General features: G+C 30.4%; 10 protein-coding genes across 10 annotated transcripts; 7 read left to right on the top strand and 3 right to left on the bottom strand.

Moving 5' to 3' along the window:
- Positions 1–8,990: 8,990 nt before the first annotated feature.
- On the top strand, positions 8,991–32,591 carry LOTGIDRAFT_160754 (hypothetical protein; the record flags this gene model as incomplete). The annotated part of the gene is made up of 6 exons (XM_009055953.1): positions 8,991–9,076; positions 11,233–11,346; positions 26,733–26,821; positions 27,384–27,516; positions 31,467–31,516; positions 31,939–32,591. 6 exons carry the CDS (start codon positions 8,991–8,993, stop codon positions 32,589–32,591), a joined length of 1,125 nt encoding a protein of 374 aa, XP_009054201.1.
- Positions 32,592–39,761: 7,170 nt separating this feature from the next.
- LOTGIDRAFT_188821 (hypothetical protein) lies at positions 39,762–43,818 on the bottom strand. The gene is made up of 6 exons (XM_009055952.1): positions 43,749–43,818; positions 43,339–43,421; positions 41,640–41,826; positions 41,209–41,359; positions 40,577–40,704; positions 39,762–40,066 (listed from the first exon to the last, which is right to left on the bottom strand). Exons 1-6 carry the CDS (start codon positions 43,771–43,773, stop codon positions 39,849–39,851), a joined length of 792 nt encoding a protein of 263 aa, XP_009054200.1. The 5' UTR covers positions 43,774–43,818; the 3' UTR covers positions 39,762–39,848.
- Positions 43,819–44,990: 1,172 nt separating this feature from the next.
- Positions 44,991–54,347, top strand: LOTGIDRAFT_206393 (hypothetical protein; the record flags this gene model as incomplete). The annotated part of the gene is made up of 9 exons (XM_009055951.1): positions 44,991–45,004; positions 45,230–45,305; positions 51,411–51,743; positions 51,905–52,051; positions 52,274–52,369; positions 52,683–52,829; positions 53,004–53,115; positions 53,366–53,523; positions 53,721–54,347. 9 exons carry the CDS (start codon positions 44,991–44,993, stop codon positions 53,886–53,888), a joined length of 1,251 nt encoding a protein of 416 aa, XP_009054199.1. The 3' UTR covers positions 53,889–54,347.
- Positions 54,348–65,117: 10,770 nt separating this feature from the next.
- Positions 65,118–74,596, bottom strand: LOTGIDRAFT_232137 (hypothetical protein). The gene is made up of 10 exons (XM_009055950.1): positions 74,461–74,596; positions 73,008–73,126; positions 70,797–70,875; positions 68,146–68,281; positions 67,820–67,911; positions 67,524–67,587; positions 67,141–67,303; positions 66,480–66,804; positions 66,032–66,259; positions 65,118–65,549 (listed from the first exon to the last, which is right to left on the bottom strand). The coding sequence occupies exons 2-10, from the start codon at positions 73,085–73,087 to the stop codon at positions 65,403–65,405; spliced, it is 1,314 nt and encodes a 437-aa protein (XP_009054198.1). The 5' UTR covers positions 73,088–73,126; positions 74,461–74,596; the 3' UTR covers positions 65,118–65,402.
- Positions 74,597–74,733: 137 nt separating this feature from the next.
- On the top strand, positions 74,734–78,911 carry LOTGIDRAFT_206392 (hypothetical protein). The gene is made up of 7 exons (XM_009055949.1): positions 74,734–74,916; positions 75,486–75,571; positions 76,000–76,175; positions 76,671–76,781; positions 77,251–77,316; positions 77,804–77,985; positions 78,391–78,911. The coding sequence occupies exons 1-7, from the start codon at positions 74,810–74,812 to the stop codon at positions 78,398–78,400; spliced, it is 738 nt and encodes a 245-aa protein (XP_009054197.1). The 5' UTR covers positions 74,734–74,809; the 3' UTR covers positions 78,401–78,911.
- An 859-nt stretch (positions 78,912–79,770) lies between these two features.
- On the bottom strand, positions 79,771–80,556 carry LOTGIDRAFT_117480 (hypothetical protein; the record flags this gene model as incomplete). The annotated part of the gene is made up of 3 exons (XM_009055948.1): positions 79,771–79,868; positions 80,119–80,273; positions 80,492–80,556. Coding segments are annotated over 3 exons (318 nt in total), but the record flags the coding sequence as incomplete, so codon positions are not given.
- A 1,518-nt stretch (positions 80,557–82,074) lies between these two features.
- Positions 82,075–93,000, top strand: LOTGIDRAFT_232132 (hypothetical protein). Its single transcript, XM_009055947.1, has 7 exons — positions 82,075–82,225; positions 87,325–87,477; positions 87,700–87,806; positions 88,637–88,705; positions 90,071–90,118; positions 90,441–90,539; positions 90,996–93,000. The coding sequence occupies exons 1-7, from the start codon at positions 82,168–82,170 to the stop codon at positions 91,164–91,166; spliced, it is 705 nt and encodes a 234-aa protein (XP_009054195.1). The 5' UTR covers positions 82,075–82,167; the 3' UTR covers positions 91,167–93,000.
- Positions 93,001–94,319: 1,319 nt separating this feature from the next.
- On the top strand, positions 94,320–130,745 carry LOTGIDRAFT_117664 (hypothetical protein; the record flags this gene model as incomplete). Its single annotated transcript, XM_009055946.1, has 14 exons — positions 94,320–94,556; positions 101,713–101,760; positions 105,372–105,605; positions 114,832–114,954; positions 118,743–118,808; positions 119,337–119,495; positions 120,020–120,106; positions 122,423–122,518; positions 126,799–126,931; positions 126,983–127,042; positions 127,447–127,652; positions 130,044–130,181; positions 130,394–130,495; positions 130,641–130,745. The coding sequence occupies 14 exons, from the start codon at positions 94,320–94,322 to the stop codon at positions 130,743–130,745; spliced, it is 1,794 nt and encodes a 597-aa protein (XP_009054194.1).
- Positions 130,746–136,726: 5,981 nt separating this feature from the next.
- LOTGIDRAFT_160743 (hypothetical protein) lies at positions 136,727–138,155 on the top strand (the record flags this gene model as incomplete). The annotated part of the gene is made up of 3 exons (XM_009055945.1): positions 136,727–136,737; positions 136,845–136,933; positions 137,611–138,155. 3 exons carry the CDS (start codon positions 136,727–136,729, stop codon positions 138,153–138,155), a joined length of 645 nt encoding a protein of 214 aa, XP_009054193.1.
- A 4,856-nt stretch (positions 138,156–143,011) lies between these two features.
- LOTGIDRAFT_117668 (hypothetical protein) lies at positions 143,012–143,725 on the top strand (the record flags this gene model as incomplete). Its single annotated transcript, XM_009055944.1, has 1 exon — positions 143,012–143,725. One exon carries the CDS (start codon positions 143,012–143,014, stop codon positions 143,723–143,725), a length of 714 nt encoding a protein of 237 aa, XP_009054192.1.
- Between the last annotated feature and the right edge of the window lie 454 nt (positions 143,726–144,179).

The raw sequence follows: 144,179 nt of genomic DNA, 5'->3' as shown, positions 1-144,179 counted from the left end.
TTTAAAAACTGTAAAGAAATAGCAATATTTTAGATTTAGAGAAACTTTATCATTGAAGAATGGCATCAGGTGATTCAGAATGGTGAGATTTAATTGTAATTCTTGTATGCCACCATGCCAAGGTTCTTCCACCAACTTGTGGTGATTAGTTTTAGAGTTAATCTTTTGTTAAATTGCATACACATGTACCCGTTATATCTTTTGTCCTTGGAAACTCCAACTGGATAAATATTGATCTTTTATTTACTCATAGTCCAGCATTTCATTCTTGCATATGAAGAAATGATCAAGTCTTCATATTATATTATATTATTTAAAGGGATAGGTGTGGCATTTCCTGTACAGATTTGAATATATGTAAATATTATTAAAACTTCAAAAAACCACATAAATCCTTGAATAGTCCTCAAACAAGACATTTAACTTTTTTTTTTATTTTGTTCACTAGCTGATAAAATTTGGGGTATTTGAAAGTTGATAGTCTCTGACACCAAGACTAAGTTAGAAGGATGAATGAGTCTACTATATACACATGACATCATCAACAGATATTCAAAATAAAAAGTCTCTTAAAATGACGACTAGTTTAAATAACTTTCAAACTTAGACAATTATGAATACACTTGGATTTGAAGGCTCAAATTGCAAACATTATGTGAGCATTATTACTGATTAATTTATCAGGACAATTCATGATTCTGAGACCATGATTCTGAGACCAGGTATGATTTACTCCAGGAAATGCCACACCTGTCCCTTGAAAGTGTCTGACAGATTAAGAGATAAGACTACAAATAGTATATCTGATGATAATCTACATTTTATTTCATACCTCCAAATATTTGATGAATGCTAAATATTCCTAAAATAGAAATAAACTATATACTAGCATTGTTATGCAGTGTTCTTTATATCTGTAATGAAAATAACATATTCTTACCATTTTCTAAATGAAAAGTTGTCATTATCATAAGATATTGTAAAGATATTATAATTGACAAAAAAGCATAGTTCCTCTGTTACATTTTTTGAAATCTAATTTTTTCTTTGAATCATCTAACATGTTTACATATTAGCAAGTGTGCAGATGTGAATTTTTGCAGGTAACCATATTGTTATCTGTATGTACAAGTTTTCTGTCAATAAACTTAAAGTACGAACTCTAAAAACCTCCAGTTTAATTTAGTTAAGAAATTGAAGCGTGATGTATATAACTTAAATCTGATAATAACACAGTTTACAAATTTACATGTTTTAAAGCCAAATCAATAACATCAGCTTCTTATATCTTTTCAGGCATGAAGAAACTTTGTGATATTCTTTACTTTTTGGCAGACAGTTAATTTTTTTTCAGATCTTAGATTGACAACTTTTTTAATATCCTGTTTGGCCTAATTGTGGAAAACAGATATCTGAGGTTAAAAAACTAGTGAAATATTGATAGAAGACTTTTCGTTATAAATATACAGAGGATGTTACCAGACATTTGATGTCCCATGAGGATTCTGGTAATTTTTTGTTAGCAGTAAACTTTAGCGGGAATCAATATGGTAAAAGCTGTAGAAAGATAGTAGAAGATAAACTTGTGTAGTCTTCTGTGCATATTTATTATGAAAATTCCAGTAAAAACTAATTATTTTACCTAGGTCATTTGAAGAGGTCAGAAGAAATGGCTTTGGTTCATGTGATCTTGTAGTTTTTATCACAGGATTTTATAGCACCTCAAAGTTAAAGTTGTTTAAATGAAAATCAGAGGTATTATTCATGTATGTAAAAATCATACTGCACTTCCAAAAACATTATTTGCTATTTTGTTAATCAAAATATGATGCACCTGAGAAGATTTATTTTAACTGAGCTGAGTTAGCCATCTGAAGTTGATACTTTGTTTATAAAGAAGATAGGTAAAGATTTACATCCAGTGGTCTGTTAATCAATCAGTGATAGGTAAACATCTGAAATAATATGATAAAAATATATCCTGGTGCTTAGATTGGCTCGCAGGAATCTTAACTTGTTTATACACACTACAGATACAGTGTTCTGGTCAGTTCCATCTGACTAAAATCTCTACAGGCTTACAAGCATGTTAATGAGCAAGGTGTTGTTCTTGTCATTTTGATGAATTTATGAATATTCTAGCATGAGAAATATAACAATTTATATGAGAATGGAAATCACCTTTGAAACTTTGCTGTTGATGTCTTAAATCTCAAACAAACATAAACCATTAATAATTGTATCTATAATTCTTAGTACCCATCATCACAATGTAAAGCTATTACTACATCTTATACCTTGATTGCATTATCCACCTATCTTGTATCACAGAAGTATGTAAATGCAGTGATTTGGTTGGATTGTACATTAGGGAATACAGTGGATCATGGTTCTTTTCAAAAAGTCTGTCAGCAATAAGCCATAATGTTTACATTCAATGGTTCTGATTGGTTGTATCCATTGGTATTCACTGCATGATACAAGAAAGGTGAGTATTGCTGTCAAGGTATAAGACAAAGTTCATACTAGTTGAAGATGCATAGTACTGTGTATGTTACCATTTGCCATATACATTTCCAACAAGTGGATAAATAAATGTTGAAGATATTAAATATTTTTTAGAATCTGATTAGTAAATACAATGAACTAAGTCTTTTAGTCTTTACGGAAATCTTGGAAGTAAATAATTGGCAGCGCTGTTAAAAGCAGCAGACAACCAACACTTGAAGACTTGTAATAACAAATTGATTGAAATAATTTTAAACACTTCTAACTTATTGCTCATCAAATGTAAAGTGTCTATCATTAAATAGATTCTAGGTCTGTCTATCTTGACAATACTCAGGTAAAAATGGATTAAATAAATAAAGCTGTATTAAACAGATTATTGATCTTATTGGAATAACTTTAAAGCCTTTTATCATGGACGAATAAAAAAGGTTGTGTCAGCTGCTGTAAGGTCTAGTCTATTGATTGATCTGTTCCTATATTTATTGGGATAATTTTGGTTGGTGTTAGGGTGTATTGAGACGAGTCTCAATGAAAGCACTGGCCTAGGTTGGTGTGATCTTGTTCAATTTGTTTTTTTATTGGGATTATTTTAGTAAAAGCTTGCTTGATCAAAACATTTCAGTAGCAGTAGACCTGAAAAGTCATTTAGAGGGAAAATTTCAGTTATTGGAACATTTCAGTTAATTAGGCATTGGAATAATTCAGTAGAAGTATGTTTGATTAGGAAAATTTCAACTATGGAGATGCAAGATAGGGTACATTTCGCTAGATTCGCAACAATTAATAATAAATTTTCAATAGATACAGCAAATTGAGATATATACAGTATGTAAATTAAATGTATAATTAGATTCACAAAGAAAGATTTTCATATAAATTACTGACATCATTGACATGGTGGGCTATTTAAAGCTTCATATACATGTTTTCGGGCTTTAATTTTCATCCATTTTGCATTGTTTTCCTTGTCCTTCTGTTTATATCAAGTTATGGAATGATGAAGGTCAAGCTTGGTTGAGTAGATGTCTGTCTATTAGAAGATATCAATGTATGTATATTATGTGTCTATTAGGACAAATTACTATCGAGTATTAACACTGTGTTCAAGAACTTCATCAAACAGTCTAATTGTCTTAACAATTGGTAGCTATATTATGACAATAGGGTAATTGATAGTGGTCGTATTGATCTCTTTTTATGATTTCTGTATAATAAAACTATAGACATTATTGAGTCAAAGTGAACATAAAATGGCTATATTTTTCTTGTAATTAAGATAAAAAGCAGTAACTTTAGGTTATATATTTTATTAGTTTGTTTGTAGTTTAATGGTAACGGTAAGATGATTCAAAGTAACTAGCAATTGTTAAAGATATGAGGAAAAAAGAAGAAAACTGATCCATAAAAACAAAATTTCAGATGACAAAGTGATTTAGCCAGTTCTGTTGACAAAAGTATAAGACACATTTGTAATATTTTACATATCCTGGCAATAATGAAACTTTCATATCAAGCAAGTGGTATGGAATAGAATGAATATAATTCAGTGCAAGTCTGTCTATGAATTAATATTAAATTTTTGATATTATTTCTAATGAGATAGCTCAGTCTCAGATATATGATTGTTGTAATAGATATATACCACTAACTGTTTTCTCTTTAGTATGTAATTTGATGGCTGTTTTAGATAAGTATAAGCCAAGATCAGATATGGTACCAGTATTTCCTGCAAATCTCTCAGAGTTGCTTATCTTAACTAATGATTAACATTAAAATAGGGTTAATCAGCTAGGATTATGTTCTATTTTATCTCTGAAAACCAGAAATAGACAATCTTAGATCAGCAGTAATGAAAAGAGCAAGATTTGGTTAGAAAAGATAGCAGTTTTAATTTACTCATTAAGATATAGAAATATTATTGTAGACTCTGGTATTTGGTTAAGCAACTAGTTAAGAACTCATGAGAAAGCACCAATTTCAAGATCTGCTTTAATATGTTCCTCTCTCTGCAATTAATGCAAAGAGTACCACTATGTAATGTATGGTGTTAAGATTAAGATTTGAATATCAAGTCAGAATGGCATTCAAGTGTAATTCTATAAAAAAAGAATAATTCTAATGGTTGAGAAAATATACAAGTATCTGTAAGGGCTTTTATGTGTGTTGTTTGAGGTTACTTCAAAATGATTCATTGATTCCATTGTTCATCCACAAATGAGATGCTAAGTTGACAAACCCAGTGACATAGCATCACCATCTATCTATATTAATTATATAATTGTATTATTTATATTCTCTATGAATTATGAATTATGATATATCTGAGACAATATTGTTCAACAGGTGATGATTTTCACTTACAAAGTAATTAGTTACAGTTCTACCTATATGATTCTCCTATTAGATATATTGTGTTTATTAAAGCAAGACATCCCCAATGAAAACCAATTTTCCACTTCCCTGATTTTTAACTATGATAAGTGTTTATGATTTTTGCCTTCTGTATAGATTCTTGTGGGTCACATTGTCTTTGAATTTCCAATTTCTGTCATTCGTTTTGTTGTCTGGAGTAAATTATGCCATTATTTTGTTGTGTTATTGGTATTGATGTCTGTCTTTAGTTTGATATTTGCAGTTCACTTTAAATTGTCTTTGTGATACCTAACCTCCACAAAGCATATTCAAAAGCGAAAATGACATCATGCCTTCTATTTGTTTTATTGTCTGCAAGTAGTTGACTTATTTTATTTTGACAATCAAGAACATTTTTTAAGAGTTTTTGATTCATTAATTTAAATACCATTGTTTTTCCTTAGAATTTAAAACAATGAGGTGGTCGGTAACAATTTCTTAGTTCCACAAACTTCATAAGATATCAGATGGTTGGTAGGCACTCGTTCATAATCACATTCAATAGTAGAGGTAAAATTACTTCGGGAAAAAGTGTTTTTGATTCATTAATTTAAATACCATTGTTTTTCCTTAGAATTTAACCTTATTTTGTGAGAAGCTGTGTGGTGACTAAAAGTTTCAGTTGAATAAAAAATTGACAGCTGACTTGTTTAGGGTTAATCCCTTTGTATGAAGACTGAATGATTGTCAATATTTGATTAATGACTGCACCAAGTGACTATGATAAAACCTGTATTAGCATGGAATGAAGTAGAATAATTACCATCAAGTTTCAAACTCACCATTTCTATTACACAGAATGACCTAGTAATTGGCACTGATTACCAAGTCAAATACATTAATGTTATTAGAGCAAAGAATAGAAATAGATTCTACTTCATTTTCTACCACAAATTACTATCAAACTTGTAATGGAAAAGTCCAAAAAGTTACTGATAGTTCTTTTCAATAGTATTTCTTGTCATTAGACTTTTAGAGGTCCAGCTAATGGGATTTACTGAACAAGTCAAATTATACTTGGTAAGATTTGAACCTGAAAGTCACATTTTAGTAAGCTTGATGTTTGTCCAAAAATGCAAACATTATGTACCAAAAAGATTTGGGGAATGTATTTTCACTTAGTGCACTTCAGACAATATATTTTAGTTATTTTGTAAGAGAAACAAAAAAATTTTCTGCACCATAAAATATACAATTTAGTTTGTCAGTTGGAAGCTGTTTTTGATTTTAGAGGAAATAAACAGACATTTCACTTTTTCCATTATTATTTTGTTTTATAATTCTTTGAAGCTGTTGGTAATCCTTGAAATATTAGTTTTAAAAGATAATAGCTAATGCATGTATCTCTCCATTTAACTTTCCATTGATGTCTGCATTTATTATCATTAACAGTGTGATTATATGAAGTGACATTTACACCAACACTGCTATTATAGTATAATTATATAGAATACTGATCTGGTTATAGTAATGATCTATATTCTTGCTGGGTTTAAACTTTACCTTGTCACAACAGAGTTATTAACCAGGTCCTTTGATTCTTGACAGTTTTTGGACATTTGCTGTTAAAATATTGTATTGTATAGAATTTGTATGGATCGTTCTGAATGTAGGTATATTCTATTTATTATACCTATGTTCACCAATGTGTTTGTGTTATATGTTATTGCATATTGATTGATTTTTTGAGGCTTGGACCCACAATTCAATCTTGATATTGCTCTAGGATAGGAACTACTTATGATGATGCAGGAAATTGTAGATATTTAGGATAAATAATCTTGGTGTTGTTATATTGTTAGATATTGAATCTATAATGTAGGTCACTGGAACTGTCTGTATCCATTGTATATTTTATTCTCCTACAATTTTTCAAATTTTCATTAATGTTGTACATGGAAAAGCTTAAGGCTGCTTGATAGGCTATTTACAGTGTAAAATGAATGTCAATGAGTGACTGGTTGTGAACAATAGAAATAAAAACCCACCATTGACTGGTTTGATATGGAAGAAATCAATAAATAAACTGGTATTAGTGTATCAATAATTTCTCTCTGATGGTACAAGAGAAGTATAGGCTTATTAATCATTATAATTAGTACTTTATTAGTTCATTATTAACTTATTAGCATCAATTATTAGTAATATCACAGATACACTGCTTGTGGATCCATTATTATTAATCATTTCTTACATCGCTATGTGCAAGGCATTATGATATAATAATCGTCAATGTTGCCTTGAAATCAATTATTACTGGAGAACAGGTTATTAAGGTGTGTAGTAGTTTTGTTTAGAAATGAAATAGAGCTGAAATTATGCATTATTGATCTGATATCACAGTGTAGGACTGATATCAAGAGGTATTGTGATGAAGTGGCAAGGAATATTTTGAATTGCCCCCTTGGTGTGCCAACATACTTAATTCCATAGTTTGGCATTGTCCCTTGTAATATTGAGAATAACCAATGGAAATTATTGAAATAACAATTTTATAAAAAAGCACAGCTAAAAGAAACAGTTTATACCATTGGCATTGTATGGCACACTTTGTGTATTGATAATTTGGAAGAATTTTGAGGTCTTAGTAAAGCTTATCTTGTATCCTAGAAATTTTTGGTCTTTTGCTGTTAACAGTGTGACAAATTATGGTTCACGTAGATTAAATAAAACAAAAGATATGTTTCCTAGAGCTCAGAACTGTTATATAGACAGCCCCTACATTTATATTTTATGATGTTAAAAATTCATCAATTATTAATGTCCATGGTCATGAATTATACAATGGATGACTGCTGGTATGGTTCCCAGAGGAATGCCAGGCTGTTAAATAACCTGAATGTTACTCATGTATACAGACATATTACAGCTGATGTCTGCTTTGTCTGCTTCCCAAAAGGACATTTTTGTTGAGCATGTTTAATTTTGTAATTGTTATTCCATGGGTTTTTCTCATCAATTTTCTTTGTATAAAATTGTTACTTAGATCAAAATGGAATATAGTGTGCACTACCATTTACTACTACATACTTATGGTAAATGAAGTCTGTTTAAAGTTTTGGTTAATAGTTTCTGTTTAAGTTGCAATGCTGCGTGTTTTTGTGAAATAATTTCTTGCTTCATTTTTTTGTCAATCTAGTCTGATGGAGGCATATGTTATCAAAAGACAAAAAATAAGATGTATATGGCATACTTCACATTGCATCTTTCTTTCTCTTGTAAGAAAAAGTATAAAAACAAAGAAAATACATCAATTCCAAGTAGTTGTTGACCTATATTTTTAGACTTGCAGACAGTCTGAAAGTGTAACAGAAGTGAAACAGATTGTGTGTTAGGTGTAAGATAGAGAAAGCGAGGGTTAAAGGAAATCTAATTGTATATAGGTATTATCATTTCATCACATTGCCTGTATAAACATGTACTTCCCTCACCTTAAAATACTATCTTCTCTACCTACTGTTAGAATTAAAACATACACACTGACTCATATAGACCAGATACAACATAATATCACCACATCATAAACCTGGTACACAGATCTACAGGATCTAGGATTTATTCTAATGATGGAATGGATCAGTTTAGGCATCCAACTACAATTATTGAGTGCATTTGATATACTTAAGTATGGGAGCTGTACTATTTTGAGAATGGGCTCGATGGATCTTACTGCATTTATAGCTTAATATGTATATTTGCGCATTTCAAAAGTATATTCTTATCTTTGATAATTGATTTGCAGACCTAGATTGCAATGTAAAGGCTTGCTGGTGCTATTCACCAATCAATGGCTAAGTGAAAAAATCTACGATTTTTAGGATGCTAGAAGTTGTTTTGACATGTGTTTGTATGAAAAAAGTAATGGATTTGAAATTAATCAATACAAATTAATCAAAAGTTCGGAATTTCAGGTGTTTCTTAAATGCTCCTGATAATTCTGTGTTATCACCTTCGTTCTAATACCTAGAACTGTAAATGATGTAAAATAATTTCTGTATTCTAGGTGTAAGATAGTGGGAGATGAGTAAAAGTTGTATGGTATGGTGGTAATATTATACAGTAGGAGTATGGTGGTACCAATATCAATACTAACACTATATCTAGTGTACCTTCTCTCGCTAGTAACTGGGGAAATGTGCTCCAAGGCTGTACCGTAAGTATATTTTATAAAAAACATACTGGTATAAATGTCAGCACTAACTGTTTATATTATACTCTAAGGGTCACAATATTAGTAGCTTTCTGCATGGTTTCAATTATCAACCTCAAATTCATTGCTGATCTCATGTATTTTCTGATTACAGTTTAACTGTATTTGGAATAATCAGGGATTTGGTAAAAATTAGCCTTCCAAAATTCCTAATTTAGCTATTAGTTCTCACACCAACATTTTGAAAATACTGTGATAACTTGTATATGAAAGTCAAGTTTTTCTAATAATTGTTGTCTGATCATGCCTTTTGAAGATTCAAACTTGCAAATTTTGCAAAAAATACCTTCTTTAATTATTTGAAAAAGATTAAAGCAAGGTATAGGCCTAAGCTATTGTCATTTTCAATGTCAAAAGCCCTGCTGACATTACAAAGATTATGTGTTTTTAGAATGGAACCGATGAAAAACTAGTAGTGTAAACAGTCAATGTTCTGAGAATAGTTGTGTTAAAAGCATGATGTGTAATGAAAAGTGTCAAAGCTGTTTTCTTTAGACATGTAAACATAATTTTTGATGATTGTTCCAATCTGATGGGGAAAAAAAGAATAAGGAATTCAATATACATATATAAAACTAACTAGAATGATCCTAATTCAGATTTTAGATACTTCTGACTTAATGAATCTCAATGAAGTTCATTTTGACATACTTAAAATAGCTCATCATGAAAACACTTGTATTTATCAAATTGGTGGAATTACAATTTGATTTTACTGCAGTTTCTATAGATTCAATATTGTTCAACAATATAATCCATTTGAAGAATGCACTCAAAATTCAATTTGCTTTTTTCAAGAGTTAAATTCCAGCGTAATTTGTCTGTTAAATCAATGAAAACATTTGAACCGGGACACTTCAACTGTTCTTTCATTGACTTTTATCTTTAGTTTTATTTAGACATCAGATTTTCCTTCTGTCTTTGTTTGTGCATGGAAATCGTCATTAAAAGGCAGATCCTAGTTAAATTGTTTCTATGCTATACCTAGATCCAAAACTAGATATCAAATTTCTTCAAATAAGCATCCCTTTGGACTGAGATTATGCTTAATTGGTACTAAATTAAAGAACAGAATGTCAGAAATATTGGAATATAACGCCTAAAGTATCTACTTCAAAAATGAAGAGCTTCAGGATTAACTTTGTCTTGTGGCACTGGTAACAATGCGTCTGACAGCTAAATATTCAAGTGTGTCTGTATTCTAAGGTTATTAACCATCTTTTATCAACACAATTATTATATCAGACAGCTTTTATTGGGAGGAAAATCAGAAAAAATGAAGGATGAAGTAATTCTATTAGAGTTCTAGCCTATTTCCTCCATACAAGGCGAGTGCCTTTGCAACTTAATACAATCAATAAGTTGTAGAAATAAGGCAATCATTGAAGCACTAATTTAACAAGACTTCATTAGCTATCAAAAAATCAAATAGCCTTCAATTCAAAATTGACTTGGAATTGACGTCTGCTTAAAAAATATTCCTTTAGTTCTTAAAATATTTTCAAGTGCTTTTAACATTAGGCTGTATTTATGAGGATTTGTGTACTCTATTAAGCCATTCCTTTCATAAAGAAAGTCATAAATTACACATCAATATCTGTCAGTCTGAACTTGCAGATTAATGCAACTTGGTACAATGATATATTTAGATTTTATTTTTCAATTATATATTATTCTATATATGAATTTCAAGAGTTTTTGGACTGTTTCCAAAATAATTTGTACGTTTATGTCATTTTGTTAACAGTGTCTACAAATTGCTTTGATATCAAAATGAGCAAGAAAAACACAACTTCATCATTTGCCAAAACATTGAAGTTGTTCCATTCTTGAGATAACTTTTTGCTTCATTGCTTCTCAATCGATTTGTGACTAGGTAATTAAACTAGTGCAAACACTTTATTTGAGGATGTCAAAATTATAACTTACACAATTGCTATGGAATACTTTTAGAATATTTCAATGTTTATTTTCATTAACTTTAAATAAATATATGATGTTTCTAAAAACAAACAATACCTGTATTAAAGCATCCATGTTACCATGAAGCACAATTGTATCTAGACCTTTTAAGTTATATTAGTATTATACTATTTCAGGGTACCAAGACCGGCAAAAAGGGTACATGTGTTAAAACGTATACCAGCAGCTTGTTCGAATTGGGATAAATCATGGACATGGCTGACCAAAGTTGATTGTGGAACAAAATACAAGTAAGTTTGTTGTGCTTCTAAATTTAAGTTAAGACCAACTTATATAGCTGAGCTAACTCACTGGGGGGTGGCTCAGATTGCCACAATCACTCTTCTTGTTACCCAAATACTACAATTACCCTAGATAATAACCCAAACACACATACCTGAAGAAAAATTGTTCCAAAGATGGTAGAACTTGGTCAAAAATTGAGGCTTCAAACAGATATACTATTTCAAAAGATTGAAAGAAACCACTCTGTTTGATATCCATGGTCCAAGTTAGACTATACAGATCTTGTGATGAAAACTCACCAGTAACTCAATGTACTGACTAAAGACAGCCATTGTCCAGTGAGACCAGTTTAAGTTAAGAGATTAGATAGGGCAATAGTTAAAATGTTAATAAGGCCAATATTTAGTAATTACATTCTCTCTAAATCTTACAGATGCATTATAAAACCAGTTTTAGTTTAGTTTAGTTAAAAATGCACCCTATCACACTTATATTTAAGGCAAAGGTTTAAATAATATTATAGTGGAACACTTTCTTATTTGCTTCCATGTCTTCATGAATACAGTCTGTATTGAATGGTGGGCACACTCATTTAGTTTTAATGGAAGTATTGCTGCAATTGATGGCATGGAAGCACATTATGTGAAATGATTGAATCTATTGTTATTCAATACCTGCGACAATCTTTGACAATAACAGAATTTAAAGCTTATTATTGTTGATTAGCATACAATCTAGATTGTTATTGGTCAGTACTAAATGTCTAGGCTGTGGGTACCATAGAGTAATTGGTCAAACTGTAATCCCCAGTTAAAGCAATTGAGGAGGAACACTCTAGGGTTAATTAGATATTAACTTGGAATAAATAATTTCTTGATTTACCCTAGAGTTACATTTCAGCTTCCATAAAGCCCAACAATGGCAATTCAATTAAATACTTAGTCAAATGAGTATTCTAAATAATATTTGTTTTGGTGGCCATCAAGACCATTTAACCCTTTCAAAACCAAAAGATTTGGCTTCATTCCATTATAAATCAGAATAATTTAATTTGGCAGGAAGTATTAATGCAAGGAAGGTGGTCATTGATTAGCTAGATTGTTTGCCCACAATGGAATATTGAAATGGAGACTTGAAGTTCTTGTTAAAAGTTTGATTGGAATGAAAAGATTTACTAGGTCACAAGTGTTGATTAAATAAATTGAAATTTGTTAAGTGATTGTTAAAGAAATGGACCAGAGGTGATTCAATGGGATATAATTTGATTATTGTATTGGCTTTTCTCTTCTCTGATCTCAGAGAGGGTCAATTAAACGATAAGATCATGTAAGCTGACTTACATCTTTGACACTTTTTGACTAATTGGGAAGGAATTTGATTGAGACAAGAGTAAAGGATGCCATCAATCTTAGGAATTGGGAGGAATTTCATTGGAAGGCAATATCTTAATGGAATCAAATGTCAGGTCTAGTTGAATATAATTGGTCTTTATGATAGATTGAGATTGGTGATAAGTTACTATACTGACACACCATCTTGGACCCCTATCATTCAATAATATACATCTATGGAAGCCAATTGTTGCTGTTTTTCTTCTGAATGGAAATGGTTTGACTAAGGTCTCCAGCATTGCTCTTAACACATCAAGCAATGACTGAAACTTATACAATATTTCCTTTTCAATTTTGGTGACCAACATCTTTAGATGGCAACTATCTATCTGAAATTCCAAACTTGAGCACCTACTAGCTACCTAGCCAAGCTAACCTGTTCATGTTTTTTTTAACTTGCTTTGTGTAAAGATACTAGCTTTAAGTGTGATACATTCGACAAAGTAAGGCAAGGTTAGGATAGGATCAAAGTTATGATGCAGTTGGCAAGTCATAGGTTCTTTCTGTGGTGCACAAGATATTTGAAGTTCATCTTTAACAAATTTGACTTATTCAAGTTTTATTTACATGGAACTTTTCTAACCACTTTGTGGTCACATGTTAAATGCTGTTGGATTTTATTATTGGTGTGTGTTATGGTCGTAATTTCCTCTGCATTCAGTTCAACTGCATATTAAGTGGCTTCATTCAGCTTCCATATTATTACAGCTGATCTTCACCATATAGCATGACTTTAAATCTGTAGGGATTGGAATAGGTTTTTTTTTTATTTGCCAATGTTGAAATTAAATCATTTAAACATCATCCATCTTGCAGTCAATGATAAAAATTAGTTTGTAGGGAAACACTGCAATGAATGACAAATAAGAATAAAGTTACATTGGAGATGTAACATTCTCCAATTCTGCAGAATCTAGCGTTTAGATTTTTAAAAATGTACTTTCCTGCTTCTAGTTAAATAAAGTCTAGGAATGAATTTAATGTGTAAATAAGAAAATGCTTTTTTTGAATTGAATGAAAGAACAGAATATTGGAGAGAAAACCTCTTTCCAAAGTTTAGAACCACCAACAAAGCAATGTTGACAAAAACAAAAGAAGTCTGTAAGTCAGGGCAAGTTAATTAATTAACTGGTGTAAAAAGTGAGAAAAAGTCCGTTAAAATACCATAATTATACTTATTTAAATAAATCTTATATTGATAATATTGAGTAGATGGCTTTTAAGAGTATTTACACATATTATCCAAACATTGACAATTCTATACCATAATGTCCTATCTCTCGTTACAAACTCTAAATACAACAGGCCAGACGGTCAATAGATATTTGAAGCACATATTGATTTTATAGCGGCCTGCAATATTCCTCGCAAACAATACCTCAAGCTTTTAGTACAAGAATACGATAGCATCAGGGGGTTATCATAATTGTTTTAGTAAGCAATTAATACGTTAAGAGACCATCTTTTCACTTGCTATTGATTATTTGACCAGTAGCTACACAAATGATTATCCATGACCTTTGATGACCCTGCCCTGAGATCGAAAAATGACAACCTCATAACTCTTGAGTAAATAGAAAGTTATAGAAATGTCAGATTAATAGAGGAACTGTGATGTTTGATATATAAGATAGTGGCGGCACCAGAAATAGTCTTAGTAAGAACATAGACTACATATTCATGAAGCCAATTCTTCTGTAATTTCTTGTGTATCATTCTTTTTTAGAAATTTTTGGTCTTTTTGTAAAAAATCATTATTTTGTGAAATATGTATACTGAATATAGAAAATGAATGTCATTTTCTTTTAATATCAATCATAGCGGTATCTTTCAAGGAAAGTATGTACTTCAAAGATAATTATGTACATGCACTATTTCAAAAGAAACTCATCTTACAGCCAATTTAATGGTACAACTTCTTATGGACAAAAACACTTTATTTCTAGAAGCTACCAGTCTATAGTGAGTCAATATTTATCCTGTACAGTTGAAATCAATAAGCAGAAGTAATCAGTTTGGTGAGGGAGTTATTTTGGTGGAGGCACAACCATGACGAAATTACTCAGGAACAAGATTTAATTGGAAATTTGGTACATCAGTTCCACTGTCTTAGCATTCAAATTTTCTGACTGAACGTAAATGGTGTTCGTTAGATAAGATTGTAATAAATGACCAGACTCAGACACTATTTCACAGAATAGAGCTAATGTAAAAGATTTGACAATGTTGTAAGCCGTGTCTATAAGAATATCATTAAATATAGTGACAACCTATCTTTCGGCTTCAATAGTTTTAAGATATTAAAAACGCTATGAGTTGGAAATCTAGTTAAAAAGATAGAAGAAAATCAGATAGTCTGAAAAATGATGTTAACAAACTATTAGAGTTTCTAGTTCATTATCTTAATCAAAACTCTCCAAGATAGATTCATTATTGATTGACCCTTAATTGAGTTAGAAATGAAAATAAGAACAAAGACAGTTGATATTGGAATTATTAAGAGTCGATTGTGACTAGAGTTAAATGAGCTTTCAATGGAGGCTACAAATGAGATACGTCATATTAATTTTTAAGTGTTTAGAGTGATATCAGGATGATAACCAAATGGTGATTCTTGGCTACAGAATTCAATAGCAAAATAAGAATTTTACATGTTTTTTTGATGTCAAGCAAATAGTGTTGAGCTCAAATAGTCCATGAATATATAAATCTTGGTCAAGGTTGAATTTGGTATTAATCAGATGAACAGTTTCAGAGTTATTACACTTGACATAAAAATGCGTCAAAATTGGCTTGTAGGCACAACAGAGACTACAGTTTTCATCTGATCTTCATGAAACTTGGTATGTAGTGATGAGATCTCGGTCAAGTTAGAAATGGGTAACAATCGGATGAACGGTTTCAGAGTTATTACCCTTGACTTAGTAAGAACGTGTCAAATTTGGCTTGTTGGCACGATGGAGGATAGATGTATATATTGATGAGATCTCAGATGACTGGTTTCAGAGGTATTGCTCTGGACTTTATAAAACACATTAAATTTGGCTTGTAGGCATAATAGAGGCTACAGTTTTTATCCGATTTTGATGGAACATGACATGCATGTATGTATTGATGAGATCTCATATTGGTAATATTTGGATGAACGGTTTCAGAGTTATTACCCTTGTGTGTATGTTGATGAGACCTTGTTCGTATTTGAAATTGATGATAATATGATGAACTGTTTTTGAGGTTTTGTCTCAACTTATAAATATTTTCAAGACTATTATTCATTATTAAGCCACTACAGACTTTGTTATATTTTCTGACAGCTGGTAGTGGGCATATGTTACCTTGCCTGGCGAGCTATCTTAATTTTAATGCTTCAATATTGCTATGTCAAAACTTTGTTTGCCCTTAGATTGTATTTTGGACAATTTTTTTTTGTATCAGTTACTTCTATTTTGAATTTGTATCAAGAGGTTTTAATAAGTAGGAAATCAAATTTGAGAAAAACATTTAAAATCTGTCTGAGTCACTTCTTACAAGATGAAATTAAAAAAGCTGTGTAATCCATTTGTCTGAAGCCAAGATTTTGTTGTCACAAATTATTTATTAGTTTCCACATAAAGCCATAGTGTCAAGTTATTTACACTTGTAAAGAAGCTTAGTGGAAAAATATTCAAATACATTGGGACTGTAATAGGTGATAGGCCATTTAGTCCCAACACTCAAAGAGAGCTCCTTTCACATCAAAAATCAGTTTCACTTTGGAATAATTCTAACACTTGTGTGAACCATAGTCACATAGAACAACATGAAACAAAATAAATCATAATAAAAAGTGGATGTTGAAGCCGATAAAAGCACTTTGTTTGGTATGTGCTAAAACAGAGCAGATGAAATTAAGTCAATTTGTCATAAACTATAGTTGTCTTCAACAAATGTTTCAAAAGGTGATAACAGCTTTCCATATTTCTTTCTCATATCTGAGTTGTAGTTCAACTAAAATTCCAAAAATGTTAAAACTGGTGTCAGGTTTTTGTTGTATGTTACCTTGGTACATGAATATGTGGTCGTATATTGTTGTCGCCCCTGTCTGTCCGTCGGTCAACATTTCTTGTGAGCACTATAGAGAATACAGTTTTCATCTGATTTTGATAAAATCAAAGTGTGATGCTTCAGATTGATAAGATCTCAGTCAAGTTTAAATTTGTCATATTTTCAAAGAACAGTTTTTGAGATGTTGCCCTTGACTTTGTTAAAACGCGTCGAAAATTTGTTAAAAATAGTTTGTGAGCAGGATTGAAGCTACAGTTTTCAACCAATTCTGATGAAACTTGGTGTGATCATTGGAATTGATAAGATCTCAGAAAAGTTCTGGTTTTTTAGTTATTTCCCTTGACTTTGTAAAAACGCGTCAAAATGTGTTAGTGAACACTATAGAAGCTAGAGTTTTCAACCGATTTTGATGAAACTTGGTGTGATCATTTGTTTGTGAACACAATAGAGACTACAACTTTCAACTGATTTGAATGAAATTTGGTGTGATCATTTATATTGATGAGATCTTGAATTTTGAATTTGATTTTTTGATAAATGGTTTTTGAGTTATTGTCCTTGATTAAGGAAAAACCTGTCAAAAGTTGTTTTTTGCCCTTGATTATAATTTCAGTTTGTAATCTATTAGTGATAATTTAAAAGTACTAGTATAAAAGTACTATATAGATATAATATTTTTTTATTAAATTAAACCACAAGTTCCTTGTTAGATCATTGTAAAAGACTGTATTGATATGTGTTTATTGGAATTTCCTGAAAATTGTCTATTTCTGATAATGAACTAGATAGATTTTGGATATACTATAGATTTTTATGGCACAGTATCCATAAATGGATTTTTATGAGTGTAAGAAATTAGTCAAAGTGGCGAGATGATTAGTAGGAAATTAGGTCATACAGACGTTAACATCTTTTAAACTTCGATCTTTTCATGTCTGCTGAAACAAAGAACATTTTACAAATGTGATGTTATGGCTATTGAAGATGATGATAGGTCTAATTCAGGTTGTTGCTAGGTTGAGGATATATTGGGTTTGATAGTATACATGGCTGGGCTGTGTTTTTTTTTCTTTGAGAAAAAGGGTAGGTTATATGAAGTTCTAAGAGAAATAGATTTTGATTTTTTAATTAGTGGTTTAAATTATTTATAATGAAGAACTGAAAGCCTCCTCATCATGAGCGATTCTGTCCAAAAGGTTAATATTCTTGCATCTTTTTTTAAATAGACCTCTTAGACAATTTCAAATTGACAGTGATTCAACCATTTTCTACATATAAGGCCTCTTCAATTCAGACTGGAACTGCAGAAGTGCTGATGATTATTGTCAATAATAGAATAAATAAGGATTTGAATAAAATCAATAAAGAAATAAAAGTTGTCTAAACATTGCTATTAAAGTATTGTGGAAGGTATTGAAAATCTGTCAAACACTCAATTCAAAATGTCACTTATTACACAAATATTAAGTCAATAATTTTCCTTCTCTAAACTAGCAGTCTGTTGCTTGCTACAATAAACATATTTTTATAATAATCAATTACCCATAGATTTGAAATAATTCCTATTCCAATGTATCATAATGAGCAGTTGTATAAGATTTTTCACATTGGGACATGTAAACAGATAAAAACATATATTATTTTTTCTCGGTTTTATTTTTTGTCAAATTGCTTATTTCTTCATAATATCTGAGATCTGAAGTGCCTTGGAGCATTCAGTGGGTTAAGGATCAAGTAAGAGGCAATGAATTAAAGACATGTTTAAAATGTGCCATATAAAAAAATTATTGGAAGTTCTTCTTTATCATCTGTTCCTTTTGTTTTTGAATAGGTATGACCAATAAGAGGTCTTTTTGGATGCATGTTTTGGTTTTGCCTTGAAATCCATCATATGATCAACCATCTAATGACACAAGGGATATTTATATTGATTGATGCTCAAAGATTTGATATATTGTTAACCCTGTAGGGAATTGAGTTTAATATAAATACAGCTCTATAGTGTGATGCTACATTAATAATTCAACACTATACTCAATGTTATAAAAGATTCTATTCTCGATGCTAGTTTGAAGTTTCAATTCTATTTCTGAGTTTTTGCATGGAAAAGAATACTCTGTAATTGAAATGAACAAAGAAATGTCAAGTTTAATCTCTCAATCGATTTTATTTTTTTGACAGTCTTATTAGGTAGTAAAGAAAAGATCTTTCAATATATCTTGTCAAGTAGGAGGTCCTAACTTAAAAAAACATGTTTTGTGTGTTCTTCATGAGTGATTCATGGTTAGAATACTATTTAACTCTGCATGCCAACAAACTGTGGAATTTTGTATGTTTTATTTTTAATAAAGATTTTTACTTCTTTTCTTGTATCTCTGAACATGTTAGAATCTGTAAAGTGGTCACTTTCAAATTTCATGCTTAATATATATTGAACTCTTGCTCACAAATGGTTAGGCCAAAATCCAGCTGGTAGACAGGATCCCAAGTACTTTAGTTGTTATTCTAAGACAATACAGTGATTTCTTGCTGGCTTTCTCTCTTTCAATTTCTATCTTAATAAACTTCAATTCAATACTAAATGAAAAACTGTACATATTTATATGTGCTTATAGGGATACCTAAACCTTGCCTAAAGGTAGGCAGTATGGTTTATTTCAAATTCATATCACAATGACAAGTAACTTACTACATATATACAAAAGATAAAAAAATATATATTATTGTATACAGTGATAATTTGTTAAAAATTACAGTCTGTTGAGAGGAAGAATGTAAATATGTACAAGATATCTATATTCTTATCAACAATTCCATCATATTTACAAGACCTCCCAACCATCACAACATCACCCTGGTATAGATAGATATGTCTATAATGGTAGTAATGTAAATATTCTGAATTTCTAGTGTCAGAGGCCATTATTATAAAAGATAAATTTACTGCTCTTTTATATATAAAATCATATAAAACATCCCTTTTTTCTGACAAATTATATTGCAGTATGTCTTCTTGGGTGTTATTTGAACATTATGGAATATCTGAATATATGTTTTGTATGTAAGAACATTGATCTGCAGTACATTTATGCAGTGACTTATTGTAGTTTGAGTAAATGTCATTAAGGTGAATCATGAATTAGCAATCTTAAATTGTACCATTTATTTGCTTATATTATATAGACCACGGCATAATTTTCTTACAGTTCAGGCCACGTATACTCGAAACAATCTTAGCACTAGGATGTCCTAAAATCAAAGTTAGACGATAAGAACCTAGGACATCCTAGCGCTAAGATTCGAGAATACATGGCCAGATTTTCAATCCTTAAATTTCTAACTATCAACTGTTAATTTGCTGTGATGTAAGTTCTATCTAATAATAAATTCAAATGCTACTGACATCAATGACAATAATGAAGTAAAATTGAGAGATGAGGATCTCAAATGTTCCATGTGACTTCCTGTAATTATAAAGCTAATTTGATCAGATAGGAACAGGATCATTTGTATAATTTTGTGAAATAATATAATAGTAATGAATAACACCTGTGACATGATTATTATGACATTGTCAAAGTCTGTAATCAATACAACATTATACAAAAGGCCTATGGTTTCAAAGTGTGGCACCACCATTAGGCATTTATAGATAAAACCTTTAATCTTGGTATTGAGCAATTACAAAAGTCATAGTCAGAATAACAAAGTATGAATTCTATCATCTCTATGTTAAAGACAATGTACAGAGGTTTTCTAAATTTTTATGTGTATTGGAGACATTGATAGCATCAAAGTGCACCATTTCAATTCTCAATTAGACGTCTGTGGTCCCTGCAGAAATACATAAAAACCTGCTAACATGGTTAAAAAAAATTGACTGTACAATATCTTATTCTGTTTAATGTTCATAGTATTTTGATAGATCTCTAACGCCCTACTGTTATGTCTTTGAACCTGACAAGACTGGTAAATCCACACGAACTAGACAAGTTTCTATGCACATGCAATGTATGAGGGTAGTTCAAACAAATTCATCTTTGAAGCATTACTAATAAAAGTGAAAACACAGCCAAAAGTTTGTTGACTGTTGCTATTTTGGAGATGTTGAAGATTGAAGAGAAATATCATTTTATGTGAAAAAATGGAATCAAATATCTGGTTGGTGAGATAAAAACACAAGGAAGAGTGAAAAAGGTGAAGTAAAAAATGTGAAGATGGTAGTTTTTGTGTAACATTATGTAAGATGAGATAGATGTATAAACAGTTACAATGTGGTTCTAATTGATTCTAGGTAATGTGTGATATATTAGAGACTAGGCCTCAACTTGGCACTGTTTATTACTAATAGAAACCAGGCTACCTAACATATAATTCAATTCCTTTAGGACAGGTGAAAAACTTAACATCAGATTATCATCTGAACATTATCATCTTATGCCAAAACTTTCTTGTCCTGATTTATCATTTGAAGCATCTTTGACCTTCTCAAATGACAGAAAGACAAGGTCCTAGTGGGATTTAATTTGTTTCTAATTTGTTTTTCTGTCATGAATCAGAAAATGAGTCAGTATTAAATAATATGCATGCACTCAATACTGTTGGAGTAAACAGGAATAAGAACATGCTGAGCGGAGTGAAAAATGTAAGATTAATTTGGTAGCACGGCAACACCCAAGTTTTTATAAATACAATTAACAGCAAATATACAGTGAGATTTTCACCATGTGCCATCAAATTATTTTTAATTCTATGAAATCTAGATGTATTTATAAAATAAAAATAAAAAAAATTAAAGAGAAGCATGGTGATGTTCTGCTACTTTTTGCTTGCTACAGGACAGAATTGTATATTGAAATGGACAAATGGGTTTTTATTCCTTCTCAGTCTTGTAGTTTTTGACAACGTACATGGAAAATAAACTGTTTGGTTTTCCTGAAAAAAAAAGAATGGTACCCAATAAAGATCCTTTGATAGTTAGAAAATTTGAAAGAATTGGTATTACTGTCTTCACATTATTTTCTTCCATGCACACACATTTTTTGGTTTAAGTGTTGTTTTTTGTACATCTTACTTGCTAGTTATTAAATGTCTAATGAATTGTCAGCTTTGTTCTCCTATTACATTGTATCACTGTCTCTTATAATCAAATTACTTATATTCAATTTGATCAAAAATACAATTTACATTCTCAACCAATTATTGTTTCATCTATTCTTCAGTCCAAAAACAGAACACACTTCAATTTAGTTATTTTTAACTGGTAAGGATAATGCCTGCATTTGATTTTCAATGTTAAAAGATTTGATTTGATTTGATTTGATTTGATTTAGACAAATTATTGATGGTGATTCATTTCACTGGCAAGAAATTTAGTGATGTTATGTTTCCCAGATCATTCCTGAAAGTCTTCAATTAATTCTGTGGACAGAATAATTTTCTCATGATAAGTGATATTATCCAGATCTCCGTTTTATTCTTGTCTGTAAGTCTACCTAATTGAATATGTTTAGAAAGAACTTAATGAGATTTTCCTAACAATTTACATCTTTTTAACCTGAAACACTTTTTTCTGGTGCCAATGGTTTTGCCTGACCTAAAGAACTGTTTTCTAATGCCAACTGTTTTGTCAGTAATTAGTGCTAACTGTCCATTTATACTTATATCTTTGATTTGATCTCCTGATTTAAAATTTAAGCAATTGTTTCCAATAAGTTGAATTTTTTAGTTATTGTCCAAGTCTGTGAACACTGAAGAATATTGAATATTTGATAGAAGTTTAATGGAATTCAAAAAGACTTCTAGATTATTTTGGACTTAATTGTGAATCTTATTTGAACAAAATTGGCTAGTGAATTTGGCAACTGTTCATTGAACATTAGTAGACACACAAGATATGAAAATGATCAGGTTTGGTTTTCAAATTATGTTAGTTTGTCACCTCAGAAGGAATATATTTCTTTATATTGAGATCTATTTCCTCTCTTGTATTCTTCAAATGATTTTCATGGAAATGGAAGAGTTTGTGTCAGGTTATTAGAGGAATAAATTTCTCTTTGTCATTTTACAGTCCCACTACCATAATATCAATAGATTGTAATTGGGATTTATGGTTCCTTCACAACCTTTAAAAGCTAGAGCTCTAATTAAATAAAATAACTAAGCACTCAGAGAAATTGTTACAGATGAAACACATTATTTATCATCCTGAAATCCATTTACACCACGCCATTCTGAAAATTGTATCAAAGTTCTCACAACTCTCAGATCAATTCCTGCTTCTTTCATGTCAGAATTTATGGGAATATCACCAGCTAGCCAAAGTTAAACATTATTTAAGTTTGTATGGTGTCACATCTTAATGAGTATTTTAAGAATAAAAAATGGCTACTTTCTGTGAATTCGTTTTATCAAATGTAACAGAATTATTTCAACTTGACTTCATTCTCTTAACTTTTATAAAAGAAATGTAAAAAATCAAGAAAAAACTCAAAAAATGGAATTTTCTCAGTTTAGTAACATTTTAAGCCCCATTAGACAAATTATAAGTATAAGATATGTAAGGAATACATTATTTGATGCTCAGCAATTTGCACCACTTTATACTATGTATAAAATATGAATCAGTAACACCTCAGTCATGGTATATAACTAGTGATATTTTTTTTACCACTGCAGTGTGAATATGTGATTACTGGTAAATTTATTACATAAGATGTCATATATAATAATTGACTAATAATTAGTATATTTCTAACACCTTTATATGATAAACACATACTAATATTTATTCAGTCAAAATATTAGCTGTAGGGAGTTGGTAGCATACAGTGATAATAGCTTGATATCCTGCTGATCCTACTGTTTTACTAGTGTTTTTACCACTGTAATTCATGTATTTTAAATCTATTTGTACATCATGGTATCCTCATTATTATACCTCAGTATTCAAAATATTCAATTTGTTTTGGCAACTTATTTTACGATTCTAACTTACTTCAAATAAATATCTGTTCTCGTAGTCAATTTCAAAATAAATGATTTTTTCGAAAAATAACAATAACAATTGTGCAGTATACAAGCTTTGAGTGTACATGTTTTTGAAGGTGTTAAAAAAACAATATGCCAAGTGGCATCTATTACTGGAAGGTATTAAAGGTTTAGGTATTAAGGGTTTAGAAAGGAGGATTGTTTGTTTTTTGGATATTACCTTTTTTTAGGTGTGGATTTTTGAGTGGAATATATTTTTAAAAAAGTCTTTAATAGTACTAAAATTGATAATTATGAACACACAGATACTTAAATGCTCAAATTTCGACTGTGAGCTAAGCTAAAAAAAATCATGTTTATGACACTAATGTACAATCGGTCAAGCGAATGATGAACCTGTCCCTTTAAAGATCATAGTGCAATCATATATAATATTATCTTCATGGTGAATTTAGTTAAATTATGAGTTCCTTTTTTGTGCTATGTTTATCTAGTTTTTGAGTCAAGCAAGAGCTCACTAATGGTCATGAAATTGCTTGGATTAATAAAAAATAAACTCTTTTCAATTTGTGATTTATTTCACTCAACGGCTTTAATTTCAATAATTCATAACATGTTGAAGACATTTTTCTAATGACACAAACCTGTGAAATTGATGGCTCACAAAAACTGAAAAGTGAATGTTTTCAATGATTGAACACTAATGGAATTTTGATTTACAAGTTTCTGGTTGAAAATATTCTGGGTATGCATTAATCAGTAATTAATTGTGAAGTAAATGAAAACTCTTAAAAAACTTGTCATTTTTATCAGATTGACTTGAGAGAATCATATGATCTAAGTAGAATTAAATTAAGTGCTATAAACCATCCTCTCGTTAATGATGAAGTTCGTTAAAAGATAATTAATGAGATACTATTATAGAGATTTAATTAATAATCTGCTCCAGCAATATAATTGTCTTCAGACTATCCAAAAGTGATTTATACATCCAAAAAATCTAGTAACTGGTAATCTTACAATTTGATTTAGTCTGTTATCTTCATGAAAGAAAGATAAACTGATTCTTTCCAATTAGCTGAAAATTGCATCACAAACGTTTAATCTACTCTAAGGTTAAGTTTGAATTTTTGAAATTTTACATGAGAAATTGTTTTTGGTTGTATTTTGAAATAGGGGTAAAGTATGGTCTCTAACAGATGTAAGTTGATAAATGTATAATGTGTAAATTAAGTGAATGTATAACTTTATTTGATAGATTATTCCACTACTTAACTCAATCCAATGTCCATCTATCATATTTGATGGCTATATTTTGTGTCATATTTCTGGTTTCTCCAGTGCTTTCCATTAATTTTATGATTATTACAATTCTGTATGTGACAGAAAGTTGAGAAAATATTATCCATTTATTTGTACATTTGAACTGTTTATGTCCCGGCATAAAACCTTTTGGGTGTTATTCATTGACCTTATTGCAAGAAATTCAGATGTCCTTGACATTGATGTTAAATGATGGTTTTGCTGCATCAATATGTATGATAAACTCCATAGGCAATATTAGTAATACAATGTTCATTATTTAGAATTCCAACTCAATTTATTCTTGTATTGGGAATAAGTTGACACTTTTGAAAATATCATAAGGCAGCAGTAAATTCATTAAGAATTTGAGTTATGTTTCATATTATTGGTACAAGTCCAAGGCAAATTAATTTACTGCAAGATCATTCTAGTTACTAGACTAGATTTAGGAAGACTAAAGATCTGAAATAGAATTCTGAGACCAGTCGACCTAACAACATTTGATGTAGTGTATATGATAAGTGTATGAAATGTCATCATTGAAATATAGCAGGCTAAATGTGCAGCATAAAGATGGTAAATAAGATTAAATGAATAACATGCATAAAGTATAGCATATAAAAGTTGCAAGAAAATTCTCTAGAGGACTATAATATGATATAATAAAGTTCAATATAGAAACTGGAATGTGTTTATAGGTTTGAATATCATGGCATGTTAAACTTGGTATATTATCTCCATGATGAGAAATGAAAGCAGACAATATTTTGATAGTTTTTGTTGTGGGTTAAATTTGATAAGTAGCTTTACAATGTTTATGGTTGGAAAGTCTCAAGGCTTGCAATTTTCTCTATGTCTTGTCTATAATAAACTTTACTTGTATGAGATTTCATTGATTTCCTTCAAGACTACTACACTCTGAGATATTTTTAATTCAAGTGGCTACGTTATGATGGTTTACAGTCAGACATCAGCTACTGCCAGGAAATTGTAATAATCAGAAATTCCTTCATAATTCCCCAAGTGTCACATGGAAAATGATATAAATGTCCTCTCTAAAGCAATTTTCTGCCATGTCTGGTAGAATTAACAAGAGTATGAACGTGTCTCAAGAACTGTATTGAAAATCTCTCATGATACACCAAACCTTTGTTTCACCTCCAGGCATGAGTAATGAAGCAGCTTAGATTGGAAGAAAACACACATAAAAGTATTCTGTTTCCATTTGATCCTAACCAGACTGCATATAGAAAGAGAAATTGCAGTGTAATTGCATGATATTTGTAGTATAAAAGAAGTTTAAAGCTCTTATTGACCCTGTTATAATTAAACTTCTTAGTGTTCAAATAGCCTCAGATTTACTGTTCTATTGCTAGGTTTTAATATCACTTTAACATTTATATTATTTCTTGACTCTGATCAAATCCTTCATTTGTAAACTTTAGCATACTATTGTTTAGATGTATTTGTTAAAAATTCTTTATATGAACATCAAACTGTATTTGAATAAGAAAAGAATGACATGAAATGAGTATTATTCAGAAGAAAAACATCTAATGGTTCTCAAGGATAATCTCTAGATGGTTCTTGTCTAAATTTTTAAACATGGATCCACATAACCTTTACCTTTAATTTATATTATTCTGTTGATTATTTTTCAGATTAGACTATGTTACTGTTGCACCAAAAGAAATATTGAAGTATAAATTGACTTATGTGTGCTGTAATGGTGATACCAATTGCCAAAAAGGTAAGCAATTCTTTAAACTTTGCAGAAGATCCAGATTAAGAAGTTTAAGAAAGATAGCTTAGCTTGGAAAACATTATTCCAAATGACACTTAGATCTGTCATTAAGTAAAACTCATTCCAGAGCTTCTCTGCTCTTTTTGAAATTTTGGGTTTTATGACAATAAGTACTTTACTAACTCAAGTTCAGTAATATGTAGAGTAGTATACTAACATTGGGAACTTAAAACTTTTAGGAACTTATCTTTATATATGTGTATACTTTATTCTTTGGTCATGAAACTAAAATATTACTGTTACTGTGGAGAAAATTAATTTTAACATATTATACTGATTCAAATTATGCATTTAGAATTTATTCAAATTTTATTCATCTGTAATAATTACAATGGCAGATGTCACTTGCAGGACATGCAAATTTTGACCTAAAAAGTCTTAATGATTTAAATGACTAATTGAAATTCCATAATGAAATTTAAATTTTTGAAAAACTTGTTCACAGATAAAAAAAAAAAAGGTTAGGTATACAGTGTATATGAAATAGGTATATTCCTATTGGCTTTAGGTCACCAGGTGTCCGGATTTGATACTTCAGATGAAAAGTTCCTGGCTATTGTTTTGGGTTCTACAGCAGCTGCCGTTCTAATCCTGATTATTGTTATCACCATTAGTGTGTGTCACAAGAGACGTGGAATACAGTAAGTTTTATTTTTAGTTCCAATTTGAAGAATGAAAACTAGGCTTCAGGGACAAATCAGCAGTTGATTCCTCATCAAATATAGCATTTTCTTCCTTTATTCAAAGAATATTGGTCCTTTGACCAGAAATTGCGATTGGCATATTCCAGTTATTAATTTGTGGTTATTTGCTAGAAGGGATCATATTAAATGTTTAATATTACAACTGAGGTATCATATCAATATTCTTGAACCAGGACTCTTCAACCATTGTCAAGACTTTTCTCATAAGATTGATTGGATAATGATGACAAACTGGTTAGAAGTTGTTATTTTTGATCTGGAATGATTAGGAATTTAGTCTCAAAAGTACAACTATTAGAGGTGTAGCTTACCATGTGTTAGTATTTAACTTTCATCCCAATATACAGATTAGTTAACAATAACTACTGATAGTCACTGTTACAACATGTGAATAAATAAAGTACCATTGATACTGTCCAGCTACCAAAATACTCAGATTCTACATTTCTGTGAAACATTAGATTCAGTCTGTTACATATTGATTTCTGGTTTATTGTTTAAAGATTGCATGAAAATACTTAAAAAATACTTCAGTGATGATGGTTGTCAACCAAAATTGAATTGATCTTGTACAGTTTTGACTGAAAGATTTGAACATGTGTAGTATGTAGTCAATGTATATGTCAATTTGTGAGGGACTGTATCTACAGTGCAAGTTCAAAGCATAAGTTTAATTATTCATTATGCTCAATTGTTGTCTACAATTAATTTTCAAAACTGGTGGAGTACTCAATAAACTTATATTATTCGAATCTGATATCGAATTGATATATGATACATGTTTACCGAGATGTCAATATTGTTAGTAATCTATAGTAGATGTCAGGCCAGCTAAAAGTTTGGGTGGTATTAATGATAAACATGTATCTAGGTTTACAGATACAATTGACAATGAGATGTTTCACATTTAACCACAATAATGTAATCATTGTAATGATTGTTACCAGCATAGTCATAAGTTATATGCTGTCTTCACATTTTTACATTTTTATGTAAGTCAAAAGTAACAATCATATCAAATCCAAAGTATTAGAGTACTAAAGAAAGTACACTCGTCAAATATATTTGTCTGTTATCTCTAGAGAATTGGGACATGTTTCTGTTTTGAAATATTTTGTCTACTCAGCATCCTCTTAGATAAGACTACAAAAGTTTTTTGGGTATTTTTTTTTACTTACTTACTTATAAGTTAAATTGATTGAGACATAAAGTAAGATTAGTCTAATAGGGATTATGTGTCTATCATATTTCTTTTCTGTTTGACAGCAAGTCTGTATTCATGTAAAACTCTGTTTTTTTTCAACCTGTATGTGTTAAGAAAAAGTGGTTAAGTGTTGTTTCTAGCATTTGATATTGTCTAGTAAAATGATATTTTCTTGTGTAAAAACTGTTATTTCAATCTAATGGTCTCAACAGTTTGTTAATTGATTATAATTGATCAATGAATATTGTCTAATATTAAACTGATAATTTAATAACTGAAAATTAGATTTTTTGAGTTAATGATCCACCAAGATAGACATAGCATTGGATGTTTTAACTCCATTTGTTTTGATCAGTTTCAGTCAATTGATGATTGCCATGTGAAAATCTGATGATGACAATGTAACTATCTGATGATGACAATGTAACTATCTGATGATGACAATGTAACAATGTGATGTTTGCATTCTGATGATGACAATGTAACTATCTGATGATGACAATGTAACAATCTCATGGTAGCAATGTACCAATATGATATTTGCATGCTGATGATGACAATGTAACAATCTGATGACGGCAATTTAACAATGTGATGTTTGCATTGTAACAATCTGATGATGATAAATGGTTGCATTCTAATGATGACAATGTAACTATCTGATGATGACAATGTAACAATCTCATGGTAGCAATGTACCAATTTGATGTTTGCATTCTGATGATGACAATGTAACAATCTGATGACCGCAATGTAACAATGTGTTGTTTGCATTGTAACAATCTGATGATGATGAATGTCAAGATCAGATTTGCATATATACTTTTAGTGAACTGTTTTTGGTCAAGTATTATATAATGATAATAGAAATTTCCAGGTAGAAATAACTGTCAGATATTAATTCTTGTAAATCTTACTACACTAAGAGTGTTTAGATATCAATGGTAAATTAGAAAGACCACATGCTATTGATTAAATTAGTGTGTTAAAAAAATAGAATTTCCGGTAGTTTTAAAGGAAAATTTAAAGATTGTTTTAGAAATAACTCACAGAAATAGTTTGACTGATTATTTCACTTCATCTATTTGGATTTTGAATAATTACTGTGTCAGAAAGTGAGTCAGCTTGAAATGAAATTGAAAATAACTTGTGTTTTATATTAGAAAAAAATGACACGATATAATGAGAAAGTGTCAGAGTGAATTTTGTAACTGTCAGTAGGATATCATATTATTTTTAACCATTTCAAAATATCATGCCAGCTTTGACAAATTTCTAATTATTGGTTTTTAGCTCACTATGTTAAAAGCTTCAGTTTTATATTAGGATGAAATTCTCTCTATTAGTAACTTACTAATTTAATAATTCAATTCAGAGTTGTTACAGATATGATAGATAGAATAGAAATCCATTTTGAGCTGTGTTTGCTATTCAATGATATACCTCAAAATGGTGTTAGATTCACAATTGATACTAATTAAAATATTATTAACTTTTGATTTGATAGTATTGTTTAATACTGGTAGAACTGAAATAGACCACTATGATAGTATTGTTTAATACTGGTAGAACTGAAATAGACCACTATCATAGTATTGTTAAATACTGGTAGAACTGAAATAGACCACTATGATAGTATTGTTAAATACTGGTAGAACTGAAATAGACCACTATTATAGTATTGTTAAATACTGGTAGAACTGAAATAGACCACTATGATAGTATTGTTAAATACTGGTAGAACTGAAATAGACCACTATGATAGTATTGTTAAATACTGGTAGAACTGGTGATTAAACTATATTGACCAGATCAAATAGTATTTGTAGAATAGTTGATCTTTTCACTTTACATATTGATTTTGAAGATGACTGTAGTGAAACATCCACAAGAAATCACTTGATATTCTCCCAGCTGTTTATCAACTCAACTTATTTCAACGGTAAAATGGATTATTTTTTACCATTAAACATCACAACTCAGTAGTGCAAGAGATTTTAATCTTAATTCTCTGTTTTTTTCTAATTTAGTAAATGTCACAATTGAACTGCAGATGGGGTCTTCTTGTACATAATTAATTTGATGGGCAAGTCAGCAGATGTTTGCTTTGAAATTTGAAATTTTTTGCATTTTCTGCCTTTAATATTGTGTGATTTCATAGTGAGATTTGATGGCTTGAAAATTCCAATTAAACTCTCTCGAATTTTACTAATGTACAATAATGAAATTAATTTTTCTTCCTTTTGCTTTTACTTATGGATATCTGTAAAATTTTATGGTTGTCGTTGAAATTTGAGTTTTGATCAAAATTCATCCAAAATAACATAGAATGAAAATACCTTTGGAGTTTACATAAGTCAACTCTTTTTTGTCTCCTACATACAACCTTAGAATAGTTGAAAGTAATCGTATTGCTAATTCGTTCTGTATAATAAACCATCTTTTGAGGATGTTTAATGAGGACATTTATGATAGTATATTAAATTTCAATTTGATTCAAAAATTATTTTCAGGAAACCATCCCATAATGTATTATCAGCTATTGTATATATAATTATATCTTCATTATTGATTTTATTTAATGACAATTTTATTGGCAGGAAATTTTAATAAAATAAATTTTTTGTTCTATTATAATTGCTTGTCATTCATGATATGATTTTACTGTGTTCTATTATTGTAGGTGTCCATTATTTTGTGAAGATACAAATCATACGTATGAGACACCTGATGGTGAGTATAGATATTTATTTATTGTTTATATATTTATTGTTTACACTTCACCTTTGTATAATTACTATAGCTGTGTTAACAGTGTGATAATTAGTTACCTTGTAGTCCCCATTGTTAACATATATAGTAGTCTGGTTCCTTGCATTTTTTTAAAAACTTATTGAGGAATGATTTGGTTTGTTTTGTGATGATGCTCCTTATTGCATTTCTAATGATTTCAAAATATTTCACACTTGCATCAGTTTATTTTCAATAAGATAATTTTAGAGCTCACGGCTTTTGCTTCATTATTTTCTCATAACACTCAAGAAATAAAGTTAGCAGTGGATATTTTAAGGGGACAGAGTCCCAGCTTTGCCAGCTGAAATTTGCAAAAGTGTCAATTTATATATGAAAAAATATTTTTAACTTGTATATTACAGATGATGTAAATGAATCTAATGGTGAAGGTGAACTAGATATAGGTGATAATGGTGCTAAAATTCCTGAGGCTATGTATGAAGAAATAGCAGACTACAAGAAAGAACCTGCTATAGAAAAAGATGAGGAACTACCCCGCTATACTGACTTATTTAAAGAAAAATTAACTAAAAATGATTTATTGGAGGCCCCTGACCCCTTCAATAATGCTACCGCCCCTCCCCTTACCCCTGACAAACGTGAAACCGATTATAATTCTGAACAAAATGTGACCCAGGTGAAGGAAGTTTTATCAGGAACTGCCAAAATATTACAAAAATCTCCACCCACGGGCAAAAATTCCGACTCAAAAGACATAAGCTACTATAACTGTGATGATAATAAAAATGATTTTAAAAGTGCTGATATATCTCCATCCTTGTTACATCCTAAACAAGACTCAGACTCAATATCCAATGTGTCAAATTGCTCAACCTATGAACAATTATTAGATCCAGTTATCAGAGAGAAAGCTGAGATCCATGAATATCAGGGACTCTTAGAGAAGAACCATTCTTGTGATAATGTGATAGATGAAACAACAAGACTAACTTCTGAACCTAGTTCTCCTTCTTTACATTCACCTAATGGACGTGTTGATGTGGCAAATTGTTGATATCAGATATTGGCACATGTGACCATTTTGATTTGAAATCCTGATTTGTTTTGTTGATTCAAAGCCAAAAATGAAAGTGTGGGTCTGAAGTAAAAAAGAGTGATGGCACATAATAGAAATGATATGATATATATGTTATACATTGTGACCAACATAAAATCAGAAGTGTGTACCTGATTCAGCTGTAAATTCCAATAGAGAGTTCATAGTGACTGCTTTCAGGATCAACTGAATTATTTATCATACATCTTTGTTATATTTTATATAAAGTTAAGATGGCAGAGTTTTCGAAATGGCTGAATAACTCTTAGTCTATGAATCCATACAGACTCTGTGCTTAATTAGGTACATCTAGTCATATGAATACAAATTCTTGATATTTTAATTATATTTGTAATAAAAGAATTTGAGGACATGTTTTTACCAAGCTTAGAGAGCCTAAGAAAAAGACAAGTCATAGAATAATATTAGGCCATGTCTTTTTCCGGCTATTTTAACTTGGTAAAAACTGTGCATTATCCAATATACTGTAAATTATTTAGATCAAAGCATCAATTTTATTTGTATTGTTATGAAGTCACTCATTGCATTTGTATCTACTGTATTGCTTCATGTTAGTTCAAACCTGTCTATCAATTTTTCTCTAACCTGTTCTCAACATTGTAAATTGTAAAGCTTATTAGAATAAGAAAAACTCTGCCCCAATTTGCAGAGATTCTTAATATAAAACTTGATTTGTCATCATGTTTTTTAATTTTGTTATTGATTGATATTTGAAAATCTAGTCAAAGTAAATTATTCCAACATTTTAATTCAGTAAAGTGCAATAACAGGAATACACCAATATATGGCTGAGTTTTCAACACACAATAATACTTTTTAAATGTTCACGTTCCACAGTGTGGAATCCACCATCTTCACAATGCTATTATGAACCTTGTAATTATACCTTGACTGCAATAGTCATGTTTCTTGTATCATGGAAGTTTGTAAATGAAGGTAATTGATTGGACTGTATGTTAGCAAATACAGCAAATCAGAGGACCCAACAGAAAGTCAGTGAACAAAGCCATAATGTTTACAGCCTTTCGAAAGCTCTGATTGGCTGTATTTTCTCCAAACAATCCAATCAAATAGCTGTATTCTTTAATACAAAAATATTGGCTATTGCAGTAAATTTTTAATAAAAAGTTTGTAATAGCTTGTGAAGATGGGAATCCACATACTTGCAATTCATCATATTTTATCATTTTTTTCAATCATTAATCTTGATATAAGTAATCTTTATATAATTAAACTTTATATAACTAAAGATGTACATATTATGATAACAAATTATTTATTTTAATATATAAATATAAAACACAGCTTTGATAAGCTTAGTTGATTTTTTCATGATTAACTGTGATTTAGAACTTGATTTTCATCTGATTTTTACGTGTTTAATTTAATGATATTGTTTTTATCATTAGAAAATTATTTCATTTTGTTACAAATTTGTCTAAGAAAATGATATTTTTTAATTGATTTTTTAATGAAAATTTCATTGTAACTGACATAATTTTGTTAGTTTCTGAGTTTAATTACGGTAAATAGCAAAAATGTTTATCTAATTTTTCAGTAAAAAATTTTATGTTGGTTTTTTTTTTTTGAGAATATTACATTATCTTGTTGCTAATTGCTGGGATTTGTTAAATTTCTGGGTTTTCAGTGATGTTTTGTTTCGAAAATATCATTTCACTTCTTGAGAATTTCTTATCAACACAAAAAACACATCAATTCTAATTGTTACATTATTTCTCTCTGAAATCCTAATATAGTCAGACAATGATGTTTGATATTTCAAGTTAGAATTTATGATTTTTATTTAAGGATATGGTAAGGAAATTGAAATCTCTTATCAGTAATTAAGAATTTGACATTTCGTTTTTTTAATTAATGAAACTCATTAACGATAATTGGCTATGATAAGCTAAATTATTTAACAATTGTTTATTAGTTTAAAGGCAACATATTTTTGAGGACACTGAAATTAGGAAACAAATAGAAATACTGAACCCATTCTCAAAAACCTTTTTTTTAAAAATCCATATAAATGCTGTATGGCTCATTGCAAAGTTCAATGAAGACGGGAGCATAATCTATTTTTATCTTGAAATTCAAGCATATTATTGCCAAAATTCTTGTCTTCTACTTTTTGTGACCATGCTTACCATACTTGTATTGGTATTGTATTTACTATTATTTTATTAGTATAAGAATACAAGAATTACTTTCATATGTATTTATGATGAATGACATTTTGTTAATAATTTGAGGGGTCAAAGGTTAATTATGATTGGTAATTGTTAATATTATTTGTTGAGTTGTATAATTCAAGACCTTATAAAGGTTAAAGAAAATTATCAAGCCTAGTTCTATATGTATATGTTGACCTTGTTTCTAGTTTTCATGTAAGGAATGTTTTTATCTACTGGAAATGTCCTGAACAGTCCTGACATTTCAAATCTAGTTATATCTTTTTTCTGAAAACATCTGATTTACGGGTTACTAAGCTGGAAACAAGTCTCATATTATAACATATAGAATTGGTATTTGGTTTAAATAGTTACTATATATTTTAACTATTGACAGTATTTTAGTGATATTTTATCTACTATATCATTGCCTTTCTTTGTAAATCATTTATTTCATAAAGAATTAAAAAATTCTTTCTCTATGATCTGAGTTTCTATGCCATATTGGAAGGTCTAATTATTGCGTGTGTTTATCACTACCCAAATATGTCCACAACCACAAAAGGTCTGACTACATTTCAGAATTTCTAACACCTTCCACCTGCTGGTTGAAACAGTCAACTGTCATGTCATAAATAGAGATTTTAAAATAACCCCTCTCATGTGTCTCTTTTTGATCTTGAACTCATTCCAGGATAATGATACAGTTAGCAAGCTATCATTGCCCTTTAGTTTATAGGATTGTCAAAATAAATTCAAATTTTAATTGGAAATTGAGGTTCCTTATTGTTTGATTGTAAGGTGTAACTAGACTTCTACATTACTAAAATATCTTGATGTTTTGAAAATCATACCGGAATAATCTCTTACATTCTTTCTGTGGGGTATCAAATTAAAACAACAAATTGCACAAACATTCTAGTTCCTTCCAAAATAAACCAAATAGTTTTGATAGAAGTGTAATACCTATATTCTATCTATTCATATTATGAATATTTTACAAGTGTACATGCCATCTGCAGGTTTATGTTGGCATGTAGGATGTAAATAATGCATTAAAAAGTGTAAAGCAATGAACTTCATTACCTATTCAAACTATTGCATTACATGTACCCTTTTATTTTGACATCATTACCATATTCCTTTCTGTAGAAATTTCTTCAAATAAACTTATAAAAGACAGGTGCACCATTTTTCTAACCAATAGTACCTTCGTCTCAGGAAGTTTCAGTTAAGCCAATCAGTAATTGTGTTCAAGCCTTCATATCCATGTGCATCCAGAATTATCTGCATTTGAAAGTTAAGAAGACGACTCGTCATTTCTTGAGACACTATATAATAAAGACATCTATACAAAAAACAGAAATTCATAGTTAGAGATATTTTTGAAGGAATTATCCGATTAGGGGCAGTATGCAAAATTTTCATTATTATAAGCGCTGTGTAAAATATATGTGAAAAAGATATATGCTACATGATAAAACTGAATTTGTTTTTAAAAGATAACCTTAATATTCTGACTTGCTGAAAAATCAGACTGCCTCTTTATTATTGCATGAATACCTATATTGCTATCCAACCCAAGAACTCGATTCAAATGAAACATTACATTCCCACCAAATGCTGAAAATTTTAAATAGAAATACTTGATTCATACTAAAGAAAAGAACCATTTTTTTACATTAAAGAGATAAAATTAATACATAAGTTTGTAAAAGGAATTTTGTTGAAATTTAAATATGAATAATAGGTACAATTTATATAAAGCATTTTAACATTCATTATCATTGTATTAAATAGAAATAATGTCAAATTATAATATAACATTATGAAACATCTGGTAAAGTAATAATTATTTCAACAAAAGAAATAAGGGTAGTACAGCAAATTTTAGTATTTAATTTATTTGTTATATTCTTATTACATTTATCAATCTAGTTATAATGCAGAGCTAGATATCTCACTTCATTTTTTCTGGTGTGAACTTGCCATCAATGATCTGACAACTGTGTTCTGCAAAACTTGTTTGTAGACATTAAAATATTCCACCAATCAAATACCATATTCAATATAACATTTACTAAATGCGAAACATTTTATATGTTTGGGATATGTACTGTTAACCTTTGACCTGTATTTTCAGGCAACTTTTAATTTTTGATTGGTAAGCGCAATTTTTGACACAATTATTCAAAATAGAAGAATTTGGTTACACTATTGACTGTGGTAACTGGCTGCTAAAACATCCTTTTTAGTGTGTGTGATAGACTGGAGAAATGAAGGAGGAAAGAGCTGCATAGCTGCAAGTTGTTTTAAAAAAATCAACTTAACACTTGAACATTGCAGCTGTAACTAAGTATAAAAGAGGTCAATAATGCACATTACTCATTTTTAACAATATACATTAGAAATATCGTGATAAAAACCAAAGTTTAAATTTTCCAATAAATAAATAAAGACAATTATTGACTAATTTACTATGATCATGTTAAGATAAGTGGATTATAATAATAAATATGGTCACATATTGTCAAAAAACCTTTATATCCTAAATTGATTTTGTTGTCAAGTTGATTCTGTTAAACTAATAAACAATTTATATTCAATGTGTAACACAAAAGAGAATAGAAAACATATAAAGATATAGAAGATATTTAAAGTAAGTTTAGTAGAGGTACAACAGCTGTGAAGTTGCAATTTAAATATATTTATGTTTATAGCTACCATACATTACAATTCAACAAAAATTCAACACATTTGTTTCATAGCTTCTTTTACCATCTTTTAACTTTCAAGGGGTAATTTGAGTGACCACTAACTATGTTATAGAATTTACCTCAGTCTTGAAGGTCTAGGACAGATAATGGATTTTATGTAGCTACATATAATTCATTTACGGTAGCTTATAGCTTCAATATAAATCTGACTGTTAACTTCTAGTTTTACTAAATGCATTTCCTAAACCAATTTATTTCATATGTACATGTATATATATTTTCTGTTCACAGAAATTAGGAAAATGATATATTAGGATATTATCTTTATTGCCATTAAACTTCAACTTTTTTTGCTGACAATTTGTGAGATTGTAAATTAACAAAAACAATTTGTGACATCTGACGTCTTTGAAAAACAAAATAAGTGTTAACATCAAATATATTTAAACAATTTCTTACAAATTGAAATGCATAAAATTTATTTTTAAAGGGAGACAGTGTTCTAATTATTAATGTCTTGTTTAACATTGGCATCTTTCAGTGTAAAAACATATGTCTGATTCTATGTCTGCAAAGGGCACTAACTGAAATAAAGTTCAGAACATCATATTTATGGGACCATTTCCCCTTCTCATGAAAGTAAAAAATTTTTTTTTAGAAGATCACATCACTTTAATTGAGAGTTAATATATCAAGTGATAATAAGATTAATTATTGTTGACATTTCTAACAAATTATAAATTAATATAAAAAACATGGCAGGTAATTTAAATGAAACATCTGACTAGCCTATCAAACAACGATAGAAAAAAACAATAATTATGTACCTTTTAACAGATAACTTATTTGAAAAATAAACCAAACACACCTGAATTGTGACAGTTATGGTTTAAAATTATCAGATTTGGACGCATAGTAACATAGAAAACCTGGAGAAAGCCATAAATTTGAAAAACAATCTGAGAGATAAAAATATAAGGAATCAGAAAACTTAATGATAACCAAGGTGCTTCTGTACTGATATTCTGGGTTAACTCACACATTCATGTACATTTGAAATGAATATTAAAGGAATATATTCACTTTACCATCTGATAAAACTACCAGTTAAGATAAATACTGAATAATTTGATGCCCTGTTTACCAATTGATATAAGTTGAAAGTACAATAATAAATATTTTCACTGTAAAATAGTGCTCAATACTTTAATTGTAGAGTAATATAGAAATATTAAAACAAAATCATATTGTTACTCAGAGTTTCACGCTATGCGATATTCAGATAACTGACTGTTGTAGGATTAGTTGTCTGGAGATCACATAGCGTGAAACTGAGTAACAACAGGATTCAAGTTCTGTTTTAATATTTCTAAGTTGAAAGTATGTAATTAGAATTCACTAGATATACAAAGCTACACAAAAATGAGATTATACCAAAATATACCTTACATAACATATCAATTATTCAAAAATAAGTGAAAATACATGTGTATTTGCTGTGAGAGCTACATCATTATCATAAAAACACATTTACATATAACAGACATTTCAGCCCCATTGACATGAGATCAGATTGCAAACTATCAGACTTTTATCACATGCTATCATACAACGTATGAGTGATCAAATGAATTATGATGAAAATGAGTTGTAAAAATTGACAGACTGTTTTTAATTCTATATTACATTTCAAATATCAACATATCATGTTCATCAATAATGGATTTTCACAAACTTTATGATATTTTGTCATGTCAATAAAAAATGAAATAATACTCATGTAATATCCCATTTCTAATATTTTAGAATTTTATTTAAAAAAATTGCTTAATTTATACTTTTACAATTTTAATCAAATATAAAAAAAAAAGTTAGTTTTCTATTTTTTCCTAGTTTTATACAAAGTAACTGTAAATAAGAGTGGTTTAAAAATTGAATAGAAAATTAAAAAGAAAATATCCAAAAAGCTGAATTTTTGTCACTTTGTTTTGAAAATCAGAATCAATCTGAATTTGAATTTCCAATCATGTTTGAGGTTTAAAAACTCTTCATGGACAACAAGTTTAGAAATGGGGTTTAATTTTCATAAACAAAACAGCAACAATTTAAAATAAAAATGCCATTATATCAATACTGTGAAGGTGAACATTTTCTAAAAAATACTTCAGCAATAGGAGATAGCACTGAAATCTGTAACCCCAAAAAAAATCATTGAAGAAATGGAATAAAAAAAAAAAATCATAATGCTGCTATTCATTAATTAAATGCATAGTAATAAAATATCCTAAATATAACTAAGAAAATCACATAATATAGGTAGCTTTAATAGGATTAGTTCTAATAGCTACAACTTTCTCCATAAACCTTTTAACTTTCTCTTCATCTATATCATTATTCCATTTACCATCTTTCTTAAAATATGATCCTATAATCAAACCTGTGGCTGCTTTATAGGAATCTAGATTGTCTAAAGTTACACCAGATCCTACTAAAACAGGTAGACTGACACTGTCTAACACACCTACAATAATAACAAGACTAACATTGGCCATGAAAACATTTTCATAAATATATTTTGAATATTTGATTTATCCTATCTTCAAAATCAATATCGTGATTTGAAAAAATAAAGTGAAAATACAAAAGAACTGCATACATACAGTCCCACATCTTACAATAAAAATTTAGAACTCAAGATTCAACACATTTCACTACAAGGAATGATCTGTGTAAACAATATTTCAACAATGTTTTTAACACCCTAAACATCTTTAAAATGTTTAATAATGATTATTGAAAACCATATATTTATTAGTTATAATCAAATAAACTGTTTCAGGAATCATTCGAATTTGTGGTCTAAGGGAGATAATAGTGAGTCAGCTATGGTCTGTAAGTTTATCAGAACACAACTAACTATGATTATCTCCCTTTGACAAAGGGTGTTTGAGGAATGACATTTCAATGAATTCATCACATGGCTATATAATGTACCTGGTATTACAAAAAGAGATAAAAATCCCTGTCATACCTTTTAGTTCCTTAACATTTGCAGCATGCCCTGTAGAATGACCAGTTACAATGACTCCATCACTCAAAAAAAATTGGGCAGCTTTAGCTGTTTCTATTATATTAACATCATCTGTTATAGCATGAGCACTGAAATATGTAATATACATTTGGTATAAAATTAGCAATGAGAAATCAAAATGGATTCATCCTACTCAAGTGACATATACTTATATTAACATAAAACTGACAGTACACTTTCATTAATTAAAAAAAATCTCTCATGACAATGTTTTTCTGTCTGGTATAGATTTTGAAACCCAGTCTACTTGAATCTCAAGCTATTACAAACTGTGCCTTAAACCTTGAATGCGAGCCACCTTTCTTGTATGACAGATTTTTCAAATGAAACCACTTGATTCGATTGTATGCTAGCAAATACAGCCATTTAGACCCCTTTTCAGAAATACAACAATTTGGTTGTGCATGTAAGGGCTGTGATTGGCTGTATTAGCTAGTGTATAATCAAATCAAACAGCTGCAAACTTCCTTAATACAATAAAAGTGGCTAGGCCTACTGCTATCAAGGAATGAGATTGAAGTTTGCTAGCTTATCCAGGAGAGTATGATAGACAAATTAACAAATATACAAACCTATGTTTCTTTTTTATATCAGTAAATATCAGAATATTATTACTATCTATTTGTTTTCTATATCTTAATAACTCTCCAGCACAGGCATTCATCAATCCTTCATCAGCAACATGTGAAAATACAAAACCTTCTGCTCTGATGAACTGTAAATCTGAAAATATCAATGAATTATATTATTTTCCTTACTAGAGTCTAAACTTACCCTGTTTAAAATAAAGTTTCTTGACTTTTAAAAGACTATAAAATATTTTGTAATTCAAATGAAAACTAACCAGAAATTTTCGAGGTGTATAAAGAGAGTTACTTCCCTTACATTAAATTAGTAGTGTTGTAGAACAACACACAATCAGTTATCTTATCCTTTATAAAAGTTTTCAGTTTCAGTCATATGTATCAAAATTAGGAAAATATAAAAAAAAACAGTGACTTACTAGCAGCATGAGCTATAGCCATGGCATGTTTATTGGCCCCAGCTAAAACCTGAACACCAACAGGTCCTGGTGTGAACACTCTTTTTACCTCTGAACAAACAACAGACATAGTAGCTGTTATTTCTGGACCAACTTGATTAGTATGAAGATATGGGATATCATGCATATTTTCAACCATAACTGCATCCTATTTTGAATTAATTAAAATTATATTATTAGTCTACTACAGAATATCAGAGTCAAATTCTGCTCTCTTATTATCCAGTCCTTTTGATTTTCAAAAAGTTTAAGATGTTTTGTTTCCTATACATTCATTATAAAGAATTAAAATCTTGGCTAGAAGTCAAAGGTTTAGTCGTTGCCTCCTCCCCTTATATATACTGAGTACATGTACTTTTGTTTGGCTAAGTAAAAGTTTATGTAGAATAAGTGATACAGAATAATCTACATCAAAATAAGTTCAAGTATTGGTTTGAAAACAGGAATAATATTTATATAACATTGCAATTCAGCTCTGCACAATAACTGTCATTGCCGAGAATATCCTATAATTAGCTGAATGCTTTCAGGGGAGGAGCTCAGCATGAATACAATTATAAAGCCTAGTTGAAGTAAGTATTTTAATCCTATGATAGGAGGAAGATATATTTATTTGACTGTCAATGTACACTTCATTTAATTCTGACACCTTGTGTACAGGTTTCGCTCTTTCTAATATTATATAATATCTTATTATATACATGTGTACTTCAGTGTACTATATTAGTAACAAATTTTCTCCATGGCTGGATTTCATTTCATAATTTATAAAAAAAAAATTATAAATATACCCTCAGACAAGTGTCAATTGAAATATTTTGGCTGAAATTTGCACTCCATAGCAACACATGTACCTATGTTTCAATTTTTCTCAATGCAAACTCAATCACTACAGCCGTTACTAGTTTGAAATTCATATTGACCAATATCTATATTTTGTTGTTATTATAAGAGATACTAGGTACTGGCCTAGGCAATAAGTAGAAACTATAGATTTCAGCATTAGTAGGTGTATCATTAAAATAATAGAGCCTTCAAAACCTTCAAGAAGCAAGTTTTGTAATCTGGAGGTTTACAGGCGGTGGTACAGGCTCATCCTATAGAATGTATTTGTTTGCAAAATTAAATTGTACACAAATTGTTGTTTTATATGAAAATGGTATTTAAGGTATATTGAAAATATATAAGGTTGTTTAGATTAAAATTATTAAAAAGTTTCCAAGAAATTAAAAAACACTTTGAGCTTGATTGCTATTATTTACAGAGATTATCTAGTAGGATTTCTTGGACATGAATAATTTTTGTTTAAAATCCTGATCTCATGAGGCATCATTACATACTTTTTGTAAGCTCTGAAAACTGGTAATCTTTATACTTTGCTAATGTATGTAAATCTGTGTTTGCTATATGAATTCATAGAATATTTCTCTTATAGCTTAAAAAGAGGTGGTATGTAAATTTAGAATACAGAAGAGAACAATTAGCAATGACACCTCTTTGTTTTTATCATTGTCTATCTGGGATTGTGTTAAAGTTTGTGTTAGTAATTATTACTTCATAGATAATAGACAGTCTACCCTGTTAGAAGAAACAAAGAATAACCCCAAGTGTGTAGGTGACATAACAATTATGTATTTAAAATATGTGTTAAAATCATTACCACTCCAGCATCTTTATATATTCTTGCTTCTTTGCAGGCAATATCTACTATTTCTTTCACACTATACTTATTGAGTGGAGTCCCTGAAAAGCAATAGGTAGTATTAAATATTAATTTGGCTGTACAGTAATCAATACAAAGAATCCTACAGTAAAGTGAATGGGGTAATTTGGTGATTCTATTCGAAATCTTAGAATGTATTTCCAAACTTAAAAATGAAGGCATATATATCTTCTGTCAAATCAACTTTAAATAATTATTGATAAAAGTTAGTAATAGTAATGCATTTGTAAAATTGTAGTAATCGTTTGCATCAATGAAAAACCTTGACAATTCACTTGCTGTGAATTGATTGTCATAATAATAGATTATAATCTAATCCATGACATAACTGACCAATGAATGCATACCTGGTAAGGCTTTTAGATGGATCATTCCAATAATTGAAGCCGATTTGTGTTTAAAGGTGTGAATAAACTTCTCCATAGCTGACGCCATCTTGGTTTGTTGTTTACAGTTTTAATAGGCGGAGCCAAATTGAACCAATGAAAATACGCGCACTGATCGTTCATGCGCACTGAATGTCAACAATGGAGTCAAATGCTTGAATGAATGAAATATTTGTTTACAATCATGTTGCAACAAATTCCTAGTTCAGTTTGGAAATTCCGTTTTTCAGATGAATGAAAAGTTATAGATTATTAAATTTCCTACAGTTTGCTATGCTACATGCCTAGATATTTATCTTCATTTCTAAGAAATAACTTCACTCACACAGCTTTAACAGTTCTGCTTTTGATGCATTTTAATTTGACCCATTTAACATGAATTATCTTACATAATCAATGGAATACGACATGCCAATAAAGTAACATAATTCTCAGATGGAAGTACAATATTTCAATATATTAAAATTTACATTTTTGAAAAATATGTGAGCCAAAAATCATTTTTCGCGCCGCAAACCTCGGAAGTAAATTCATATTAAAATAGGTTAGTTTATACGACACACACCTTAATTCATTAAGTCAGTGATTTTAAACCCGACAGTAATTGAATGATTTTTGGTGGAAAAACTTGAGATAAGATGTTCAAAATATGTAAAAATCGTTCACTTAAAAGAAATTTAGCAAAAATTAACGAAATTAATGCATGCGCAAAACAGTGCGTAGTGAGACAGTAATTTGGCGGGACATGGCCGAATGACACCTCAGTTCGTGCACAGCTGGCACGAGAGATTTTAATGCTTGGAGGGTTCGTCCTAACTGATTGTCTTCACTCTACTTTGAGCTGTAGTAATGATAGGACCTCAATGAAATCATATAAGGTCAGAATGTATAACTATTAACCGCTATACATGTGCATGATCTTCAGTATAAACTGTTACAAAAAACTTTATTTTATGGTTTGCTATTTTGGAAATGGACCATCGATCAAAAGTGAAGATTCTTTCGAGATCGAGTAAGTTGGATTGCGATCTCAATTTATTATATTTTTACCTGTGATATTGGATTTTGTGATTCATAACAGTGGGAAATCTTAAGATTGATTTTTGGACGCCGATGGTATGAAATTAAGTGGACATTTGGCAAGATTTTATGACATCTTTATAAATTTTTATTGCAGATAAGACAAATACATTCAGTCGGAATATGTCAAGAAAAAGGTAATTTATTAATATGCATATGTAATTTCAATCTTTATTGATAATGATCTTCTTCTTTTTTCATTCGAAAATGCGGTAGATCTAGCATGTTTTACTTTTATTCAAGTCGAGAGCGGTATATTAATCACACATTGCAGTGGATGATTCTCCCACGACTTTGACACAGTTTTTTAACTTGATTGATAAAATGCCACAGTCATGCATCAATTTGACAATTTATTTCAGTACAAGGAATCCTGTTAAAACGAAACAAGAAAATGCTCCTTCTACAAGAATAAGTCGGAAACGCAAAGCAGAAGAGGTAAGTCTTTTTTGAGCTGTCATTTGGTGTACTTCTTTTATTTTGATGGAGAAAACCGGTCTTTGTTCGATGAGGGTAGGGTCACGTTTGGCGGTTTTTTACCAATTTATTAAAAATACTGGTGATATTTTTTTAGGTTGACGATATGGAAATGGGTATTTCTAAACGAAGGCAACAGTTCAAGATTCAGGTTAGTGAAGAAATAACTTTTATTAAGTCCTAAAGTTTTGACAAATTCGGTGAGATTCGCGCCATGATTTCACCTGACACTCCCGCGAAAACTCGAGCTGGCACAATTACAGGGGTCTTATGAGGTGAATAATTTGTGTGTGACTTGATGCATGAAATGTATATGAAAGCAATTATTTATTGCATATCCTAATTGCAAGTAATATTTGGGAGAAATAGTGTTTTCTTTCTTTGGTAATAATGTCATTTAGGACATCGGCCATATTTGTTACTCATGCATATTCACGAGCTGGGCTTCTGTTTTGATGGTGAACCAATCAAAAACGCCGCATATGGAAGATTGGCACGCGCCAAGTTGAAAGGTTGTAAACATTGAATGAAAGAAAGAAGGAATAAAATAGCGGGCAAATGATAATAACTTCCTTCTCTTCTAATTCTATAGTTGGCTTTTGGCTCCAACTAAATATGCCAAAAGTAGAGATGAAAAAAAATAATGTAGAAATACCAAAGTTTTGACAAACGCAATATTAGAATTATCGATTCAGTTAGATAGTAGTGTGTAAGATAATCATGATTATGGATGAAAAAAAAAAACAGATTCAGCTCTTCCACAATTTGTTAAAAAGAAACAAAATGTGCAAAAATGAATTAGTTCCAGCCTTCTTGCCTCCATTTCACTTACAAAGTTTACCATCAACTTGTTTAGTAAATAAACTTTAACAAATTTTAACACCTAACTTGTGATTTTAGTCTAGACCAAAGTTAAAGTAAATTTTGAAACAATGGTTTGTTATAACATGTAAATTATTAATTAAAAGGTGTTAATTGTCCATTAGGCACCATGTTGAACCACTTTGTAGACAGAACACATTTTAAAACTACCATATATTTTCTTCTCATTTTTATGACCTCTTGAGGCATATAATTGTCCAATAAAATGGAAATGGTCTGTGTCACCAGATGAGGTCCAAATTGGATTTATTACGTCCTCCTTTATGGCCCTGGTGTTATTTAAGTTTCAATGTGTATTTTTCATGTCCCTTCCAAATACCCAGTTTTAGTTTTATATGGCCTTTCCTTTCAATGGAAGAAATGTAAGAAAGGGCTGAGAGTGGTGCACCCAGCTTGCTTCATTTCTTTATAACAGTTATTTATAACTTCTTCAATGTGCCCATAAAACTTTTGCTGAAAAAAAATAATTCAGCCCAAAGTGCCATTACCAGAATGTGGAATTCAATTTGAAATATTCTGTTCTTTCTGAGCTAGCTTCTTTGATCTAAATTTACAATCTACTAATATTCTTAATTTCATAGGGATGGTAAATGGGGTAGGGTAAATGGAGTAGTTGCCTTGCCTTATCTGTAAGTAAAGTTCTCCATGTCTGAATGGAAAGCGATCACATGCAAATGGAAATATATATTACTCTCAAGTCTTTCAATGTTGGCAATTAATTTAGTAATTAATGATATTTTAATTAATTAAGGGAATAAAATCTGTCAACTAATCAATGTCATTAAGGAGGTCATTATCATCCTTAGTAAAGATTTGTATATAATTTTGATGTAAACTTTTATCATTATCTATAACATTTATCTCTGATGTGTATATTGACTGAACATGTGTGTCACAGCTTCATGAAGTATGGCAATAACAAGGAATGTGTATGATTTTGATTTCACATGAAATTTTTGTGTATTAAAGATTTTCATGTTTAATTTGCTATCGATGAAGCATATAACGTTTTTGAACCCCTTTTTAAAAAAAAAAAAGTTGTCCAGATGAAATTAACCATTGTCTACTTCGCTCGACACACGCCATATCAGGTCATCATCATGAAATATAATAATGAATTTCTGTCTCTTTCTAGTAACAACAGTTGTCATTTGCAAGACAATTGGTTTCCACAACTTTATATCTTTTGATATTTTCTTATGGTTCAATCAATATTTTATGGAAGATAAAATAAGCAAACTCTATTTTTGGTTAAAAAAATTTTTTCAAAATTTTGAACATAAAATTCTACATTAAGAAAGGTCTTCCATTACCAATGATTCATTGTTGCTATCTCAAGACTTGTAGGATGTAGGTAATTTGGTAAGACATGAAATATTAGTTTCAAACTCTTCAGGGAGTTGACCGGGTCAAATTTAGTTCACTGCCAGGAATTTCCTGCTATTCTGTTCAGACATGTCTTTTCTTAGATTAAATGAGCTGTTAAATTCCATTCTCTAGGAACATATTACTCTGACATTCCACTGACAATTTCCATCTTTAACCTTCAAAATCAATCTTTTTAAGAATCTTTTAAAATCTTTTCCAGACTTCTTATTAAATAAGCTTAGTTCAGAAATTGCTCAACTCCACTAAATGCAGACTTTTTGTAGTAAAATTGACATGCCTGTTTGCTGCATCTAAAATTCATGATGATTTTAAACTATGGGCAGAATATTTAGCAATGCAAATGTTTAGCAACACTAAAAATGTAATTTTGTGTAACATTGACAAACAGTGATTTACATGTTAGCTTAGGTGTCCAACTAGTAAGAAGTAAATGTTGTTTTTTAAACAAAAATAACACAGATATAATGTTAATCTATGGCTCTGAGTTATTTGAGCTAGAATTACTATTCAGGTTAAAGTCTTTTTGTCATGTAAACAGATCAAATCCATTAAATAAATACTCTTTGCTTGTGCTGGCAAATTTTTGCTTTCACCTACCACCTGATGAAAGCATTAAATGATGTTATTGTTTCTTTTTAAAAGCTTTAGCACATCATTGTACAATTACTGGCGGAATCCTTTGATGGCCATAATAGAGCTTCAACCATTGACCACTGGACATTGGTTATTTATAGAACAAGTGGTCAGTTTGACCTCTTGGGTATTACAGAGTGGTACTTGGAGAGACCCCAGCTTTGACATATATCAGAATCTTAATGACCCCCTTCATCTTTTACTTACTAAAACCAAATGCAGCTTGTATTTAAGATGTGTTAAGCCCCCTAGTGTGTTGTGCTTAAAAATTTGGTTAATAATGGGGTTTAAAACAAAAGAAAACAGGTTTTTGATTGAAGGAGATGGACAACCAAGAGATTCTAATTGTTACATGGTGAGGGGAATAAAGAATTATAACCCCATGGTTTTTAAAACAAAGGTTTTTATTGTCAAACAGCTAATAACACCCCTGTCTAGATTTGATAAGATGGGGTCCTAGTCTACCTACTTCTTATTGATCACATCTACAAACAATCTATTGTTCATAGCAAACTGAAGTGTCCCAGAAGAATTGATTGTTCTAATCCCTACTGTAATATAAATTATATAATTATATTGTTTTAATCCATGACAAATTATTTTAATATTGGGTAATTTAACTTTAAGCCTAAGCTGCAGATGGTCTTTTGAACTTTGGTGACAAGGTTTTATGTGTTTTCAATTGTAAAGTTAGAGAATTAATTTGGAAACTTGTTGATAAAATGGATAAGGCCTATGAAAGGATCCTAAATGGTGTGTAGTTTGGTGGGAAAATAGTGACTAATAAAAGGGAAAGGAAATCTCTAAATAATCTGCCAACAATATTTACAACTGTTGAAAATGAAAGGAGGTGTAACTGTCAATCAAACTTTATTTGTCATGCCTATCATCTAATATTAGAAATAAATTAGATATCCACTCCATGTCATCTCTCAATTGTCTAATACATGATGTAAGAGTAGAAACAGATTTTCAAATCAAGTGGGACTAGACAAGTGGGGAAGATGCAAGAAACATTAATCCATTTTATCTGGCTGATCAACAATCAAGTATTAACTCTCTTATCCTAATGATAAATGAATGGCCAAACTCAAAGTATTAGGTGTTGAATTATTTGGCAGTAATTGCGTGTGTTAAAATATGGCATATTTTTCAGTCCTACTTTTTACTTGTCAAACAAGTTTCACTTTGATATTCATGCTTAATCCCTTAAATTGTATTAACGGATTATGGTTTACAAATCTTTAATCCCCATTTCAAACTGAAGGGGTTACTCTTGTCTGAACCATAACTATACAAGACTAGGTCAGTGAGTGAGGGTGGAGTTAGCTAGTGGTCAAGAGTGAAGTATAGTAAGGTCAGATTGATGGGAAGTGGTCATGGCTGACCAGTTTTCTTTATCCTCATTCTCTCATTAGTGTCATGTATTAAAATGTGCAGACCAGACTGCAAGTGGAACAAGCTCCATGTAAGGGAATGCAGATAACAACTTAATTCTTTCACATATTTTATGGAAGTTCGACATTTCAGGTAAATTCCAATTGCTATTATTTCACTCTACTACACTGTCTGTTGACCACAGTTTAAAGTTTCATATGTAAGCTTATATGTATATAGTTCTAAACTAAAGGAAGTATTGAAATTGTCAGTTCTCATTCAGTAGTTATGACATGACATTAATTTGTTTTCCTTATGGAATAATTGCATTAAAGCCAAGTCTCTCATAATTTTTATGTTCAAACATAATTCTTACATAAAAGTTTTATTCACTGTAAAACATGGTAAAATGCTCATCAATTTGTTAATGTTATCGAATTGTAATTTTATTGCGGAAATACTAGAAGTAATTATAAAGGTGAAGTCTAAAGAGAATGTATAGGAATGGGGGTGGCAGGTGCTCCACACTGAATCACCTGTTCAAGTTTATTTCAATCTCTGATTAAATGATTTGGTTTGGTTTTGTCCTCAGTGGTCAGTTTTATATGATTGATACCATGCTTAAATAATGACCACTGTCCACTTTTATGAATTTAAAGATAAAGCCTATTGTGGATGTTGTGAGCATGTGTTGGGTAGTTTGAGGACATCTGTAGAGGTATTCACTGAGCAAATTCTCTTCAGGTCATTTCAGCCATTTTGGGACAAGTTTGGGTCAATAGGTTTGTCAAATATGAATATTGATGATACTGTTTCTTTTGAAAATAACCAGGTCATTCCACCATTAATATTCTGCTATTGACATTAAAAAATGTTCAGCTTGTGAAATAATTTTTTAAATCAATAGCAGTATTGATGACCATATTATTTAAAACGTGTGACACTCACTTGTAATAAAGTTGGTTTTTGTTGAAATTTTATTAGGAAATATAAAATCATGAAATTTGAGAATGTTTTCTATACTGTGTAAAATTTATTCTGACACATAGTCTGCTCTCAATATTGATTTTAGTCAAGTCACTAATTAAATAATTTATTAATTCATTAATTGTTTATTGATAAGCCTGTAGGCTGATTGTTTGTCTCATTATATGAGTGACTGACATGTGAGGAGAAAGTTAACAATATCATGATGTCACTGATGACACAATCTGTTAATTAATAAATCAGCCCACCTTAGAGACAGCCCTAGTACCTCACAGAAAACCTATACCTACATTAGTCAATTAGTCAAAATACTTGGCAGGACCAGTCAGATTACTTTCATAGTCTGCTTTCCTTGATGTCAGTGCCTCAAAAAACTTAATAGCCACCATCTATCTTTTGTTGTTTAAACAGTGTTGAGGAACAACATGTTCTTATGAAATATTATGTAATGTAGGTAAAGTGTGACAACATAAATGGTTAATAGATTATGATTGACAGCTGTCCTTCAAAACTAAATCCCTCCTTCATGATTGAGTTCTGCTAGTCATATGCTTATCTGATCCATTACTAAGTGGAATCTTACTTAAAGCTCATCTGTCTTGGTACATGATAACATGGCAAGATAATACATATATTACAAAGCTTTTGTTTATTGGTAAACAATTATGGACTTCAATCTTTCTTGTGCTGGTTATGTAAAAATGTCTTAGCAGAAAAAGTATAACATAAGTTGACATACTGATGTTAACTTCAACCTTCAGATACTTGATTTTAAGTCATTTAATATTATTATTTCAGAACCAGTGGATACCAATTTCTGAAGATTCCTCAGTAACGTCTTGTACAATAGTTCCTGCTATGGATACAGCTAGTTCTATGTGCAGTCCTGATGAACAAACCACACCCACCGAATTATTCCGTGGCTCACAATTCCGATTCCAAAACTACTTCACCACCCCGAAATCACTGCGATTTTCACCATTACCTAAATTCAGCTGGGCTGATAGTCAAGAAGTATGGCAGTTAATGTTAAAGAAAGAAGAGTTTTATGTTCGTGATACTCATATGTTTGATAAACATCCAGCTTTACAATGTAGAATGAGAACTATTTTATTAGATTGGTTAATAGAAGTAAGTATGACAAGGTCCACATTATTTTGAGGGTTTAAGTGTTAGCTTCCATATTTTCAATTCGCAATTATTTGACCTCTTATTGTTGTGATAACTGCATAAATATCTTTGTATATATTTCATAAATATAGTCTTCATATTCCTATTTTTTTTTACTCCAGGTTTGTGAAGTATATAGATTACATAGAGAAACATATTATTTAGCTATGGATTTCTTAGATAGATACATGTCTACTAAATCTAATGTACAGAAACATCAGTTACAATTAATAGGCATTACTTCATTATTTATAGCTGCTAAATTAGAGGTGAGTTTTTGATCAGATTTTGCTCTGTGATAGGTCAAATGAGGATTCTTAAAAGAAATATGAACCATCAAATGTGACTAGTGACTGTTGAGTAAGATTTCGTCTGTGATGAATATCTTGTAAAAATTCATTTGCAAAATGAAAAGAGATTTACTGTAACTTCTATATTTGATAATCTCTTCTAGAAAATTATTCATTAAATTTCAATGTTTTTCATTACAGGAAATTTACCCACCAAAATTAACTGACTTTGCTTATGTTACTGATGATGCCTGTACAGAATCTGAAATATTAGATCAAGAACTAATCATGTTGAAGGTAATGGAATATTTAGCTTTAAACAAATCTCTATCACAACTTTACAACTCATTTCTATCTGAAAAAGCTGCTTTATACATCAAGAAAAAGTGCAGTGAATGATTTTGGTCATCCAAATTTTTTGTTTTGAAAGGTGCAAAATTTCTGATGTAACCATATATTGTCTATGTGTGAAATTAATTAGGCCTGAAGCAACTCCACAACACCACTCTCTGTCTTCTGCTAATTTCACTGTGGGTATGCCTAATACTAAGATCCAGTAAAACCTTACATAGGAAATCATTAATTATATAATACAAATCTATATTTAAAGTGTTTACGCTGGGGTTTATCACCAATGACAGTTAACAATTGGTTAGGAGTATACCTTCAAGTTTCCAACATAGATCAACTTAATGAAACAGAACATAGTTTTGTGTATCCACAATTTTCAGGTCATTCCTTTGTACAAATAGCAAGGGTGAGTTATATTTACAATTCTCTGCACAACTAGCAAATTGTTAAAAAATTCGTTTCTGAAACAATCAGTTAGAATACTCTTTTCATTGTGCCTTCATTCACACTGACTGATTTTGAAATATCTAACAGACCTTGTGTTTTTCTAAGTATCTTATAAATTGTGTTTTTATTTCAGTTATTAGATCTATGTATGTTAGATATAGGGTGTCTACAATTCTCATATAGTGTTATAGCAGCATCAGCACTATATCATTTATCATCAGAGAAAATAGCTTTATCAGTATCAGGTAAATGTGATTTGTATGTTATGTAAAAAATCGCAACCTTTCTCTTAGCTTTGACTAACCTAAAGACTTTTGCACTGTCAAATTCTTTTGTTTTATAGTGGCAGACTGGTTAAATTAAAAGCATAGAAGGATTTGAAAGGGCATGATAACTACTGCCATAACAAATTGTTCCAATGAACATACAAAATTTATGCACTTTGACGAATGATTTATAACAGGTTGTATTATTCATTAACTTCTGTTATTTTAGGTTTTAAATGGTCTGATATATTACCATGTGTTCAATGGATGGCGCCATTTGCTGTAACTATTCGTGAAGATGGACCATTAGAAATTAAATTTTTCTCAACGGTAGCTTCAGACGATAGTCACAATATACAAACACATTCAGTAACAATAGCTTTATTGGTAAGTAACATTATAGATTATATAGTTTAATGATTCCAGACAGAAAACTAAAAAAATATAGTCAAAAATGCTGCATGAGTTTAAGTTTGCTTAGTAATAGATCTTTGTATTAAAAGATGATTCATTGATTGACATTTTAATATCAGTTCAAATTTTACTGGAAAGAGATTCACAAGTTTGTTTATTTCTATTTGCAGGAAAAAGCTCAAGAAAGACATGAAGAAATGCTCAATGAATCTGGTAGGCGGAGTCCTGATCCTGACATGGCAGCTCAAGTAATAACATTATTAACACCACCACAAAGTGATAAAAAACCTTTACCTAATAAAAGTGGTATTATAAAAGAGGGTTATGAAGAATGTTGATATTAAGTGTCAGTTTATAGACATATCTTCCGGTGGTTTTAAACAAGACAATTTTAACTGTGGAGTTGACATAGTACTTGTGCTATTCCTAGTCGAGAAGAAAAGACTTTTTTTTTATCAGTGCTTCAAAAATTGTCTGCTGCAAAGTTTGGTTGATGATTTCAATACACAATCAAATGTGAGAAATAATTTTTAGACTATGACAGCAGTTTTTTTAAGAAAATGTATTACAAGGGGCGAGAAATTGACTTGCAACGATAAGCAGGAGTGTAATTTACTGACTAAACAAGTTAAAAACTTGATATCACTGCCTTCGTTGATCTCAGACTTGTGTGAAAAACTTTACAAAAGAAAGTGGCCTTGAATGCTTACAAAGTATGAATATAAACTATAATGGAAGTGTGTAAGAATTATTATTCTGAATATATGTCCTCTGTGTTAGTATGCATGATTTCATAATTGTATGTATATCATAATATATTTTACAAAATGGTGAAAAAAATAAGAAAATGTTATAATAATATTGACATGTGCAATGTGTCTTATGCAATATGAAAAAATAATATATTCAAATCTTAAGAGATCTGAGGGACTAATATAATACTACCTCTGTGCCTTCACAAAACTGACTTATTTTAACATAGATTAGATCTTTTAGGTCCATTTTAATGATCTAAATATTTCATTTTAATGGTCAATATTTGTCTAACTTGTAAATTACAAAAAGAAAAGGTTCAAAATATCACACTATAAATGTATATATAGGGAAGTAGGACCAAAAAAAAAAAGAACTGAATTTTGTAATGCCATAAATAGGCTAGAATTCACTTATATCTGATTCAATTAAGAATATATGACATTTTAATTTAAAATTAATTTAATTTGCCAACAGATAGGAGAGAAATAAATTACAACTTATCATTTATTTATTGGAGAAGAAATGCAACAATTAATTATTATCACCGTCTACATCATATCTGTTTTGCTAGGGTAACAAAATTATCTTTACAGATACTACATACCAAATCTTACACTTAATTCAAAATCTGACATGTATAACAAATATTTATTTTGGTTATCATTTTTTGATAATTCCAAACCAAATTGTTGCGTTTCTTGTGAAAGAAATCTCTGTATTTTAGCATTCTTTAATTATATTATCTCATTATTTATATTTTCTTGTGATAATTTAATTTAAAATGTACAAAAAAATCCTAATTGTATTTAAAACTTAGATTTAGATTTCTTTCTGTAGTAATATTAGATCTGTTTAGATAGAGCCTTTACCTCAGTCCAATTGATAAAAACATGAATTTATTTTTATCACAACTAAATTTACTCTAGTAATTTGAAATAAATTAGTATTTTATAAACATCTAATGCTCTGAATTTGACATTTTTTTTTTTTTAACTAGTCAAAGCTTCATTCCTACCTAATATAAATGTGATATAAAAATGTGTGTAAGGTATTAACTAATTGAATGACATTAACTTTAAGATTGAGTTATTGATGATTAACTTTACTCAACAAAAGGCAAAAACACTGCCAGTAACACTCCAAATATTCTAATACTGCCAAAAACACTGCCCATATTATGGCATTCTTAGTTTTTTAGGTTATTACTAAAATAGGACTATTTTTATATGATTGTTAAATTCTTTTTGATGTTCAAAGTTTCAGTTTAGTGTGTAAAGCTAGCCCTGAACATCATTATTGTTAGCATTTTGTTATAATTGAGAAGTCGAATCCAAAACAATTTTGGGGGAAAATTAGTTATTTTTACTATGTTTTTTATGCAAAAAAAAAATGTAATATATAATGAATTAAAAATCAAATTTATAAATAATGTTCTTTTATTATGTGCCATGGGCCTTAATTTTTGAAAACCTAATTCAGATGATTTTGGTGCTCCGATCTTTAGAATTGATCAATTCTTCAAATTGATTTTAAAGTTAGTACATGTACTATCCAATCAGATAACTGTATTTCTTAAAATTTGGGGTCAAAACTAAGTTTTCAAGAATAAGGCTCCTGATCTAACTGACAAAAAATTAAAGAAAAAGTCTCGAAGAGCAAATAAAATAAAGCTCACTTCAAGTGGAAATGGACACATTAGATTGAACAATTGCCAATAACATTGCCCAAACAGTCAAAGTGTGTGTAAATGTCCTTGTCTGGCTGTATACTCTTGGGTAGTTGTGCCATTTATTTTACAAGGTGATTGTTTATATGCCTGGAAGAAACAAAATGCTGATTTCGATGTTTGGAGGAAAAGGTAATTGTCACTTGCACATTAGGAAAGGTTATTTGACTGAAAAGTTTATATTGATAGCTCAATTTCTGAAGGTGATTTAACAAAAGGAATTCTGTTATTGTTCAGAGAAAATAAACCTAGTTTTATCATGTGAAAAGACAAATGACCTGGCAAAGCATGTATGGCTTCTCAATATTAACACTCTGCATTTTGTATGATCTGCTAATATGGAAGACTGTATCCATTATAAGAAAGTCTTTTCAATGTCACAATATAGTTGTTGCCTATGATAAAAGTACTTTATACAGTAGAGTATTGAGGGGCTTCCACAAAAACAAGATATTTTTTAGATAACAATTTTGTAATCTATTGCTTATTATAACATGGCAATTATGTGGTACTCAGAGGAACTCATACCAGTGGTTGGAGAGTTCTTCACACATCTATCTAGATTGTAACCAAAATTGAAAATGGAAGGAAATAAGAACAAAATTGAGAGTTTTAATTTCTTTTCACTGAAACATGAGCTGATTTAAAGTCAATATTCAGTTCAACTCTGGCAGTATTTTTTTTTTAATGAATATTGTTAAGAACCATTTTCTGTTCTGAAATATATTATTGAGATCTAAACATGAGTTCTTCTAACAAGATATTCTGTATATGATCTTTCAGTTATTTCAAATTATAATAACATCTGAGGACTAAAATACTTCTTTTTAATGCCTTAAAATTTTCATAGATCTTAAAATTGTTTTAAGATAACTTAGAACTTATCTCAATTTACCCTACAAAATTTAAAATGAAAGACCCAATGAAGGTTTTTTGTGTATATTTTTGGCATATCCTTCCTCTTTATTGTGATCCCCTGAGGTATTGATAAAGTCAAGCCAGTTGGTTGAACATCTAGAAGATTCTATCTCCTAACATCTCCCCTAAGGTTTTATTATCACAGTCTTCAATATAAAAACTAGTGATTAAATTCTCTTTAACCACATTGGTCAGTAGTGGTCAATCTCACTGGACAATGGGCATTAGAGTTTCACCCTAACTTTGTTATCAACCCCCTGAGAACTAAACTCTAAATTGCTATTCAAGAAATGTTGAAGATCTAGGGGTGAAATGATAATATACCACTGCTATCCGAGTTTTGATGTTTGGATTAAAAAGTGTTATTTCTTTCACTAAACTATGAAAATTAGTGTCAGTAGTTATATATAAATTATCATTTAGAACTTGCTTGCTTTCACTTTTCAGATAAAAGGATTATTTTAACATAGTAATTTGCTCATATCTTAAAACTTGTCAGCAGAAAGGCCCGTAGGATGCAAATAAATATTGAATGGCTAAAGGGGGAAAGGTATATGATGGTTCATAATTCTCAAAGTACAAAATTTTTACAAAAATTCACAGCTCAATGGCCAAATTTGTGGTCCAAGTTTCAATAAATCTTGTTGAACTTCTACCAAGTGTACTAGTTTTTGTTAATAAGCCCTAGTAATAAGCACTGGGTAAAGATATTGAAGAAAATCTGCCCTGGAAGACTTATTTCTAAGTTGAATTGTTGATTTGACTGAATTCATTCTCTTTGAAGATCTTTTATCTATTCAATAAACATTTCTTAAATCAAATGATTTTTCAGCAATATCTTCCATTTTATTTAACTTCCTATATGATCATTTCAGTTCTTGACAGAAATAAGTCATGATTCCTGGATCTATTATCTGAATTATCTTAATTCTAGGCTTAACACTGATATCTTAAAATATCTAAAACAATAAGTATATATTGTTTAAGACTTATCACCTACTTAAATAACAAAAAGTAACTTTTAGACTTGGTCTTGTCAACATCCTAAAAGACTGCAGTAATCAGGGTTATGTTTATAACAGATATATAATATGTTGTAAGAATGATAATAACACAATCTATAAGGGTGTTGACAGGATTGTATCAATTTCTAAGTATATGTAGATTTTAATATGATAATGCACTGTTTGTTATGCTTCCCTACTTCATTAGAATATTTAGACAAGATAAGACCCCATATTAACAAGCTGATGATGGAATTTGAGATTGAAAAACAGACCAAAATGCTACATAATAGAAATTAATTTATATGTCTCAAGATGATCTTTCAGACTATGCAATTGAATCAAGCAATGTTAATCATCTAACTTTAGGCAGTGGTTGCCCACAGGATATACCAGCACACCAGAATGACAGTTTAATTTACTGTGTTTTGAGAGGTAAAAATAAAAGCTTTCAATCAAAATAAATAAAGTCTAATGAATATTGTGATCATCAAAATCTTGAGTATTTCTTTTGACCTATCATGTAAAGAGCAATAGGGCTTTTCTTTATCCTGCCTGGCAAAATCTTGGGATTCTTAAGACAAAATATCTGATTTAAATAAGGATATTATATAGAGTATGACGCTTTCTAACCAATAAGAACTTAATTTCACTACATATACATACATGTACCATAACAATCTCTTTTTATTCATTTTCTTTAATCCATCTTTATTTCTAGTCTTAAATTTCCTTTCCAGGCAAGGCCTCCCAAGAAGTCCAGTTGGGTTAACTAACCTACAGGTTGCCAGTTTGTCATTAATTTAATAATGAACTTGTCTATTTTGGTAGTTAATTTAGTAGTTGTGAGGTGTAGAATAGTCCAGCTAGTATTACATATAGTCAATAGGTACCAATGTTATTTTTGGTATACAATCCTTAATTCTTACTAACTCTTGTAATAATATAACCAATCTCATTGGAATTATCATATCATATAACATGATGTAATATCATATAATTTATTCATTTCAATTTCATTCAAACTGCTAACATATAATTAGCCTGAGAAAGTCGCAGAAGTCAAATTTAGCAGAAGTGAAAAGTGTCAGATCTTCAAATTAGGGGTTTTCATAATAAAGAGATCCTGTCTGTTTTGTAATTTGGGGGCAGAACTGTAAAAATATTTGTGTCTGGTGAAAAGAAAGGTTAGAAATCACCCTACATCTCTCTTTTTACCCTCTCTAACCAAGCATCACAATCAATTGAAGGTTTTTAAAGCTAGGGGTATTTAATATAACTGTATGTCAGAGATTGGACTGACTCTCTTGCTTTCACCCATAGTTCAATTGTTTTCTGCATCAATGACTCTTAATTTATTTGCCTTTTTTCGCTCTATTTTCTACAGCTATGTGATCAACTGTGGGAAAAAGATTGCCATTTAGAAAATATCCTTGAGATGAAGAATGTGTTTTTTGTGTAAATAAATTACAGCCATTATGATTTGCTTGTCCTATTTATTTTTCTATCTGGCTTTATTATGTGTCAGGTATAATCTAAGAATTTGACTTGCAGTTGTATTTTGCATGTCATTTTAAAATGTAAAATGGTGGCTTGAAATAAATGTACATTGTCTTCATATTGTTGAAACTATTCAAACTGAAATTCTGATATACTAATGTGTGGGGGTGAGGGGGATGGGGGCTAATGTACAACCTTACTGACTTTATAGAGTGTCTTTTGTCTGGGTTTGGCTTTTATCAATCATTTAAAAGATAGAAATAATATCTTTCCAAAGCTTCAGAGCAAATTCCAAGATATTTAAGTTGATCTTCAGTCATTTCCCATTTTTAAACAGTAAAATATTAAAAAGTTAATGGTAGAAAAACTTTTCATCATCAGAAAGGAGTCATCTAATTGATGTCAGGAAAGCAAAAAATATGTCATGAGAGGAACTTTATCCCATAACAGTTTCAAATGTTCCTGTGTATAAACTAACTTTCTATTGGTGTATTAAGTTATTTTCAAGCACCAACACCAAACAATGTTCACCATCTGTAGTAAGTTCAATAATTAAACAAACAAACAGTGTCAAGGGACTTGATCTCGCTCTTAATATATAGTCTTAATCTCAATAATCTTTAATCTCCTTACAAATCATGATAATCTTACTGGATAATAAATTGTGAAAATTCTCTTAAGCTTAAAATGGCAAGGTAAGATAATAAAATTTGTCAAGAAATATCTCCCCTATTCCTATTTGGTTTTCTTGGAAAAATCTTTAAACAGAATATAAATAACGTTGCAAATCTGTTGTACACTAAGAGTTGTAAGAGTTGACACTAACTCATATAATAACAAGCACCTAGACTTTTGGGATGACTCTCAAATAATAAAATTTCATTTACAGCTAATGAGAAGAAAAATCATAAGAAAGAATTTGTGCAGTAGCTCTCAATAAAGCATTAACAAGAACTGATCATTGACAAATTATTCACAGTTCAAAGGTGACCTTTGTCCAAAATTAACATGAAAAATGTGAGAAAAACAAATTAGTCCTCAAGAGTATTCTTTTATTATACATGGTGGAAGTGAAGAAAAACATAGATTTGCATACTGTTGAATTAGGTTGTTTAAAATTGAAAAGGTTACAGCGGAAGGAGATAGGCAATTCATCTGGGATCAGTTTTTGATGGACAAAGAAACCCTTAAAATGATGGGACAAGAAATGATATAAGCTGTATTTGAAACTAATTAACATAAACCCCTGTTACATCACATCCACAACAACTAAACCACAAAAAAACTCTTAAACTAAAGAAAGGGTTTTAAAAATATAGATAATGATGTCTACACCCAACAATGTACTGTGGAAATTTTAATAAGGGTTTGTAGGTGCCAAGATTTAGGAAGACAATGGTCATAGAGTCTTTGTTTCTTACAGGTTGTAAAGTCAAGGTAGACATCTATGTTGAAATCTTCACCCTTCAAAACTATAAGTTAATGGCAAGACAAGAAAGATTGAAAATCTACTTAGTTACATAATATTAAATCAGTTTGATAACACTTTACACTATTCACATCTCTGATTAATTCTACAGAATGATAGGTGTCTGACTTTAAAGAGGGATTTTGGATATAAATCTCACATTTTACTGGTCAAACAAGTTTCCTCTGCTTAAACTTGTCATAGACTTAGGTTTCAATTTATATAAATTATTTATATAGTGCATCACCGTTGCCAAAGTAGGGCTATTTGAAATGGATTATAAAATTGTCTATTCAAGAAGTGAAATATTGTTAAGTTGACAACATGATTTTGAGATGCTTACAAGACTAAACATTAGAATATTGTTTCGCAGCATCTAATTTGTCAATTCATTTGACCATGCAAAGAGAACAGCACTTTGTAGCATTAAACCGAATCCATACACCTAATCGCAAATTGTGAAACAGTCATGATTAGCAATAACATGTCAACATTTTGAATTTGCAATGCATCTTGTGTGCAGTGGCTTTCAAAAATATGCCAGAATTTAATCCATCTAACCAAATCTTTTAAGAATTCCCAGCACAGTCTGAGGTAAAGATCTTATCAGATTTTAATTATTTTGTAAAGGAATTAAGAAGATAAATGTCTATTGAACACTATGACATCAAAGGTGGCTAATGTTGTACTAATGAAAGTTTTTAATTGCTTACTAGTAAACCATAACACAAGTAAAAGTAAGGTAAAGATAGGGGTATATTCCCTATAGGTGCTGTTCACTAGTGTTTAGGGACTATATATCTACCATATAACATATTATTATAGCCAAATTTACAACATAGTAAAATAAAGCATTTTATAGTGTCCACATTGCAGTATTATTTCAGTTTACAATCAAAGGTGATATTTCCCCTGGGTTTCATTGTACATGGATAAGTCTGTATTATTGCAGTTAACACAAGCTGATGGAAATCCTTTTCAGTAACAATTTTGAATGATTTCACATACAAAAACATTCTGTTAAAAGTTTTAATTTAAAACTGTGGATATTTTTCAGAAACTGTAATGCTGTGCTGAAATTTGGTAGTTCTAAGTGTTAATTCTAAATAGAGTTGACATAACCAGATTATAGGCATGACATGTGAAGTGAGAATATATCTTCTGCTCACATCATCAGACACACCATAACTGAAGACATAACTCACATTGTAGACATTTAGCACCAGACTTAATCTCTACATCTTCAAATGTCTTCACCACAACAGTGTTTCCACTAAGTATTGTAAAGTAAAGCTAGCTCTAAGCTCTTAGCTCTAAGCTTTGCATTTTACAGTGAGTTTAGCCTTGATCACAAAGTCGCACATTATTTACAACTATGTTTAATGGCTTTTTGTGTTTCCACTGGTTAAGTAAAAGCTAGCTTTAAGCCCCCAATAAATTGTCCTACTAAGAAAATAGAGGTTTTTAGTTTTCGGCAATTTGCTCAGTGGAAACACAGTTCACGTCTTAGTGTCATCATATATATTTCTTGCTGCAAAAGCTCAATGGTGGCGCGGGTTGGGGCACAAGGGGTGCAAAAAAGTGGTTTTTCTTGAGAGAACCCCCTAAGACACGCTATGAGAAACGTGTGACTATGACACCACCACAGGGTAGACAAAATTTGAATTCAGCCACCCAATTTCTCAGTCTCGGAAGGCTGGCGCCGCCACTGCATAAGCTTCCACAATATAAATAAACCACCCTGAGTCAGAATGCATTAAATACTGAAGCTGACTATAGCAATAATATGTTTTACAACAGACTCTTTTCTTACTCTGATATATTAGAATAATGGATAACTGGCAATGCCTAATAGTGTTCGATGGATGAAATATTGCATTGATGGGCCTAAAACTTTTAAAATGCCATGGTATTTTTAGCTGGCATAGTGACATTCCTTTCTTTTAGCATCACCATCTACATAAATTCAAACTATAAGAATTGTGAACAAATTTGAGATGTTATAGGCACTTTATCAGAACATTGGAGGGCAGAATTGGTGAAATTTTCATATTCATTTATTTCACCAATGAGAATGTAACATTTCACAAAACAAAATGAAAGCAGGTGAATAGTTGTCCGCCATTTTGGGTTTGATTGAAATTCATCAGTAATCAATTATGTCTCACATTTCATTGGTCCCAACTACCTGTCAATTATGTGACCTTAGGGGACATGTTTGTTATGTAAGCCCCTTTGAAGGGACCCTTTCTTCTTTCCCTCCACAGTACCCTAGCTATGAAATTGTAAACCCCACCCCATACTCCATTGATTTAAATGTAACTTTAACTATAATTGGTGCAAAATCTAACCATCTACAATTTCCAGAATCTTTTTTTTCTGTTGACTCAAGTCAAAACTAACTGCTGAGGAGAAGTCCTCATCTTCAATCTTTGATCATACTTCAAACTTACAGTATTTTTGAAAGAAATGTGCTTCAATTGCACAAGTCATAAAAATACTTTTAATTTTGAACCATTAACAACAAATTCTTTGATGAATATAGCTCCGAGAGAGATATGTTCACTCTGTTGCTATTTGCTACCAAGGTATGCACATTTTTCTAAAACACCTAATGTCAAACTATGGCTGAACTAAATGTAACATTGGTACTATTTTTCACTAAAACATACTTGATAGTTTATCATCAGACTTTTCAGTTTCATGATTGTCAGGTGTCAATGTCAAATTGAGACTCAATGACACAATTCTTAGATAACAACAAAGCATAAATCTTCCTATACTAAATATATAGATGTAATAATGAATACAATATTGGCTCATATATTCACCATGTTATAAATCTCTTATACACAATGCCTACTAGTCTGACACTCCCAACATGGGTCCAGGGACAAAGTAAATACCCCTGAATATTAAAAGATAGTAAAAGGTAACTAAGCATTTCAAGTTATGGATTCTTATCTACTAAATTATAAAAGTGTGTTGCAAAATTCATCAAATTCAGCCTCCCCTGCCTTCTCATGATATATGATGATGTAATACACTATAGCTCAAGTTTCAAAGAGATAGCCTGAGATGTGATATACAGCCCTAACATTAAACTCTTGTTAACCAATTTACACAGCACCTCTGTTTCCAATTTGATGAAATTTTCAGGATAGGTGACATAACTGTGAGCATCTGATTAAAAGGAAGGGGGTCATTATTCCATGTTAAAATATGCATGAAAGTGTGAAAAACTTCCTGGTGTAATTAAAATGACATAATGACATCCTAAAGTCTCCATAATAATGTCTTTTATTAGCTAATAACCTGCCATTTAAAAAGCTTACTGTAGTCTAATTACATTAACTTGTGAACAACTTTAGGAATCATTTCTGAGGTTGAAACAAAGATTTTAAGATTAATCTAGGCCCTAGGACATCCTAGAAACTGTGTTAGAAGTTATGATCTTAGGACATTCTAGCACTAAGATCATTTTGAGAAAAAGCAGCCTGGTTAAGAGCAACTGAGCAGATGATGATTTAACAGTTACAGTTACAACTTGTACTTTTACTTTACAACTTTATTCATTCTGCTGGACATTTCAAAAAAAGACAGAACCATTTCAGGACTACAAATTAATATTCAAATGATTTATTCAAGCTTTAGGTTTCGCGTTTATAGAGGCTGTATATAGCAGCTGGTTTGAGCATTAATTAAAATTGAATAAATTCCTATACCATATAGATATATCCACAGTTTCTGTGGATTCAAAAGTATTTATGGAACTGGAATAACTATAATAGGAATTTTTCTTTAAACCAAAAATTTAAGAGATTTTGCAAATAAAGTGTAAAATATATTCTGTAATTTGATCAATGTTAAACAAATTGACATCAAATCACACCCATACCAAATATTTTGATAGATTTTTTAATGGAACTTTATATGAAAATAATGCTACTTGACCTCATTGACTTTGTTTATGTTTACTTTGTAAGGTATATTATAAACAAATAGTAGGAAAGGAAACAGTGGTTACTATTACCCATGATGAGATCTCCATATTCTAGTGGTATATTCCAGCCACTGAAATCAGGCAATCATTTCTGGAGGTATATTTTCTCAAAAAAATTCCTAGGATTGGCTTCCCTCTTTCAAGTTTTCAAGAGAATTCCAAAACTGGCCATTTCAATATGAAACTCAGTGAAGAATTTTTATGGTTTATTTTTTCTTCAAAATCAACAGTTTAAGATTTGGAAGTTCTAAGGCACTTTCAGATTTTCAGATAGACCAATGGTTTATAAAAACTTGGATGTGAATTACTCCATAATTTTATGTTTCGATTCTTGCAACCTTCATTTCACAACAACATCAAATGCTTCATCCAATGAAATTTGTGGACAGATATACATCACATGCTTATGTGGAAGCATATAAAAAAATAATCACTGTTATAATTCTTTATTGATTCTGATCACCTGACAGTACTCTTTCAACTTTCATTTTGTTTTTGTCTAGCAGCTCGGAACTTTGACATAGGTCTCTGAGAACTTTGTGATGTATTCACTGGTTTTGGCATACTAACTATTGATTGTGTAGAGGATATTGATGGCTTTTCTAATATGGCTCCAGAGAATGCCTGTAAAAAATAAAAAAAGCTGATTTTCAAGGACTATGTTAACTTCATGAGACTAGACCCAGTCATCCTTGCCTATACAGATTTGTTAATTTAAAAAAAAAAAGCAATTTGGAGCTTAAAATTCATGAATTCACACTCTTTAAAAAATCTCCATATTTTTTATACTAATCTCCAGATTTATCAAAGCATGTCACCAGATTTTTTTCCCAGACCTGTACACATGTATGGACCCGACATAGAGGGTCTCCATTTTTAAACCTGCTGAGGAATTTATATCCAAAACATATGTCAGCAGAATAATATGAGCTCAGTACATCTTTTGATAAGTAAGATAAGATCACTTGGTTTCATACTCAAATGACATGATGAATGATAGCTCATAAGCCTTGTCTTGATTAAGTTCTATGTAACATTCTGCTAATGTAGTTTGAGTGAGCACTGTGATATATGTTTGATATTGTGGATTAAGAGAATTAACATACTGTATCAGACATCTTCTTGACAGAACTTTTACTTCTACTCTCCTCTATTTCAGCTTCTCTAGCTTTACGTACAGCCTGTTTCTTACAGGAGGATTGTTTTAATATTGATTTAGGTTGTGTTAGTTGACCAAAATGTTTATAGATATCAGCAGGACTAGCAATATCAGGTGGTCTATCAGCAGACCCTTCTCTAGATTCTTCCTCTATGTCATTGGATGAACTAGAATTCTGAAAATAGCAATTAAATCAAATTGATTGTTTCTATTCTTATAATTTGAATTATGAATGCTGGAAATATTATTCAGATCAAATGACAACATGACAACCAGGATCTGTAACAATTCTAGCAAATGGGGTTTTTAAAGTGTTGTCTTTTTTCATGTTAGACTGACATGGGAACATAATTTCCAAGAATCTGGAAGAAAAGTAAAGGATTAGTTTTCAATACCTGTTTATTTAAAGATTGAGAACTGTGACTGAAGGTTATCCTTTTGACATGCCTGGGTTCGGAGTCATTTTGATTTGAAGTACTGGTATCATCCGAGCTGTCTTCATCATAACTATCATCAGTATTGTCCTCAGAGTCTTCGTCTTCCCACTGTATGCGTTTAGAGGGAAGACGTTTATTGTCCTTGTTTGTCTCTTGTAGAGGAATATCAACTGCTTTCTTTGATGATTTTGAAATGGACTGGTCAGGTGATTTTGTTGTTTGGCTGGGAAATACATCTTTAAAATCTGGCTGTGAGTGGACAAATGGTTGTTCGGGCTTCAATCTAGATGATAAATCAAACACAAACACAAATATAAAATCTTGAACAAGTTGCAGGTTAAGAACCATATACATTATTTAAAGTTATTGTACAGAGGTTTTCTAAATTTTGTATGTGTATTGGGGACACTGGGAGCATCAATTTGCACCATTCTAATTTTCAATCAGAAGTCTGAGTTTCCTGCAACCAGTATATGAAAAGGTCACTAATCACAAAATATGCTCATATCACAAAAGGTTCTTCGCAATTAGAGATGTCAACAATTCAGTTAATTCTTTGAAATGTCATCAAGAGTTGAATAAAACTTAGCCAGACTTTCCAAAGCTTGTTTATACCTACCTTTTTAATTCTTGTCTACTGTTTTCTATTTGTTCCAATTCATCTAATCTTTCCCATAACTCATCTCTTGTTAGCTCAGATTTTAGCTCACTTTTAGATTCACTTTGTTTTCTATCTTCATGTAATTTTCTTCTGTGAGCTTGGACACTTTTCTTGTGTTTTTCTACAAGGTGCAAAATCAAAATGATAGGAGCAAAAAAATTGACAATTGGAAAGAGCATCAAGCAGACTGGATCATGTGTAATACAGGTATATATATATGTATAAAACAGTTAAAAGTTTCTCAACATTAAGAAACTGGATATGATTGGTAGCAATGAGATATTTGATAGTCAGAGCGTCTATTATGAATTGAAATTAAGAATTGAAAATTTGTAAGCTACCTCTCCATTTCTTATCTTCATCTGAATCATAATCTTCTACTATTTCTTTTATTCCATCTTTTTCCTAAACATAAATAAATCTTAAACTGACTTTATTTAAACCAAACAAGAGATTCCCTCTTCAGGTAACACTGCTTTTTGAAAGAGCCAATTGCCAATTTCTTTTTTCTATCATTGCTACTACTTGTGCAATCCATAATACAAATCTTTTCACTCAGTTGATGGGGTTTGTGCAACAATTGCTGTTTCCTATCATAGTAATAATCAGACATAACTGTAATAAACTTTATATTGACCTCTGCTAAGTGTTGAAATTCAGAAGTAATATCAACTCTAGGTTGTAGAAGTTTTTTCTGTTCACTTAAGTCTTTTATGGATTTTTCAATACCTGCAAGGAAATGAACAAAACATTTACTCAGAAACCTTTTGTTACCAGGCAATATTTACTTGGAATAAAATATTCAACCTCATGATTGATGCTTTTTCTTGAATGGTACATCCTATGTAGAACTACAAGACATCTAGCTCTTCAACTTATACTTTTAACAATTTAGATATTGTCTGTTCTCAATCTACATGTACTGCGCCTGTACAGAATACAAGATGGTGTGCCTACACTTACTATCAATTCTTCTTCCAGCTATTTCAGCAGCTTGTTTGGCAGATCTTTCTACAAACCAATTATCTCCTAGTAATACTAATATCTCATTGGTGTGCACTATTTTACCAGGCATAAATGCACATGGTCCAAATGGTACCTGCAAAAGATTAAATGGTGATTAGACAGCTTTTTTGAAAGTGATACTGGATTGCCAATAAATCGAATCAAGATTGGAAGGGAAATACAGGATTCAATAGGAATTAATAAGCCTGATTCTATGTTACATTTGTTGGTCACATTACTTTCTTACTATCTGAAAGAATTATTCCATTTAAATTCTAGGAGCTCTCTTTATAATTTTGAAATGTTAACAGTCCCAAATGATTGTTAGGGTACATACATCAACTAAAGCATGGAAATTTCATAATCAAATAGAAGCCAACAGGTATGTCACTAAGCTGTTGACAATGGTGATCTATGTTACACAGAAAATTACTAAATACCTATTGTAGATAAGTTGATAAATATAATGAGACAACTGGAGGCAGATGTTGAAATAGGGAGCAGAAGTATCACTTATCTCCCCTTAAATAAATATGGCTGACCAAACATGCCAAATAAGCCTTAATTACCTCATTGTATAAATATATAAATATAGACAGTGACTATTACATCCTTTTAATTATTTGACTTTTGCTTCTTAAAAAACATTTCAAAGTGGTGACTTACTTGAATGAGTAAATAAAGCAGAAAATTGAACAATACTTTCGGATGACATGTTTTTAAGCCTAGTTTTCAATGACAACATCTGCAAAGTCTTGAAGTAGATTCACTGAGTTTTTGAACTAATGTGATTTGGCAAATCATTATCAAGATATTTAATTTGGACAATAGGTATAAATTACAGAAATATACAAGCCTAGGGCTAATAATAGACTAATCCATTAGAAATGGATCATCAAAATCACAAGTGACTCTCAATTAATAAAATATTGGTTAAAGAGCTTAAAAAGCATAATACATTGAAATCAGTCTTAGTTTCACATGCGTTTCACAGGTTATATCTAATGGCTGTTCCTGTTTTGCACAAAGTTTCTTGGTTTAACAAAAACATTAAAACTAACTGGAATAAATGATATTTGAATTTGATCTACTAATAATAATGCCAAGTTTAATTGAAGTAAGATCAATTTGGTATCAGCATCGTTTTCAAATAGCTTATCTATTTATATACCGTACATATAATATTATTCAATGATATGCAGTGGAAAATGAATTTGCCAAGGATCCCAGTAGACATAAGGTGTATCTATTGGACAAAACACAAGAGCTCAGAGATCATTGAAATTCATAAGAGGAATCCACTGTCTAATCTAGTTTAATTTCCGTATTACACAGCAGGTAAATCAAGCGTATTGTGGATATTTAAAAAACATTACAACTGTAGAGAGTCAATAGAGTTACCAGACCATTCACACAAGTGTCTCCAGAAGTTGTCAAAAATATTGAAAAAGTTAAAAATGATGGAGAATCTATTGAGCATGACACTAATGAATTCATAGAAACAGCGAATATGATCAGATAGTTATGTCATAGACCATAGTACCATGTTGACACTTCTGAATTGTCTGAACAAAATTGCTCTATGTAGAAATTATGAAGACTATGTCCATAGTCCATATAACAAGACTGTACATAGCAAATTGGAGGCAAATGAGGAAAATGTCTCCCTTTTGAAAGATGAACAAACTTTCAAAGTGTCTTTTTTCACAATTATGTATTTCAAACCAACCCACAACCCACACCCTCTGTGCTACTGCCTTAAATGACTAAAATCTTGCAATTTCTTTCAAATTTCTCCACAATTCTTGGCATTGAGTATAAAGTTTGTCAAGATTTGTCTATTTTCAAAGTAAAGGTAAAAAAACATTAATTTGTAGATTATCGCATAAAATAAAATAGCTCATGAATATTTTAAGTTGTCATGTTTGTTGAATGTTTGGTCTTTTTCAACAAAACTATTTTCAAAATCAAAGGATACAACCAAACAAATAAATAAGCTGCATTTGATGACTACAAGCTTTCCAAAACTTAATCTAGTGCATGTGTCAACTCTTTCATCTTGGAGGGAAAAAAGCTGACTTCTGAATGCAAATCACGCTGATCTTTTGTGAAGGTGTTGTATATAAATGCAGACTAAGTAAAGGCCAAGAGTGCACAAGCAATAGTTTCACTTCAGTGGTCATCTTCAGTCCATTCTTAAAACTTCCTGACCATTGTCTGTATATTACCTTTTTAAGACTAAATTAGGTCTACTAAACCAAACAATAATGATATTGGGGTCACGTCCTGATGAGGGGTTGAGGGTAGGGCAATTCATCAGGACCCTAGGGCTTAAACTTACAATCAACAAAAAGTAAAATCTATCTTAATGATCTATGACGCAACATAATTGAAACTTATACTAATAACAATGAAGTTTGGAACAATAGAGAAAAGTAATTCATGGTTTTTTGAAATACTGTGAAAAGTCAAGAAAAGTCATTAGGGATGTTTGAAGTGTCGTAAGAAATGAGTTTTGTCATTGATTCAGGTTACGTTGTTTAGAGGCAGTGAGTCGTTACATTAAACTAGTGTTTTGATAGGAAGGTAGGTGGAGTTATCTAACTTACCATTACATCATGAGAGACTTGATGTGATAGACTATTAAGCTTGTCCTGGAGGCTAACATAACTACTTTTCATCTCCTCCCTAAAACCATACAAAAAAAGTAAAAAAATAGCATAGTGATGTAATGGAATGTAAGAGTCAAAGTCAAATAAAACATTTAAAACAAATTTAAGAAATCAAGGGTATAGGCAGGCATCTTTTGAGAAGCCATTAGTGATGCAACCTAAGCCACCTGCCTTTAATTTTAGGCTGACTGAGATGACTTTTTAATGCTTCATCAACAAGATCTAGATAAAATCTCATTTTAAACAGACCTTTACCCATACTGTATTCTCTGTCGAATTAGTTGTAGTGATAACATTTAATACCAAGTAACAATAAAACAGCTTTAACCATCTTGATGTATATTAGAGTTAATCTACTCTTCAAAGTTAATTTTCACCATAATTCAAAATGGTCATTAGAGGTTTTTGTTCTTTATCCTCCAGATTCATTGAATTTCATTCCATGTCAAATTGATCTTTTTTAGGCCTATAGTTTTGCAACTATCTAGGAAACAGGTGAATCTTAATTTTTTTTACAAGATTCTACTTCAAACATGAGCATACTAAACTGAATTTTCATATTGAAAATTTATTCACGAGTTGAAACAGACATGATGCAATAAAAAAGGGCAGTTATATTTGAGTGGTGTAATATCATTAATGAAATAGAGTGAATATTTTATTTGTAATCCTTGACTTTTCTAATAATGATTAATAGTCCATTAAACAAAAACAGTAAAAAAAAATACCCGTTATCAATTTAGACAAGGTTACAATTCTTCTAAAAACATAACACAACAGGACATCAAATCCTAACGGTCACTTTGAGTCTTTTATCTTGTGTTTTAAACAAATAGGATTAAAGCAAAGTGAAAAATCATCCAAGATTAATCAAATCTCTTTACAGCTCATAACATTTCTTTAAAAATACACCATCTTTTAGACTAATCACTTGACATTTTGGCAAACATTAAACCTTAAAAGATCATTAATTTCATGTTTTGATGAGAGGTGAAATGGACATGAAAAATTAGAACCCATTTCATAGTTTCTTTTGTGCTTAATCAATCAACTCTCTTATATAATGGTCATTTGTGTTTAAGAAAAAATGATCATTACTGTTAAAGTTAGGTATAATATTGTAGTTTCTGTTGTCCTGCTAACATGCAAAAACAACTACTACTTCATTGGTTTCGAAACAGTTTTTTTTAGAGATCATTAATGCGTATCAAAGACACTTCTAACTTTTTATTGCACAATTCATATATCCCATGTGATGTCTGTGGTTCTTGTTCCGAAAGAAAACCTTATCAAGATTACAAATATTATTGTGATAATGCCAGTGATAGTTAAGTTCTTAGGCACCACAAGTTTGAAAGAACAAAAAGCTCACTTCAAACATCCTTGAGTGATATAAATCATCAAGAATTGTGCATTCTGGAGCTCTTACAAGAAATTGTTGTCATAAAGTTAGATAGACTGACATGGGTGATGATATCATATCCTCCTATTTATGGGTTGATAAAAAATGATGATTATTAGTTTATCAAAGATATTGTATTGAGATGATTTGAATTACAACCACATTCCTATTTACAAGATATCAAAACTATCATCATTGAAAGCATGTGAAAGAATGAGATTTCAGTAAAACAATTACTGAACTTGCTCATATAACTTGTTATATAATGCTTATCATATTTTGTTATCTCATGAAATCTGGAAATAAAACTGATATATGAGAAATTACCACCAGTCATTTCATCTGAATAATGTATTCAATTTACTATTATTATTATTGATTGAAAAATTATAGAGAAAACATAACTTTGTATTGTTCAAATGCTCTAAAGCAGTAGAAATAACAATAAATCTGTAAACTGATTCTACTGGGAAATATCCTCTTTCATTTGATGGTGCACTGCAATGGCTCCTTTTACATTTAAGGAGATAATACTTCAATTTCAAAATATAATTGTCAAAAGTCAGATGAGACATAGAAATCCGAATGAAAGGAAATTGACAATAAACTAGTCGTAAATGAGTTTTAGAATTGAAGTTAGATGAGCGACAACTTTAATTGTGGCTTTAAGGTTAGCCTGCAGTCATCCAATGTTTTATATTGTGTAATTTGAACACTGTTGGAAACTTGTACAGATTTGAACTAACCATTGTGTAATTCTCTCATCAGTCTCAACTATAGCCTTGTCTTGTTCTTCACGTAGGCGGGCCAAGTGTGTTGCGTCCATGCTGAGTTAGTTCAAAGGCTTATCAATCACACATTTAACCTGTAAAACACAATATTTCACATTATTGACAATCATTATGGGTATTGTTGCACCAGAAACTTGACCATTGACCTTCATTCACTTTATCTTTCAATCTATCAAATTTATTTTTTCTCACACAGAAAACTGAAATCAAATTCTTCGGACATTTATCTAGCTAAGGAAAAACACTATTTGATTTTTAAAGATGGGTTCCCTTATTTTCATTTATGAAAATGAAAATGCTAATACTTACATGAATAGAAAGTAGAGGTGTTCTAATGACTTGGAAAAATACCTGCTTGTCTTACATGTCCATAATCAATTCATAATTAGCTAAATTAGAAGAGAATTACCAACAGAATTCAAATGAGTGACCGATCAAGAAAGGTCAAAAAGACTTTATTTGTTTATCCAGACTGTTCATACATGGACATACGATATACGATTGGCTAAAACTCTTAATTTACATGCAATATGAAAACATAATGATCTATACATGATAACTCATTAGAAATACCCATTAATCAAATAGTTTGCTTAATTTGACACTAAAAAATAAGGAAACCCATCTTTAAGTTCATAACTACTAAGGACAAATGAAAACTTGGATCTTGAAATTTAACAAAAAAATCTGTCAAGACAAGAAGTATTTTTATGCCATTTCTGAGATAAATCTGATACCATATACTTGACTGGCTTACTGCTTTTCTCTCACAATGACATAAAATAAGATAGAGGTACTCCGAAATATCTGCCTATATTCATCACCGCTACTTTCCTTTTGTTAGTAACATGTGACCCTTGGAGTTTTGGTTGCATATGCAGTCTTTGATAGCTGGCGAGAAATCAGTTAAAATAAAACTTTGATGTTTCAAAAGGACCAGAGGCAGATATTCAGACCAATTTCATATAAGAAATCTTTTCGATGTTTGGCATTTTCATTAACAAAAACTCTTAGTTATAGATTATAATGATTTAAATAGTATACAGTTACTGCATTACTATGTTCTGTTTATCTAAAAATATCCAATAATTTTTTATTCTTTACATTGTATTCAATGACAGATTTAAGTCACTACATTAATTATTACACAATATAATATCTAACTCTAAGAACTCTAAGATTTTGGCCTTCCTGTCTTCACTGTTCCTGGGAGGTAAAAGAAGATCAATTAGATACTGAACTATATGAAAATTAATTATTTATAGTAGTCCATTTCACTAAAACATTTTCTCAAAACGACTTATTTGGAGTTACTGTTATTTGTTTTGACAGAGCTGAATATGTGGTGGGGGATGCTGGTTGGCAAATCTCAGACACACTTTTAATTTAGACAAATTAGCATATTTACAACAAGAAATCACGTTTCTTTCTAATGACAGTAGTCTTATATAACACAGAGGGTTACTCTGAATATCAGTGTCTGTTGACGATGTGACATACTTCAAACATGTAAATAATTAAAAGAGATAAAAGGAAATTCGGCATCACCTATATTTTAACAAGTTTTTTTTAACATTCGCAGTCGAAGGGATGTAACTCTATTTAATTTGTGGTTATCCCAATTATCCAGACAGAAAATCGAAGGCAAATTTTGATGACGTAGAGCGCATCACTTGCCATGCTTATTTGTTTACGAAACATTTTCACTATTTATCTGAGTTAAATCTATATTCTTAAGAGTCATTAATACTTTAATCATGGCTATCAGAGCACAGTTTGAAGGGAACAATGAAATTGGTGTATTTTCTAAACTGACAAATGCATATTGCTTGGTGGCGATTGGGGGAGCAGAAAATTTTTACAGGTGCCAATTCTCTGTCTGAAATTTTGTCTGTTCTTTACTTTTAGTTTTATTACTGTTGTCTTAATTATAACCAATAAATCTAGTAATTTATACTAAAAGTACATGTATGAATTTTACATCATTAGTCTTGAAATCAGAGTTTTTCTATATTTAGATATATGAAACCCAATGGTATTTATCATGCCTCTTTTGGATGAATCCAAATGAACTATTTCATTGTGTTGTGCAATGTTTTTTCTTTGACCTGTGTATGACATGGGCCTATTTCACCACTGGGAACAAATCTAGTTTCACCCCACTCTAACTACACTATATAAACGTAATTTAATCTAACTACCTAAGTTGGAAGTTATGGCCTTGCGTGTACATTTTAACGGATCAGCTGAAGTGGGAAACTTTACTAAATTGACCAATGGTTACTGTTTAATAGGAATTGGGAGTTCAGAAAACTTCTACAGGTTCTTAGAAATTTATATCATTATAGAATTGTACAAAATTCAACCATCGGATGTGTTAATAAAAAATTATATTTCTTATTTAGCATCATGTGAACTTTTTTTCAATTTCAGTATATTTGAAGGAGAATTAGGTGAAACTATTCCAGTAGTTCATGCTAGTATTGCAGGATGTCGTATTGTAGGTCGTCTCACAGTAGGTTAGTATATCATTTTATTGAAAGAAAAGCAAAATCTGCAAATTAAAAACATCATGAATTACTTGTAGGCTTTAAGTCAAAATTATACTTTAGCTTCTGAACTTTGAGTTTGAATACAATAAACAGCAATACGCCCTCAACTCCTTGAACTATGACACAAAGTATATTATTTTATGTGATGTCACTTGGTTATTGGCCTATCATGTATATTTCATAGTTATGTGCGATGTAGAGTGGCAGCTTGTGTTGAAAGGGTTAAAAGAATGAAAGACTTTCAAACGAAAAAATGTTGTGACTATATTTCTTTTCTTGCTTGATACATTAGGAGGTAAATATATAATGTAGACCTTTTTTTTAGTTCATAATTTAGGCATCTTCAGTCATCGGTAAATACTAAGAATTTGTAATATAATACTTTTGTTTTTCAGGAAATCGCCATGGTCTTTTAGTTCCAAATACCACTACAGATCAAGAATTACAGCACATACGAAATTCATTACCTGATTCTGTTAAGTTGCAGCGAGTAGAAGAAAGGTTATCTGCTCTTGGTAATGTAATCGCTTGTAATGACTACTGTGCTTTAGTTCATCCAGACTTAGATAGGGTTAGTACAGAGATATTTTCAATATGTTTTAGTATTGCCAGTATCATACTTACCATGGTATTATCACCAGATTTACAAGTTTCATACTTTTTCTGATTGATGGTTTTGAAATATAAAACTAATACTCTAAATTGAAATGTACCTGTATTAAGGAACTTAGCACAATTTTTGTCATATGTCAACAGAGTAAATCTTATGTTTCTATGACATACTCAAATAAAACTGAAGCATAAGAAATGTGGATGCCATTTGCTAGCATAGGTTTAAAACATATTCATTCCAGAGTATGAGAAACATGAATTTTTATCTTGAGCTGTTACATTGATATATTGTTGTTGTGTATTAATGATTACAAACTGGTTATTATTAGATTTATAGACTTATTTATTGATAAAATTACAAATTGGACAACATGTGTATAGCATCTTTAACTGTAGATTTTATTGATATTTGATTTCTTATTTGATTATTTTGAGTATTAATATGTTTTGACAGGAAACAGAAGAAATAATTACTGATGTTTTAAAAGTTGAAGTATTTCGACATACAGTAGCTAGTAATGCCCTAGTTGGTAGTTATTGTACATTTAGTAATCAGGGTGGTTTAGTAAGTATCATATTTATATCATGTCTTACTATCATATTTATATCATGTCTTACTATCATATCTATATCATCATATCATATAAAGGGACATGTTCACCATTTTGGGAGGTTGATTTGTGGGTTGAATATATGTAAATAGCCTTTACAGAAGTACTAGAAATGTAAGAAAATCAAAAAATTCCTATAAAGATTCTTAAAACTAGGAATTGTACTCACTATTTCTATAAATGTCTTTTCTATATATAGTCTTCATTCGTCATTTTAACATTCAAGCGCAGATAATTTTGGTCACACAAGGATTTGAAGGTTTATATTTTGACGGTGTGCTCTGAGCACTATGACTGCTTGGCTTACTTAAAAATTTCCGTTTCTGAGACAAAAGAATGATTGGTAAACAAAATGGCACATCTGTCCCTAAAAATATCCAAAAAAGATCACTTTAAATACTGTAGCAATTCTTTTTACGTTAGGTACATCCTAAAACAAATATGGCAGACCAAGATGAATTGTCATCATTATTACAAGTTCCTTTAGTGGTAAGTGTTAATTTATCAGTATGGATTATGTATTTATCAAGAATTATTGTCTGAACTTATGCACTTTATGTTATTAGATTTTGAATACTCTAATTCAAAGTAACATAGTCTTCCGTTCAGATCAATAGTAATAAGATCATATGTGAGGCTATGTAACAGAAGTGTACAAGTCAGATGACAGCTATACTTTGATCCCTTAGAAAGATATCTACTCTATGAAATAAAGCACCCCATTGAGAATTTGCTTATCTGGTTGAGAGCAAAACATCAACCATTGAAAACAGACTCAGTTTCAAAACAATCTTAAATGTCAATTATTCATGTTGTAATGGCCATCAATTTCAATTAGGGTATAAAAAGGGTCTAATTCTTTTCAACCTGATGTGTTTTGAAAATTTCATACCACATTTGTTTTCCTAGCATGATATCATGGAAATCAGTTGAAATACCTTTTTACACGACACATTTTTTTCTAATCTATATGTAGGCTGGTACAGTAAATCGTGGTAGTGACGTGTTAGGTGGTGGATTAGTGGTAAATGATTGGATAGCATTTTGTGGTCTTGATACAACAGCTACAGAAGTCTCAGTTATAGAGAGTGTATTTAAAATAGGAGACAATCAACCCAGTAAAATACAAACAGAAATGAGAGATTCTTTACTGGACAGGTATGATAATATTATTATGTCCCCTTGACCTTATCTTGTAACTTGAGTACATGAATCATTTCAAATACATTATCAATCTTGCCTAAAAAACAAATGTGCACATCTGTCATCTTACTTTTATCAGTGAATTTAATATTAAGGATTATTTTGAGTGAATTTGAATATCAACTCCTGGAAAGTACTGGTAGCGATAGAAAGTTGCCATCTGTAAAAATTTTAAAATGATATGTGCCCAGGTTATGTGTCTTCTTTATAAATGTAAAGATTATAAATGTAAGACTATCACATTGATATTAAAATTCCAATGAAAATAGGAGGCAAAATTAGATTTACAGACTAAGACAGTAATAAATGGTTTATTTCTTTATCTTCAAACCTTAAAGAAATTTGTCTGTTATTTTTCAGTTTAACGTAAAGAGCTACTACAGTGCGAAATTATCAGTGCTATTGGATATATGAGAGTTGGTATGGTGAATTGAATAATGAAAATTCCTCTCTCAAAGACACAGTTAACACTTAATTTGTACCATACTCCAAAGTATAAATCTATCACAAGAGGGAAATACTAATGATGGTGGTTGTAACTATCTGTATAAAGTAATACAAACAATATTTTAAAGATGTTCATGTGTTCATGGAGCTTCTTACAATGGCAAATTTAATGGCTGTCATTAACTAAAATGATGTAAAATGTCAGATGTATGCAGGTGGACTCTTAATTTTTAAGCAAATTTGTCTAAATATAATAAAAGAATTAAATGGTGAGGAAAATTTTAACAGTAATTTTCGGTATGATAGTTAAGGATACTTGTGGCAAAATATATTCTGCTTTACATATGTTTTATTAGCTCATTGTAATTCTCTTTAGATATATTTCCTGTATAAATCTTTTAAAAAATGATTTAATACAAAAAATTGTGACCCTTTTACTGGCATGATTACTTGTGACTATATTTTTCACATACCTACTCTACTTCGTACATTAAAGCAGCCACCACAAAATGTGTTCTGTATAATGATCTTTTCAGAGCACTAGTCAAAACATGAGATCATCTAAAATCCTTCATTCCCAACCCTATGTAATATCAATGGTTAATGGTGTCACTTAATATGATGAACAATTCAAGTAAATCATTTACACATCCAAATAGACTCTTATGATGTCTTTACATGCTTCCAGGAGTTTCACTGCTATCAAAATCCTTTAAGGAGAATACAGATTGTAGAAAATACAACTATTTTATCAGATGTGAATTTATTCAACTTCAAAATGTCAAGGTGAAATAAAACTACAACAGAGCTGCAATAATACCTTAAGCAACTGGAACAAGTTAAGATAAATATATATACCTCAACTTTGTGCATTCAATACTTGAAAAAGCAATGTAGTATGATTGCAGCCCAAGATTGTAATGAAAAGTAAATTGTGAACACATTGTGTATGGGTCATTCATTTATCACAACTACATCAGTATAAGTAATAGTTAATTATGTGTAGCTTCTTTCATAAGAATGCCAAAACTTGCCCTTATCTCAGTTCACAAAGAACAAGGAAGATGATCTTAGATGGACGGAACAACTATTTCATAAAATAAATTTAAATATACGTGCATATTTAAATTTAGGGACATGTATATTTTTAACTATTTAAATAATAAATGTTTGATTTAAACAAATTAATGTATATATGTATTACAAATACAGTTGGTAGATAATGTAATATTTTCTTGAATCAAAATAGAGGCAATAAGAATTCTGATACTCTATCATCCAAATAACTATACATCAGGAATGTTTTCCACAGACCCATTTTAGTTTAGAATCCTTCAATTCTGTGAGATCATTAAAACTTCTCCAGCTACACTGACAATTATATGCATTTACTCCTGAAAAGATAAAATTAAATCATTAAATGAACCTGTAGGAAATGATCACTCATGTCATTGAACTTCTGACTATCTGACCTATAACAAGAGTTTCCATCACACAAAAACTGAATAATTTGAAACATATCAGACAGTTAATCTGTCAATTGTTGATGTTGAAGACCAGAGATGGAGAATTAGGTTAAGCTAAGTGAACTTTCTTGAAAAAAGAGGAACTTTCTATATTTTAATACCTCCAAAAATTAACCCTTACCATTGACTTTCTTCAGGTTTGATTTCAATTTTCGAAAATCTGGAGCATTATTCCGTAGAAATAGATAATCAGTTTTACTATGCCATTCATAATCAGGAAATATGGTTACTTTAAAATCACATGAAGTACATCGTAAACTATCACATATTCTGGAAGATAAAAATTTGTAATTAAAGGGAGATAAATCTAATATAACTTGATAGAAATGAAATGAGTTGCTCCTAATTATGATGATGGACATTGCCAACAGTTCACAATTATGCCATTTATACTTCACAATTACATCACAGAGGCTCAAATTTTGGATGATTTTATTCACAATCACATAAGCTTATTCCAAATGTGATTTTCAATATACATATTTTACCTTTGATTCACACTACTTCCGAATCCCTTCTCATTAACCGAACCTCCTACGTACACTGGAAAACATCTAGAAACAGAATAAGTTTTTTAAAATGAATACATATTTGAAGCAAAATCTAGATCTGACTCTACTAGAAACATTTCGTTTTCTAACAAGTCTTTAGCATTGAGATATAATTGCTGCTCATGGAACATCAACATCATCAGGTTTTTACTTACTTTTTAGATGAAGAGGATGAGGATGATTTTGAAACACTTTGTGGTTTTTCTCTGTAATTTGTCTAAAAAAAGATCAAATTTGAATTTGGAGGAAATTGTATGCAATCATTTGATTTCATAATAGCCTGACATTGTGAAGAGGGGCATCAAAGTATCTACCCAGAAATTTCCACAAAGAACAAATTTTAGCTAATTCATCCTACTTTGTGTATCTTCATAGCTAACAATAATTTTGTTGTATACGGTACAAGCAACATTCAAACTAAAAACTTTTTACCTTATTGTCAACTGTAGGAATATCTAACTCTAGAATATCATTCACATCTTCCTCTAGATTACTTCTTGGCCTACTTCTACAATAGTCAACATCATATTGTTAGATACAGAAAATCTATAAGCTTCACCAAACTTATTGTACTAAAACCCCTGAAATCACTGAAGTTCGAATTCAATGACAGCTTCCCTTCCCTTCTCTGGGGGTCAGGATTTATTTTACAAGAGATTAGGGATTGCTGGATGTTGGGGCATCACCAATTCACCGTTAATTTCGTTTTGCTAGTATCACGATCCCTTGATCCTTGGTTGCGCTCCGTGCTCTCAGTCTTTGATAGCCAGCAAGAAATTGGTTTTAATATAAACAGCTTTGATTGAACTGCTGATGTGTCCTGACATAAATGATGTTGGCCTACTAACTGATGAAGACTGTATGAGAAAAATAACCATCTTTCTGAAAAACACATTATGGGCTGATGGATTCAAGGTTAATAAATTTGTTTAAAAACCCTGCACCTTCAGAGTTACAGATAAATCCACATAAAACAGGGCAAAAACTTTTTTGACCCAACACCTGCAGATTACTTTACTGACAAAATAGTTATCCAAGGCTGCAATAGAGATAGATGTTTCGGACTAATTCATATTAATCAAGATAAATCAATTGCCTTTGTTTCTGTTGTTTAAGGACGTCCAACGGTTTAGTTTCTTGATTCTTTTTCACACAAAATTTAGATTCAACTTCGTCTAACAAGTCATCGATGTCATCAGCCATAATTGTATGGTGCCTATGAAACAACTAGAATAAAAAAAAATCAAAACATTGTTCATTATTTACACATCTCTAAGAAAAGTCTACATTTTACAATGCCAAGACAAGAAACGCAAAAATATATAAAAGATCGGCTGATGATAATGAATTTCAGTTTGTTTATTTTTTATTCTATTTGCTGTATATATGAAAACATGATATATTTTTGCTTTTAGAAAATCAGTGTACTAATTTGTTGTTTATTTTAAATTCGTTTCGTATTTTAGTGAAATTCATTTTTTTACAGCGACTGTCTCGTTTTGATAATGAATGAGTTGCGCATGTGTAATCCACGATTCCAGAACGGCAGATGCAAGAATTAATGTATTTTTTCCCATAAAAAGGGTGTTATTTCGTATTATCAAAGTTCAGACATGGCTAAAACTGAGCAGGTGTTGTTGCTGGAACCTCCAACAGAATTACGTTTCAAAGGTAAAAGCAATGATGAAGGTGATAGACAAATAAATCACGATATTCTGGAATCTGCCGCCGGACCGGATTTCATTCATTCGTCAGACGTCTCCTCATCCTTTTCAACATGTCATTGACCATTTATCACCAACCTATTCCAAATCCTTGAACAACATAGTCTTCTTTTGACCGTCATAACTATATTCCTTTTGTTAGTGTCGACTGCTATTATCAAAGTTATATTTGCCTTAATCTGCCAATGAATTCAATTCATACAATTGAATTTTCTTACCCCACAGACAGGTGAACAGAATGGGCAATGTCAATATGCCATACCATTACTATTACTGATAGTGATTGCTGTTAGCTTCATTTTGAAATTTTGTGATTGCATTGTTGGGTTTGCACTGTATTTTTACTCTCTGATCAAAGTGAGCTCAGAATTGAATTTTTCTGTCACATCATAAATATTCAAAATAAATTTTAAATTGCATGCTATTGGCATTGTCGTTGATTGGCTATATATGCAAATTTTCTATGAATTTTCCATGAAATAGACACAATCATATAATTGTCCTGTAACTGTAAGTTCCATTCTGTATCCTCAATCATGTTGCCAATTTTTTTCATTTTGCATTAACCCAAAGACGATCAGTAGTAATCAGGGTTGACTTTACATTCCATGCAAAGTAATTGACAAAATGCTATTCTGTAAACATCGTGGAAGATAGTTGATGGTAATGCCATACCATTGCATGAAAAAAGTTTTTTATTTACCTGATTTACCTGATATTTAATCTGTATTAAGCACTAAGGCTTCTAGATCACCTCGTTATTATATTGGTATGTGCGCATTCGTAAAAAAAAGAGGAAATAGTAGTTTTGGGTTGGTTTCGTTGATTACCAGTTAAAACGGTAACAAGTCATAACCATTACAAATTTAAATATCTTGTTTTCCGTTTTGGAAGATCTGTTACCATTTTGACTTTCCGTTATAACTGGATACCGCTTGGTTCTTTTCATTTACTGCATTGTGGAGGGGTTGAATTTAATGTTGTCAGACTTCCGTATTTTGTTCAGGTCAGATTTAAATTGGTTTATGGTATGAGATAAGACAACATATTCGAGCAAGGAGTTCCAGTTGTTAACCACTCTTGATGAGAAGAAATGCTTGCGGATGTCGAGTCTGTAGTTAAGCTATTCAAGTTTTTGACCGTGGCCTCTAGTCTTCTCAAGTCCTGATTTGGGGATGAGTTCTTGGTTTGGAGGATTCTCTATTCCATTAAGAAACCTGTAGACCTGGATACAGTCAAACTTTTTTCTACGGTATTCGAGCGTTGGTAGGCCAAGCGTTATGAGTCGTTCGGGGTATGTTTTGTGGAAAAACTTCTCCCAATTTTTATTGCTCTGTGTTGTACATTTTCGACGTTCTTTAGGTATTTTGTATATTCTACAGAGCTTAGTTTATAGATGTTACTTTTTGAGTTATGATTGAATGTTTTCTAAATCTTAGCTTACGATATACCAGGTGGCCCAGAAAAAAACGATAACAATTTTCATTACAGGATTTTTCTTAAAGCAAGCTTATCAATCTAAGATGATAATACTTTGACCTCTGAAAGGTTGCATTGGGCTTTTTTGGTAAAAAATTTTCACTATCAAAAACGTCGTACGTTATACCTGAATATAGTGTCAGTGATTGGCTTTATAATGGCTCATTATATTTAGTTGAAACGTTTAGAAAATGTAGTAGACATATTTCTCTACAATAAGGCGTTTTTTTTACTCAAATCTGTGCAGCTTGCATAAAGCATAACAAACTTTAAAAGGTTACGTAACTTTTAAAGTAAAGTTTCGGTGTTAACGGATATTTTTAGTTTAGATTTTTAGATTCTGGATAATAGTTTTCACAAAAAAAGCGGAATGTGCCTTTCAAAAGTTGTCTTGTATATGGTATCTGTAATTATATAGAGATACGGTATTCCAGACATCTTTTCACAAAAAATTAGCTTCATAGGCCAAAACACTTTTAAATGGCAGCATTTTTCAAATTTCTTTGCAAAAATGTCAACACAGAAATTTATCATTGTGCAAATAGTTAATGTGAGCACAATTTTCAGCACAAACTACCCACATGCACTTTTCCAAGAGCAAATTGCCTCCAGATTAAGGAATTTGGCATATCTGATAGAAAAAGATACATGACCAATAGTGTTGAAACGGTTAGTGATTTTGACGAGCCTGTTAATTTTTCGACTATTGTTACCCGATTAATTACTCAACAAGTTTAGTCTTTTATCACAATTATCAAGCTATCAATGTAACAATGTCTGATCGTCCTTCGCATAAAAATTTTTACCATGAAATTTGTTTGGTCGAACAACTATTGCTAGTGGCATTTTAAAACGTATAGAAGAATGTAACTCGTTCACAGAGCTATATAAGCTTATAGTATCGTGTAGCGCCTGTTGAACTTTAAGTACCTAGTCTAGTTTGGACCAGTATCTCGCAAATTAACGGTTTCAATCTTGATTACTTTGACCACAAAAATCAACGTAACACGCATTATGATAATTGATACCTCATAATGATAAACCTCTCAATTATTCAATCAACAAAATCAACGAAAGGTTTTTTGTCAAAGTGCCTTCTTTCAACTTCTTATAAAATTGACGGTTAACTGATCATCTCAAATCAGACCCGGTTACCCAAGAAATCCTACCCGTAACTTCAATACGATTGACCAAACCAATCTCCCGATTGCAATCCCAAAGATTGTAGTCTTTACTGATTACTTTCTTCAAGGAAAGGAACTGAAAGATAGAATTAAGAACTAATGGAATGAATGACATGGCAAAATCCTGAAGATAATTCTGTTATGGGAAGATCTATGAGCAGATTGTACTGAAAATGGTGGTCACATGGCCTATTTGTTCAATTAAAGATAAAATTAAATTAAAGTGATATTACAAAAATTGAAATTTTTGAAAGGGAATTTTAAAAATGCTATTATTTCAAAGTGTTGCAAACTATGAAGCTAATTTCTTGCGAAAAGATGTCTAATATATCTATAATTTTTAGGTTAAAAAATGTTATGATGACTTACGAATAGTCCTGGATTAATAGTTATTTCTGTTTTTGGAAGGCAAGATGTTGCTATGAGTCCTTCTCTTTGTTATTTCTGAATTTTGTTTGACACCTGTAGGCAAAAATTTTTAGGCAAATTTTTAGGCAAAAATTGAGAAATTTTCATTGAAAATTTCTGGTATTTACTGTTATTTTTTATTTAGTATCAACCTAAAAGGATTTTAAAGTGTATCAATTTGCACCATTCCAATTATCGACATTTTATGTTGTCACCATCGCAAAACCTACATAAGATAAACTTATATAAGCTTATAGGTTTCTCCTTTGGATAGATTATGTATAAATTATAGTTTTTCTTTGTTCTCTTTGAAGTTGTTAATGACTTTCCTTGACTAACAATGTTTTGAAAAAGCTGTTTATAGTACAGTATGGTTATACTAGTGCTTGATAGTCAATCCATTTACTATAAGACAATATATTCCAGCTGTTAGTCTTTTACACTGTATTTATATTTGATTTACAATAGAATTATACTGTATGAGTCATAATAAACCTATAACAAGCCCAGTGTTAGTAGGAATTATAAAAATAGTTTTCTAGAACAAGTTACTTTTCATCTGTGAACTGCTGGTTTGACATGAATATTTGATTTATTACCAGTTAAACATTGTAAAACAAATGGTTATCACAATTTAGTGATGTAGACTAGTCAATTTGTTCTTTTCTATTCACTGTGCTGGATATATATTAATATTAAAAAACTATAAGTGAATGACAGAAACATGAGAAACAGTCAAATCAAAGTTGACAAGAGAATCCTGCCCTGTTACTTTTTTACATATTGAAATGAAGGTTTTATTTATTAATAGAGCACTTTTGATTTAAATTGTGTCTTAATGTTAAAGTTGAATATTGTATCAAGTTAATTATATCTTTCTTTAAAACTTTTCAGTCTACTTTCTGCCGATCATATTGAAGAACTTAAATGAACCAATGTGATGATTGTGGGTTGCATTATTAAACCCTTTTTCTGTTGTTTGGATACAAACAGTCCAGTCTTGTTGTGAACCTTATTTTATCTTTCAAAATGTATCAGTTTATCCTTATAGTATCTTACTTATATTGATGTTGGCTGCATGTTGCCTAGGAACAGCTCAGATACTGTTGTGTACCATAGCTGGTGCTAGCTTGATTCAATAGTTGTTGTTCCCATATTATATAATAATAGATTAATAGATCAATAAATTATGGCTATTCAACTCTAACTATGTTCCTATTCTTATAATTAATGAATTTGACTAGCTTCTTTTCAGTTTAGGTCAATCTATTCTCTTGTTTCTGTATAATGATTGACAGCATGAATATAGAGATAAGATACATTTGATATAAGAAGTGAATATTGTCAATTTAATTTTTGTTTTTTTTTGTATTTTTTGTTTTTATTTTTTGCTGTACAACAAATCTCATTTCCTATTCTTTTGACGCTTACAACTCTTTATAGATGGAATCGTATTTGACGATTTGTTGATATAGAAATAGTGCTGGCATTGAACTGTTATGTGAATGCCACAATATGCTCATTGTACCAATTCTGTACAATTCCAGGCATACCAATCACACATCTATACACATAACACTAAGTGTCATTAAAATGCAAAAGGAAAAGTTCTATTCATGAATGCAAATGTGAAAGCAGTGAGCCTATATCATCAATAAATTAGTAGTATTGATATTCAGTTTTATTTTATTTAACGATTATACAAAAAGAAAAAATCATTGAAGCTGTTAAGATAAAGTGTTACCTTTTTATCTGATTCCTGATTAGTGCTGGTACGATACATCATATTGCCAGGTTGTGTAACCAAATATAACAGTATAAAATTATAGATTAGTTTATATTTTGTAACTTTGAAACTAAATTGTTATATTTTATCCCATTACCCCATATTGCAATACGCATCATAACCATTGTATCGTGGTATGATGAAATATTAAGTGACTGAAATATATAATTTTTTCCTCTATTACTTCAGGTCCCTTCACAGATGTTATATCTGCTGATTTAAAGTTAACAAACCCATCAGATAAAAGAGTATGTTTCAAAGTGAAAACTACAGCTCCCAAGAGATACTGTGTCAGACCAAACAGTGGTATTTTAGAACCAAAAGCGAGCATTACAGTGGCTGGTAAGAAAAGACATACAATATGTACATTATGCAACTCATTTGAAGTTATGATTGTTGTTTTGTTGAGCTCTTGGACAAGTGAATAAGTTGCTCACAATGCTATTACTAAGTATTCCAATGAATAATTTTAACTAATCATGTAATTTTTAGTTCTTAAAAACAGGCCGAGGTATTCTTTTATTCATTAATTATTTCATTACCTTTGATTAATTTTACTTTTAGTTATGTTACAACCATTTGAATATGATGCCACAGAGAAGTCAAATAAGCATAAGTTTATGGTACAAACATTATTTGCTCCTGAAGGACCTATAAATCAAGAACAGTTGGTACGTCATCATTTCTTTTCTGTTTTAGTTTTAGCATTTATATTTTTATATGCCCACATTATAATGTGGTCATATGTTGTCGTTGATCCTGTCAGTCCGTCATCCGTCCAAAATTGGCATGTGAACACAATAGAGGCAACAGTTTTTATCTGATTTTAATGAAATTTGGTGTGATCATTTATATTCAGAAGATCTTGTTCAAGTTCGATTTTAAAGATTTTTTGATGTAGGGTTTTTGAGTTATTGCCCTTGAGTAAGGAAAAAAATTTGTTTGTGAACACAATAGAGACTACAGTTTTTATCTGATTTAATGAAATTTGGTGTGATCATTTGTCATGATTAGATTGTGGTCAAATTCGAATTTGGTGATTTTTCGATTTTTCGAGTTATTTCTTATTTGACGTTGGCAAAATACGCCAAAATTCGTTTATGAACACAAGAGAGACTACAGTTTCATCAGATTTTTATGAAATCTGGTGTGATCAGCTATTACAATGAGATCTGGGTCAAATGTGAATTTGACTATTTTGAGTTATTGCCTCAATGCATCAAAATTTGTTGGCAGTTTATGTCCAAGTTTTATGAAAATTTGTACAAATTAGATTTTTGGTACGATGTGACACAGATTGTCGACCGCCTTTGATATACTGAAAATTTATCAGAGAAGTGGGCATATCTTGCTAGGCAACCACTTGTTACTATTAGAAGAACATGTAGAAAAATGTTGGCTTATATATTGGTAAGATGGCAAAAGATAAAAGGGTGATGGCCAATATTGAAATAAAAGCAAATTGAACCATCATTCATTCTTATCAATAACATTTTTTCAGTGGAAAGAAGTATCTCCAGAAAATTTAATGGATTCAAAACTGAAATGTGTATTTGAGATGCCTGAATCAGTAAGTATCAAGACTTTCATAGAATTCATTGATTCTTGCTTATATACATATAAAACCTGATCATTGAATACGTGTGGTCTTCTTCTTGACATTAATGAAAACATTATATGATCTAAAAGACAGGGAATTAGGAGATAAAAATTATTTTTAAGAAGACATTTTTATCAAACAAACAAACATGTTTGGCAATTATAGCCAAATCAACAGCTGGAAAACAGAATTACTTTCCCATGAAGACTTTCGTTTTATGAAAGCAACATTGGCCATTGTTTTCAAGAAATAGCTCAGCAAATGGAAAATATAAGTAGAACAAAATAAATCAAGGTTGAACTTGTTTTGAAGCACATTTATCTGATATAATAATTCAACTTCCGGTTGTCGAACCTGCTCGATTCGTTGTTCTCTAGATTTGTTAGTGCTTAAAAACAGGCCAGAAAATAGAACTAGCGTAAAAATAAACGGAAGTCTATGCGGTTTGATTTCATTAATCATGTACTGAACAACCAATTTTGTAACAAGGCCTCTGATTGCTTTAGACATACAATTCTGACGAATCAAATTACTTCTAACAGAAAATACTCTCCTGGTTCCCAAATTGGTGTCTATAACATCTTTCAATCGATTTTGTTCGTCTTAATACCATGAAAGATCACTTTAAAAGTAAAAAACATACGCAAAGGATGGCTTTGTCTGTCGCAAATAAGTAACCTTATTAACAATATTGTCCTCAAAGGATATCTGAGAAGATTATAGTCATGGATTTTGTAAAAATGTGTACTTTGGCTGATATTCCTCTGGAGAAAACCAACAAGATGAGAGACCATTTCTTATAAAACACAGCAGAATTGGAGGGGCTATACCTCAAGCACCGACTCTGAGTGTAAAGAAAAACACATTGATGCTCTAAAGGAAAGAAAGAGTGAATCAAGGTTTCAATCTTAGAGCTCTGACGATACAACTGATAGGAGGGATAAAAGTGTGTTGAATATTGCGGCAGGCATTAGTGTTTATTATCTGATTAGTGTAGTTTTTATGTGGGCATGTCTACACCTACCAGTTTAGAGGCCACAAAGGATCCAGTTGAAGTGTATAATAACAAAAAGAAACTTTTGGAATTGAAAATGATGGGTTGCTTGTCAAGACTTTTGTCATCAATTAAGGAGTATTTATCACTTTTCTCGAATGAAAATGGTGTTTAAACGGAATTTGAAAATTCTGGAACAGAAAATGCAACAATCTAAAAAAGGAAAATCATTGGCACTACCATGGATCATGTGAATTTCTTCAAAATTGTACAAAGAATTGTCTTAGCTGCTGATCTTAGATCTTCTTGAATTTTCTTGTCTGTATGTTTTCTCTTTGTAGGAAGTACCAGAATCTAAAATACCAAGACCTGTTGAAACAGCAGTGAAGGTAAATGATATATTTGTACTGTTAGCTAGTTGCAAGTCAGTACTCCCTTAAAAAAAACAAATTCTGTTTTCTTCATTTTATTTATTCCCACTTAAAAGTTAAAATTAATGTTCCTTAATCTCAATGCTGGAAGCTGCTGGATTTCTTCATGTGGTAGAAATCAAAATTAGAATGGGTCATTGGTAAAAGTAAGAGCAAAATGAAAAAAAAATCTTTATAGAGAAGGTGATGATAACATTAATAGCCGTTTTTGACGTAGGCATCAATGCACTGGCATTTTTATATCTTATGCCTCATATCAATTGTTTTCAATGCTTTTTAGCCATCGGGAAGTGATAGTGATGTAAAGAAATTAATGGAAGATTTTAAGAAATTACAAACTGAGATAAGTCAACTAAAGACAGAAAATAATCAGTTAAAGGTAAATATTGGCAAGTCTTCCTCATCAGAACATTTGATTGGTATGAATGTTCAAGCTGTTTACTTGCAGTATTTAGTGTATATAGTTCCAAACATGTTTCACATGACTGATATCAACTTTTTTTGTTATAAAAAATGTTATGCATTCAGTAAAGCTAACTGAACATAAAAATTTGAGAGACTAATACTGTGGTGGAATGTTCGTTCAATATTGTGTTTGTCTTGTATTTACTATATTAGAAAGTTGTAATAAAAGGGGGAAAGTTTGTTGACGCCAGAGGTCTAAAGGCTTGCTTTTGAACATTTTACCCTGAACTTATTCCATTTGAAAAAACGTTCAATTTTAAATGGCAACACTCAGCTAACTCGCTCAGTATTCTGGCAGTAATGATATTTTGATGTGTACTGAATCATTTATTTTCATTTTGTGTGATATCATTCTGATTAATTGTTTCAGGAGGATGGGGTACGTCTTCGAAAGGTTGCTGTATCAGAAACAGTGCACTCAACACCTATTTCAACAACACCTACAAAATCAACACAAGCTACAGGATTGGTGCTGCCACCTATGGTTTATTTAATTGCAGCTCTAATATTAGGTTTACTTATTGGTAAACTTGTTCTTTAATCTTCAATCCATTATAATTAGCATATTCTACTAAGGGAGTTAATATATGTGTAGACTTGAGAGTCGCTTCCCTTTTAAGAATTAGGGACTAAATGAAGAAGTGTATAAGACTGCAAGGTAGTTTATGAAAAGAGTCATATTTGAATATTTCCAGAATGCTGTAAACACCAAATTTTTCACGAAATCAAGATTAAAATTAGATTTTTTACCATTTTCCCACAGATACTGTCATTATCAGAAAGAATTTTGAAAGGACTTTTTTAGAACATCGTTGAAAATGTCACCAATCTTCAATACAAAATTTATTTTCTGATCACTATTATTTTGATAACTGCTTTATGTATTTTGCTTTAAATTAAGTTCCAATAGTTCTAGAGGTCTTAAAACAATTTGTGAGAAAGAGGCCTATATAGTATTCACAACTTGGATCATGTAATTTTATTTTTTGAAATACTTTTCTTTAAAACATATAATTATGTTCAAACAAGTTTTATTGTTGAATTAGACAATTTCAACCATTTCAATAAAATGTAATAAATAGTCTTTAATACCGACTTCTTTAGTTTATGTACACAAGTTGTCCATTGGGCATTAAATTCTAATTATTTTAGTCAGACAGTTTGACAGCATTCATAATTATAATTGGGAGACCTTTTTTGGCTTTTTAACTTTCTTCATCTTTCAATATTCAAGTAAACAATTATATATTTATTTTATTTACAAATATTTTTAATGATATTTATTATGAATTTCTTGTCAAATTAACATTGTAAATGTTCAAATCTTTATAATTTAAGCTAAATTTCTTTGGTTGCACTGTTTTCACATATTATTTTTATGTATTATTTACTAACACAATGAAATGGCTATTTACTAATTAAATTGTACATTTCAATCTTTCCAATTTGTTTTATGGTGCTTTGATTTTCTGTATTAAGTGTACAAATTTCTAAAATTGTAAGCGAGACTGCACATACATTTTGCACAATTGTCATGCACCAAAATATTGAAAAACTTCTTCCAAATGTTATTTGGTTATAATCAAAATAAGCATGGTAATAGTTAATATAGATGTTCAGAATGCTAGAGGTAGATATATTATAACTTAATTTGACCTATCCATGATAAAAAAGTAAGCTACTTTAGTCTTAGCTGCTGTAAAGCATATGCTCTTCATTCTTGTTTTAAATTCAAGTTAAAAAGGTGAAAAATTGAGCTTGCTTTTCCTCTTAAACCAGTCCATAGTGCAATAAGATTTATGTAGTGCTTTTATGGGAGATAACTCATATATGTCTTAGACAGGTCTTGTGTTTGAAAGATTACTATGTCAAAAGTCAAATAATTTCCACCGGTGGTTATGTGCACAAATTTCAATTTGCCTGATGTTCATTGCTTTTGCTACTTCATTGTATTGATGTACCGTAGTTTTTGCTAGTGCCAGCATTCAGTAACATAGTAAATGGTTATATATTTAATGGTTATTGATATTATTAAGACTGCCGAAATTGTTAATATTTCAACATTTTGATTTGGTACATATGATATACACATACATATTATGTAGATAGATGTTATTATTTTAGTTATGTATATACTTTGTACAGGCTTAATACAAATCTATCTCCCACTCTCTCCTCCCTATTTTAATCAAGTTTTCCCTCACTTTTTTTCTCCAAAGAATTGCTAATTTGAATTTGTGAATTTGAAGTCAGTAGATGGAACCATTATTTCATTATGTTGAACCAATCCATGTAGTTTATTTTGACAATTTCAGTTGTGAATAGAAAGAAAGTTGTGTATAATGAGATGGAATAATAAAAAGTGATTACTACAATTTCTGAGTTTTTCTCCAAAACATATCTTAAAGGGATTGTAAGAGGTTTTCTAAATTATTTATGTCTATCAGGGACACTGATGGCATCAATTTGCAACATTCCACTTTAACTAAGTATTTGAAGACATCATTAATTGCTTTATCACATAAGGCACTTGCAATTATTGTGGAATTGCAGAAAACTAAAACATATGATCCAAAAGTGGAATTAATAGTGCAAATTGATGCTATCAGTGTCTCCAATACACAAAAAAATGATTTGTTAAAACAAAATTGGATTGTTTGGAAAAAGATTCAAAAAAGTCGATAAATGAAGTTGAAATTTGATCTCACATTTCTTGTTACTTTGAATCTATGCATAATATTACATATGTATGTTGACGAAAAACTGTGCATGGCAGACCTCCAGTGTGGTCTTGACTTCTGACAAAAAAGTGGATGACTCATGCTTATGGTTAGGATGTCTGCACAAATATCTTTGCTGGACTGTACAGGTAAATTCTGTAACTGTTTTAACTATTGACCATCTGTATTGAAATTAGAAATTAATCAATATTAACAAATTATTGGTCTGCCAGATGATATTTGTCACTAATTTCTAGATGAGGGTTCTTAAACTTGATATTACAAGTAATTTTAAGAGGGTCTTTAATTGGTGTCAGCTATTATCCCCATGGTGTTTGGGGCTGGTCCTGTAATTTCATTTAATGTATAATCCTATTATCTCTTAAGTCGTTTATCTTTTATTCTTTTGCACTACATTAAAAAGACTGAATGAAGGGATGAGGGTTTGGAGTAATTGAAACAACAGACATACTATTGTACTATACATCCTCCTGAGTAGTCATTGTTTTATGCAAATTTTTCACTATTACATTTTAATACCATTAAAATTTAGTTTGAACTCATGGCCTGCTATATAGATATTTGGAACTGTATCAATAAAATTCACACAATATACTCTTACTCTAAGGCATATCTGAAGAATTTAATTAGGCTAGTTTAATGTGGTTATTATGCCCTAACCTACTTAAAAACCCAGCCTATATTGAAAAGGATTAAAATATAGCAATTGTCTTTTATGTCCTTAATCCTTAGGTTCGCGTTCCTCGAGATAAGCAGATGAAATATGCGATAATCCAGTTCTGTTACATTTGAGAAATGAAAATCCAACCAATCAGTTAAATGTGGGCTATTGATTTTTCACCCTCCAGTGCTTTTGAATCACAGACGAGTTATGTCCCTTGAAATTATTGGACAGTAACCGTGAACGCGCACAGTTTGGTTTTCATACAGTTTGACATGACTGCCATGGTAAGATGGCGAATTCGTCGCGATTGGAAATAAGTGTCAAAGATCAGTTATCTTTGTATGACATTTTAAAAGTTTTTAACAATCCTATTAATGAGGAACAAGCTTGGGCTATTTGTCATCAATGTGTACAATATTTTAATGTGAAACAACCTCAGGAAAAATTACAGGAATTTTTTTTATACGGAATACAAGCCTTACGTTTGAAAAAGGATGGTGAAATTTATGTGGATTCCTCTGCAAATGTGTCTGGACATTCCCCTACTCGTAAGTATGATTTGATAGAACTTTATTCTAATGACAGGCTATTTATATTTCTGATATTAATTCAAATCGTCACCCGGTTAAATAGTTCATACCATTTTAAATTTATTACTGCATTGTCCATTTAGTTATGCCTCTGTGTATAGTAAATAATATGGTGTATAATCCACTGGTAGTTATTTCGTAATTTTCCAAATATTTACTTTCTCGACCCATACTATATCGAGAGGAAATAATAACCAAATGTTGTATGAATTAAAATGAGAAACCATATTATCATATTCTTGCATATGAGGCTTTCTGTGCTATGTTCAAACATACATACATACAAGATAAAATTATGAACAGTGTTATATTTTATTGTTAGTATATAGCTTATATTACACCTACCTCTATATAACTATTCACAATGTCCCTGTATGAACATTGAATGAAAAGTAATCTATGAATATCATATTATGCAAAGAAATTCTGAAACTCTATTCATAAACTAAATTTTTCTGTCCTGATATAAGGCTAAAAGGTAACAATATAACACATCCTGGTAGTTCAACTTGAATATAATAAGTAATGTTGCCAGTGAATATGGAGATTAGGCCATGATATACCTAAAAACTGGGAATGAAATATTTGATATGTCAGATGAAAGAACTAAGCTTCAGCTGCATTGAACATAGTCATTCTGTGATTCTTTTTGGCATGTAGGCTGCTATTGTTTTCCATTGTAGAGAATCAATTGTCATATTTCAATTCTGATAAAGGTAGCTAAAATTCAGTTCTATCAGCTGGTTTAAGTAAATGAAATCCCTTTCCCAACTAAGACTGTTACGATATTATATTATCATATTAGCAGTACTTTTTGTTACATAATATTACCTTGAGATTATCAACAATAGTAATTGTCACTATTACTTACCTTCAATGTGATAAAATTCTCACTATTTATCTTTTGTCTATGTTATTGTTTGATATATCTGTTGTCATATCAGATGTAATGTTATTAGACCAATTGATTACAGAGTATTTATCTCTCTTCATTCTGTAAATGATTTTTTAATGTTCTTGAATTATATTTTTGATAATAAAATATGACCGAGTACATGCCAATAATTTAGAAATACTTTTATTCAACGATTTTACAATAGAACTCTCTCTCTCTCAGATTTTCAGAAAACTTGTTGATTACATTTTAAATGTATTGTTTTAGAAATTTTAGATTTTAGAGAGGGACTTTTAGATCAATATTCTTTTATAATGGTGTCTGTCTTTTCTTTCCGCAGTGAGAAGGAAATATGCTAAAGATGTAAAAGGTAATTAAAAGTATAATTGTGTTGGTGTTGTATAATATTTGATTTATTAATGTGTTTTTTGTGTTAAAATTTATTAACTGGTGTTGTGTTAATTTATCACATGTATTGATGTTGTGTTATTTTATTACATTCATATATTGTGGGTGACCGCTTGAAACGTCGTATATGCCATATTCGATCATTTTGAAAATTTGGTACCGTTCGAAAGGTCGTAAAACCTCGTATTCTTAGCTTGATTGTAAATAACTCAAAAAGTGCTAATTAAATAACACATATATAAACAGTCATATTTAAAGCCTCATAAAATATATTATTTTACGAGGTTCAATGTTCCTTTTTCTGCTGATGACAATGAAAACCCTTGTATACTGTCTTATTATACGAGTTTTTGGTTCAATAGGCCGGAGAACTCAAATTGTTATACAAGGTTTATATTTTCAAAGAATGAAAACCACGTATAGCAGTAACAAAAATGATTAAAAAGATTTTTAACAAAATAAGCGCAAAATAGTTTTTTCAAAAAGTAATTTTGCGTCATATATCGCTATACGAGGTTTCAAGCGGTCACCCACGATATGTATTGGTGTTTTGTTATTTTATTACATACATATATGTAATGGTGTTATGTTATTTTATTAAATTTGGATATTGGTGTTTCATATTAGCTTTTTGTGAAATTTGTCACATATTGATGTTGTATTATCATGGTTATTATTTGTAAGGTTTTTAGGTGGCTGTGGTTGTTTTAAAATTTCATATTTTGATGAATATTATCATCATTTATATTGAATAACTATTTATAACCTATATATATATGATATGGTGAAGGATTATTTCTAAAGTTTGTTTATGTTGGTATCGGTCAGACAGAGAACTTCAATTTTAAACAAAACTTTTTGACTTTAAAATTTTGACCCACCTGGGTAATTAATGTGGTTGTTAGGGCTATAAAGATTGAGTATGCTCATCCTCCAACCTCCAATCCTCTTGGATTTTTGTCCCTTTTAAAACTATTAGTGGCAAATGCAGGCCTGAAAATTAATCTTTATTTTTACTTACAAAATAAATATGTCTGTGAACCCCCTGGCTTGGTGCACCATTGCTAAGATTGTGTTATTTCATGTTAATTTTCAGGCCTCTATTTGATACTAATGTTAGAATCATATTGACATTTTATACCATTTTTCACCAAATGAGCTTTTTGTAGATTTTTGAATCTAAAAATGACAAATAGGTCTTTAATTGTTAATATTTCCAGCTACAAAAAATTTGAAGGAACTTCCATGGACCTTCTTGTCAGAGTAATATATATTATTATGTAGAATATTGGTGTAAGACTGGTAATGAATGATAGATGTAGAGACAGTAGTTGTATTGATTTTGATAGTGTAGGGTGATGCTCTAGGATACCATAGTAATTAAACTTTAAATAGAAATATCTATTTAAAGTGTAGACTGTAACTTTAGAATCTCATTATTTGACTAATTGATGAAAAGAATTGATAAGAACACTTATCTGTTACTATTTGTTATCCCGTTTGGATGGTCAATGTAGAGCTAATGATGTTTTACTTGCTTTATTTATTTGTTGATCTTATCTACTCTCGAGATAATTTTTGAGATTTCTAGTATCTTGTGTCTTATCTGGGCGCTGTCTCTGGCCATTGGTATGAGTAAAATAAAGCAGAAGGACAAAATGTCATTAAACCAAGCTTCAAACCACAACATCAAGAATTCTGTAGTCTCATTTTAACTTAAGAGCATATCATGTGTATTGTGTCTTCTGTTTTTCGGGTGTAAATCTTATCTTGTCGTAATAGTATTCATATATCTGAGATGATTTTATCCAGAGGACAAATTTTTGGCAGAAGATCTGAATCGATAATGTCTGTTTTCTGTTCAATATTGAGACTAAATCTAAATTTATCTTATTGATCTGTACACTTTGACTGGCTAACTGAAAATCTAACAATCCACTTCACGTCAGGTTCGGATCAAAGTTCTGATTAAGAAAATACTGAATTTTTTATCAAATTCCATTATTTATATAACATGATGCACATAAATATGACTGAATTCAAATCAAATCTCAAACATTAGTTTTGGTATTGGAAATGATATTGAGGGAGCATTGACTTACCTACAATATAAGATATCTATATTGTGTTGTATTAAGATATCTATATTGTGTTGTATTTTTTTCAATGCTTAGCAATGGATATGAGACACAATTTTATTCTGCGTAAGAAAGAAAGGTTGGCATTCATTTTCTCATTAACCTTTTCTGAGCTAGGATTAAATTTGAAAAGAAAACATTCAGGTGATTAATAAATATTAAAAAGAAAACAATGGATGTTACATTTCCTGTTTACTGTTCCTCACATTGTGTTAATTTCATTTCTTTTGTTTTCTTATAAAACATCTTTAAAGGTTATTGTGTTTATCATTGGATAATCCTTGCAGACATCGCTTGGAATGTTTTTGTTGAAGAGCTTGAAGTATGTTTTTTATTCTGAAAAGTGATATGGATGGTTGAAATTGAGTTATATCAACCAGTAGAGGACATATTATGAACAGGGTATTTGAAATGTGAGTCTGTGGAGGTTTGAAGTTAATATGAATCAAGATTATTTATAACTGATAACATCTCCTCAATATAACATTTATCAACATTCAAATTATTTTAGATATGACTTATCTTGTTTTTGTCATGTTGACTTTTAAAATGTAAAAAACTGATTTTTGGGGATCTAAGTAATCTTGAAATTACAAATTTTAAGATTTGAGTCAGCTTGACCTTGCTGGATTAAATTGTTTGCTGTGATATTTCTTAAAACATAAGCACCTCATTGGTTGAAATTGCTTTGACTAATTGAGCCAGCAGGTAATTTCTTCCTTCAATTTTAAGCATAAAACCACTTTACCCAAATTCAAATGAAGGACAACTGTTGTGCTTGATGTTCTGTTTGGTAACAATGTGTCAATTTTCTAATACCCCAACATAGCAATGAAGGTTACAAAGAAAAACATCCATGTAAGATGAATAACTTGAAGAAAAAGATGTGAGATATGTTGAGATATAAAAGAAAGACTATATAACATGATCCTTAAAGCCCAGTGGCAATATAAACAGCAAGGGGTGACCACAGATCAATAAAAGCTTAGTTTTGTTTAGTAAAAGTTTGACCCTAGACCTATTAAGTAGTTAATATTTGGACAATAGATCATAGAGAGTAGGGTTTTTATATGCTTCAGTGTATGCCTTATTCCACAGTGATGGACATATGAAAAGACATTTCTCGTCCTGCTGAGTCCTTTCAACACCTTTTTAACCCGACATCCAAATCTCACCCCTCAGGCCATGTTTCAACATTTTACAATTTTTGGACAGTGTTAGTGTCTGTCAAAAACATTGTTTATTTCCTAATGAACTTTTAAGGATCTAAAGGAGGTTGATTAGCCTTTTTATGAGAATTTGAGTCACTTAAATATTATACATGTATATTAATTTGTTTTAAGTGTTCTGTAATTTAATTTAAACAACACAATATGATATTTAGTTTGGTAAATATGATTAAAAAAACGTTTAAAGAATTCATAATATTTTTTCTAAATGCTAAAAACATTGGGTTTTTAAATATGAAAACCAATATCCTAGAGCTCAAATGGGTGACCAACCTTGCTAAATATCTACGGGAATATGCAATTTTTTGACTTTGAAGTTAAATGACTATCGATTGTATCCTCTTATAAAACAACGCTCAGTATATACAGTTATGATCTAAATGTGAGATTGTCTGTGGATATTTTTTAAATGAATAATTTGAAATATTGATTATGAATTGTGAATATGATATTTTTCACGTCAATTCACAACTATGTTGATTTGAATTTGCCCACATGCGAAGGGTGAACAATACTGATACGCAATATAAAAATATCTTAGGGCCGTAGGAACCAAGGGGACTGGTGGGTATCCTCCAGGTTTTGGCCATTTGTATATAATTTATGAGCAACTGCTAGGGCCAGATATGTTGGTTTAGCCAAGAGACTGAGTCTGTTGATTTGATGAACCCAGAGACTAAGTCTGTCTTGATTTGGGAATATTTATCAGTCCTGGGTGGCTTGCTCAAAGAATGGCTTGCTGGAGACAACTTGATGTAATATGACATACACAAATTCACAATGTTCTTTGTGCTGTGCTCAAAAATAGTAGTACCCAAGTGTTTCCACTTTTAAACTCAAAATTAATGCACAGTGCTATGATTAAGTGATGTATGTAAAATGAATGTTTTTAGTTAGCCCAGGACAAAAAGCTAGTACACAATATCACTGGCTGACTAAACTTTGTGGTTTGATTGAAGTCAGACAAGGTCATTTTTTATGCCGGTCAAAATTCAGAACATCACCCCCTAAAGTTATGGCTATTTTTTATTGTCTATTTGCATGTTTATGAGCGTGAAGGTATTTAGAATATGAGGTAGCTGGCATGTTGGATAATATAAAATGTCTAGGATATAAGCCTCAGGTGTGACATGATCTCTTTATTTCACCTCTATTATCAGGTGATTTCAGAGATGAAAATGTATGAGTAGTGAAAACAGTCAGCGTATAGAAAACTGTCGAAAGTCAAATTACTATTTTAGTCCAATATTTTATCTGGAAATCATCATAGAATAATTTTTTTTATGTCAATTTCAATATAGAAGGAACCTCCATTAGATAATCAGTTTTAAAGAGATATTTACAGGGAATATCTGGTTTCTATATAGTGGAATTTCTGCTACCTGTAGCTTTCCAGTTCTCATGCAATTCGAAATTAAATGTGCCATGGATGTTTACATTGTCATCACTAACCTGAATGTTGATAAGGGATAATATCTGAACATTCTTCCATTTATTGGATTGAAGGAGAACTGAATATTACATTTTGATACTGAAAGGTGCTATTTTTACAATTTTTGACGTGACCATTATAAAAATCCTTACTTTTTTCTACAATGTGAGAAAGAAAATCTTGATATTTGACCTGTACGAAATGTGTAAAATGGGTTCAATTTTCTATAAACTTTGATATAAATTATAAGATTTTTTCCCATAAATCACATTGTTCTACTCTTGTTTCAGGTCCTTAAACCAGCCTTGAATAATCACATTAATTTTCTTGACAGTTGAGGGGCTTAATGGACCTAAAGGGTATTATTATAGAAGGTAATCTGTAAAGAAAATGGAGAATTAAAAACCCTTATGACTGTTATCTGGTTATATGAAAACCAATCTTACTGATCTAATAGTAGGTTATTATGGGGGTAAGCTATTATAAGATATGACAAGTGGTTTGGTAAGAATATGAAAGACAAGTTAGCTCTAGTTATTAGTTTGGTCTATTTAGGTTAAATTATCAATTGTTACTCTATTTTAAAAGATTAGTCCATGTAAATACATGAATTTTATTCAAATATTAATAAAATCGGGGTAAAATCTGTAACTTGCAGGCACATTAGTATAAGAGACAAGTCTTATATTAAATCAAATAAGACTAATGTAGGTATTTATTTGACTGTTTATACAAATTTGGTTGCCAATTCTTTTTTCCATCAATCATTCATGATGAATATTGATCTCAGATATATTTGCAGTTCATTTTGTGTTGTTTCTTCTTCCCATTAAGGTAAGCCTGGAAAAGGAACATTCATATTTTTGGAATGGGAAATTCAGATGAATGCTGTCCTGTTCCCTTATTGCACATTAAGCGATATTCTTCTTCACTTGTTCAATAAGTTTTAAAAACAAACTATTATCTCTTACTGTGAACAAAGAAAATAAGACTGATTGTCAATTGAAAATATTATTTTGTACCAAGAAACAACGGAGTGTTGTCACCAACTAAACAGAGTAGATTTTTATCTTATCTGAAGAGGATTTATTAAGCATTTGATAACATTGCACAATTTATCGTTGAAAGGGTTTGATTATGGGGAAAATTTACTTATGGTTTTCAAACCAGGTGATAACCTACACTAATTGCATGATCACCTTTTTTTGCATGATGCATTTTACAAATTTGCACAATTTGTTGAATTTATACGTTATACTATGTAAGAATAGAAAACTGATTCATTAATTGATTACATGAAGCAGGTTTATATTTTAAATTATATAAACAACCCTTTCAATAGTCTTGGGAATAAAAGAACACAGACTTATAGACATAATATCATGCCTATTTTGAAAGTGATATGGTTTATCTTGAAGATAAATTGGATAGTATAATCTGTTAATTGTTGGATTACCAGTAACCATAACATTATCTCTTATCCAGATACCTGATAAATGTGATACTGGTACCAATACTGATATGTTTTCAAACTGAGCTTAAAGTAAATTAAAACCAAAAAAAAAAATGGCTAAAAACTAACATTGATACAAAAAATATCACCATAAGTGCAGTATTTACTTAAGACTTAAATTGGTTGAAAATTTTGACACTCATGTCAGGTTTGTCATTGCAAAAAGATATTTATTATAAAACATGATAAGAAATATTTAGGACATATTATGTGCAGTATTTTGTGTCTTAAAAAGTTTTTTGTGACTCGGCAAGTTCATAAAATTAAGACAGGATGCTGATTTTAACTCTTATTTTTAGGTCATGATTCAAGGCTGTGAAAATTGCTTCAGTTTTCGGAATAAATTGACAAAATATGTTTTAATTGAATGAAATGTTTTTGAATTTGTTTAAATTTGAAAATTCCTTTTTTCACAGAAACTATATGAAAATTTGATAGAATTAGATAGTAATTGACTAAGTAATTTTTAAATGATAGTTTATAGTATAAAGATTGTATTTAATATTATTTATGTTATAACCAGTGTTTAGAAAGGTATAACATGATCAAATATTGCCTTATCCACATTCCTCTTCTTATTTATTTTACATGACCAATCAAGAGTAAATATGTCAATGACCACTCAGGACAGAAGAAACCTTTGGTCAGTTGTTGACCACCACACCAATTCAAGCTTGTCATGAAAACTTTGTCAATACGCTTGTAGAAACACACTGAAACGTGTGTCAATACTTTACTTACACTGGTATTCACCCCTTGGTAACATGCTTCACCTATGTTACTACTGTTGCAATTTGTTATTTGTACTACAATTTGTTCTCTGTAGTTGCTATAAATGCTACAATTTGTCCTTTTTTCACTTTCTACAACTTGTCGTTTGTAGTTGCTATAGATTGATATTTGTAGTTGTTATAGATTGTTATTTGTAGTTGCTACAGATTGTTATTTGTAATTGCTGCAGTTTGTTATTTGAACTTGCTACAATTTGTGACTTGAACTCGCTACAAGTTTTGTTATTGTAGCTTTCACTATTGAAAGTTATTGGCAATTTCAATAAGGTTGAACTCTAGGTGTTAAGATCTATTTATGTTCAGAAACATTTCCTTTGTCAATAGGATGCCTATATTGTCTTTCATCTTTATCTTCCATGGCCTTATCTTACTGTCTTATCTACTTTCAGGTCGAACATCAATATATCAGAAAAAAGGTTGTATAGCTACAGAAGGGGATGTAAGTACGCTATTTAAGTACATTTCTTGTTTGTTTTTTAATCTTTCAAAGGCAAGATTTTTGCCTTAGAATTATGCTCCCGCAAAATAATTCAGATAATGGAAAATCAAATCAAATATCGAAATTGACTGAACCAATAATAAATTCTCAGGCCTCAGGGTCAAAAGAAAACAATGGACATGTTTTACATTTGACTAGAAGAGAGCTGGAAAATGGAAAAAACCTTTTGGATTATCATTTGATCACTTTATAAGATTACAGGTTGGAATTAATGAGGATCTTGAAGAGATAGGGTTTCAGTTCATGGTCTTTATTGAAATTCTAAAGGCAGACGTCCATTATTTCTGCATAAATCACAAATTGTCATTTAACAACATGTCCCCTACTTTACACCATAACAATACATCTAATTAATCTATTCAATACTCTAATTTCTTTAGTTACTAGTCCTCATACCAGACAATACTAGAACGTGAGACTGGGACTTTAGGGGGTTAGATTGTTCTTTAGTATTGGTATTTTGATCATGTGAAGCGACTGCCCAATGTTTATCTGTCGGCCATTTTAATCAATTTACTGATTGTGTATAGTGTTGACTATCAATGTCTTAATTTATTTAAGAAAATGAAGAAGAAATTTGGGATGTTTGTTTTGACTTTGAAAGCAGTATTTGCATTGTTTTTCACCATTGATATCAGTAATTTGATCTAAATATTAACATTAAAAATTTTAATGTGGATGGTCTAATACTTATTCTTGTTTTTCCAAGCGTATTATTTGAATTATTGATTAGACCAGTTTGTGAAAGTATTAGCCTACTTTTATATTTGTACAAAATGACTTTGCTTGCATTGAATTTTGAAATAATGCTTTGAAATTTTTGTATCAAACAAATTATACAAAACTTATAATATATGGTCAATTTTGTATTGAGATTTTAAATAAGATAGAAATTGAACTGTTCATGTTTGCAAAATACTAGAGAGGTAGTCATAATAAAAGGGTTAGCCAGTACTAGTTGGTATGATAGTAATCTATGTTGTCCCTAATAAGTATAAAAATAGTACCACTTCATAGAAATGACTTAAAACCCCTTTCTTTCTAACATTTAATAATGACCAATAAAGCGTGATGGATTTTACCTACTGATAAAAAAACGAGAGAATGACATGGCAAAGGTGTGACTTATAGTTAAAGTACTTATTATATATCTGAAGTGTGTACAGACATTCCTAACTATATTGAAATACCGCCATCTCACTTTTGGTGGGAGTACTAATAAAAAATGTACCCATTTGGACTCCTCCTTTATCTTTTTTGATCTGTAGGTGAAAGATTTCATTCATTAGTACTGGTCCATGAAACCTAAAACTATAAATGGATATTCATATTTGTTCAAAATACTGTTTGATTAACTCCTTTATTAACTATTAGACCTAGCTTACTGATATACAATATTATTATTGGTTTAATTCTTTGGTTATATTTCATATTTAATATGAATCATTTCCCTGAAGGCGGTCAATCAACAAATATATTAAAACTGCCTGTGATCCACAATCCAATTGACTCATTTGATCCAAAGATCAATTGTTGGGATCCATATATATCAAATGATATGACCCTTTACTTGATTGAGGTCATCGATATATCAGTTGACTGACTCATGTGATCTATATCTAAATTGATGTGATGCTTTAAATATCCATTGATGTGATTCTTACATCCATTGATGTGGTCCATAAATCAATTAATGCAATTGATTCCTCTCTGTTCAGCAAATAGATTACTTGCAAGCTCATTCAGAGTTTCTGGACAAGTGGTATGGTGAAGCAAATAATGCGATAGAAAAATTCTGTTTTTGGAACAAGCCGAAAATTTAACCATTTAATGATTCCTTTTTCAGGCAATCAGAACATTGGGTGTAACAATTTTTAAAGCTTTAGATCATGGATTTCATGAAAATGAGGAAAGACAACTAAGCCATGATCTGGAGAATTTGATAGATCTGATGACACATGAAGATGATGAAACTGATGAATCTCAAACAGCTGATGATGAAGGTATTGAGAAAGATGCTGAAGATGATTTTGACACTAGAGAATCTCCACAACATTGTACATTTAAACAAGTAGAACTGGTAAGCATGGTTTAGTTTTGTGCCTTTATGATCTAAAATTAATTAACATCTTTTGATAAAAAATACACCAGAACAAGTAGGGGTAGGGTTTGGTATGATATACTTTGTTCTTGAGTATAATAAAACTCTTTGATCAGGTAAAATTTGATATGAAATAACTGAAATACTTGTCTGAAATATAATCCTATGATTTGTATGCTGGTCTCAATATTTCATCAGTTATAAACATTTATTCATTAATCTAATTTCACGCCTGTACACCTCAACACATAGACCACACCTCATAGTGTTAAATTCAATAGTTTGGAGCAACTCTTAGTTGCTTAACATTACTGCTTTACAAGACTTATGATTCCTATGATTTTTACGATTTTCGCTATTTTGAGATATCTTTGACTAGCTCTTTAAGAAACAAATAATTTCTAAATTTTCAGAATATTTTCTAGCTGATCGACTTATGAAGGTTCGACTCAACAAAAATATAGAAACAATATATGTTGCATAAACTATACAATATTGTTATATTGATTGTATTTTGTCTTGCTGTACCATGTCATGTCAGATCTGGTTTGAGGCACCTTTATTCTTGATTTGTCTATATTTAGTAGTATCATTTTAAACTACATATGTCATACAATATCTCTATGTCCAGTTGATTGACCGTGTGTAATTTAGGAATTAGACCAACTCAATTTGATCAAATTAAATGACAGTATCAAGTGGAAAATATGTGTTTGAAGTCTTATGAAATTGATACGGCCAAATTTGTTGAAAAAATTTATTTGTGTTATTGGGGCATGAATTAATTAAAGGAAATCTGATTAACTGAGAAACCCTGTTTGATTAGGTCAACTTACTGTAACATTCTGGTGAAAACTGCCTTTATACCCTCTATAAACTGCCAGAATGCAAAATTCATCTCATTAGTAAAAATCTTGGCAAAAGACATTTATGACAAATGGGCACCTGATAAAATTGCATTCAAAACTGTATTACATTATTACATTCTATTATTGTTACAGACTACAGTGGTTGTTTTATTGCGACTACAAAAATGCAGAGGGCTCTCTTACGTGCAAAGATAAACAAAAAATCAAAAATCAAAAAGTATTATTCTACATGAATATTTAGTTGCATCAAATTAGGTAGATTGGCAAATTACACCCACCCTATCATGACAATTACTGCAAGCTTCAACAATTTCAGTGACAAGAAGGAATGTACTATATTTCTGACCTAGGTATTGGTTTTCTACATGACTAGCTATATGTCAACAATTTGTATGTAGATGAAATGAGGTAACAATGAAGATCAAATTTGGTTTGTAATTATCAAGAAGGTGTATTGTAGATGTCAAGTTGACTATGTGTTGATTAGGTTGATGTTATCTTTCTAGATTATCAGATCTGTGGCTTCGTGCTTTTATACCACTGTTTTCATCTAAATTTTAGATGCACATGGTAACCAATTTTCTAACTGTGTTATTTTGAGCCATTTCATGAATTTTATATGAGAAACCTGCAGTCATGGACATTTTAGCTCTTGAAGGTCAAAACAAGTCACTTATGGAGATGAAAATTACAATTCACATGCTTAAGACTTATTTCATGAAACTAAGGATTCTTACTTGATTGTAGACATACTGGAGATCACCAAAACGTAGTTGTTCAACTTCAATTAAACATTAAACTTTGGTTCTTCTCAGTAGTGAACTGTGGTGATTTAGGCTGCCGCTCAGAAAAGATTCCATACATTGTATTGATAACTCAAATTTAACTAAAATTCATAAGTTTAGTGTCTTTAAAAGAAGAGAAGGATGTTTCACTTGAATAAACAAACATTGCAACATAATTGCACCTAGAGATTTTAGACGCCAAGTTTGACTTGAGATTTGTTAATTTGAAACAAAGGTGTAGACAGTTTCCTCTCTAGAAAACAATCAAATTGTCAGCCTCAAAATAAATTTGACAGTTGTTACATTTATTCATGCATAAAATAATCATTTTAGAGTGTATTTAGTTTAACATAGCCTTGATTTATGTATATGTACTGGTATGTCATATAGATTTTCATTTTTACATGTGAAAAGCATTAACATCATTTTAAGGTGACCCAGAAGCAGTGAGTCACAAGCCAGCTTCCTAAGATGAGGGATACAAATAGGGAGAAGACAAAATGAGGGGACAGACTGAATTGAAAAGTCTGTGGAGGTGTCATGGTGTCAAGCCTCTCATGTGGCGTTTCAGAGGGTTTCCCAGGAAAATTTTTGAAAAATTGATTGATTTGGTGCAATCTGACATTTCTGGCCAAAAAGTATCAAAATCGGTTTTTTTTAATTTGTACTCCCACTGGTACCACCACTGCTCAGAAGACAAATTTAATCATAATAAAACAGATTAAATTGACTTTTTCTATGATAGTAGTTAAATAGTAATGTATTTTTGATGCAAAGGCTATGAAATTGTCATTCTGTTTTGCTTCTGATTAGGCTAAAGAAAATTTTAATGAATATAGGATATTTCCAATGAACCTTTTAAGAATAGATGATTAAAACTGAACTAAAAAAAAAAGAATTTGCATCTTGCATGTATTTGTTAAAACAGTAATCTGATGTAGATTGTGGTAAAGATGTATTGTGATAGTATCTATAAACTATGGATATGACTGTTAGGTATATGTTAACAGTAGATGTAGGATTATGATATACTGTATTATCTACCAATATTATACTCTCAATATTTCTATTACCTACAGGTATTTCACCCAATTAGTCTCATAGTTATACTTATATTGTTAGCTTTATTCTAATAATTCATATTGGGCTTTTATAGAATATAGTCTTGTCTACTCTTTAAATAATGAATATACCAAGTAAGCTTATATAGACTCTTTAAATGGGATGGCAAGTTGATGTCGCTAATCTCAAAGGTCCTTATGTGATTAGGAATATTTTGCGATTAGTGACCTCATTAAACACTTTAATTCAGTGGAATTGCAGGAACAACTGGAAATGTGCAAATTGAAGCTAACAGTATCCCTGATACACATTAAAAATTTTGTAAACCTCTTTACAATCTCTTGAACCTTGCTTAGGATGGTCGCTAAGAATTATATATTTGAAATGTAAACAGTAATTTAAAGGGTGTAAATATGATATTTATAACAGCAATGTAACAGAAGGTGTGACAGTTACATTGTTATCATCTATCTTGTCTATTGTTATTTTTCTTGGTTTGGTGTAAAAACTGTAAAAAGATAAGGTAATGTGATGTAACTAGAGTATCCCCACCATTTTTAATCATTTTTAAAAGATAATTTATACTGTCTTGTATTATATTATTTATTATGTATTTAATCTAAGAATGAAATCTTACTTTATTATCTGCCTGCCTCATGGAAACATGAGATTAACTTAACACTTTATAGGTGCATAGAGTTTCAGATAAAATGGATGTTTGATATTGTTATGCAAACTTGTACATATAAAATCTGAAACTGGACAGTTTATTTATTTCATAAACATATCCAAAGTTTTATGCTAAGTTAATTCTGCTTTTCAGTTTGCTGACTCTTGATACCAACATAAATTGAATTGGTTAGTTTAAGATTGTGACACCAACCGTTATTGGGATTAGTCAGTGAAAGCATATAGATAGATAATGAGACTTGTATTGCGGGACCTGGTTTGAATCCCCATCATGGGAAGGGCATTTCTGATGGCATGTCCAGTGCCTTTTTATAGATTGCCCTGTGTTAACTAATCGACCAATAGTTAGTAATATGTAATAGTAGTAATATGTAATAATAGTAATTATTATTAAAAATATATATCAAGGGTAGTAAGAAATTCAAATATATCTTCAAACAGATCAGGTCTGTATATCACAAGTGAAATGAGATTTGTTTAAAATAGGATTAAACATGCAACAACATGCCTTAACTGTATTCAATGCGTAGGGATTAAAAGTAAATAAGTCTTAAATTGAATGGATTAACTTGAAGGTGAAATTAAACTAATCTTTTGTAAAGCCTGTCAAATCACACCACACACGATTTCGTTTCTTTTGTAAATTTGTAGACAAACCACCCTTTTATAGAACAAATTTATATTCATTATAAACAAAATGGAATTCACATGTATATCTATTGATTTTTACCTAAAGTTAATTTCAACTGACGGCATGAGATTTGTGTTTTTGCTAGACATGCAGTTTATGGAAATCAATTTTAGATTTTAAACATCCCACACATTAAATTAGGAATATATTGTAAATAATATACTAATATTGCAATGCTGAATCATGGAAATGATTACAAATAACACAATATATATGCAAAATCCCAAAATGTTATTGCTAAACCATTGAAACATCATGATAATATGACCAGACATTCACAAATGACTTCAAGTGCTTATGAAAGTTGTCTGAAAATGTCTCTTAAGTGAATTTTATATTTAAAGAGATCAATATTTTAAAAGAGCAAATGTAATGAGTACATAATTTTCAAACACGAATTCCCTTAGAAATACCCTCTGAAGAATCAAAGATCTGGAGCTGACAAATTAATTCACTGACTGATACTAATATACTTAATGAAATAAAGGATTGTAAAATAAATCAATTCTTCAACTGTCAGTTGTTTGTTTCAAAGTCACAATTCTTGCTTTCTAATTGAACTGGTTGCCACTGACTTTAGAATTTAATGTCCTGGAATGTCATAATAGTTAAACCCCTACTATTAAACTGTGACAAATTATAATAGAAGTTCAATTAAAAGGATCACAGTCATAAGTGAAATTGGTCATAAAATGGCTTTAAGAACATTGCTCCCTGTAAGATAGTTAATGGAGCGTTGCTATGTTTATGACATGGAGAAATATTCATGTATAAAATGTCATCACATAACATGCTATTATTGAAATTTTTCACATATTTTCTAATAATATGATTTGAAGAAACCAGATCCCATGTTAGCCCTCCCTCTATCATTATCATCTAATAATGGCCCTTTTCAACTTGATTCATTAGTCCAAAATGGTGGAATGTCACACTTGAAGTAAACTCTTTAATATTGGAGGAACTTTTTGTGTAGAGCGTGTTAGTGATCATTTTTCATGAAATAATACTGGTTTGAAGCATTTAATATCTATATTGACACACTATAGACAGATTAATGTGAGATTTTCTCAAATCATGTTCATCAACACTGCTTTAAGTGAGATCTTGACGAAGTCAGAGATAAGTAGTCAGTAAGGTGTAAAAATGTAAACAGAAAACTTATTTCAATCCCAAGTTTTTTTAATCCTGAATTTTTTTAAGTAGGCCTAAAATGATGTCAATTCTGAACTACAAAGGTCATTTCCCTCATAAATGACAAAACACATGGAGCCATTGTGTCGTCAAGTAGGATTATATAAAAGAAATTTGAATACAGATCTAATTTTTAAAATAAATACCTGGATAGTGGAAAATTATGATTGACAGTTATTTGTCATGTTTATTAACTAGAAATATAGAAAATTGATAAAAATTGACTTAGATTTATCTATATTGATATATGGGATATGTGTGGTGTAGGTCACGACATTTGGCGTCTGTCAGTAGTAATTTGATTGACAAACAGTCAGAATTTGACAAGGTTTCGCAGTTGTTATGAAAGATTTCCAATCACTTTTCCTTTAGAAACATTTCACACTTGGAAACATGGCATACATCTTAGATTTGCTTTTCTTAGTGTTCAAGACCTTCAATTTCATTTTCCTGAATAGATAGATGGCCTGCTTGACCATTCCACACTGACTTCAACTAACTTAACTTAGCTATTCTGATTGTATTTTGTTTCATCTTCTCTTTACTGGAAAATAAAACTTAATTTTGAAGACAAATATTTTTCTTGTTGTCTTTTCATATAAGTGCTATCAGTTGTTTAACTTGTGAAATTAGTGGGAGTCAAAGTTTACTCTACATTCTCAATTCATTCATTGATCTTGCTGTGAAATTTTGCCAGTTTCTTAAAATTTCATTTCCTGAATAGACATTTCATTAGTTTTAAGTGTATCTTTGTGAGTGAAGTCTCTCAAGGGTATCAGAAAATAAATCTATCACTTACAGATAAAATGACATGATGAAGACTAGGAAAGAATGGGATTTAGATAAAGCTATTTTCGCTCTATGTTAAGTCTAATTAATGAGATAGTTAAGCTATGATTGATACTGAGTGGGCCAAAAAATTTTTTCCTACATTTGATGTTGTATTGTGCATTTGGTGATTTTGATCAACTAGATGTCAAGAATCTATATAAGAAAAAATAGTTGTCTCGATGTTAGTGTTTTGGTCCTGCAAGTTGTCTTTTAGACAAGTTACAGGAAATTACAGGAAAAATGATTTCCAGATGATTATAAAAGAATGAAGTGACCTATGTGTATTATTCTAATATCATATACATAATTTTATTATATCTATTATTATATATACACCTACATAACACAATTTGTGTCAGTTTTTTCTCTTCACTGATTATATGATACAGTTTGATCTGTCATCAATATTTATAATAACATCTTATTTCATCTCATCATGTGTTTTCTTCACTAACAATCTTCATGATCTGGTGTTGCTGATTTCATTCATACCTTATATGTATATATACTTCAAGACAATGATTGTGAATTGACACAAATATCAAGTAATGGTCAAATAAGCATGACTTACATTAGGTGTACCTACCTCCACCTAGTCCCTTGAAGTTTTCTAAGAAAACAGCTTTAAATGATCTTTCTGATACTCCTTATGGTTTTTCTTTCAAAAACTTTGATTCGAATACACTTACATCTTGTGTGGCCCTTTTGTCTTTTTTTTAGAATGTATTCTGTTCTTTAGTTATTCAGTCTTAAATGTGTAACGTCATCTGGGATTCTGTAGTGCAGTTGATTAGAGTGTTGGTCCTTGTTGAGCAAATGGTGGCTGTTGGTTCAATTCTTGATAGGCATAATTCCAGTTGACCCAGCTGTAATTGGGAACAGATAATCCGGGAAAGGATCCTTAACTTTTTCTTTTTCTTACATCTCAAATCTCATGCCTCTCTGCAACTAGGTTTACCAATTGACATCCCATTCAGCTCATCCATGTCAAAGTAGCTTTTAAACTTCTATTGTGGTAAAAATAATTATATTTGATGAAAAAAACTGCCTAATATTATTGTAAGTGTGTATCAATGCAATGGTATGTAAATTGCTGCAGATAAACTAGTATATTTGTGGTTGGTTTGACCTCATAATACTAAATTACCACAGGTATGTTACTCTATATTGGCTAAATGGGCAGAGGAATTTTTACACATAGATGATAAAAGAGGTGGTTTATATTAAATACAGTTTACTGACAAATTACCTGATGCTTTCTAAAGGCTATTGATGGTTAATTGGTGAAATACATTGAAACCTCCATGATAAAATCTAACAAAGGATATCTTTTCCCAGGGATCAAGTTCAACACCTATTTATGGTTACTAGAATGTTGCAGTCTGCTTCAGATGATCAACTGATAACATTTGAGTACATAACCTAAGTTTCCTTTTGAAATGTATTTTTAAATAGGAAATTAAGTAATAGCATGAATTTACGTCTTACTGTCCATGTACTGTATCACCTTCCTTCTACATGCTTCCTCCTTTCTCACTCAGATCATACATATTCAACATGTTATAAGTCAAGTACTCTTGAGGTCCAGACTTCAATCATTTCAGAACTTTCATTCCTGTGAATGATGCAGGTCAGAAGGACTGACATTGAAAATCACCTAATTGTTTGAATTGCTTGGTAATTTGAGGCCACACATATTGCAAGTAAAAATCTTATTGCACACTGCATATTATTTCCAGCCTAATTTTGTCTCTCAGATCCCTGGTGCATTCAGGTGAAAGATACATTTTTCACACACTAACATTGATTAAAGAAAATTTAAAGTGTCATTATTTTTGTGAAAATTGCAAGTTAAAGTGTTAGAACACAAACATTGTCAAAGAAATGCAATAAGTTGAACATATTTTGCATGTCAGCTGAGAACCTTTCAAGCCTCTTGACAACATTATTAACCAAAATACACTTCTTGCCTGTTCTTAAATAAATATTTGTTAAAACCTTTTCAAAATGCATATCTTTTAAATGAATTGATCAAACATGCCATATTAAATCTAAATTTAAAGTGAAATTCTGTTTATGGAAGTAAGTAAAGACAAGATTTATTACAAAAGATTTAAGTGTTGTAAATTGTAGAAGGTTTTTCTCCTCAAACATTAGAAAGGATTATCTAGAGTGGATTAACTATATCTTATAACATTAGCCTTGTATTTATTTTGTGGGTGTACAGTAGTTCACAAGACAGTTAAACACTTTTAAAAACTATCGTAACGGTACTGAAGCATGTCATGTAGTGTTGGCTCTTTATCGTTAAATTTCAAATTTGAATTTCAAATAGTATCTTTTATCTATTTACTATATAGTCATTCATTATACACTTATATCATAATGATATTGAAAATAGGGCCATTAAATATTAGTTCCGGGTAAAATTAAAATCTCTCAAGATAAGAATATAATCCCCAAAAACAATATTTAGAAATTTAAATTAAAGAAAAGTAGACATTGGTTCTAATTATCATGCAGATTTCAGGTCATCTGATGTCAAATATTACAAGACCTCATATCCTAAAGAATATGTCATAGTTAGATTGACATGTTAAATAGATGACATGTGTCACTGATGCTAGTTATGTCTTTTATTTATGACTTTTTATCTCTTAAATACATGCAGTTGTTTAACAGTTGTTAGTATATGATTTAGACCAATCCCAGTTTACCTGCTGTAAAAATTGTTTCTTGTATCTTTATCCACTGTTTTTACAACCACATAGTATCCTGAATCAACAAACAACACAGTATATTTCCTTGCCAATTTCAAAATATCGCTTATTTTCTTGTATGAAAGTTAGAAGAGGTATAGCATTCTCACTCCATGGATATCACTGAACATCTAACTGATATTCAGCTCCATCGGGACTATATCACAAAATAAAGGGTTTGAAGAAATTTCAGTTTCATTAGAACTGAATTCAACTAGGTTTAACTAATCAAATTAGTTTATTTTGTCAAAAAACAGATTTTATCTTATTTCATTTACTGTTTGCAAAATCTTTATTTAATTTATATTTTTGTGTATATTTCAGTTATGTACCCATCACCTATCTTCCAGACAAGATACACGTCATTATAAAGCTGTATGTAGAGCCTTAGTTACAGAAGCTCAGGAATTAATTAGTTTTCTTGATAAAATATCAACTGGTCAGCAGGTAAGATGTCAATTGATTCTTTCTATCTTATCATTGTCAATAGTGGAACAGAGCATGGTTACTCTTCTCCACAATGTCAAGCTGTTACGTATACAGCCAATCAGAGGCCTCGACAGAAAGTCAGTCAACACAAAACCATGTCTGAGGCCTTTCTGTTTAAGGATCTGATCGCCGTATTGGCCAAACATCCATGATATAGGAAAGGTGGCTATTGGTTCAAGGTATAAGTACAAGGCTCGTAATAGCTTGGCATAGAGAAGATGATGTCAACTTCTTTAGATAGGACTATCCAGCTTTTCATACAGTTGATATAGAATTTCAGTAGAATTTGTAGATCAGAGTAAGAATGTTGTACAAGTTTGAACAGTTTTCTATTGTACTGTACAGCAAGGATTTAGTATAATCTATGACTAAACAACCTACAATATTCTTCATGATGTACTATTTTTGTTTGTAAGTTTGTACCTACTTGAAGACATCATGACACTAAAATAGTACCACTAACTAACTATAATATAATCATAGTCTACAGTTAATACTTGGCAGTCTGACAAACATTCCAACACAATTTGGTGCATTTGCATTTTCATTGTTTGAGTTGGTTGATGTTATTATTAAAAGGGAACAACTCACTCCATGATACTCCAAAAATCTTACTTTCTTTATGTGTGTTGTTTTTTCATGTTTTGGGTATATGTGCAACTAAATCATTTGAAAAAGTTTGCATCTGTATTAATAGTAGTCAGATTTCAGAATTTTCATATTTTTTTGATTTCCTAAATTTTATAAGCACTTTTTCTCATAACTGAAGGAATTTTCAATAGCAGGAAATATTTAGAGATTAGTCATCAATATTATAACAATAAAGAATGCTTGACAGAATATAATATCACCCATGTTTATTAATTTCTCAGTTGTTGGCTCTGTATCAATTTATCCTCTATATACTCATAAATGAATATGCATAGAGACCACAATCAATATGAATTAATTGAATTTTAATAATAATAGCATGGTGTCAGTTATAATGATGTTAATGTTATTTTTATTCAGCTTGTTTTATTACAAATCAATGGCTAGAATATGATAGAATAACAAGTGATATAAATTTTCTATCTATTTTCTCTGGCCTTTTTTCAATTACAACTAACTGCACTTTCAGTGGCAAATTTCATGGACATTTGTTTTCAATTTTTGCAACAAAAGCCAATTTGTATTTTGTTTTATTGTTCATCTAGAATAGAATATGTTTTGTATATTAGGTTCATCCACCATTTTATTCGTATAATCTGTAGTTTACAAATATACTTCCTTGACAAGATAAAATAAAATCCTGTGAAAAAATCTCCTGACCTTATATCTTCTTTGATTTGTTCAGGGAATGATTTAAATTTAAACCATTTCAAATAAACAGAAAGCACTAGTCTACCGTCAACATAGTCTATATAAAAGGAACTTCAAACGTTGACTATAAACTTATGTCAATGTTGAATTTTGGTCAGTTGGAAAGATTTTCTAAATTCTAACACTGGACTTTTCAAGTAGAGAGTTTCACACTACTGTAACGTTTGGGCTAGGATTAGGATGTCCATTTTCACAGTGTATTGCTAGTGATATTGATGGGTCCCCGTACATCCCATGTTCAATAAAATGTTTAGAGGTCAAGCACATTGTGTGTTGATGGCAGTCAACTGTGAAATTCCCCCAAATATCCACTGGTCAAACTGCTACTGACCATGCATATTGAAAACCATCTACTCTCTTCATTTTTTGTACATTTACCAAGTTTGGTTATTCCAACCTTTTTTTTTTATTGACATGCCATTGGTTTGAATGCTTACTTCTAACTGCAATAAACTATTAAGTTTTAATCTATTTATTATTTCATTATGATTGTTTACTTCTTAGAACTTTACCTTGTCTTATATATTATATATAACATACTAAATATCAATTGAAGAAGGAAAAAAAGACGTGTATGACTCATGATCAGATAAAATTTTACAAATTCTAATTAAATTTGATTTATTTCAAAACAATGGTATCAAAAATAGACAGTGTTTCAATCTAGAGCAATTTCATCAACACTCTGTGTGTTTTTACCAATAGTCCATCATCATAGGTCATTGCCCTAAATAGTACATTACCTCGAAACCATGTTCCTTTTAACCTATTAATTAAATCCCTTTATATTATAGTACTATAAAAGTATAATAGTATTAAGAATATCCTTATCTTAGAATTATATATACCAATAAATTTAGTAAGTTAAGTGAGTATTTTAGTGTCCATTTAATATGCTTCACTTAGTGGTCAAATGGTACTTGTGACATTTTGTTTGAATTAAGCAAATGAGAACGATTCACACATGGCATATTGCTTGCTCTAGTTCACAAGGGTTAATTGAGTTTTTAACTGACACCAATAAGTGTAGTGTTAATCTGTAAGGAAGGGTGGAACTTCCTGCTTCCTGGTAATTCATCATGGAAATTGTCTCAGCATAATAAGATTTAGAATCTCAATGATGAAAGTTTGTTTGTTATATGTACATTCATGGCTCAAATTTTCCTGTCTTTCTTACGACCATTCCATATTTTGAATTCATATCATTCCTATTCTTTGCTTACATTAATTTCAGAGTAAGAGCAATGTAATAGCTCAGTGGGAACACCATATACTTAGTTGTTTATAAAATTTCTGATTCTGTAGGCAGGGAATAGTAACTATATTATTATTAATTTATGCTGCCAGGTTACAATGCTGTACATAGTACTGAAGTGACCCAAAATTTGAAAACTACTCTAATTCAATAGCCACCCCTTAACAATCTTTTTTTATTTTATTAGGCTTCTGAAATACTTGAGATTATTGAGTAGATATTGTGATGATTAAACATGATTTGTTAAGGGTTGTATTGATAATAGAATATTAGATTTCTAATTTACCTGACATTCTTTATAAATACCAGTACTCACAAATATTGACTTGTCAATTGACAGAGAATCTTTTCAAGCCCAGTCATTTTTCTGGATATTTTTTTTTTAAAATTCAAATGATTTGAATTTTGATGACTTATTCTCTCTGAAACAAGGAAATGTTTCCAAATTCATTGTTTTTTCTCTAAAGGTTTGCTTGTTTATTTCAACTTGGATTCAAAGGCATTTCATTGCAATCCAAACAAACAGAAGCTTCCTTTGAGAAACTGACCAACACCTTCACCAACACAATGATCACCTGCATGTCACAGTTTCCAAACTCTGATTGAGTTTTTACCAAGGTCAACCTTAAAAATCAACAATATTTGGAGCAAAAAAGGCCCCAGACTTTTACATCAGATTTAAAAATGGTCTTGAATTTCTAGGGCGTGTTATAAATATGTTAATAATAAAAATGTGAATAACAAATTTAGGAATCATCTGTTAGTTTGGTAGTTAATTATTAAATTGATCAGAATAATTAGGTTATATCGAATATTGTTATATTATTTATTATAATTATTTAAATATTCATTTCATACTTCATTGATTTTGATTCTATCTTACTTACATTCTGTTTTTTGACAAATTACACACACACACACACACACACATGGTACATGATACATCAAATAATGCTGCATTAAAAATCAAAAAGTTAATCTTCGACTATCTTCCAGTTTCACAGCCTCACCACCTTTGTATCACAATTCAATTATTATGAGAGTGTCCCACATCTGTCAAATATTGACATCTAAGTAAGAGTGATATCAGGTTATCTGTTGTTAACTAGTATATTATTTATAATTTTAGAATCTATCAAATCAATCAAGAGATAATGATAGTCGTGCTCTTGATGATCTGGAGAGCAGTGATTGGGTAAGTACTTAATAACTTTTATTTGACATAGATCTAGACGCCTAGTTGACAGCTTATTGTTCCTGCCCATATTTATGTCTCTTTTAGAAAGATTAACAGTTTTTAGTCAGGAATTTAATTTGGCCGACATTCTTAAAAACAAAGATTTTGACTGACAAAAAGCAAAAACATTTGATTGATAGGGAATGTCCTATACTATAGTCTAAAATGACTGTTTTGATTGACCTTATAACATATTTCTCAAAACCTTTAAAATAATTTTTATTAATTATTCAGAACCCAATAAATCTTCATGAATATCATATTTCAAAAATGGTAGATAATACAATACAGGAATTATTTATTTACATCATTATTCTGTGTTTACCTGTTAGAACTATTTATAGCATATTGGGTGTGTGGTGCCAATTTTTGACCTGTAAGCAATTTTCTGACATTGTTATCACATGAGGTTAACTGTTCAAGGTGGTACCAGGCTTAGAATAAGTGGATATTTTTTAAATCTCTATGTATATTTGATAATTTTAGGCGCGATTATGGGTACAGATTATGCGACAGTTACGACAAGGGGTGAGATTAAAGAAGGTTGAACATGTGAATTTTCCACCAGTAGAATATGAATTGACTCCGTTTGAGATATTGTTAGAAGATATCAGATCTCGGAGATACGCCCTCCATAAAATTATGGTAAGTAATAATTTGAATTTCAATATATTATGCATGTTATCACTGTCTATCAAGTCTGCCATCTTTTAGCCTTCAAACTAAAACATTGGTTATGACTTCAACTGTGTTGATATTTAATTGAATTTGGTGTTGATTTGATAGAAGCTACTAAATGAGCTTTTGTAATCTGGAGCAAATTTAATTTATCATGGAAACATGGCTTTGACTTGGTTTCAAATGGTTATGCCATTTTATGTGATATTCTATTATTGTTAAGCATAGGAGATAGATTGTTTACAAGTTGATGTGATGTGATCTCACCATTCTTAGCATGAAACTTGGACACATTTCTCATGCATTAATGATACAGTTAATACGATGTGATGTTACACCCTTCTCTTATTCATTAATGATGCATAATGTATAATGTGATGCTGTGATGAAGCCTGTTGTCATGGATTAATAATACATTGTGTGCAGTGTGCTTTAGTTGCATGATGTCTATATTGTTATACTAATTCATTTCTGCATGTTCCTTCTACTAGATTAATGGTGAATTACCTCAAAAAGTCAAAACAGACGCTCATAATGTGATATTAGATTTTATCCGTTCCAGACCCCCATTAAAAAAGGTATGCTAATTTATGTTTTTTTCTGTAAAATTGTACCTAAGACTTACAATTTTGTGGACATTTTGTTTTCATACTTTTCTTACATTGTGTGTCAGCTGTTTTCAGAAAAACTGAAATTCTGTCTAAATGCATTTCCCAGAACAACAATGTTACCTTGAACAACAATCACCAGAAGTCTAAACAATGCAAAATTGTAAAATTTTATGTCGTTTTGTGAAAGTAGGTAAATAAATTCTCTCTACTTATGAAAGTGATGTCATAGTTTACAAGGAAGTAATGGTCAGATAGCTGATTAGTATTATTGGATTGTAGCAATATTTGAAATCAATAGTTACCCTTAATGCCTACAATAGCAGAATGCTTTGTAGCTACATGCAGTATTATTGTTGACATATGATTGAAAATGTAGTCTGTTTATTTGAAGGTAGTGTTTACCTTGATTAGTAACTACATGTTTCTAAATATTGGTCCAGATAAACATGGAATCATGCTGAGCATCTGAAACACACTGTTGACAATACCCTTGACTGTTAGTAGTGTTTGGTTTTAAAATTCTTTTCAACAGTTTGTGAAATAAAATAGTTTTTTTTTTGTCCGATTTGTTACTGAAATACTAGTATTATTCACTGCATGTTTTTCTAAGCTTTCAATAAGCTTGATTTATTTTTGAGAAATAGATTCTTTAAACATATTTGTTTGTTCTCAATAATATGTTTGGTCACACTTAAACCTATTTGTGGTCAAAGCTGAACAATTTGTTCTAATTTGGCTTAAAACTCAGTAAATTTTCATGTTAATATAAACATGTATGCCTGGTATTCTTAGTAAGAGATCTGGCCTATAAATTTCAGCAGTAGGTCTATTATTAATTATTGTCTAATTAGTCAGTAAATTAAGATAATTATAGAGATTAATTACCAAACCTACAAGAATTTAGGTTCCTTTCAATAAACACAATCCAAATTGATACAGGATCTGTCAAATTTCAGTGATTTAACTCCCTAGTATTTTGACATCAAAACAGAACAAAGTTATAAGTTAAATGGGTCTGTGAGATGATTATGAGTTTTGAAGATATCAGTTTTATTAGATTTATAATAATGATGTCACGATCTGGTAAATAAAACAGTAAATTGGAATGGTGCAAGGTAGAAGTTTTAACTGTCCCTGATAAACAAAACACTACAAAACATATTTGAATATTTGACATGATATATGTATGCAGGGTAATTTATTATCTGATTTGATATAATTGACCGTTTATTCGGTTGGCCCACTAAAATGAACTCTATATTAGGAGTATAGGGGTAATGCCAGTAGATAAGTGACTGTATGGAAATTTTCGCAATATAAAATATATTTTGTTAGGATTGTCAGGATATTTGGTAATTATTTGGTAATTTATGGACGCTGTTAATTGGTGCTTATTAATTATGAGTCATATTGACCTTTTCTGACGACTTGGTATCAGATGCTATTCATATATTCTGCGTCTGCAAGGATTTGTAAATATACATTTGAACATTTATGCTTTAAAATGATGAACTATTGTGATATTATAAGCCTGAAAGTTCTAACCTGGACCTTCAAAGTATGCTTATGTGGATGAAGGAACCACGTAGGCGTATTTTATTGCGTCTGTGTTGTTTGACTTGTGTCATGGAAGTATCACAGTCACGAAGGAAGAAGGTAGGCTTTGAGGATTGGTGGCCATTTTTTTTTACACCATCATAGTTGTTTTTGATCTTTTATAGTTATAGAACATTGTCCTATGAATAATATTTAATCAGCTGTGCCTGTGAGATTTTTAAGATATTTTAGCATTCAATCTTTCTGATCTTGTTAATGAATGAATTCTAGAATAGATGTGAAACTAACACACACTAAAACATCAATTGTTAAATTTGGCAGCCATTTTGCCAAGATATGAAAGTATCATGCTTGTTGTTCAAACAAGTTTTTCAATCAGTATTTTGTAAATATTCTTAAATGCGTTATGCTATGTTTGCCAATTGTTTTAAAACAAGACAATGTTTCTACCTTATCGTACACAAATGAATTACTTTTTATACAAGAAGTTGTAAAGCTGTGTGTAACTTCAGATCTGTTCTAAGAGAGAAAGTTTGTGTTTCAAATCATCTGTATAAACATATGGATAATGATTTTGAAGTTGCACAATGCATTTTAAAGATGAAATCAGAAGCAAAAGTCAGAACACGAAATATGTTTTGAATAACTTTATTGTTACAGCATGTGGCGGCTTTGTTACAAGACTATCTGTACATGATACCAGTAAGGCTATGTTCTTCATTTCAGGCTAAAGACAGAAAATTAAAAACACTACCACCCAACCCCCCAGATCCTAGAGAATTATTATTAAGTGATATCAGAAGCATTCCTAAATTACGACCAGTGAAAGGTGGAAAACTTGTGGGTATGTACCTTTATATGTCTATAGCTGATACTCATTGCTTCTATCCTCATTTTAAATTAGAAGCAAATAAAGAATTGTTTTGATCAAGTTTTTCTTATTGCACCTTACATTGAATTGCTCAATCAGAAAAGTAGGACGAAAAATTAATTTCATTTCTTTTACATTTTATGTGCTGACAGTTTCTGATTAGCTCTTTTTAATTTAGAAAAGTTCTTTTCCTTTTTTTGTTTGAAAGAAAAAAGAAATTTTCAGCCAGCATATGTCTCTGTTATTAACTTTAAATATTTTTATACACATCTGTGTTTATAAGGTTACATTCATTGACATACAAATATATATATATATATATATATATATATATTATTATATTGCATCTGTACTCATGTGTAACATGAAATGTACACTGGATTTATAAATGTGATGTTGGCTAACAATAAATGTAACTATGAGTCATCCCTATATTATATAGAAATAAAAATTATCATGATTTAATTCATTGAAATTTGGTGCTCTAGTATTTCATAGTTTACACTAAGTTTATTCTAAAGATTAACTAGAGCATTTTGACATTAAAATTCAATTTCATTTGTTCATGTTAGGTCAATAATTGGGCTGCTATTTTGAGACTAAGTTGACTTTTTACACGTTTCTAAAAGGTTATAATCTTGATTTAATTTGTTATTGTCTGTACATCTCAGATCAAATTATAGCATATTGTGGACAACCTGAAATTGAAGATGAATGCAATTTCATAGTGGCATCAGGACATTTAATATCCATATTAGATTTGACTTTTGGCATTTTTGGGGAATCTAATATCTTATTTAGTTGAATTAAATCTAAAGAATATGGCCCTTTGTTTGTTTACTATGTAAGTTCAAAAAGGTATTTCTCAAGTAAGGATGTTTTGATTATTAGCAGCTCTTCTTTTTGAGAGTCAATAAAGACATACCTTCCCACACTCTTTCTGTACCAGTATCAATTAGGGTTTATAGAAATATGGCTAAGTTTAGAAATATGACATGGGAATATTTTGTTGAATGTTATTGATATAATGAGAGGCAGACATTCAATTTATTATTCAAATTCACTGAGACAGAAAACTAGTACATAGCAAAAAAAATGGACTTTAATTGAGTTGCTAATGGTGGTAATAACTCTTTTGTTTTGGAGGAGTAAAATTATCTCTTATTAAAGGGCTGATAATTGAATGGCAATGTCATTATAGATCTACTTCACACCTTTTTATTGCAAGAGAGTGGCCTTGAGCCAATTCAATAACTACTTACATATCTAGTTTTTATGCAATGAAGTCCATCAGATCCTCGAATTTTATTCATGTCATTCAGTGGTTATATATTTTTAGAATATGTTATTTACCTCTAGAATAAATGAATGCTTATATTGAACATTCCTTAAAGATTAGTACAGCTCAAAGTCTTAGGTCGACATTGTTGACACCAGGGAGCCTTGTTAATAGACAATATTATAGATTTTGAGTTAAATGTGTGAATTTGTGAGGGTAATGTGTTGTAAATATTGTCTCTATAATTATAACACAACACTGATTTTATAGCTTTTCAGATAGAAAATGATTTTAAAGATAAGTTGTACCATTGAAATATTGATGGATACATTCTGTAAATTTTTAGAACCTTAACTTTATTTTCAACAGTGCTACTTTGCTTGAAGAACTTACAAATGGAACACATTTGCTTTGTTTCAATAAATAGTAGATCATACATTTTCTGTAAGAACACATTTTGTGTAATGTTAAATTATAAGTATTATTTTGATATGTTTAAGTCATAAAAGATAAATTTTAGAAAAAGGAGCAGTTGGACCTTAAAATTTCTGCTAAAATATAAAGCATGTAAAATTGTATGAAAAATCTCCCCGATTCAACCAGGAAAAGGAAATATCCCATCTAATATTTATGGCATTTGTTGTACTTGTTACAGGTTAACTTGGAAATATTTTGACAAGCTAGGGAAGCTATCTTTAATAATGATTTTGGAACACAATATAGTATAATAGATAGGATATGCTTAAATAAGCATGATATTGATCTATGTTTGTCTATTTATCCCTGTATAAATTTATCAAGTTATATTTAAAACAGACATGATTAATGGTTATAGATTTTGTCACAAGTGAAAGTTTGGGAACATTTCTTATCTCAGTCTGCATCAATCTGCTAAAAACTCCGTTTAAGGAGGTAAATTCACAATATCATGAGTTGGCTCCATCCACTTCCAAACAAAACACTGAAATGTGGTTAGCTGTGTGTTTGAACAGACTTTTAGATTCTATGTATTTTTTTATTGCAATTTTGCAACCTTTTCATGTCAACTGCCCTGATTCAATTCAAGACACTAGAAGTATCTGTCAATATGATATTATTTTTCTTGTGGGAAATATGTGAAATATTTTAAAATCCTGAATAAATTTGAGATGAAGTAGACTTTTGAGATATTATTAAAGATAAATCATACATGTACACTGTGCTTATCATGCTATACAAACATGTAAAAGATAGGATAGATTAATACTTTCAATGAATAAGGATTTAGGATTTGACGATATATGTATTAAAATGTAACCATCATCATTGAACATTATGAACATTATTTGATTTGCTGTACAAGCAAGACTAAGAAATTAGCCTGCAACTGCCGATACCTGAATACCATTCTTATGTTTGTTGTCTTTCTACTTGATTTTTGAGAAGTTTCTTAGTGCAATTGATTCAAAATTTTATATTAAAAAAACCTATCGTTTATTTTTTAGGGAAGAAAAAAAATTCTTGATGACATTTTGATGTACATGATACATTTCATGTAAGATTTTTGTTGACTCTCTATAATGACTCAGAGAAAGTTTAAAAAAAAAACTTCAAATGAAAAATTCGTTTGTACAAAATCGTGATTCTTGTAAATGTATTTCCCCGAAAAAAAATTGTTATAAAAACTCAACAAATCTTAAAAAAAAAAAAGTAAAGAAAGAAGATTGATTATATGAATTTTTATTGGATTCTTGTTGACTCCAGGCTAAAATATAACAATATAATATTCTTTTTAATTCATTCATTATCATATTCAAATAATGTCAATATTTAAATTTCAAATTTTATTACATGTAATTAAAAAGAGAAATCATGTGATAATTTCATTTTTTTATCCCAATTTTTGGCTTATACTTTAACACATTGTGTAAGACATGATAATATATTGTTGTTAAATTGAATTGTTCAATGTTTTTGAAGACTATAATAACTTTTTTAAGTGATATCAAATATAATATAAACATTTATGGGCATATACCACTTTTATATCAGATTCTTTTGTTTCTTCAGTTTTCTATATCAAATAGTAAAGCCATTAAATATTCTGATGCTGATATCTTGCTGAATTAAGAAAAGAATTATCTGGGGTTAAATTTTAGTGCTGCCTTTGTAGACCAGTCAAATTTATATATAAACGACCCTATTATGAAATGGCTGTAAGGAGGGTGATTTGATATACACTATTTTTTGTTAGATTGACTGTTTTTGGACAAATTATAATATTTGCTCGTAAAAATGATGTCAATAAAAGTAGTATGAACTAAATTCCATATTTATTGTCCAAATTTGTCACTCTCTTGTGTTATGTTTGATTTTTGTATTAGATGACCATTGCCCACTGTCATATGTCACGATTGTATGAAATATTGGTGGAAAAATGACGGGGTGTTTTCATAATGTCAATAAATGAACACCCTAGGTTGACCTATTGCAACAAAACACCAGTAAACATCTCTTAAAGCTGTTTCTGTATAGAAATACTAACAATTCCTTTCATTGACGCTTTACTCTGAATTTACCTCATTTATTGAAGATGTTTGGTCAGATTTTTGACACTTTTTCAATAAAACAGCAATATTTATCTAGCACATTCCCAACAAATTGTAACAAGTTCAAGTTGTCTGTTTGTAGACAAGAGTTTTTATTGTGTTAACACAAAACATTTGGACTTGTTTTCAATTTTCTTGTGGCCAATAATGCAATAAAACAATGTCATTTGAAAGACAAGACAATTTTTAGAGTTTCTTAACATGCTATGAGAGAATTGGGCTAATTCTTTATCAATTTGAAGTTAATGAATTTTAACGCCAACTAGTCACTTTTTTCTAACCTGCAATCAGGAATTATGTTGATTCTTTTTTTTATTGTCAATTTACATTCCTACAACTGTATTCCTGTTAAATTTCAGTTGAGACATCAAGGACTACATTAGACTCCAGTGATGAAGAGCTCAGTCCACAACCTATACGAAAAATAATCAAACCTGACTTTAATCTACTACTCAATAACAGTTTTGATGTAAGTTACAATTTTAATCACTATCAAAGTCTAGTGATACATAGACATCAAGAAAAATATTATTGAAGAGTGGCATCAGGTGTTCCAAATATGAGTGAGCATGTCCTGTTTTGTTCCTCTGCTTGCCAACACAGAAATTGTTGTGCTGTCAGAATCCTTTATGCCAACCTTGTTGCAGCTTTAATGAATAGAAAAATTGGATCTTTTTTTTTATATCTTTTTCAGGATGATGATTATCAGGATGAATTCATGGAAGAAGAAAAGAAAAAGTCAGCATCAATGTCTCCCTTATCGTCTCCTGAAACTAAATCCTGGCAACAAACAGGTTTGTAATATGATTTGAAAAACTTTATATGGTTAGGTTTGCTGTTGAATTATAGCGTAAGAAAGCTTATACAATGTATTTACTTGAACAGTCGATCATTTTAACACTAAAACTAAGTTACTGAAATAATCTTGAAAAATCCGAAATAGAACGTGGTTTCATTTGATCAATTTTAAACAATCTGTAAAGTTTCTTTTCTTATTTTTTAGTGGTGAGAGATGCGACGACATCAGAAAGAAGACAATGTACATTAGTTAGAAGACATACCATCATGGTGTGTGAATCACCAACAGACGGCAAGGTAGTTCAACAAGAGTTACCACCCTTAGAGGAAGAAGAACCATGTGAATCACCAAAACCTCCAATTCAAAATTTATCCGACCTTAAAAATTATACTAGTCCAGAAACAGTTACATGTTGTGGTGTATCCAATAAACATTCTAGTCCCCAAAACATTTACCAAAGTACAGCACCAAAAAAACCTGAAAAGATGGGTCAGAGGTCTTTGACCCATCAATCTCCAAGTTTAGGGATCATTCAAGAAAATGACGTCACTGATGTTGGTTATAAAAATATTAGTGAATTGAATGCTACTGAACTTCTGCATGTAAGTTGGAAATCGGCATGTTGCCGGACTTCTACTAACTCCTCTGCATCGTGTCCAGATTGTAGGCCTGTACCGGTAAGTACTAGCACGCTTATTATTAATGCTTTCTTTCATTCATGGGATTCTAAAAGGCTGTATCAAGTCTGTAACTAAATCTGATTAATTTTTCCTTGTGGAAAAAAATAAAAGATCCCAAAACTGTTTGAATTACTAGAAAGTCTCTTGCCTCAACAGATATGTTCACTTTTAGGTTATTACTAGATTTAACTATACAAATCCTTTATAAAATCTCTGTTTTTTTGTTAGAATATCAAGTTTATTTTCTATTTTATTTTTGTTTTATATAGGACAGGCAACTTTAAAACATAATTTGTAACTTATTTTAATCTAAGCACATTTTTTCATGCTTAAGATTTAATTTTTTCCCATTTTGCTTTGGTTTTTGCACCTATTTTCTCTTTAATCCAACTTTGCAGTCAAACCTTTAGATGCCAGCAAATTAACCTTGGCACCAAATAGTTCATATCAATTTGCTTTTTACCTTACACAATTATTAAACATGGCACATTTTCAAAAAATAGTTTTCTCAGATATATTCTATATGATCATAATATAAAATAATGGGTTGAAAATGTTATAACAGTATTGAAAAACTTTTGATTTTTATACGCCCACACGTAAGATGGGCGTATATTGTAATCACCCCGTCGGTCCGTCGGTCTGTCCGTTCACATTTGGCTCATGCTCACTCTACAGGCTACAATTCTTTATGAATTCTTTTGATTTTTATTTTGTGTGTCAATGTCATTATGAAGATGATCCCTATTGATTTTCGTGATGATCGGATAATTTTTCACCGAAATATCGTGTCTGACTTGAGGTTTTTCTCTATTAGCTATATTGTGCAACTCGTGCTCACTCTACAGGCTACAATTTTTTACAGATTCTTTTGATTTTTATTTTGTGTGTCAATGTCATTATGAAGATGATCCCTATTGATTTTCGTGATGATCGGATAATTTTTCACCGAAATATCGTGTCTGACTTGACGTTTTACTCTATTAGCTATATTGTGCAACTCGTGCTCACTCTACAAGCTACATTTTTTTACAGATTCTTTTGATTTTTATTTTGTATGTCTATGTCGTTATGAAGATGATCCCTATTGATTTTCATGATGATCTATTGATTTTCATGATGATCGGATAATTTTTCACCGTTTCACTCTATTAGCTATATTGTGCAACACTGTAGTCACTAAAGACTGTTTAATCATTTCTGACAGCTGCCAGTGGGCGTATGTTACCTTGCCTTGCAAGCTATCTTTTCATTTACTTATACCGATACCAATATTTTAATTTTTTAAATGTTTTGTCCCAATTGAAATATCTTTGTTCAATTCATTACATTTTCAAGTAGAAAATTGTTGATCTTCTATGTTTATGAATTATTTTGCTTGATATCTTTGCCTTGTATTGACTCTTGTGCATCATGCAACCTTTTTTTCATAAATTAAGAATTTTACAGCATTCTATATTTTCTGATAGTGAATGAAGTTAGCTTGTATTTTATTTTGAGTGTGCATGATTTGATTCTTGTTATTTGGCATGGAATCAACATCAGTGAGATAGTAAATCTATAGGCCAGTGTTGGTAAACAACATCAAACCTAGTTTCAAAATTTATCTGTTCTATTATAGAGTGTAATTTATAGTTCAGTTCTCTAATTTCGACTAGAATAATTGCAAAACCCACAAAAATACTGTTGATCTGATTTGAAAATATAAAACATGAAAAAAATAAAGATAACGTCTGGTTTCACCATTTTATCTTCTAAACCTCTCCACAATGATCTTTCTCTTATATACCTATTGACAGTGGAGTTCATTTGAATAATGAATAAAATACTGTATTTAAGATCACCGCCTTGACTTACTTTTATCATGATTAAAACTCATGATCACCAAGTATTCAATTTAGAAAAAAACAAACAGGCTAAGGATATTACCTGATACCACTAAACCCATTCTTACAGTTAAACTTGTGTAATATATTTATTTGGGGGTGTACGTCATGTATTTTTGTTGAAAATACACATATCTGTTTATGATGCACAAGAGTTCAAAATCTTTTAAAAAAATCTTACATGTAATTGAAATTGCTTTATTAAGTTATTATTTATTAAAAGATTTATTTTTTAAAATTATAGAAAAGATGGCGAAATCCAATTGAGTGTTTGAATTTAACATTAGAAGAAGTTACGCATATAAGAAGTGTTTTAACCAAAGCTGAATTAGAATCTTTAATAACTCAACCAACATTGTATAATCAGGTAGCTAAGTCAAAGGTAAGAAAATTATGTTCTCAGATAAACAGCTCCGAGTCAGATGATCCTTTCTACTGGTGGATTAGTCTGCGATTAAAGCTCTTAGAAATTATCTTTCCCTAATTATTCTAGTTGTGTTTAAGTTGCATAAGAAGTCGGGTATCTCAATTATTTAAAATGACAGCCATAATAAATCAAGGGAGACAACTCTAAACTATACTTTTGTTTTTCAGATTTGTTTTACTTGTAAGAAAGTGAAATTTTCATTATTTGGTGAATGGGGAACAAAATGTAAATTCTGTAAAAGATCTGTTTGTAGCAAGTGCCTTCGAAAAGTAAGTATTATTTATGGTCTAAATTGTAAGTTATTAAAATGAAAATCAAGATAGGTGTGGAAAAAAAACAAAATTAAAGTGTTTTAAGAATTCCCAAAATGTGTGGGAAATAGATTTTAATATAGATTTATTGTTTCAATTTCAGATGAATGTACCAACTGAACATTTTAAAAATATTCCTGTACATACATTATGTCCTGGTTCTCCTACACATGAATCTAAAGAAGCTATGAAAAAACTTGTCAAGTAAGTACAAATGCATTTATAGTTAGATTTCTACATTTTTCTTCCACTTGACAGTTTTGTTTACAATTCAGTTTGTTCTATGTTCAATGGATGGAAGACTTGTTTCTGGAACACCTACCGCTTTGTAAATTCTTTATTCAACCAGGAAAGCTCAAATGTTCTTTTAGTTTCTTATAATTTTCCTTTAATTTCGTTCAAATCTATAAGCTCTAATATTGTTCAAAAACTGTTAGAATTGGAGGTTAACTATTATAAGTACCGTAGTGGATGTCGCTAATGAGCTAAGACATGCTCTCATTCTTCAGAAACACCTCTTTACTGGATTTATCACCTTGTCAATCCTTTTGAAGATTAACATGATATATTTACAATACTTTTCTTTGTGGTTAATAAAATCCTATCTTTCTTTTCAGTTTTGCTCCAACAGGGTCCAATCCAGTAACACCAGCTTCTAACAGAAAACAGGAGAAAGGGGAGAAGAGTAAAAAATTACAGCGTTCTCAGTCTATGATCTTTAAACCTAACCCAGCTAATGTGATAAAAGGACCGTTGATGAACATATGTCGAGATTGTAAAGAAATGACTTTAGAAATAGTACGTGCTGGACGGACATCTATAGCTTTAGTCAATCAAGGCAAAGACCCCCAAATTAAAGTAGTGCATTAAAATGTTGATAGATCATTGACTCCATCTTTCATATATTGTGGTTTTAATTTCATCATTTAATCATCATCATTATCATCATCATTGTTATCATTATTCATCATTCTCATGGACAACAAAATCATTCTGCAGATTTGCTAAATGTTTTCAAATGTTTTAACATTTTGATGGTTGGTATGGTTTTGAAAATCATTATTAGACCAGAACTGTTTAAAGGAAAAGAAAAATAATCTAATGTGACAGTTTTTTTTATTTAGATGTTATGATGTATCTAGACATGTATGTAATTAGCCTGAGGACGAAGGGGGAAACACGTCGAAACGTTGCATAAAACTTTAACCAGTGATTGTTGTTCCATAAAGCTGTGTCTCTAATAGTTCTGATTAAAGATCTTCTAAATGATCGGTTCATTTGAAAACTTATTCTATTCATGTTTTAATTCTATTAAGTACATGTTTTGTTAATATGGCTCTAACTTCTTTAATTTGTCATGGCTGTGTAAGATCACATATGGTTGATTTCCATAGAAATAATTTGTGCTTTATAGCTTGGTAGATTAAGCTAATGGTATATCTTGAAAGATTTATAAAACTACATGTCATAAGATTTACAATTACAATATCTTGTATAATTATGTTATATTGTAGGTAGGGTATTTGCATAGTATTTTTGTAATTAAATGATAGATATCTTGGATATTAAAATTGTTTGTAACTTATGAGATTAAAAATGGTTTCAGTAAAGTACTCAGTTCATGGATATAGGCTGCTACCTCTGAAATTATTACATACTACACTTCAAAACATATACAGGTAATGTTATCAAATAAATCGAAATGTAGTATGTAATAAATTAGTATATCCATATATCATAGTATTTGAATGTAACCTTCCTATTTCTATATATCTTACAAAGATTATTACAAATAGTTGTTTAAATTAAATATGAGTGGTTGCATCCTTCCAGAATCAAAATGTTGTTTTGTGAAATTTTAATTTGGTTGTGTAAAATTTATTCATTATTATTTCACAAGAATAAAAATGCTGGTCATTTTGTTTTGTACATTTGTAAAAAATAATCTTGGTGTGAAAAGAATTAGGTATTTTTGATAATCATTTTGTTTCCATTTACTACGCCAACAAGATATTCTTCCCAGTGATAGTTCTAGATCACGATAGTTTTTTTTTTCTGTTTGTGTAAAGACCATTTAATAAGATTTGTGATGTTGACTTTGTAATTTCAAATAATAGTTAAGATATGGTCATGTATGCAAGAAATAAATCTTGAATCAAAATACAATTCAGCATTATTCTGTGTTATCAAAAGTGAAGAAAAATTAATTTTTTGATACTAGACCAAATTCATAATTACATGACAAGTAAAGAACTTGTGGACAATTTTAAAAAAAATAGAATTAACTGGCAGTACCTTCGACACGTATTCTAAAATCAAATTTTCTGGCAATTTCATTGTCAAACAAAGGAGAAAATCTGTAGTAATGATTGCTTCATGAAACATAAGATCAATGATCAATGCTGTCATCATGAATTTTTAATTAATAACCCAAATAAATCAAAATTTTAAAAGTCACTATCAAATGGTGTGTTTTAGAACAATTTTTATTGATATAAACTCAGAAATAACTGGAGTATCATCTCAATGATATGTATATGAACAAAAATGCTGAACTTTTATATAGCTGTGATAAATGGTTGTTTCAGATATACAATGTTTGCATAGAGCTTCCATAATGTTATGTTATCAAGTTATGCAAATTTGAATAGCTCTCTTGTTGTGATTTATTATGTTATACTGATCAGGAATTAGAATATTGTTTCATTAAAATAGCTAAAATCAAAGTTTCTAGCATGATCTCTGTGGACTTAAATATACAGTTTAAAATTTTATAATTGTCCAAATGTTATGATTTTCATTTCCCTGTAGAGATTAAGAGTAGTGAATTTGTACTTTGATAATATGTGAAATGAAAAATGCTCTGAATTTTTTAAGAAAGGGAATAAGGACCCTTTTAAGTTGAGTTTTGATTTAAATTCTAAATGTAGATGCCATCTTTCATAGATTTTTCATCAAATTTGATTCATGTTCAAGAATCTCACTATTATATGTACAACATTGTCCACCTTTTTCATTTTCAATGTTATCATCAATATTTAGATTTGTCTTCCGTTCATTCATTCCTTCCATTTTTCATTCATTCCCCAGACTGTGAAATCATTAATATTCATGGGAGATCATTTTTTGTTGACAATCCACTATAATATGGCATATATTACCGTATTAAAGGAATAGTACCTCATAGGATGACCAAAGAATTTAAATTTTGAAACTTGAAAGAGTATATATTCATCAATTGATTTACCTGGTGTCATGACTTAACAACAGAATCCCTCTATAATCCAATAAATCAACTAAACTACTTTATATGTTTAGGAATATTAAGCATTTTTCAAAAATTACCTGTATTTTATTGGAATCAGATCATTATGGAGAGATTATTTTGTATAGTTATGACACAAGGTAAGTCCACTGATGAACAATGCTCATTTTGGCCAAGTTTCAATATATATTAATATTTGTGGTCATCTTAAGAGGTTATATTCCTTTAACAATTGGCAAAAATAAAAACTGTCTTAAAAATTTGACAATTTGATGAAAATGTACTAATTTAGACAAAAAGCAATCCACAAAATTAAATCGCCATCCAGCTTCTGACATGCCCATGAATTAAATTATTTCACAACATTCTATTTAACTGTTTTATTTTGTGTTAAAATCACAATTTTAAAGTCATTGATCATTCATTTTACTTAGATAAGAATTTCTATACTATTTACATACTTACAGAAAACAGTTGGAGATTAAGTAGAAAATCCTAATTCAAGATTGCATTATTTTGAGACATTTAGTTGGTTTAAAATGGAAATGACTAAAATTGTAAACCATGTGCTTATTTTTCAAAGTTTTACAAATTTAAGGAACAGAAAAAATACTGCAACAAGGAATGATCTTGAAATTACAAGATTAATATAGTTATCATAATTTATTTACCAGCTTCAAGAAATCAATTATGTATGTCTAATATGGAACTGAATAATCTGCAAAACATAACTTTGACCTTCTTAATTTGGTACAGGTGCACATCTCAGCATTTTCATTTGTATTTGCTAGTTTATAAGCCTTACAAATTCTACCATTGAATGTAAGAGAATTTAAAGTCAAGCTCTGATGATTTTCAAATGATAATTTCTTGGTACGGTATTGTACTATATATTATTTCATGTTCATTAAAAAGTAAATTAAAACTGAAGGGAACCTATTTTCAAACCACAATTGTTCTAATATATATAATCTACACCTGTATTATGATGGTATTATAATGATTTCTAAGTATTAAGTATAGACATCAACTAGAAATCATGGTTACTAGTGTTTCACCAGTCTGTATTTTTCTCTATTATGATAATCTTTGTAAATAATGTTACAGAAGAAAATATTATCATGTACTTGTAAACAGTATATGAAAAAAAATAAATCAATATAAAAATTACTGAGTAATTATATTCTTTATTTGATCCTTATGGCTTTCCAATTATCTTGTACCCGATACGATACCGCTTTTTGGGTTCAGGCTTTTTCCCTATTGGAATGTATTTAATTTGAAGAGCAAACAGAAACAACCACTTGTATCAAGCATAACAACTTGGGTAATCCTTGGCAAAACGTCTTGGCATTGATCTTTTCCGGATTATCTGCACCTAATTTATTACACCTAGGTCGACTTGAATAATGACGAAATACAATTTAAGCTAATCAAGGTCACTAGAATTCACACACCGATCGATTAGAGCCCACGAAAACCATTTGATGGACGTAACCATTTAGCTTTTCAATCCCTTCTGCGCCAAACTCATCACTCGTCATCTGTCTCTAACCATCTCCATCTAAAGCTAGGAACTCCACCGATTAAGACACTCTATTTTTAATCGTTTATGATGAGAGTCCTTTCTTACTTCTTCACATATATCAATTATGACGTCATAATGAATGTAACGTCAAAATGGTCTTCGAGACATTAGCATTTTGATTTCTAAAAGTGACGGAAGCATTATTATATTTCATTTCAGAGTGGATTTGAAATAGCAGAAACATCATGACGATAACGTAAGTAAAATACATTCAGATTGTAAACTATTTAAGTCGGCTTCAATTCTTCAAAGCCACCGATGTGACCAAACCAATGGAATTAAAATTATAACATGTCCAAGGCAATATGTGCGTATCCTATCATCTCCACATTGTCGAGCTATTATGAACTGTGTCTAATACCTTGACTGAGATTGGTACCTTTCTTGTATAACAGAAGTTGAAAATGCAACGATTTGATTGGATTGTACACTGGATTGCACTGGATTGTGCTACGACTTGCTGTATTCGCTAGTGTACAATTCAATCAAATCGCTGCATTTAGAAACTGCTATGATACAAGATGGCTTTTACTATCAAGGTATTAAACACAGTTCGTAATAGCTCGACGATGTGAAGATGTCCTGTTGGACAAATTTATTGTCAGTTTTGAGGCAGAAATTGCTGATTTCAGACCGTTAATGGACTCTACTATTAAGTGTAATCCTTAATTAAAGGTCTTTTAATATGACTCCCGATTTTTTGGAAAAACGATCTGTCAAAAGCTTAGAGAGTAGTCTATATAGAGACAACAGTGTTTTGGTCAGATGTTAATGAAACTGGGTCCGACATTTGTGAAGTGATTTTGCAGAATACGTCAATACGAAAAGTATGATATTCTCATCAGATTTTGATGAAATTTTGCATACTAATGAATATCAATATTATGATCACGGACTTGTTTCTCGACACAATTTTTCGTTTAACTTTTGGGGTGGGGGTGGATATCTATGCTTTTCTTTAAGATTAGTTAAAAGACACCTTAAAACTGTCTGATATATTGACTAAACTTCTATCAAATGAAATTTCAAATGTTAAGTTTGACCCTCACAATTAAGTTGATCAATGTTTTTAAACCAGGGCATAGTTGATAATTGACATGAAGGAAAATGATATTTTCTGGAGGTTTTATCAGGCGACAACTCGAGACAGTTTATGATGGAATTCTATTGTTACCTGTTCACGTTACATCTATTATGACGTCATAATAAAAAATAACGCCAAATTGGTCTTAAAGTCATTAGCTTTTTGATTTCTGAAAGCGACGGAAGCATTCTGACTCTCCTCTGCAATATTTGTGAAAATTTCGGTGTGGAATTGAAATAAGAAAATAACATCATGACGATAACGTAAGTACCACCGTCCAGATTGTGTTCAAAGTCATTTTTTCAAAGCATGGAATGTAATACAGGATTTTGTATTTTAGTTTCATAAGACTATCCTTATATGTTTTCAGATTACTAGTTATGAACTTGACTGTGGATGAAATTGTGTTGGATTATTTAGTTAAAGTCCAGTATGAAGATCAAACATCCTCCAATGACAGTTAGTATGCTTTTTTCGGACGTAGGCCTACGCACCTATGTAAAGTTCACATTTTATTCGCAAACTCTGAAGAATCTACTGCTATCAACCATTATAATATTAACATGGTAGTCTATGCACAACCTATTATTTGAATTACCAGATGAAGACCTATGGAAATGAGTTTTTGTTATCCAAGTAATTGTGTTGGAATTGGATAGATTGTTGCTATGTAGAAATTGATTTATGTACTTATACTGGAAGTCTATTGTTTCATCAACCGGACGCCGCATCTGTAGATCTGTGCGTATATTTTCGCTGTTGTATTTAATTGTATTTAAGGTATTTGTCGTTTTATTTAAGGCTCTGACTGCGACAAGAACAACAACTCGACCCCTCTTGATGAAAATAATAACCAGACCAGGATGAGTTTGACGATGTCTTAATTTGGGCAGATGAACCGTTGTCAGAGTGTACTGATGTTGAGATCCCAGACTGGGCCAAAATTGAAGGTATAAAGTCACCTTGGCTTTTTAAGTTTTGCACTGAAAGATATACTATATAAAACCAGGAAACGTATAAGATGCAAAAAAAAAGGGTTTGAAAAATCTATCAATTTTATTTTGAAAAACGAATTACATGTATCTTTAGGTTTCTAGAAATTTGACATCCATTTGTAAATTTTGAATTCACTTCAGGTCCAATTTTTGGCGAAACTGAATGTGATACCAACTTTATCTGGGCAGAGGATCTATGGGCTCAGACCTCACTTGTAGGGATTCCAGAATGGATGGTATTGCCAGGAATTGACAATGTCCAGATCACAGCCTCGAATGGAGACAAATCTGAAGCTGGACCAGAAGATATTACTTCACATATGGTCAATGACGAAGATGATGAAGAATTGTTAGCTTCTTTTGTTGATGTTGGCAGTTGGTGCGACGAACTGTTTTACCGATTACCACTTGATGTCCCAAGATGGGCACCTCTCCCTGGGATAGATTACCCCGATAGACGTAGGAATAGTTCGTACTGGAAGTGTAATATGAAGAGATACACCAAAACCAGAAAAAGTTTTGATAAAAGCGTTTTTAAAAGACAGTTACCAACTGTACTAGAAGAGCAAGTAGAATATAATAACAATGGACATTCAATGTTGTGTGTTCCCTTCAAATTTAATAGAAGATATATATTTTCAAGTAACACAATTGTATTTATTACTTTTTGTGCCAATAATATATAGTTTAAGCGACGATCTTTTTATCATGATTTGATTCATTTCACTGTTGAAATATATTTTTTCCTGGTAGTAACCATGAGTTGTTAAATGGCATCTGGGTACTAATCAATTGCTGTTCTGCAGTTTCTACATATTGAACAATAAATTTGCAGGTATAAAGTAAACAATTGTTTTATAATTTTTATTGAATAATTGATGTTACTAAATAAAATTAATATTTATAACAATATAATCTAGTTTATCTGTTATCATTATGTATTTGAATAGCTATGCCTAAACTCATGGTGTGTGAAGTTTGTTGAGAGAAAATAAAATCTAAGTTTAAATTTTGATGGGGAAAATAAAATCTAAGTTTAAATTTTAATGGAAAAAATAAAATCTCAGTGTAAATTTTGATGTGAGAACAAAAAATCTCAGTGCAAATTTTGATGTGAGAACATCAAATCTTAGTGTAAATTTTGATGTGAGAACGTCAAATCTCAGTGCAAATTTTGATGTGAAAACATAAAATCTTAGTGTAAATTTTGATATGAGAAAATAAAATTTCTTCTGACAAGAACATAAAATCTCAGTGTAATTTTGAATGCAAGATCTAAAATTGCGTAAATTATAATGTGTAACATAAGATCTTATTCAGTTCAACGAAACAAATTAAAAGATCTCACTGGAATTTTGACATGAAAACTCAAGATCTCATGGAGTATAAGTTTATAAGATCCGAAAATGTCATTTCCCCTAAATTGTAAAAGTCAGGTTGTGTATCTAAGTAGTTCACATTACATGTTGAGTCAGTAAATAACAGAATATGGTCAATGTCATTTCAAAATAAGATGCCAGTTGACAAAATATCTTATAAAATTTAAATAAATACATAATTATGTGGGCAAAACTAAGCAAATACTATACAGTAACTACTACTTTCTCTATTGTATTCTGTTAGAGTAGATATGTACATCCAAAAACTAGCACAAAATAATACAATAAAACAAAATTATACACAAATTTACAACTTTACAACAAAACAGAACAAGATTTTAAATCCTTTTTTGTCTCTTTCAAGAAAAATATCTACTTAAATTTCTTTTTGAAATTTTTTAAGAGCCATCAAGTCCCATCATTTAATATTTGAGAATTTCAAATCGAATCAAGGAAAATTTCAGAAGTATTCTTCACATTAAAATTCATTATAGAATCTTAAAATCTAAGGTAAAAGAACTTTACTTTAGATATTCTGGAAATGATAAATTAACAAAACCAAAAAACTTCTTCCATAAAACAACAAAGTTAAACACTGCTTAAGACAGTGACCAAATATGCCATTTATATGTGTTATTGCTTTTAGAATAATGGAATTCAGATTAGAATCACATAGTTTACATAAAAACAATATCAATATGTCTATGTTATTGCTATATCATGGATATTATAGATTTAACATTCTTAAAATCAGCAAAATCTGCTTTGCCACTGTTGTGACCTTGTGACATATCAAATGTTTTGGCCATGTTGCCCAATTTTTGCCGAAATTGAGAAACAAACCCTCTAATTTTCAACTAGCCCTGTTTCTACATCAAGAGATGATAAGGTGGACATTTGTCAAATATTCTCATTCTTACTTGCAAAAGATCTACTTGCATGTACATCAATTGGACATTTTACCTGCCTAGTAGCCTTGATGATCTATTGAGATCTTTTGGCTGGTTCTTCATCTATCTAGATGTAGTTTACGAAGAATACTGTTTTACCTCATACACAATTTTCATGTGAAATAACATAGGTTTGAAAACAATATTTGAAGTAACATTTTTACATGCACAATGTCTCTAGTATAGGGGTGTATTTATTTTTTGCCAATCAGACATTTTTCTTAAGTCTAGTGTTCTGTTAGGAGTTGCAACATTAGAATCATCAAGAGTATTCAGTCTAGTAAATGCTATATCTGGCAGTGTTACTAATTATAGATTCTATGTTTGGATTTCATCTTTCAGTTCTGTTCATTTTAGACAAAAGAATATGCTGTAGTACTGAAAAAAATAAAATAACATACAACAAATTACAAAAATATTAGCAACCTAGATGTATAGTTCTCCATCTGGTTGCATGAATGCAATGCATCAAGCAAGATCTTTACCAGATTTAAGCCATAGATTTTTTTCAGAAAAGGCGTAACTTAACAAGACCATCTTTAATGGTGAAGCTAATATATTCACATTCATGAAGCTAATAATAACTTCTAGTACTATCAAGTTTAATTTGATAGAATTTCAACCTTGCTACTCAGAAAGACCTTATAAATCAGACCTGTACCAAAACTATCATCTTAATTCACAATCCAAATAATTTGCTACAAATTTGTTCTTGCAAAAATTTAAATGTTGCATATCAGATGCAAAAATTTAAATGTTTCATATCAGACTAACAACAAAAATTTATCATAAGATTTTTTCAGCAAAGATGTCCTGTCGTAAGTGTAATCTTATACTTACAGTATTGGCAGGAATGACCCCAGTGTGTTTGAGGACAATGACATTTACGTTTCAAACATCGTCCACCATTTAAACATGGCCGCTTACAACGATTTGTTTTCTTGTCACAATGCTTACCACTATAACCATTTTGACATTTACATTTATTAGGTTTAATACATTTCCCTTTACTTCCACACCCTGGTTTACAGATAGCTACAACAAACAAGTCAACAGTACAGAAAATTACAGAACACGTACAGTAGGCCTATATGAACAAATGAAATCTCAAAAACATAAACTGTTCAAAAGTCAACCTTCAATTTCAAGGGCAGAATTTGTTCTCTGTCTGTGCTGTCAGTGTTCCCTCTCAATGTTTAAATGTTTCACTTTCATCAAATCTTCTTTTCTAAATCTTCAGGAGAATTTGCACCAACAGAACATAGTCTTCTGTTATCTACTATTTAGCTATGCTATCCATAATAATTATATGTTAAATACATTACACTTTGTTCTCTAAAATCTACAGTACAGACAAACATAATGACATGAAAATAACTTACCATTTTGACAGGTTGCACCTTTATAACCAATAGCACAATGACATCTATTATGTCCAACACAAACACCACCATTTTGACATTCATCTTCACAATATGGTCTTCTCTCTGTAAAGTAAAAGTTTGGCAATATGTTTCTAAACTTTATACATGGGATGATTAACCTTGGCTTGCGAGTGTTTAGTTCAATATATAATAATTGACACATTCAGAAAACAGTAGAAATGTATCTGTACAGTAAATTCAGCCTTAGTATGGCAACTTAATGTTAAATGTAGTTAGGCAATCACATCATTCATCATTCTATTTGATGATAAGATTTCTTCAAAACTTGATAAAAGATGTAGAATAAATAACTGATGTAGATGGAAAGCATTTGCATTCACAGTTTCACGTCCATTTTGAAAAAAACGAAGAGATCTAATATATAAATTGGTTTCTTAAAATTAATAAGCTGGCATCAAAAGGGCAAAATCACTTCAGCTAGAAAGAATTTTAAAAAACGTACGCAATTTTTTCTTCCTATTTCTCTTCTTTTTCTTACAGCACAACACGCCTGCTACCTCTCCTTCTCTATATTCACAGGCTGTGGAGTTTTTAGGGTTAAATACATCAATTCTACCATGTGATAAACAGGATTTCTGGGAATATCTGATCATACCACATTGTCTACCAACACCAGCCATACGACTCTTGTGACATCTGAAACAGGTCCAGAGAAACTGTTACTGTTAAATCTAATCTCTCAATAAACTTTTAATTATACTCTGCGGAAAGTCGTATCGATTAATGTAGTAACTAAAAATCTATCCTGTTTTTCAAGGTTTATATCAAAGTGTTCATTTGAAAACTGGTCATTCTTGAATGCAAATTCTGTTATAAATAATTTTTTGTTAGTGAAAAGTCAACAAAACACTACTTCAAACATCCAACATTTTGGATAAGAATGACAAATACTTTTAGAGTTTTTCAACTTGCTGTCTGCTACTACTGCTCTTATATTGGATAATCTCCCTTTAGTCACTTGAAGTTAAAGAACAGTATGAAATGTTGCTTTGGCACCTGCATATTTCCTATCTATTCCAAAAAGAATTCATTGAAGGAAATAAGTAAATCAAACATTATTTTGAATTACTTACATTCTATTGGTGAAGAGTATACTTACTTTTTACAAACACCTTTATATGTAGCAGCATTGTAGGCATAGCAACCAGGTAGATCAAATATGTCTAACCATGTTAACTCTTGTAAAATATGTTTATCTTTAGGATTACATACTCTCCAGCCTTTCTTACATAATGTTCTTCCTTTCCGAACATGACCTTTCCAGGAACCACCACAGGCATGAACATTTTTATGAACATACAACCCTTCTGTTGACCCGTCTGAACAACCTGATGCATATTCTGTAAACAGAAATAAAAACAGATAAAAAAGATCAAGATTTTTTCATTTTTCTGAAAAAAGCACAAATCACACACTACAAATGCAATAAGCAAATTGCTATGAGTTGATCAATGGAAAAAATGTTGTCCATGTTTTACAGGTATAAAATCCATTTTGTGGACATCTGCTGTGGAATTGGAGGTTGAATTTCTAATATCCAGTACTACATACTGATCAGAAGCAAAACAATAACCTTACCTGATATAGTAACATAAGAACTGACCATATCAATACCTTCTTCATTTATAACTTCACAAGTATATAATCCAGTATCAGATTTACGTGTTAATGTTACAATTAAATCACCTGAAATAATCAACCTTACAATTAAATCAATCTTACAATTAAATCACCTGAAATGATCAATCTTACAATTAAATCACTTGAAATGATCAATCTTACAATTAAATCACCTGAAATAATTTTTGTTACAATTAAATCACCTGAAATAATCAATGTTACAATTAAATCACCTGAAATAATCAATGTTACAATTAAATCACCTGAAATGATCAATGTTACAATTAAATCACATGAAATAATCAATCTTACAATTAAATCACATGAAATGACCAATCTTACAATTAAATCACCTGAAATAATAATTGTTACAATTAAATCACCTGAAATGATCAATCTTACAATTAAATCACCTGAAATAATTTTTGTTACAATTAAATCACCTGAAATAATCAATGTTACAATTAAATCACCTGAAATAATCAATGTTACAATTAAATCACCTGAAATGATCAATGTTACAATTAAATCACATGAAATAATCAATCTTACAATTAAATCACATGAAATGACCAATCTTACAATTAAATCACCTGAAATAATAATTGTTACAATTAAATCACCTGAAATGATCAATCTTACAATTAAATCACATGAAATAATCAATGTTACAATTAAATCACCTGAAATGACCAATCTTACAATCAAATCACCTGAAATAATAATTGTTACAATTAAATCACCTGAAATGACCAATCTTACAATTAAATCACCTGAAATAATAATTGTTACAATTAAATCACCTGAAATGATCAATCTTACAATTAAATCACCTGAAATAATAATTGTTACAATCAAATAATTACAGTTACAATTAAATCAAATGAAATAATTACCTGAAGGTAAGACTGAGATTCTATTATTAGTATCGGACAATTGAGTACCATCTTTATACCATTGAACTCTAGGTGGTGGCATACCACTAGCTTGACATGGTAATAAAAATATTAATCCTGTATATACACTCATCTTTTCTGGTGGTTTTACCACAATACGAGGTAGTTTAACTGAAAATATAACATGGATTTGGTAAAAACAAGATTGTATGCTAGAAATGGATACAGTTGCCAATGTCATATAGTGGCTAAATAAGTTGACTAAATCTAGATAGTTTGAGATGTGTTCATCTCTCATTCAAATGAAAAATGTAATGAAATATCTTAAAAATGTAATGAAATAGCCTGTTTACCAATGCTAAATAAGTTGACTAAAACTAGATAGTTTGAGATGTGTTCACCTCTCATTCAGATGAAAAA

This window comes from Lottia gigantea (genome assembly GCF_000327385.1).
Source record: "Lottia gigantea unplaced genomic scaffold LOTGIsca_26, whole genome shotgun sequence".
NCBI classification, from domain to species: Eukaryota; Metazoa; Mollusca; class Gastropoda; family Lottiidae; genus Lottia; species Lottia gigantea.
Note: the sequence above shows the minus strand (reverse complement) of the source record. Positions and strands in the feature narration are given on the sequence as shown.

What these genes read in the sequence shown, in the direction of transcription:
- LOTGIDRAFT_188821 (XM_009055952.1), bottom strand. Translation starts at nt 43,773, where the DNA reads ATGATCCATCTAAAAGCCTTACCAG. An exon ending in GGCTATAGCTCATGCTGCTA is followed by an intron (nt 41,360 to 41,639) that starts GTAAGTCACTGT and finishes TGATATTTTCAG; the next exon opens with ATTTACAGTTCATCAGAGCA. An exon ending in GATATAAAAAAGAAACATAG is followed by an intron (nt 40,705 to 41,208) that starts GTTTGTATATTT and finishes TACATATTTCAG; the next exon opens with TGCTCATGCTATAACAGATG.
- LOTGIDRAFT_232137 (XM_009055950.1), bottom strand. Translation starts at nt 73,087, where the DNA reads ATGGACGCAACACACTTGGCCCGCCTACGTGAAGAACAAGACAAGGCT. An exon ending in AAGTCTCTCATGATGTAATG is followed by an intron (nt 68,282 to 70,796) that starts GTAAGTTAGATA and finishes AATCTTTTGCAG; the next exon opens with GTACCATTTGGACCATGTGC. An exon ending in AGCTGGAAGAAGAATTGATA is followed by an intron (nt 67,912 to 68,145) that starts GTAAGTGTAGGC and finishes ATTTCCTTGCAG; the next exon opens with GTATTGAAAAATCCATAAAA.
- LOTGIDRAFT_206392 (XM_009055949.1), top strand. Translation starts at nt 74,810, where the DNA reads ATGGCTATCAGAGCACAGTTTGAAGGGAACAATGAAATTGGTGTATTT. An exon ending in GGAGCAGAAAATTTTTACAG is followed by an intron (nt 74,917 to 75,485) that starts GTGCCAATTCTC and finishes TTTCAATTTCAG; the next exon opens with TATATTTGAAGGAGAATTAG. An exon ending in TTAGTAATCAGGGTGGTTTA is followed by an intron (nt 76,782 to 77,250) that starts GTAAGTATCATA and finishes TTTTTACGTTAG; the next exon opens with GTACATCCTAAAACAAATAT.
- LOTGIDRAFT_232132 (XM_009055947.1), top strand. Translation starts at nt 82,168, where the DNA reads ATGGCTAAAACTGAGCAGGTGTTGTTGCTGGAACCTCCAACAGAATTA. An exon ending in AACAGAATTACGTTTCAAAG is followed by an intron (nt 82,226 to 87,324) that starts GTAAAAGCAATG and finishes CTATTACTTCAG; the next exon opens with GTCCCTTCACAGATGTTATA. An exon ending in CAGAAAATAATCAGTTAAAG is followed by an intron (nt 90,540 to 90,995) that starts GTAAATATTGGC and finishes TAATTGTTTCAG; the next exon opens with GAGGATGGGGTACGTCTTCG.